This window comes from Peromyscus eremicus, chromosome 22 (genome assembly GCF_949786415.1).
Source record: "Peromyscus eremicus chromosome 22, PerEre_H2_v1, whole genome shotgun sequence".
Lineage (NCBI taxonomy): Eukaryota > Metazoa > Chordata > Mammalia > Rodentia > Cricetidae > Peromyscus > Peromyscus eremicus.
Genome location: NC_081437.1, coordinates 14,707,473 through 14,851,651, shown reverse-complemented (window position 1 = coordinate 14,851,651; position 144,179 = coordinate 14,707,473). Strand labels below are relative to the sequence as shown.

Genomic DNA, 144,179 nt, shown 5'->3' with positions numbered 1-144,179 from the left:
CGCTAATGCTGATTTCTTTGTTTGGATCTGAAGATAAAGTCTAGAGTTAGGGCATTTGTTCTTCCCAAATTCGTATAACTTTATGAGAAGGGCTGAAGACAGGGCTCATTGCTCAAGCACACTTAATCTGAAAACACAAGGACCTGAGTTTGGATTGCCAGAGCCCACATAAAAATCAGCTATAGAGGCTGGAGAGATGCCTCAGTGGTTAAGAGGCTGCTCTTAACCACTGGTTAACCAGTGGTTAACTGGCTGCTCTTCTACAGGAACTGGGTTTGGTTCCCAGTAGCCATGTGGTTGCTAACAGCCGTCTGTAACTCCAGTTCCATAAGTATTCACCGCCCTCTTCTGGCCTCTGTGGGTACTGCACCTACATGGTACACAGACATACACACAGATAAAATATCCATACACCCAAATAAAAATAAAATCTAAGGGGAAAAAAAGTGGGGCATGGTTATGTGTACCTGAAACAGGTGGATCCCCAAAGCATGCTAGCCAGTCAGCCCAGCCTAGCCAAAATAATGAGTTTCAGACAGTGAGAGACCCTGTCTCAAAGCAATAAAGTGGACAAGGACAAAGGAAGACACCTGTAATGCTCTGGCCTCTGCACGCTCATAGGTGTGTGCACTTGTGCACTCATTACATGGACCAAACACACACACACACACACACACACACACATACACACCACCATGCATGTATTCACACACACACAATCTATATGAGAACGTGTGTTCTATATAAACATTAAATAAATGAAATATAAAAATGAACATACCAAAGGAGAGATGTCAAAAGTTCTAAGGGTCGAATGGAGGGAGATCACACCTAACTATAGACAGAAACCTGAGACTCTGATGGATTTCTGGGGTGAAGGGGCTTGTGAGATGCCCCTGGGGGAGGGGATAGTTAGTCGATCCTCCTCTTTGTTCCTCTTTTCCTCAGATCAAATCACAGCGACTGTGCTCTATCAACACTCACTTCCAGGTTGTCGCTCACAGGCTTCCTCCTCTGTTTATTTGGTCCCATCTTTGCCCGTATTTCCCTTTCCACTGTGCCGCAGAGCCGTTCCCCTCGACCTTGGTCCATCGGACACCCAGCAGCTGGATCTGGGTCAACAGCAAGAATGAATTCCTAATAAAAGTACAAGAGCTTTGCTCTCACGGAGATCTGTAGTTCTACGCAGTGTGTTGGACAACGTGTACAAAGGGCGGGTGCTTGCTCAACACTGCACAGAGCATAATGCACAAAAGAGGAAAATTGGAAATTAGGCGTCCTTACAGGACTCACTCGGAATCCGCTCATGACTCCTCCCCCTCTACAGAATGAAGGTATCCCACAACATTAACTATGTTCTCTGCCTTATTACCCCCTTCGTGTATCCCACATTCTGGCACATGCTATTTACATGTATGTGCTGAGTTGTTTTTTCTCTACACTTTGTTCTTTTTTTTTTTTTTTTTTTTTTTTTTTTTTGGTTTTTCGAGACAAGGTTTCTCTGTGTAGCTTTGCGCCTTTTCCTGGAACTCACTTGGTAGCCCAGGCTGGCCTCGAACTCACAGAGATCCGCCTGGCTCTGCCTCCCGAGTGCTGGGATTAAAGGCGTGCGCCACCACCGCCCGGCTACACTTTGTTCTTGCTGGCCCATCTATCTGGAAAATTGTTGATGCACATTGTATGATTGAATCCTACTCATATAAAAAAAAAAAAAAACCTGAGTATAGTGTCCTGCTTGTCTCTTCTTTTGTTGTTGTTGTTGTTTTGTTTTGTTTTTTCGAGACAGGGTTTCTCTGTGTAGTTTTGGTGCCTGTCCTGGATCTCACTCTGTAGACCAGGCTGGCCTCGAACTCACAGAGATCCGCCTGGCTCTGCCTCCCGAGTGCTGGGATTAAAGGGATGTGCTACAACTGCCCGGCCTGCTTGTCTCTTCTTTTTCTCTTCTTCCTCCCCCTTCTTTTCCTCTTCTTTCTCTTCCTCCTTCTTCCTAGAGAGATTAACTCAGTTGGTCCAACTCTTAATCTTTATAATCATTTATACACAGACCTTGCTGTGCCTTGTTGGATTTCCAAGAGGATCGACAGCGAGTTGGCTTGGAAAAGGAGCTGACACAAACTTCTCCTTCAGGAATCAGCTTCATTAGGAGGAAGAGCCCCAAGATCATGACCAGGTTTTAAGGTGGAAGACCACTGGAAAGGAACAGTGACCAGAGACCATGTGTGGTCAAGGAACAGTGACCATGACACCAGAGACCGCATGCATGGAGTCTTAAAGGGAAAGAGACATTTTACATTTCCCTTTAAGACCTAGGGGGACGCCTCCTTAAAAGGAATAACTTGCAGTAAGAATTAGGTAGGTAGCCATTGTGGACAGGATGATGGGGAGGGTCAAGGGAGAGCCTTCAGCGAAATCCCCTACACAAAGAAAAATATCTAACTTGTATGCCCCTTCAAGAGATTATGGGAAGTTTCATACCACATGACTTAGTTCAACACAGTCTGTGTGCCAAAGAACATGGAAGAGCCAGGTAGTGGGTAAGACCATAAATTACAGGCTGTAAGAACCGTAGCACAGAGTCACTTCTTAGCTCTCTGAGAGAGCGATCGCCAGAGGTATGTGGTCTGATTCCTTCAGACTGTGGATCTGGCCTCTTCGACTGGCTAGCATCTTAAAGAAACCGGCTTGCTTATTTCCTTGCCTCATCAGAGAATAAAGTGTGTCACATAAAACAATCTTTCACCTTGGCAACTGACTGAGTTGCTATGGAACACAAATTGTTAAACAGTCTTATTAATAAAAATAAAAAAATTAAAAAAGCAAAATGAAGCCAGATATTGGAGTGAATGCTAAAAGATCAGAGAAGCAGAGCAAGCCACAGCCAACCTCACCTCGCCAACTCCTCAGCTGATCTTGTTTCCTCAGACTGAAAGCCTCTGAGTCCTCACCCTAAAGGATCTCAGCTGAACTGCTTAAAAGCCTCTAGTTCCTGGTTCTCATGCCTTACATACTTTTCTCTGCCCTGCCATCTTACTTCCTGGGATTAAAGGCATGTGTGCTTCCCAAGCAAAGACATGAGATCTCAAGTCCTGGAATTAAAGGTGTGTGCTGCCACTGTCTGGCTCTGTTTCCAGTGTGGCCTTGAACTCACAGAGATCCAGACGGATATCTGCCTCCCAAGTGATAGAATTAAAGGTGTGTGTGCCACCACTGTCTGACTAATCTAATGGCTATTCTGTTCTCTGCACCCCAGATAAGTTTATTAGGGTACACAATATATCAACCACACTACTATCAGTGAACATCCACAAGGAATCCATAAAATATTCAATCTGATTCCAGTGGGGTGCCGTGAGTCTCTGAATGTCCTACCAGTGTACAGAGAGAAAGCCTGAAAAGAGGGCTGTGTGGGTTCCCCTCACGCCACACCCTGGCTTGTGATGTTCAGCTCAGATAACAGAAATTAACGATCGTCAGAGGCAGACAGGGTGTGGACAGTGTTCAGAAGGACCTTGTAAAGGACCTGAGTGTATCAGTCAGATGCAGACGATGGAGAACTGGGTGTGCTAGGTGGAGAAACACTTAACGGTAAGGGTGAGGAGACTGTCCAACGGGCCCTTGACTGGAAAGAGAATAACCCCATTTTTCCTGGTGACCCCCTGCCTGGCCTCTACACTTTTCCCTCCTCACAATCATCGTGCTCTCAGCATGAGCCTCTGCTTTATGCCGGATGTGAGTTTGAATCCGGGATTCAGACACAGTCTGCTCGGCAGTTTTCAATCCTGATGTTTCTGCTCTTTGCTTCGACCTGCCGTTCTGCTCTCTGTTCTCTTGCTACAAGCCTGAACGTGGTGGGAATGTGAGGAGAGCATGTATGCCAGGTCGTATTCTTTCTGGAATATGAGAATACGGGGTACAGATTGAAAGCTCTGAAATCCAGTGTGAGCCTAGATGGATAGCTCACAACTAAGAATGAACATGCTACGCCCTGCCACAATGTGTCTGTGAGGAAGTGAGCCATGGACCCTTTCACCTTTATTAAGTAGCCTGGAGGAAAGCATACAGAATCCACCTGGGGGGTTTCTTTGTCTTTTCCTAGACAATGAAGAGCCCATACCAGCTCCCTCACCCTCTTGTCTTAAGGACTGGTGTATTTGTCTTTCTGTGACGTGAGAAAACAGTTTAAAAAGGGTGGGAGACTGGGTAAGCAAGGGGGATACAGTTTAACATCTGATCGATGAGAACAAACATAGGGACTTTTCTAGCTTCGATCAGTCAAAATGACAGAGTATAACGTTGCTGGACCCTTTAAGATACGGCCGTTCCCGAGTTACCCAGCAAGGTAAAGGGCCTTGACATGTCTGTGACAATGGAGAAAGTACTTCAGTGAGGTCTCAACTCCACCATCACCAGACCCCAAAAAACTAAACCAAACCAAACAAACAAACAAAAACCACCACTCCATCACTCCCTGAACCCAACAGAAAGCCTTTCTCTGGAACCATGAATCATGTCCTTCATGGGTCAGGACTGAGACCAGACAATGCACACTGTTGACAAGGAGGGAAAACACAGATAACCCCTCCCTAACCCCTGGGCCAAGGTACCAACATCTGCCACGGAGCCTAGGAGTAAAGAAGACAGAGACGGGAGGCCAACCACGGAGTCACGTGGATCCAATATATTGGATCCCTCGAGATACATTTGGATTCGTGTCTCGTATTTTCCCTAAACTAAACACTGGTCGAAGAAAACAAAAAGTGGCTATCAGATAACTGGGGAGCAAAGCCAAGGGTTATATCTTTCCTTGCACGTCACTTCTTCCCTAAGTCAGTTAGATTTTTCGGTACCACCCTAGCCAAGGCTCTTCACATCGCAATTGTTTTCCACTTGCGAGACAGAGGGGCACAAAACTCTCGGCATTTGGGGTTAAGAAGGCTAAGGAAGGAGCATTTAAATGTCAGTTGTCAGCAGTGAGAAGAAGGATGGAAAATTAACTTGTCCAGGAACGTAGCCAATTCTTTATTCCACTCCTCTTATGCCCATAATTTGCAAGAAAAAGAGACCATGCCCTTCTGGTACCTTCTCAGCCTTCAGGTCTCAGTTTTAATGGCATTCTCTTGGTTAGGTCTACATTAGCCACTGCCAAGTAGGTGGTGGGTGTCTATATTTTTCTTTAGTACATTTCCTGCCATTTAGTTTACCGTCCTAATCAGGATGTGAACTTATTTGGCGGGGTTGTTCTTATCTATGTCCAGCCCTACTTCACTCCCTGAGGTCAGACCCCTGTCTGGTTTTTTTTCCTCTTATGCATCTAATATAATTAAATTTGTGCTACTTATATTTATTAAATCTTATTCCTTAAGAGTCCGAGACTCTTGAATCTGAAATAAGCTATCTTTTTAGTTTGGGCCTCCCTGCTGCTTGCTTGCTTACTTTGGCAGGGAGAAAGTGAAATGTATCTTAATATTTTCAGAAGTCATCAATATAAGCCACAGACAGGATATTTTAATACATGGAACTTTAAGAATTTTTGCTATCAACATCAGGAATTTTCTACTTGCCCCATGAGACATATTCCCCAAACTGTGTTACTATAGCAACCTGTATTTACTGAGACAAAAGCAAAAGCAACCCATGAATTAACATCAAGCATCCCCTGAGCTGTGGATCCTCCCAGAAATGAACCTCAATGTCCCTGAAGATACGCCAAATGTTAGGCTAGTAACATGTTCGACACCTACACTTGTGGGGGAAACAAGCATGTACAAAAACTGTAATTTAGCAGCATCAATAGAAACTGTTGAACTGAGAAACAAAAAGAAATTACATTTAAACATAGTGGTTGGCATTCACATAAATGGCGTTGGAAATAGTTAGATACTAAGTTCAGAAATTTTCCTTGTTTCCCTGTTGACTTTGGCCAAGGTGACTAGAGAGATTCCATGGGGATGATCTTGAGCAAATTCAGTGGTCAGCTAGTTGTCTAGTTCCTGTTATTAGTCAGGGTTCATATGAACTAGTATGGTTTTCCAGAACTACCTTTAACAGACCAAAAATAAAAATAAAAAACTACCTCTCCTGACAAACTGGAGGTTGCTGCATAGAGTAGCCTTGTAGAAATTATACAAAAGTTCCCAAAAGCTTCTTGGTTGGGGTTCCAAGAGGTTCAAGCTGGCCTTAGGTTGGGTCTTAGAAGTGCTGACAGCAGTCAGTCATCCATGAATGATGGCCTTTCTCCTGTCAACTTCCAGCTACACCCCGGATGAAGAGAGGACAGTGACAGAGACTTGGAGAAAATAAATTAAAAATTATTTTGAAGAGTATACTTCTGCTGCTCAAAATGGTCCAGCATCAATACCATCCATTCTCTCGGTCAGAATTGGAGCCACCCCAGATCTCCTGACTCAGAGCCCATAAGTTAAGATCTGAGAGAGTCACAGGCATGTTCAAGGAGGAGAATCATTCACTGATCTTGTAGATTTTCCAAATAAACCGTGAAGAAAAAGGAAGTCTGGAAAATGTGCACTCATGGAGGACAAAGATGGAGGCTGATTCCTGTCTTAGCCATCACTGTGTGTAGAAAAGTCAGCCTATGACGTATTTGCTAACTAAAGGGGTGGATAAGATGAGAACTCAAGGCACTTTGTGGTAAATGACGGACGTCTTGTGGCATACAAGTCCTTCTTTATTTCTTCATCCATCCCCCTAACACCTCCCACTTACTAAGTCATGTGGGACCAGATGTGAGAAGTCTGATGTAAGTCTTAGCCTTGTTTCTTTTAGTATTGGAGAAGTTGGGGTTGTGGATTTAGCTCAGTGGTAGAGCGCTTGCCTAGCAAGCCCAAGGCCCTGGGTTCGGTCCTCAGCTCTGAAAAAAAAAAAAAAAAAGGAGCAAACAGAGTATTGGAGAAGTTGTCCTGGGTTTCTCGGGGGTAAAAACAAAAGCAAAACCAGGATAAAACATTTTTTATAGAGGTCAGAAGCTAGAAAGGGCCTACAGGAGATAGAGGAAAAGAACCCCTAAGCTAAGGAAGGGGTCATTGAATGGATCTGATATGAAAGCAGATGGGGGATTCTGGGGGTGGAAAGATTTAAGAAGGGATGGGAATATGGGGAAGCGGAGTGCGTAGGGGCGGGTTAATCAGAACTAAAGATGTATGAAAAGCTTTATGGAAACTCACTACTTTGTCAGATAATTAAAAATGTGTAATTTTTAAAGAAATTTGAATAAAGGTACTCTGTATGGGTGGATAATGTCTCTTCCAAAAGACAAGAGTTATTAAGCGATCGGGAGGGGGGAGAACAAAGGAATCCATGGTTGATATATAGAATTAAATTATATTGTAAAATAAAATTTAAAAAAAAAAGAGTTATTAAGCAAAGTTTCCAGTGCCAGGAGCAGAGTACCTCCTCGTGATTTATTGGTCAGAGGAGTCCCAGAGGTGCCTAAAACAACACAGGCTATTGTCATTCTCTTGGATGTCCACCAGAACTAGATGGTGAGACCCCATTACCAAAGATACCACACACAGTGAGGACAGAACACTGAGAAATAAAGCCGGAACCAACTTGAAAACTTCCTCCCTGTTGACTAGTTTTCATGGTGCTTGAAGTTGCTAGGCAGGCTGCTGGGGAGAAAAAATTGTCAGTGGACTTCCCCAGTGATGGACCTTGCATACTTCAATACTAACCTGCCAAGGAAGATGTGTCCACTGGTTCAATAGTGGCAGGCATGTTACGGGGGTAATCAACTGCTTTTTTCTTTTATTGTATTTGAGGTCTTCTCCATAGGAATTAATTAATTAATTCACACCTAGTACTGTAAACCTGATCAAAAACCCACAGCTGAGGAGGTCATAGGCCTATTGATGTTGTGTTGTTAAATGGACGTGTCAAAATGCCTCCTAAATATGTATGTTTATACATGTAGATCGGTGCTGATCTTTAACCGTGGTCAGAGAAGCATTGTTTTGTAGTCCACAGCAGTCAATGAAGAGACTCCTAACTAAGGATAAATAACTGTTGAGTACTCAGCCCTACACTGGATCTCTACATCAGCCTCCTTGAAGACTTGGGGAATAACACAAAATCTGGGGGACCAGAGAGGTTGTAAGAGGATGATGGGAAGTGCTGTGAAATTCACTTTTCTGAACATGTCACTCATGGAAGCTCAGAGCTATGGTTATCATCAGAATATCTGCACAAGATCAAACCAATCAACACTCCAACATGGATAGGCAGGGACCAAGAATCCCCATCCCTAGCTAAGGGGTTATTCGCAGTTGGTGGCTGCTGCGGGGGGGGGGGGGGGGGACGACACTCATTTTTCTTCAAAGGTATAGCCACTGACAAGATCCCAAGATCCAGGAAATAACTCCACACATGCAAGCAACCATAATCAAACTCACTGGGTTATTTCCTTTCTTAAGATACCAAAGTAGGAAAGGGACTTTCTTGGAAGTAAGACATTTCCAGAGGGAATTGAGGGAAAGTGGAATAAAGGAGGAATCAGAAGGATAAATATGATCAAAATGTCCTATAAACATTTACGAAATTGTCAAACTACTATTTAAAGCAATTTTTTTAAAGTGAACAATAGATGTGTGCAAAGTTATAAAGTCCTAGCTCACCTAGGCACATGGTCGTGTGTCTCTGAAGAGCTGTTCTAGCTCCAAAACCGTGAGTCTCCTCATTGACTGCTGTCCACTACTGAGGCCATCAGCTTGACTTCCCTGTCTGGTTTCTCCTGCTCCACCCCTCCCCCAACTTCAACCCCAAACACCCTGGATGCTAAACCTTCCTTCCTTCTGCAGTGGGAATCCCAACTCCAGCACACCTAAGTGGAAAGTCCATCATCCGTCAAGTGTCCCAAAGTCTAAGGTAGTTTAGTGTGGGTTTTTTAAAGCAAGTTCTGGGATGAAAAAAAATTAGAAACTAATATACTCTCAGGTGTTTATTATTTGACAGGACACTACATGTGCAAGCTAAGTATCCTGTAACTTTGTATTATGCTTACTCCAAATTCCTCATATTATCATACTATTTTAGCATGATATCATACTATTAATATGATACTTAATACCTTACCTTTATTGTCAAATTTAATTTTTCACTCTTCTGAGGTTAAGTCAGTCTTTTTTTTTTTTTCGAGTCAGGGTTTCTCTGTGTAGCTTTGTGCCTTTCCTGGGACTCACTTGGTAGCCCAGGCTGGCCTCGAACTCACAGAGATCCGCCTGGCTCTGCCTCCCGAGTGCTGGGATTAAAGGTGTGTACCACCACCACCCGGCTTGCACCACCACCACCCGGCTAAGTCAGTCTTATGCTCTGCGTACCATTAGTGAAATTATGGCATACAACAGAAATGACATCCCTCAATCTGGAGCAAGATGAGCCAGACCTCAAACCTAGATAGCCTGTGTCAGGGAACATGGTAGTCGAGGGTGATAACTGGGGTATATGTGACTTCCTTAGCCTTCTACAGAAAACATTTCAGAAGAATCTTTCTGGTGATTCATTATATACTTTAAAAAAAACTGGATCATTTAATCCTTACAAAAGCCCTTGTTTCTTGAGCATGGGTCAACTCAACAATGGAGAAAGTTCAGCCTCGGTTGTGAGATCAGTCATATGGGGGCTGTGCACAGACGCAAAGCTCCATAAGCATCCATGATGTCTACAGACTCACGTCTCGAGGTGAGCTCCTTAAGGGATGACACTGTGACCTTCATCCTTGTGTTCCACAGTCATCTGTTCAGAGCAGGGCGTGAAGAAGTGGTGTCCTGTAAATGCCTGCCCCTTGACCAAGTGGTCAGGCCATGAACAAGATGTGAATATTTGTACTGGTGCCTATCGACCAGCGACTCAAAAGGAGCAAGCTGGTTCTGTTGTGTTACAGATCTCATCTTTCCATGCACAAACGCAATGGTTTTATGTGACCTGTGGTATTCAGACCTCTGTCATTCATATTCCCTTTCTCAGCCTTCTTCCTGCCCATTGTGACTGTGCTCATTGTTCAGGACTATGCTACAGAGAGTCTTTCCCTACTTAATTCAACATGCAAGATGTGAACCCAGAATCAGTTAAACCCCAGGAATTTAATGAACACAGGGTACTCTACAGCCTGTTGGGTCTCTGTATTTCAGAGCTCCTGCCTGCCCTGTGGCTCTTGCCAAAGATGGGAGCAGTTGGGTGTCGCCTTCCAGGATGTCAGCCAGCTTTTCTTGGCAGGAGCAATGCTTATTGTTGAAGTCCCCAAGTTGGCTGTTCACGGTCAGGAGCCAGTGAAGATGCTCCCGAGTCTCCTATCAAAACCTCACACAAGGTAGTAGGGGCTCCTGGACCCAACACATCACTTGGGTCCCAAGCCTTGCTTCTCATCTCTGTTACCTGAATCTTGATTGTGTAAATGAGTTCTCCTCTGGCCAAGTGTTGTCGGGGAGCGGGCTGTTTGTAAAGGGAAGGAAAAGAAATGTTGGCTCAAAGCCGGTAGGTAGAACTCGGGCCAGAAAAGCTGCCTCCCACCTCTCTGCCAAGGCCTTTCAGCTCTGAGCTGCTCTGTCCAACGCACACCACTCTCCGCTGCACAGCCAGATGTCAGGGTGGGGTGGGAGGCAGCCCATCTGAGGGCAGAGACCCAGAGGGGGAAGCTGTAGGCTTGGATCCAGGGAAGACGGTGACAGGGCCAGGAGAAGTAACAAGGTTTCCTCCTTCAGAGTCCAGATCGTAGAAAACAGGTCTGCTGGGCCAAATGCCTCCAAGTCCCGTGACTTAGTCACGGTGCCATAGCCAGGGAGTGTCTGGGTTTAGCGGGAGACCCGGCAATGACCTGGACATCGGGGTCAGTGAGTAGCCTCTCACACAGCCAGAGCCGCCCTGGACGTGGTGTGTCTGCAAAATTCCAGACACGTTTCCTGAGATAAAGTGACATTTAGTAAGGCATTCTAGAAATGAAGAACAAGTGGAACAGCCTCCCTCGGCCTTGACCCATGATGTATCTGCCAACTAGGAACCTCAAGAGCGTGGAAGAAGAAAGCAGCCTTTGAGACAGCAGCCCTGCTTCTCTGGACCACTCTGCCTTCCTTTGCCTCTTCTCCATCCCTGTTCTCAAAATCTCAGCCATGTCTGGGCCTGTGAGGGAGTCAGAGAACATTTCACCAGAACTCTGACTGTGGAAGCAATGGCCCGACCTTGGAACCCCTGTGAGTCCCAAGGAGCACACACAGAAGGGAGTCAGGGTAGGTGCCTTGGGCCTGTGCCTGGAGCCCACTTCATCAACCTCTTGATCTCTGGCTGCATTTGTTGAGATACCTGCTGGCCAGTCTACCAACCTCCCCTTCCACACTCCTCCAACCTGAACTCATTGCAGCTGGAAGCCAAAGGAACCTTTTTACATGTAAATCCAATCACGTCACTTCACTACCTATTCCTGAATGGTCACCCGAGGTCCTCGAACACACCCCTGGTTGGTCTCTTGTAGGTGTCTATCTCCATGTCTGCTTCCTCACACTCAATGGACCACCAGACTTACCCGGCCTGCTCCTATATTGGAATCCAGTAGACTTCCTCCTGCCTACAAGACGTTGCCTTGAGCTTGCTGTTCTCTGTTGTGGACACTCCCTCGGTAACCCCTTTGTCTTCCACACGGTGTGACGTTTACCTGAACAACTCCTCCTCAGTCTGTATGCCCATCTTCCCCACTCCGTGCCCCTTAAAGCCAGGTGCCCCTCTCAGAGTTCTTGGAACCCTGATATTGGAGTGTTAGTCACAGGGGATGGTAATCTGGCATTCCCAGCAAACACCCCTATACCCAGCTCACTCAACAGTAAGCAGTATGCCAATTTTTCTACCACTGAGCCTGGTCCTTATCAAATGGCCGATAACTATTTTTTTTTTAGTTGAAAGAAGTTAATTAACAAAATTAGATAATAAAAGCTCTTAAATTATTTTGGACATTGTTCCAGACAAGCTCTACCTGTCATCACGCATCCTGGTCTGAGGAGCTATTTTGCATGGAGTTATGTCCACCTAGTAGGTGGTTGTGCAGCAAGCCAATGAAGGAAGAAGATCTAGACAGGAAAGCAGTCTTGCTAGGTCGGGGGTCCAGGATATTTCCCCAGGTTCTTCAGCTAGGTGGTGTTCCTCGCTTCAGCAGAATGATTCACCGTCTCTTAATGATTCAAAGACACGGAGGCTCTCTGCCCTGTACAAATCCCTTCGCATTACTTGGAGGCCAAGACAGGAGGGTCACCCAAGGCACAAAGTGAACCAGAGAGAGGGTTCGCTGAGAGTTCTGAGACGTTTTACGTGGATGTGTATGCTCTAACAAAATACGTCTTTCCTCGCGAGGGCAGATTGCATCATGGACTGCATTCCTGCTTCTCTCCTCTGCCAACGTATTAGGTACCACAGGCCTTAAATCCAAAGACCAGAACCTCTTGGCCTTTGAGCGTCCATGTAAATGTGAAATATGTGGGTGCATAGTTTAAGGTCAAACAGCGAACTACTGATTCATGAATGAAAGTTCCATTTTATTTTTAAAAATATTTTTTATGAATTCTGTGAGACGTTCATGCAATGTGCTTTGACGGTATTGGACCTTCTCACCCAACCCTTCTCAGATCTATTCCCCTTCCACACCCACTCAAATTTGTGTCATTTGAAAATACACACACACACACACACACACACACACACACACACACACACATTCAGTCCAATTTGTGCTGCCTTGAGTGTGTGGCCATCCACTGAACTTACGAGGGGTCACACCTTTAAAGAAAACCACCTGTGCCTCTCCCAGCAGTTATCACTTGCCAAGAGCCCCCCAGCTAAGGGACTTCAGGCCCTCCTCCCGCCTCTATGCTGGGGTTTTGTCTCGCTTGGATTTACGTGTTGTCATAATCAGAGTTCATCTGTGGAACTGCCCTATTGTGCCCAGAAAATACTGTTTCCCTCTAGCCATCCACTGCCTCTGCCTCTTTCAATCTTTTGGTCCCCTCTTCTTCCGTGATCCTTGAACCTTGGGAGGGTGTGTGTTTATCATATAGATGCCCCATTGAGAGCGGACCATTGTACAGTCTCTTATTCTTGTGTGCCTTGACTAGTTGTGGGTCTCATGTTAATCACTATCTGTTGAAAAAAGAAAAGAAAAGAAAAGAAAAGAAAGAAAAGAAAAAAAAACTTCTCTGATGAGGATTGAGAGATGCACTTATCCAATGGTTCTCAACCAGTGGGGTCATGACCCCTTGGGGGGGTCAAACGGCTCTTTCACTGGAGTTGCCTAAAAGCATCAGAAAACAGATATTTGCATTATGATTCATAACAGTAGCAAAATTACAGTTTGCAGTAACAACAAAAATAGTTTTGTGATTGGGGGTCACCACAACATGAGGAAGTGTATTCAAGGGTCGCAGCTAGGAGGACTGAGATTACAACCTTCACTGTGCTCATCTATGGATCTAGCAGTAAGTTGTTGGGAGTCATTTGAATTCTATGGCCACTTAGCAGAATTATAGCAGTAGATAGACTCTCCTCTAGAGTCTATGACTTATCATTTAAAATGAAACTTCCTAGAATATTTCTAAATTCAACCATAATTATCAACCAGTGGACAGCATTGCTGGCTATGCCTGGCTCCCTAATGCTCAGTAAAATCTAAACATAATATGATTTACTCATGAGCATTAGTAATACTAATTTATTAATCAGTGGCCATTATTGCCTAAGCCTGGCTCCCTGACGCTCAGTGAAATCTAAACGCATTGTGATTTACTCATGGGCATTAGTAATAATCCTAGAATAGCATTCTCTGTCACAGACTATATACAGGGGGAAAAAAAAGCTATGGAGCTATAAACATACTTTCTTAGTGATTTTAATAGAGATAAGTATATTCTTTGTCAGAATAAGATTTAGAAAATAGATGCCCATTTCAAAGAAGGGGCCACCAGAATCTTGGGCAGAGAGAGAAAGGAAGTGAGCTATGACCCTTCCTTCCTAGGCTATGGATTGAAAGCAACTCAGCCCCTCTTTGGGACATTCTTTTCTCTCCTACTGCATTCCTTGGTTCCCAGGCTAGCTGGGCTTCCTAATTTGGAAGTGACCACAGAGCAAATCCTGACAGCAAGCCTCCGATGTCCTGCCGTGAACTCCCTGAGAGACAGCCTCTAGCCCTGGCTACACAATGGGCACCTCCAGTTAGCTCTCTGGCTGCTTGCCAGTGCTCACTAGAGTGAGACTGGACGCTCTAGTCCAGAGCACCCCGTCCCCTGAAGTGGGGGCCTATTTGGAAGACCTAGTATATGCTAATAGCATTGGCCAACCTTCCTAAGGGAGCAATCCCTGGGAAGCTGAGACTAGCAGCATTGAGATTTGATGGCTGTTCCCTCTGAGGATTGTACAGTGTGGTACCTACTCTGACTAGTGTCGTGATGGAAAGAAATGGCTCCCGATCATCCATCTCCTTGTCTTTGCATAGACATCGATGGACAGGCTTTTATAACACGGACATCATCTGCTCTTCATGTCCTCCAGCAGCTCCTCCCACCTTTCTCATCCTCCTTAGGCCACGAAGTCACTTCTTTTGTGGATGCCTAACACTCTACTGGGCCCATCGAAGTCAGATAAGCAATAAGTATGCTCAGACTGAGAGAGGACACAAAAGAGAGGTATGGAGGTGTAAGAGAATGGCAGGGGAGAGTTCTGACTCTTAATTTTCTCATGTAAGCTCTTTCTGAGGTCTCTTGCAATTGAGTTTAGACAGGGAAGTATCCATAGCTTCTGTATGGGGGTTCTGAGACAGCATCTTGGTCTAACCTCATCTATAAGACCTCTCCAGCAGACATGGCAGATAAGCATAGGCTCAAAGTTTATGCTTGTATTTGTTGCATAAATAGTGTTGTATCATTAAATGAAATTTAATAAGAAGAGGGATCATCACTGATAGCCAAACACAACTGATGTTACTTTTACCTCCTTTCAATTGAGATCGGATGTTGCATCCAGCATGGCTTGGCCCTGGAAACCTCACTGGGCTGGCGGAGAAATTTAGAAAGGACAGACACATGAGAGCATGAGCTGAAAAGCTGCAGTTCTGTGGGCTGGGCTCACTCCGGTGGAGGGCACCTACTACGCCACAACTAGAACCTCAGAGTTTTTCTTGAGTACAACACAGGAGGGGAGGTTAGCTAGTCTGCATGGGAGGGCTCCGCAGGGGAGAAGGTCCAGGCTGTAAACATCCAGGAGAAGGAAGCTGCTTTATGTGCACTGTCAACATCTGGACCAGAGGAAGGATGCGCACTGAGGCATTGGGGTCCTGGACATGATTGTGCTCATGTCAATAATCCACGTTCACCCAGGACTTCATCCTATCACTCAAAATGGACACCAAATTCCAAAGGTAGAAAATCCCTATGAGACTCTTCACAGATTCTAACGACTGGTTCACATTCTGGATTTTCTGCCTCCTCCAGCCTAACAGCTTGAAGACACAAGAGCTTCCAAGTAGGATCTCAGCACTAAGTACAGTGCTCAGCACTTAGTGGGTTCTCACTAAGTGTTAGTTAAGTGAACAAATTATCCTAACCAAGATCTTAGCAGAGTGTGTTTTAAGCCATAGATATTAGGGATGGAGAGATGGCTCAGTGGTCAATGGGCATTTGCTGCCATTTCAGGGGACATGGATTTGAATCTCAACTTCCACATGGTGGCTTACAACCATCTATAACTCTAGTTCCAGAGGATTCAAGGCCTTCTTTTGGTCTGCACGGGAACCAGACATACATGTGTTGCACTTACAAAACATTCGTGTGTGTATATATAATAAAATAATCAACATAAAATGAGTTTTTAAATAATCAACGGTAGCTTGTTATTATCACTCATTTATTATGGAATAGCTAAAAATTCTCTTGAAAGTAGAAAGTATTTCAAAGCAGAGCATCAGGTGTCACCAAGGAGTCCCAAGTCAATACTGGAATGGCACATTTTGCCTTGCGTTGTAGAAAAGACAGAGGAATGAATATGAAGCTGATGTCATGAACTCTCAGAAGAAGGGCATGGAAAGAGGGAGTGATGCCAGTTGAGAACCAGATCTGCAAATGTAGAGAGCCTGCCATAGGGCACCGTGTAGCTAGAGTTTTCCTGCCTGGCCCACGGTCAGGGCAAATCTCTCTCACCTGCCAGTCCCACAGCCCTCAGACCCAACCAAGTAAACACAGAGACTTAAATTGGTTACAAACTGTATGGCCGTGGCAGGCTTCTTGCTAACTGTTCTTACAGCTTAAATTAATCCATTTCTATAAATCTATATCTTGCCACATGGCTCGTGGCTTACCGGCATCTTCACATGCTGTTTGTCATCGTGGCAGCTGGCAGTGTCTCTGACTCAGCCTTCCACTTCCCAGCTTTATTCTCCTCTTTGTCCCGCCTACACTTCCTGCCTAGCCAATGGCCAATCAGCGTTTTATTTATTGACTAATCAGCAACACATTTGCCATACAGAACATCCCACAGCAGCACAGAACAGGGGCCTGGCATCTGTGATGCAGGATAAGTGTAGTGGCTTAAAGGAAACCTAGCAGGGTGACTGTTACCTGCTCCTCAGAGGCTTTCAACTGCCTCATATGGTCTTTACATAAAAACTCTGCCTTTGTGGATATGATGATCAAATCTAGTGGGGAAATCATAGCCTGGTCAAAAATAACAGCAACAAGTTATTATAGCATCATTATCCTGGGCTGCTTAGAGAAGAAAAATTTTCAAGCACAGGCAATCGAATTTCTGCTCCTCTGGAGATTGGATCAAATTATAGATCTCTCCTATTCCATTTATATTGTCTACTTCCCAATCCACCCCTATATATTTATACATGTTATGGTCTATTTTATTCACACTTGAAAATTCAACCCTTTGATTTGCCTATTGAACCTCAAAGGAACATTCTAGAAAAGACTCTATGTACTAGAATATTTAGAGTAACTGTTTTGTTGTAACGGGATGACTCCTTTTCCAATAGATATAACCATCTTCCATGATGGAGGAACAGTTGAATTGCCTCCTAGTTGAGGCACTGTGACTCTGAACGGTTGTGCACATGGCCTGAGCCGTTCCACAGAGACATTACTGCCTATCTCCTAGTCAGGCAAACTGAGTTAATGTTTAGTAACCCATTCTGAACATCTCTAGTAATTCTTGGTCAAGCCTGTGTTTAGGACTGCTAGAGCCCTGTGAGCTTTGGTTTTTGAAAATTAATTGCACACTCTGATGCTATAAAGACTTTGTTGAAGGGTCAAGTTAATCTATTTGTGATGATACATGAAGAAGGAGAGTGATGGATAAAGTGGCTATGAGCTCCTGGATTATAAATTAGTTAGGTAATGACACAGGAGAACTCATAAATATCTGGAGATAAATAATAAATTACACATTTTGGAAGTATTTCCAACCGAGCAACCTTGCTTAAAGCTCATCCATCTCTCACAGCTCTTCTAACCAATCGGTTTACTCCTACGGAATCCTTCCTAATTTCCTTGGTCCTTGGCACAGCTCTAGTCCATGTCCTCATCACATCATGCCTGGATTACTGCACCGCCTCCTCACTCTTCTCCCTGTCTTCGGCTCCCCCTGCCTCTGATCCATTATTCACACAACTACCAGCTCAGGACTTTTACTGTTGTCAGCAACATGCTCTCGAGTTATGCTCAGAGCTCTGTTTCTCATTGACTTCTGAGTGAAGTCCATGTGTGTGTAGACTACCAGTCTAGATCGCTCCGATCCAGTCTACCTGCCTAACTGTCTCTCTCTCCATTGTCAGGGCCAGATGCCCATTGTCTGTTCCAAGTAAGCCTGTCCTCCCTCATTGTTCTCCATATCTGAACTCTGCCTTCCTCTCTGTCTATTCAAACTCAAACTCTGGGTTGTATTTCCGCTCCCCGCCACCCAAAACTCCTACTCTCTAAATGTAATTGTTAGTATTGCTTTTCCTAGCTCAACAGAAACTTCCTGAAGGTGAAGTCAATTGACTCAAGGGGATGGAAGGAGATCTTAAGTACCGAGATTCATGGAGAAGGCTTACATTGAGGTCAGAGAGCCACACATGCGATGACACACCCACGGCTATTTCTGCTCTGTGTCCACGTGACTTCGGAAGGGTGGCAGGGAGGCTTGTGCTGGCCAATCCAGTTAACCATGAGGCTGTGCCCTCTCTTCCACTTGTTCATGGGAGAGTCTTTCTGCACTTGAACTCTCCCTTACTATCTAACAGGACTGTAAAAGTTAGTTGGCTCCCTCGATTGCTTTAAAGCAAAAGAATGAGATCAGAGCAGACCCTGAGGGACACTAATGTACTAGTGAAACTCCACTAGATGAAGAAAGGAACCACTCAGATATATTGGGACAAAAGGAATATCTGCAGACTATCACATACCCAGCTGCTGGGAGATTCATTGACCAAGTCCATTAATGGATTGCTGCCATCCCCCACCTTGTTCTCCTAGGTCAAGCCTCTAGGTTTACCTCCAGCTTTCCTGAGTCAGCCAGGCCACAGACAGGAGTGTTCTCACCGCTACCCTTATTCTTGCTTCCTCATTGGAGAGGTGGGAGCACCCATCTGTCTTGGTCTGTGCCCTCGCTTCTCCTGTGACTTTGTGTCTGATTTTTCTGTTTCAAAGCTTTCCTTTCTCTTCCTTCATTCTCTCCATCTGTAAATGAGCAGGGGGAAGTCCTTGTTTATAAAAACAAAGCAAAAAAACCCTCTTCAAGTCAACTTTTTTTTTAATTAAAGAAGTTTCTATTCATTTTACATACCAACCACAGATCCCCCTCTCTTCCCTCCTCCTGCCCCTCTAACCTTCTCCCCCACCCAACTCACCTCCCATTCCCTCCTCCAACAAGGTAAGGCCTCCCATGGGGAGTTAGCAGAGCCTGGTCCATTCAGTAGAGGCAGGTCCGAGCCCCTCCCCCTGCATCAAGGCTGTGCAAGGTGTCCCATCATAGGTAGTGGGCTCCAAAAAGCCAGCTCATGTACCAGGGATGGATCCTGATCCTACTGCCAGGGGGCCCCTTAAGTAGATCAAGCTACACAACTGTCTCGCTTATGCAGAGGGCCTAGTCCAGTCCCATGGAGGCTCCACAGCTGATGGACTAAAGTTCATGAGTTCCCACTATTTGGTTTAGTTGTCTCTGTAGATTTCCCCATCATGATCTTGATGCCCCTTGCTCATAGAATCCCTCTTCTCTCTCTTCAGCTGGACTCCTAGAGCTCAGCCTGGTACTTGGTTGTAGATCTCTGCATCTGCTTCCATCTGTTATTGGATGAAGTCTCTATGATGTCAAGTCAACTTTTAAAAAGAGCATTAAAAAGGTAAAATTCTAATGAGATGTTTGACCCTCCCCCCCATCCAAACAAGAAGATCTTGCACCTCCTCTCTGTCCCCATGGGCCATGGAACAAGCCCTTATTGTAGTTGATATAATATAGTATATACATACATGCACCTATTATGGAATACTTCATACACATGACTACAGCTGATACTCTATTGTTGTGGTTCCCAGTCTGCATGTTAAAGCACCCCAGACACCAAAATGAATTCACTGGGGCATAACAGTTTTTTTCCTCCCTGAGAGGAAGTATACAAACTCATACTTTAAAGTTATTTAGATATAGCTACTGAGTAGATAAAAGGAGAAGTATTTGGTTTTTGCCTTGGGATGCTGAATAAGTTGTTAAGAATCTAAGAATACCATGAACCAAGAGAATTTGTGAAATTGATATATAGATTTCAAACCCTACAAAATCCTTTAAGAATAAAGCATTCAAATACTGTTTAAGACCTCAGACATTCTACTCCAAATTAATTGCATCCTTTTGTTGGCCTACCTTTCCCAGAAGTAACTACAGAAAAAAAAACTGCATGTTGAATAGTTTTTATTACAGTTGGTTTCGTTCTTACAACATAATACGTACATACATATGCCTGTGTCGCTTAGATCTGTACAACGGCGCTCACCACAGTTTTCACTGAACGGCAGCTGGCCTCCTGGCCAATGTTTTCACCACTTAGCTTTTTGCTTTTTGTCTTAGTTGGCATTTCATATACTTCTTTAGATCTGATCAGGTCTATGTTCCTCACAGCAGCCCTCAAAGCCCATCCACCACGGAATCAATTCACTTCACAACCCTGATATTCTCAACTTTACCAACCCCCCCCTTTCTCCAAACCCCAGCTTCGTTTCTCACATAATAGGAATGGCAGCACGTGCCTTCCTGGGTCGTTCTGAAGATCAAATGAAGATGGAGTGTGCTTGCCGTGCCACCTGACCCTTGTTAGGAAACGTAATTTACGGAAACACTTTTCATTTTTTAAGTTTTCCTTCCCGAACCCTAAGCATCATGAGTGTTTGGGAAATATGTGTTGAACAAGGAGCAAAAATGTCTTAGTCAACTTCCAACGTAAGTTGATAACGTCCAGGGTGAGAAACCTTACCGACTGGTCTTATAACAACAAAACAAAACTGGGAAAGTGGGTGTGGCCTGCTCTGAAAGGAGGAAGGAGGACACGAACATGTTCTCTTGCTGAAAGAGTAAGGAAGATGTGCTGGGGTCCGTGAAATGTTTTCAGTAGCCGTGTGTGGGTACCAGCTTAGCTCAGCTGCTCCCCCAGTTGGCTTTTGTCAAGTGTTAGTTGGCTGACCTTAGGGCAGAGGTGTCTGCCAGAGAAGACCACAGGATTAGCTGGGGCCCCAAGTGGAGGCCCATTCCTATGATGTGCACAGTTGCTTCAGGCTCTGGAATCCTTCCCTTGCTTAGTTGCCAATGGACTTGGATTCTGTAGAGCTGGCAGGAGTCCCCAGTTTACCCATGTCTCTCTGTGTGAACTTCTTTTCACTGGCCTCTTCCCCTGGGCTATTTCAAAGAGGATGGGAGAAATTAATGGCTATAAATGATTATGGCCCTCTAGTTACAGTTTTATTTGTGTGTAATTCTGACAGGCTGTTTTCTTATAGAGAAAGTGGTGTGTGTGTGTGTGTGTGTGTGTGTGTGTTAATCTTTTAGCAATCTTTCTGCGCTCACTAATTTGAGATGTGATACTCTGCACGATGCTGAAAGAAGCAAGATATAATCAGTCTCAGCAAAACTGCAGCCCCAAGAAACTGTGGTACTTCCAAAATCTCTCTCTTTATTGCCACCTCGTGAGCCTCAGATTTGCAAGAGAAAGTCAATATTTATCTTCTAGGGGTGCCATGAGCACACTACACCATGCACAGACAAAGAAGACCCCCACACACATTAAGAACATGAAAAGGAGCATACGTATGCCATTGTGTCAAATTAACTACATACATGTACTTCTACACATCAAAACAATGAAGAATGATTGTGCTACGAAATGCAAATTAACGACCCAATAGCAATAAAAGTTTATCTGTCCCCTGTCCTGGGTAGCACAGAGTGACTTATCAAATGTCAATGGTTATGCTAACATTTACTTTAGGAAGGAGATAATTACAAGGGTTGAAAAGCCCGTTGAAGTCATCAGATTGTCCACGTATCAGCTGGTTTCCATCCAAACCAGTTTCTAACCGAGAGCAGGAATGGCTTTACTTTAGAGGCAACCAAGGTCAGACCCTCCTGGGTTTTGTTCTTAAAATGGTTCCATGGCCTTGGTGACCCCATTCAAGGGTCATGGTGCCTCTGGAATTCTACATGTGGTTTGGCCGCTAATGTCAACAGAACTGGCCATCCGTTCTAACTGCAACTTCCACCTATGGAAAAATCTAGAGAGGTAGGCCTGGCTCTTATCAGTGAGAAACCATGCACTGTAACCGACACTTGTATAGTCAGTTCATAAGGTCCTGAAGGAGCCAGGGAAAGGGTACATCTAGGTTTATATATTTGCTTTCAGAGACCAGGTAACTCTTGCTAAAAAAAATTAAATAAATAACCTTTTTCTCATCTATCTTAGTTATCAGTTTGGCTCATTAGATAGCCTGAAACTTCTTGCTGGTGTTGGTGAGAATAACCATCAGCTGTCACTCAAGCTGTACACTGAGATGTCACAGTGGCTTGCTGAGATAGTCCCTTCCATTTATTTTGCATTCTTTCTAAGATGCTTTGTCTTCTTTGAGGGTGGAACTTCATTTGGTATTGACTTCTCTCATAGAGGCTTTGTCTTGCCTAGCACTTAAAATGCTTGCTTGAGTAAATAATTTCTCTTAGCAACTGCTCAACCTTCTTGTTTAAAAAAAAATTAAAAAACTATTCATTTTGTGTACTTAAAAATCCTTGGTAAAATTATTACTCTACATTGTGTAATCTTCAACCTTCTTTAGATGCTTTTCCTTGACGTCTCCTTTGAGCAGCTCCATAGATTGGCTCTTCAGTCATGTGCTGTTTCAAGTATGAACTTTGGCCCTTTCATCCTAGCCCGTCCTTCACTCTTTCCCTCTGGCATTTATTGAGAGCTCTTGTATGTTAGATGCCACACTGGACTGGGTTGATCCCCAGATGAAAAAAAGATTCTGGATGGAGGAAATGACTTTGTACACAAATCTTTGAAGCAGAGCCAAGGGCTTGCCATCAGGGAGGGAACGACCTCCTGAGTCCACTCCACAAGTGGATGCCATTTAAACTTACACTTGCAAGAGCTTACCAGGCCAGAGAGGAAGGAGGGGTTTTGTGCTGGATAGTTTTCTGTCAAGTTGACATAAGCTAGAGTCATTTGGGAAGAGGAACTCTCAATTGAGAAAATGCCTCTATAAGAGAGTTCTGTAGGCAAGACTATCAGGCATTTTCTCAACTAATGATTGAAATAGAAGGACCCAGCCCATTGTGGGTGGTACCACCTCTGGGCTGGTGGTGGTCCTGGGGTTATAAGGAAGCAGGCTGAACAAGACAGTAGGAGTAAGCCAGTAAGCAGCACTCCTCCATGACTTCTGCTTCAGTTCCTGCTTCCAGGTTACTGCCTTGAGTGCCTGCCCTGACTTCCTTTGATGATGGACTGTAATACAAAGTGTAAGATAAAAGATGCTCCTTCCTTTCCAAGTAGATTTTGGTCATGGTGTTTTATCACAACAATAGACAGGCTTTAAGGTTAAAGATACAGTGGCATAAAATGCAAGGGTGAGTGGTGTGGGGAGTATTTAGTAGTATTAGGTAAAGAGGGTAGTTAGTGAAACACATGCATGAATACATGCATCCACACATATAATTAAAGACCTACTATGCATCAAGAACAATACTAAGTATGTTCTTCATTACTTCTCTCACTTTCATGATTGCACTATAAAGTAGAATTTTTTTTTTAAATCATCATCTTATAAATGAGGGAAGTGTTGTCACTGGTTGAAACTCTGTATGATTCAAGAACTTATCCCAGGTCTGAGGGTGTACCAAGTATCACTTATGTCAAAGATTTGGTCTTAATGGCTTTCTAAACTATCAGGCATTATCATTAGTGTCCTTCCATGTCATGGAAGTCTTTGGACTTGGTCTTGTTGGTGATGGACACCACTGACATCCTTCTAATAGAGCAACGAAGAGCACTGACTGAGTTTCAAGAAGCTAACAACAGGAAGTAGAAGGAGAGATGGATCGAGAAGAGATCAGAGACAGGAAAGTCAGCCATAAGGATGCGGAGAAAGCCTGCTCACAGAATAGCACGCTGAAGTACAACAGAGCAACTGAGCACAATTGTGGCTTTAGAGATCACTCAAAAATAAACAGCAAAGGATGGGATCCAGTTATGTTTGTGTATGGGTGGGGTTTGCAGAGCGAGATGACCTGGGTTCATTCTGGTAAGCCATGGAACCTATGTATCTAAGACAATCTAGGAATCAAAGAAATTTGTTAAATGATAAGATAATTTACAAAGTCTTTAGAAGAGCCAGGGAATCACATTCAGAAGTGTTCCAGACTAAATTAGATGGGCATTGCATCAGCTGAAGCTGTTACCACTAGGTGTAGGCACTTAGGTGTCTGGGTATTGGCTTCCTATTGCTGCTATAGCCAGTTACTACAAAGTTTTCAGTTTAAACCAATGCAGAGTCATTCTTCTAGAAGTCTACATGAGTATTCCAATACCAAGGCTGGGCCGTAGCTCAGTGGGTAGAACTCTTGACTCATAGGCATGAGGCCCTAGGGCCAATCTTCAATACTGTCAAACATAAATACATAAAATTTAAAAGCTCTTTATCAGGGTTACATGCCTTTTCAGAAAGTTCTGGGTGAGTGTGATTGTCTTTGCCTCTTTTAGCTCCTAGTGGCTGCTGGCATCCTCATTTCTTTCACCTTCAAAGCCAGTGATGTAGCATGTTCAACCCTACCATGTATCTCCTCTCTCTCTTTGTCCTCATCTCATATCTCCTTTCTTCCTTCTTCCTCCATTATAATATAATATAATATAATATAATATAATATAATATAATTAATATAGTATAGTATATTATATAAATATAATATCATCTTCTCTGACCATCAGCCTCCTGACCCTCCCCCCATTACATCAGTCCCACCCAGATAATCCAATAGAACCTCTCAACCCCCAAATCCATCACTTGCTCTCATCTGCCCACCTCTTTGTCCCTGGGAAGCACATATTCAGATGCTGGGAAGTTGGACATGGACATCTTTGGGAGGTCACTGTTCTACTTCCCACAGAACCCCACCTCATCTCTCCAACTCCGAGGTCAGGATACTCCCTACCTGTCCTTGGAATGTTGGATGTCATGGTACCCAGAGTGGCTGCAGCCCAAGCATGTATGTGTCTTCATTTCCATAGTTTCCAAACCCCAGCCTCACCTCAGGGGATCTGGATGACATATGCAAATCTCAGCTGCAAGGGAGGCTGGGAAAGCAGCATCTGACTTCTTCCTCGGGGATACACCGGCCCCATGCCTCAGATTGTATTTTGTTTTTTGATTCCTGGTTTCTTACTTTTTTTGATAGTAAGTAACAATTTTCAACATTGCTTGTTCTCATTCTGACCCAGTGTCTGTTTTTTGGGTTTTCGTTTGTATGTTTGTTTTTGTTTTTGTTTATCTCCAGCCTGATGTCCTGTCAGAGGACTTGCTAAGTCTTTGGCATTCTATAATGTATTCATCTGAACAACAGTTCTGTGGGGAATGATCCCCATGACAACGTCAAGTGTTGCCTGGCTGGACATTAATACAATTGTATAGGAACCTAGCTAATTAATCCCTTTCTTTTCTATATGCAGTTCTGTCTAAATTCTTGCTGTTGCTAGAGAAGCCTTGATCCGTTACCTCAGTTTGTCACCCTTGCACAGAGACAGTGGCAGTGTGTACTGGGGGAAAGAGCAAGGTCAGGCTGACCTAGATTTTTTCCAAATTCCTCAAAGAGGACATGTCAACATGTACCCACAGATCACATCAGGAAGGCTACTTTTAAAAGCATGGGTCTGCTGCAGGAAACACGTACATTTTTGAGCTATAGAATCAAGATGATTTAACTTTGACGTACTATAACGTCATATCAGTGCTTGATATGATGCAAGTTTCTTGAATGACCCCAGCAGCATTAGGGATATATTTTCAGTGGGAAAAACAATCCAGAGAACCATGGGTAAAGTAACAGATGACTTTGCACCTTAAAAAGCTGCACTGTTTGGCACTTTTGAAACTGTCATGGACCAAAACACAGTGTGTGTGTGTGTGTGTGTGTGTGTGTGTGTGTGTGTGTGTGTGTGTGTGTGTTAAAAATGCTGCATAAGGATGGAGAAGATCTTTGCCAGGAGTTGTTGCAATCACATCAAATTGACAGCAAAAGACAGGAATTGGGTGGCAGATAGTCACAACAGGGACCACCCAGCCCTCAGGATCACCAGCCGGCTGTGCTGAGCAGCAGATCCCACAAGTGACTGTAATTATTTGTCTTTTAACACAGCCAAAGCATCCCACTCCACCTCTTCGTAGAAATGCTCTAGAATCTATAAATAGACATGGAATCCAGCCTAATTCCTTCCCCAAAGTGTCTTATTTTTGGTCCTTAACCTCCACTCCCTTTCTGTCCCTTCCTCCTCTGCAGACCACTGGCCCAGATGCTGCCCTTCACGTTCAATTTTTTTTTCTCATTAGAAGACGAAAGCTTGCATCCCCCATCCCCATGCCCGCACAAAGTGAAGGTGCTCTTTCCTAAGACTCAGTAGTAGAATCCCAGCTGCCTCTGCTCCCCAACCCTCAGAGGTCAGCTGGGCTCAGGGACCCTGGTGGCTGAGGACTAAGGATTAAAAGCCGGGATGGGAGGTGGGTGGAAAAGGGATGCTAGAGTTTGTGTTCCATGATGCTCTGCTGTGATGGTGGGAGGATGTGGCTTGACAGGAACATGGAAAATAAGTGGTAGCCCCAGCTGGCCAGCAGGCCTGTGTCCTATCATAGCATTAACCTTGTGACCCCAATGCATGCCCCAGGACAATTAAGGCCAGGACGGAGTTGGTCCCAGACTCTTAGCATTCGCTTTCCTACACATAGCTCATCCAGGGCTGCAGGGTCACATCTCCACCAGCACCCCCACCCCCACAAAGAATCCACTGTTAGAAACAGCCAAGAGGATGAACTACTGAATGTTTGGAGGAGAGCCTGGGAAGGAGTAGCAAGACAGCTTGGCGACTCCCTTGGAAGTGCAGAAATGCCATCTTCTCCCTCCACCCACCCTGGCATGTTTTCATACCTTCTCTGGTCTACCTCAACTCCACCCTCTCTCAGGACCTTCAATTCCTGGAACTTCCATCTCAAAGGCAGTCGCTGGATTTGGAAAAATGAGAGAAGGCCCATAAACCCTAAGGAGACAGAACAGAGACTTTTCTGATTTCTATACCCAGCTCTCTAATTACTAAGCACTTCACCCTGACCCCTGACCCCTGACCCAGCTCTCCTTTGGTATCCCTGAGTCAGAAAGTGTAGAGTGGTTCAAAAAGGCCTCCATTCCCAGGACTCCCCCCTTTCTCCTCAGGGAAACTGGTGATGGATGATGGCACAGTGTGCCACCGGTCTTGGCGATCTCTTTTGCTCACGATATGGACCATTACCTGTGAGAACCATGTCTCCCCTTCCTGAAATCTCCATTCTCGTTTGTTGCTATTGACATACCCTCCCTGGCAACAGATCTCCTGGCCCGGCTTTTCCTACTTGCTGTTGTACTGGCAAGTCACATCATCCAGACCTTAAAAGGTCAGGAGAGGGAGAAAACAGCCCAAAGAGGAGCCAAGCATATCTATTTCCATCAGGGAAAAAAAAGAGCTCACATCTGGGATGCTTAATCTTTGCAATTGCCGGTACTTATAGCAGCGTCTGACGGTCACTCGACAAACGTTTATCATGCCTCTGTGCAGCTGCTGTTCTGGACTCCGGGGAGACAGGGAGAGAAAGCCAAAGCCCCTGACCTCATTGCAGCTTCTATCCTAGGGAAGAGCTAGGCAGTGGACACATAGACGAGAGCATAACAGTGAACTAGTGATGTGCGGTGGGACACCTCTCCTTCCTTTCTTGTCTTTTCTCTCGTCTGTCTCTCTTCTTGCCTCGAATTGGTGCAATCATGCTGCCTCTTTGACCCTGCCCTGCTGAACCTTGCCCCGCTTTCTTTGAGTCTCTCACACCTACAACCAAAGCCCTTCTGCTGAGCTAGCCAGAGTGTCTCTCGCTTTCACCTAGGGATCGAATCCAGACAGCGACAAGTGCAATTTCCCAAGCACAGCCAGAGGAGTTGGACACACACTCAGCCTCCCTACAGATGTAACTTTTCAGACAGCAAGAGAGTACAGCCACATGAACAGAACTGTCCTGGCAGTTGTAAACATTCTAAAGAGACACCTTTGCCCCTTCTTTTGGCTATACTACTACTAAAACTATGGCCCCAAGAAATAGAAATTTCCTCAGGAGTCTCATACTGGAATAAGAAAAGGGCAGGGCCCCAGTATCAGTTGGAGGAGGATCTTGTCTCCTGGAAAGAAATACCATAGAATTCTGACAACTTCCTAGAGCACCTTTCAGGACAGACTGCCGCAGAGAAAAAGCTGGGTCACTGAAGAACAGGGCCACACCCTGATGAGGACTGCTTATCTATTCAAACTTCCTGCTCTCTATTTAAGCCAAGCCTCATGTTGGGACTCTGGAGATGAGCTAGGGGAGGAGGTGATCACTGAACACCCCTTTCCCCTGTTTCTAGTGTGGCTGTATTGAATAAACCCACTTTCTCCATTTCCCACTATTACTTGTCTGTGATTGGCCAGTTGCAGACTGGCTGCCCCGCCTAGCTTCTTAGGGATGCCAGGATCCATGTGCTGGCCTTGCGGCTCTTGAAACGAAGACTTCAGGAAAGACGATTTCAGACAGAGGACACAGTGCACAGTGAGGGGGAACAGGCTGAGTATCTGCGGATGTCATCAGGGAGACCCACCAATGCCGTCAGGAAATCTATTTCTTCTGTTCATTTGCAGACAGCTGTTCAGGGATCCCAGAGACACTGGGTGAGCTCTGAAAGGCCACTCTCCTTTGCAAAAATTTACAGCATCCTGCTCGGGGGAGTCAACAGCAGGAGCAGACAGAGGCCTCTTCTGTCTTTCTGCCTAGGGGAGATCTTTTCATGGAGAAACAGGAGGATCTGTCATAGATGACCACAAATGACAGCTTAGTGACAGACACTAAGCACAATGAGTGACCTCTGCTAGCTAAATACCTTCTCCTTTGCTCAACCTTCTACAGTCTATTGCTGTCAGCCTCCTCTCCAGGGCCCAGGGCCCCTTTCCTTCATTTAACTACAAACCCTCCTCTACATCTCAAGCTATGTATGGGTGGGTCCTTCGTTAAGACACATACTAACTTGGTAATGACTTCTGGCCAATACATCTACTGTCTGATCATTTCATGGGCTATAATCATTAAAACTTCAGAGGGACAACAGTAGATTTGAAACTTCCTCCCAGAAAAAAGGCTAGTGTAGGAAATCAGGACAAGCAGAAACAAGAGCCAGGCCCGCCAGACCATTGTGTGAAGTGTGAATTCCATTCTCTGTGTGGGATGCCCCTAGCTGGCTTAAGAGGGAGTGACATGATTCCGTAGTTAAGAAGATCACTCTGACCTAGGATAGGAAAAACAAATCAACAAAATGATCCCTAATGATATTCTGCTATGTTCACAGATTGGTGCCTAGCCCCATCGCCATCAAAGAGGCTTCCTCCAGTAGCTGATAAGAGCAGATTCAGAGACTGTAGCCAAACATTAGGTGCAGAGAGAGCCCACATTGGAGAACTCCATCGGGTCCCTTTCCTCGGGAGCTTGAGGAAGCCGGTGGAAGAGGGGAAGAAAGAATTGTCGGGCGGTGGTGGCGCACACCTTTAATGCCAGCATTCGGAGGACAGAGCCAGGCAGATCTCTGTGAGTTTGAGGCCAGCCTGGGGCTACAGAGCAAGATCCGGGACAGGCACCAAGACTACATGGAGAAACCCTGTCTCGAAAAAAAAAACAAACAAAAAAGAATTGTCAGGAGCCAGAGGGGTCGAGGACACCAGGAGAGCAGAGCCCACAGAATCAACTAAGTGGGGCTTAATGGGCTCACAGAGACTGAAGCAGCAATCACAACACATGCATGGGTCTGCACCAGGTCTTCTGCAAATATGTTATGGTCGTTATGGTCATTAGCTTGGTGGTTTTCTAGGACTCTGCTGCTACCTTGGGTTGCTTCAACCAGCATTAATATGAGGGGAGGTGCCTAGTCTTATTGCAACTTGATAGTCCATGTTTGGTTGATATCCCGGGGAGGCCTGGCCTTTTTCGAAGGGAAATGGAAGAGGAGTGGATCTGGGGGAAAGAAGAGATAGGGGGTACTGGGAAGAGGGGAGGGAGGGAAAACTGTAGTTGGGATATATTGTATGAGAAGAGAATAAAAAAGAAAGAAGGAAAGAAGGAAGGAAAGAAGGAAGGAAGGAAGGAAGGAAGGAAGGAAGGAAGGAAGGACGAACGAATGAACTCTGGCTGCCATCGTGAGAATCGATACAGCAGGACAAGAGTGGGTATTACAAAGGTGCATGAGCAAAATGGGGTGGCCGGACCTCCATCTAGGCCTAGGATGTTTGAGACGTGGTGACGATATGCCGTAGGCTGGAGAACGCCATTTTGAAGGGGGAGTTGACAGGCCTTGCTGTGAACTCAGCGTGGGATATGAGGAAAAGAGGAGTTAGGAATGGTTGTAAAGCTTGGGATGAATCTCTGACTGCGATGGGAAAGGTCGAGAGAATGGCAGGTTGGTGGGTAGAGAAGGCAAGACCATCAGGGTTTGGCTTTGGATTATTGAGAATGGACTCTGATCAGATATCTAAGAGAAGGCGTGGACTCAGTAGCTTCATAGACTCTGAATGAATCAGAAGTGAGGCCATGGCTGGGACCGAGCGTGAGTTCTCTCAGTGTGTAGAGAATTGGTGCGGGGAAGTCTGTGTTCACCAGCCAGTGAGTGTGGTTATGGAAAAGGACACTTAGGACAGCAGCTGGGGGGGGGGGGGCGGGCAGGAAATGAAGAGATTGTGAAGAAGACCCAGCAAGGGGCCACAAAATAAAATCACAGGCTGTTGGGTACTGGGACCCCAAAAAAAGAAAGTGTGATATCACAACAACCCCAGAACTTCAAGGATATTCTTGTGTGTAGTAAACAATGGGACAGTAGGACTGTGCATACCAGTGTCCAATCTAGGAGAGAAAGACTTAGTTGGCTCCACACCGGGCAGAGAGCAAGGTGGCCGGCCACACACTCTGCTTGCCTTCTTTCTCTCTGAAAGAGCTCTTTGTAACTTCTCTGAGGAGGAAACACCTCCATGGCGGAGAAACATCGGCTTCCTGTTAAATGTACTGTTACTTGGAGCTCAGCTGTTTGCCAGCCGTCACATGGGAGCGGTGAGGGGGAAGGGAGGAACGGGTACCCCAGGTGCTGCCTTGGCAGGAAAAGCCACAGAGCGCAAAGACTGGTGACCTCCAGGCCCCCAACCCCGTTTCTCTCTGCCAAAATCCATCCCCTCTCCTCCTCCTCCTCCTCCTCCTCCTCCTCCTCCTCCTCCTCCTCCTCCTCCTCTTCTCCTCCCTGGCCCTGTATGAAAAGCTTGAGAGATGGCAAAAAGGCTAGTCGGTGGCTTGGCTCAACGTTTTGCTCCCAGAAAGACTAAAAGGAAGTATTCTTCCATTCATTTTGGCACTTACCGTGAGCAAGAGAGGACACAGCTGTAAAAACCAACAACAAAATCAAACAACAAAACCCAGATTTAGTCTCCTTTATTCCCTAGATTTACAGTCCAGCGAGAGAAATTAAACAAGCCACCCAATCACCTCGAATCACAAATGTGTTGAGGTCCTAAAGAAACATCTCTTGGGATAGAGAGGGCTATGCTCTGGCGACCTTGCAGAAAACCAGGCAGAGTCATTTCTAAGGGAGTACTGGTAAAATCTGTGAAGCAAAGGCAGTGATCAGGGCAAGCAAGAGCCTGCCCGCCGCACCTTAGAAAGTCAACAAGACACCATTCGATGACAAGGACACCTTAGGTCCCCCAAATCCTGACCCAGGAAACAGGTGAGAGCTGAGAAGCTGACGCTGTCCCTGGGGTGCTGGTGTGGAGGGTGGAGGCTGCAAGACTTCAATGGGAAATAGAGAAGAACTAAAAAAAAAAAAAAAGACAGCAGAGTCATTATCTCTGCCCTTCCTGAAAGCCCCCAGAGAGCTTCGAGACAGGCTTCTTGGGGTTATGAGTATCTTTGCGGCTTGCCAATGCTTTGTGGCGTCTGTTATGGTCTGAGTCTGAAATATCCTCTGGAGAAGACTCCATCCCCAGCTGGTGGGTGCTGTTCTGGGAAGTTCCGGAACTTTGGGCCTAGCGGACAGAAGGCGTTTACTAGAGGCAGGTCTTGAAGGTCACGTGTGCCTCTGGTTCTGGTCGCACGCACTGCTCTTCCTGCCCAGCTGTGCTGGGAACGGATCCACTGTGCCTTCCCTGCCGTGGTGGACCGAAACCGTGAGCTAAAATAAACCTTTCCTTGATGAAGTTGCTCTCTTCAGATATTTTGTCAGTAAAACTAGAAAAGTAACAGAAACCGCATCTGTTCCCCAAGGACACATGTGCTCTGCCGCCTCTGTGCCCAGATACACACAGTCCTAACAAGAAACCGTGGCCACGGCAGGACAAGAAAGTATGAGCTATTTCAAATTAACCTGAGGGGTTTGCATTCAAGTGCTCTTTTAGTTGACTTTTGGGATAACTGAACAGTAAATGGAACACACTCCGCATCCTTTTTCCTACATGTGTCTAATACTATGAAGGTTATTGAAGTGTAGTGGAGTCAGCCAAACATTAGGCGGAGTTTGGAAATCCTGCGGAGGAAGAGGACAAAGGAGTGTAGGAGCCAGAGGGGTCAAGGACAACACCGGAAGGCTCACACAATCAACTAACCTAAGCTCATAGGGGCTCGCAGAGACCGAACCGACAACCAGGGGGCCTGCATGGGACTGATCTAGGCACTCTGCACATATGTTACAGTTGTGTAGCTTGGTGCTCCTGTGGGACTCCTAACAGTGGGGACAGGGGCTGTCCCCAACTCTTTCACTGGCTTTTGGAACCCAACTTCTCATCCTAGGTCGCCTTGCCCAGCCTTAATACATGGGGAGATGCTTAGTCTTACTGCAACTGGATATGCCATGTTTTATTGATACTTATACGAGACCTGCCCTTTCCTGGGAGACGGAAGGAAGGGACTGGGGTGGGGGTTGGGGGAAGGCTGCCATTCAGATGTAAAATGAATAGATGAATTTAAAAATAAAAAGTATTGTGGAGCAAACGAAGAAAGTGAACACTGGAGTCATCTGGACCTGTTTTCCTTGTGCCATGATTTTACCTGTAGAGAGTGAGTTGGTTTGAGAGTGGATGAATGTGAAGCTTTTTTAAGTATATTGATACAACTAAGTGATCCTTGTGATTGTCATGGGAATTGGTCAAGAAATAAATAGTTCCGTCTACAGATGAGAGACTCCGGCCATGAAACACCCAGTGACTTATCCCAAATTCAGGTAACTAATTTGTGTTTTCATTTTACCCACTGTGTCCTTCTACTGTCTGCAGGACTCCAGAGTCCATAGACGAGCGTGTTTATTTTATTGTATGCTTCGTTCTTGTCAACTAAACCCGTGGTTGTGTGAAGGTGGTAGTGTAGAAATAAACTGCTTGCATGGACAATTAAATTTTAGTTTTAATCTCCATAATCAACGTTTGCACACAAGTGGCTGCGACCCTTTGGTACACACCCCCAGCCATAAAATTATTTTTGTTGCTACTTCATAACTGTAATTTTGCTACTCTTATGAATCATAATGTAGACATCTTGGGAGACAGAGAGTTGCCAGAGGGGTCATGACCCACAGGTTGAGAACCACTGGTTGTACTATGATTTCTCCTAGGATAATCATACTACGATTTCTTCTAGCATCTCAAATAAACTGCACCTAGATGACATAAATGTCCAGAGCTCGATTATGTGCTTAATTTCAACCTTTCATTGGGATGAAAATATTCAATTTTATACCAATTTTTTTGTGTTTTGTTTTGAAGCTTTTTTATGGCTGAAAAAGAAGTTGGTGTATATATAGTGAAGTTTTCGTATCGTTTGCCAATCAGCAGCGCCATCTACTGTCAAGTACTAAAATCATGAAGTAACAACCTGTCAGTACCAGTCCAGGTTTAGGAAGGGAAAAGCAATCTCATAGTCTAGGACTTACTGAGAAATATAGATGCTTGGGGATGTTTTTTTATTTCGTATTAGACCCTTAAGCAACCTCTATAGTCACATGCGATTCATAATTATGCAATGTTTCAGAGCTCAACCTTTGGAAGTTAATTAAAATAACAATAAGCTCAGCTCAACAGCTTAACAGCTGCACGACTTCTCCTAGGGCCAAGTCTTCCCGTTTGTGAGACACGAACAATTATACTTATGACCTGGTTTTGCTGACTAAACAATGCGTAAAGTTTACTTCCAAAGCAAGCAAAACAGAAACAACTGTTATATGATATTTTCTTGGGTATACAGTAGACACTAGACTACGCTGGGAGCCTTCCTCTGTGGAGAGCCTCTAAGACCCAGGATGGCACAGCTAAGCTAAAGCTAGGGCTAGATCCAGTTATTCACCTGATTCCAGAGTTATTCTCGTGTGTTACATCCCAAAACACAGTTCTGAATCCCCTTCCCATAAACCCCTATGCGTGTTCACTTCAGGTCCACCAGGGAAGACTTGCTTTTACATTTTGGCATGGACTCTGACTTTCGCGATCTGACGAGTGTACTACAGTGCAGATCTGGCCCAAGTTTGCCTAATTGTGTTATTCAGAGAATTTGGGAAGACTCTGAAATAGTCCATCAAGATGGGAAAAGAAATGGTGTCAGGAGTAGGAAGCAGCGGGTCATGTTGCATCTTTAGTTGGGAAGCACAGACAGCTGAACGTCGGTGCTCAGATCCCTTTCTCCGTTTTATTTGGTCTGAGCCAAGCCCACAGGATGGGGGTCCCATCTAGGGCAGGTCTTCCTGCTTCCGTTAACTTAGTCTAGAAACACCTTCATAGATACACCCAGACTTGTATTTGCATGGGATTCCAAATCCCATCCAGTTGACAATCACAACTTAGGACCACTGGGTGGACAGGTACGATTCTTTTCTTCATCAAAAAGGGTCATTGATAGCATTCTGGCCTACTCCTTGGGGACACACCCAGCATCCTGATGTCATCTTATGTACAGTCCCCTTTAAGAGAAAACACCTCCTCTCCCCCCTTCCTTCCTCTCTTTCTTTCCATGAGACTACGCACACCTCTACCTTTCTCTCTTTTCCTCTCTTTCTCTTTCTTTCTCTGTCTCTTTCTCTCTCTCTCTCTCTCTCTCTCTCTCTCTCTCTCTCTCTCTCTCTCCCTCTCCCTCTCTCTCCCTCCCTCTCCCCCTCTCTCTCTTCTCTCTCCTCTCCCTTTAATAATAAAACTTTCCACATGGATGCCGTGTCTGCATGGTGTAACTTTCTACTACTCCATGCCACCGCCTACCGCATCTGCATGGCATGGCCATCTCCTCACCTTGGCTCAAACTGCCAAGGCCACCACGCACATGCACACACACACACACACACACACACACACACACACACACACACACTGTTTTACCATAGCCATGGCTGACACTTCCACAACAATAACGAACAGGCTAACAAGAAAGTACCAAATATCTATTTAACAAAATGAAAATGAAACCCAAGGACTCAGAGGAAAATGTGAGGTGTCCCCCCCCCCTTCAGGTTTTGGAATCAATTGTGTATAACTTTGATTGGACAAAAGAATCTAATCAGATGCTAATAGACTGAGGGGGCGCGGACCAGGAAGAAAGGTCTAGCCTGATCTTTCCTGGCCTCTCATCGAACACCTCTTCCTCCCGGGTGCTCAGCAGGACTCTTCTGTAATCAGAGTCTGCAAGGGAGAGAGGAGAAGACAGGAAGTTACCTTTCTAAGTTTCATGACTTGCTTCAGAGGGCAGGAGCGGAGCCAGCAGGAGAGGAGAGAGCCATGGAGACTCCACCTCTGGTCCGAGGCTTACCACTGTCCTTCAGTAGTTCATCATCCAAGACTTACAGTGTCCTTCAGTAGTTCATCATTCTCAGTGTGCCAAAACACCGGAATCTGGGGTGTTGCTTTCTAAGCCCTAACACTCCTATGTGTCGGGTAGACAATGTTCAAAGTATGAACGGTTCAGCGAAGAAAAAGAATGAAACCCCACCCTTGTGACACCCGCATGGATGTTGGGGTAGGTCAGGGTATCCAAGGGCTAGTGAGGGATCTAATTAAGTTAATAAAAACTGCTGTAGAGAAAAGCTAATCAGAGGTAGGGGACCAAGGTAGGGGACCAGAAAGAAGGGAACAGGAACAGCGTCTCAGCTGAGTGGTGGTAGTGCACACCTTTAATGCCTGTACTCAGGAGGCAGAGGCACACAGAGTTCAAGGCCAGCCTGGTCTACAGAGTGAGTTCCAGAACAGCAAATCCCAAGAGACATTCCTTCCATCCTGTATTGTAATATCTGAGATTTTTTTTTGTTTCCTTGAGGGTGACTCCCATGACCCTATAATTTAAGGTATATGTAAATATTGGCCATGCCTTAAACAAGGACAGCATAGACAAAGTCTGGTCCTTGCAGTGTGCCTCAGAGCATGTAAAGAAAAGTAGTCAAGATGAAGTTGTCTGTGGCAAAGCCATTTCTATTTCTATGACAATTTGATTTATATTGTTTTAAAACATAACTGGATTTCCAGGCTGGACCATGAGACCCTACCTAATGTCTACAGTAGATGGACTGTGGGCATTTGTAAGAGAATACACTGACAAACCAGTATATAGCGCGATGTTCTAAATTCAACTTCTGCTCTGACGTTCTATTACTCTAGGATATATTAAAGAGCAAAGGGAAAATGCATTACCTGTATTAGGGTTTGAATGAGCCTTTCAGGGTTGACCTGGAGACCCCACACATACTTACAATAGTCTATAGAAAAATGAGTTCAGCGTTTGAAATACACTTGCATTCACAACATAGACCATTCAGGAACTGGAGACTTCCTGTGGTGAATAAGAGTGTCTCTGGTGGAAACGGGCAGGGAAGGATTAAAGAGCAAAGTCCAGAACTTCTGACGCTGGAGCATTAGTGGGGGAAACACTGACCATGACGGATAACCCAGACAGAGTCCTGGGGGGCGGGGGCATTGCAGCCTGAGCAGCAGCTGCTGTCAGAACCAAGAGCAGGCCAAGCTCAGTTTGCAGAGTGTGCTGTGAAGCCTTCTGTGGAAATCAGCTGCCAGAGCTTTGTAAAGAAAGACCCACCCCCTAAACCCCAGGACACTTTTCTCTTTATGCCTTAGAGCCTTAGTGTATATATATAGTCTCATCTTCCCGGGTGGCCTGAGATGTGTCTGTCTCTCGGATCAATGCTGTTTATAGCGAGAATGCTATGTGTCTAAAGTATGAAAAATTACATTTTGAACAGCAGCATTAGTGACTCCAAATACGATTTTGTAGCAAAGCACTGAGCTTGAAAACCCATCCACAGGATGTCTTCCTCAGAGCAGGAGCATGCGTGACCAGAGGTCCACAGCAACCTACGGCGCTCCTTGTCCTACACCTTCTGATGAGTTCAGGAGTTGAGAGTAACAGGTGAGATGCATTTTTGGGAAGCTGACCGTGTTGCGACTGCCATGTGGAACCGTCTCTCTGACCTTCCTCAGGTGTTGTCTACTCCCTTCCTGGGACACAGGACTCCAGCCGCAGAGCAGGTGGTCAGTGAGGAGCTGGTAGTGTATAAAGCTGGGGTGGAAGGAAAGACAGCACTTGGGTATTCTAATCATTATATTCATGGCCATGTTGGGTTTAAAATAAGCAACTGGTCATTTATTCAAATAGCTTACTTACAGGCCTAGAATAGTGACTTCAATCCTGGCTCAATATTTTTTAATTAGATTTTTTTTTTCTTAAGCTCAGTGTAGTGGCATATGCCTATAATATCTACACTGGGGAGAGCCTGAGACAGGAGGATCATGAATTCAAAGCCAGCCTGGGCCACATAGCTGGACTCTGTCTCAAAATAATAAAATAAAACAAAATAAACACAAGTTAAAAAAAACACTTTTATTAACTACATTTAAAAAGTTAAATTTGTATTGCTTATTTTTTTACCTTAATTGATAAGCAGTGAAATAAGCTTAGCTTGTTTTCTTCTGTTATTTGTTTGTTTGTTTTACAAAAACCAATCTTAGCCGGGTGGTGGTGGCGCATGCCTTTAATCCCAGCACTTGGAAGGCAGAGGCAGGAGGATCTCTGTGAGTTTGAGACCAGCCTGGTCTACAGACTGAGATCCAGGACAGGCACCAAACTACACAGAGAAACTCTGTCTGGGGGGAAAAAAAAGAAATCAATCTTATATTTCTAGTTCAAAAAATACAGAGCTCTGGAAAATATAGAAAGTGTGCATAACCCAGAATCCAATGTACTATCTAGTTGCTATACATTGAAATATATGTTCCATGTCTTTTTTTTTCCTTTTGGTCAAAAAGACACAGTTCACTGAGTATGAGTAGATGTTAATCAGATGATGAAGACGGAAATGATTACAGAGAAGCAACAAGTTTCTCTATATATTTTACAAGTTGTTGAGGGAGGCATGTCTGTTATTGAAGCAAAAGTCCTTTCAAATCAAGCATGCTTGAACTGTGAAATGCACCCAAAGGGTTTCTATAAGAAACCAGTTTAGTCCCAGCTCTTAATGTAGGTGAAAGTTTCTGTCCTGCAGCCACTCTCAAATAATCACCCAGAGGCTTAATGTTAATTACAAATGCTCGGCTGATAGCTCAGGCTTGTTACTCGCTAACTCTTACAATTATATTAACCCATATTTCTTATATATGCTTTGCTACATGGCTTGGTACCTTTTCTCAGTCCAGCATGCCCATCTTGTTCTCGCTACCTCTGCCGGCGACTCTCTGACTCCCTCTTCTTCACCCCAGTATCATCAGTTAGATTGTCCCGCCTAACTTTATTCTGCCTTGCTATAGGCCAATCAGCTTCTTTACTAACCAATAAGAGTGATACATATTCACAGTGTACAGAAGGATTATTCCACAGCACTTACAGATGCTATTTGCTCATCTGCTTGATGCCTTTAGTACTTTTAATGATCATAATAATATTTTCATGAAAGGAAGGTAAGTGCATGGTCTTCAGCAGAATTAACATTAAAGGATAAACATAAAGTTTTGGAGCCTGCTGTCATACGGTCTCTTCAGTTTGAGATGACAACAGTTACTTGTTAGGTATTTGATAATCTTAATACAGCACAACAGAGAAAAGATGTCACACACCTTCTGCATTTTGCATTACAGAATGCTTTCAGTTTCTCCACCCAAGAGATTCATACATAGGAAATTCAGGAGGTACAGAATCAGTGTCTGTCTGTAAATGATAATTTATATAGTCCATCATAATAAGAGAAGAAATTGCTAGACTCCTCTATTTTAAATTGAATTTTATAAATATTTACCACTTGAAGTATTAGTAAGTATACTTGATTCATGTATGAGCAGATGAATATTAAGATATTAAGGAACCTGGGCTCCCTGTACTTTCTGTTGGCTAAAGTACAAAAGCAACAAAGTTTGGAGTCCTCTGACTTAGAAAATAAAAATAGCAGAATATTTTAGCCTGGTGTGCTTAAAGATTTGAATTTTTTTAAAGACTTACTTTGATTCTTTTTATTTGCGTGTGTGTGTGTGTGTGTGTGTGTGTGTGTGTGTGTGTGTGTAAATGCATGATATGTGTGTGCATGCCTTCAGAGGCCAGAAGAGGGCATCAGATCATCCAGAACTGAGTTAGAGGTGGCTGTGATCCATCCCACATGACTCCTGTGCTTTAGAAAGCCAAGCAAGTGCTCTTAGCTGCTAAGCCATCTCTACATCCCCAATTTTTAAAAATTTAATTCTCACCCAATAAAGTCCTGATTATGTCCTTTCATATATGGATGGATGGATGGACAGATGTAAGATGAGTCTTAAATGGTCTTATTAATAAAAAACAACCCGGAGCCAGGTATTGGGGTGAATTCTGAAAGATCAGAGAAGCAGAACAAGCCACAGCCAACCTCACCTCAACAACTCCTCATCCAATCCTGTTTCCACGAATCCTCAGACTGAAAGCTTCTAAGTTCTCACCCGAAATGATCTCAGCTGAACTGTTGCTAAAAGTCTAAAAGCTTAAAAGCCTCTAGTTCCTGGTCCCCATGCCTTATATATCTTTCTGCTTCCTGCCATCACTTCCTGGGATTAAAGGCGTGTGTGCTTCCCAAGCAAAAAATTGAGATCTCAAGTGCTGGGATTAAAGGTGTGTGCCACCACACCTGGCCTTGTACCTAGTGTGGCCTTGAACTCACAGAGATCTGGATGGATCTCTGCCTCTGGAATGCTAGGACTGTCCGGCTACTATGTCTAATCTAGTGGCTGTTCTGTTCTCTGATCCCAGATAAATTTTATTAGGGTACACAATATATTGGAGGACACAATATTTCACCACAGACAATGTTAATAATTCAAATCTTGAATGTTTTCAGACCATCAAACATGATTTCTTATAATAAATTAATAAAGTAGTTCCTGGTTGTGATTTCATTTACCATACAGTTAATATTGGAGGAAAATGTGTAAAATGGTCCAGTCTGTTTGGCTCAATGGCAACTGAAGAGTTGCCCTGAGTTTTACTTTAGACACTAACCAAACAGTCTCGTGAGGGTCTATGAATAGGAAGTCTTGCATTTGGTCACCCTGGAATGAAGTAACTAGTCACAAGCTGGCTATCCAGGGCCTTTCAAGCAGTGGTTCTCAACCTGTGTTCCTAGAGTCCTGTCCTGACAAGATGTTCTGCATCCCACTTCATGGTTCTGCCTTAACTGAAAAGCTTACATTTGCAGCGTTACCATAAAATCCGACTTTAAGAAAAGTTAGAAACTGCCTTCCCTTATTCCCATTTGCATGGCCCCCCAATGCTATGCCCTCTGCTTTCATTAATTATTTGTACATTTATTAAATGTACAAAGGTACATTTTTTTTCCTCATAGGAACATGTTTTATCCAGCTCTTTGTGCCTATCTCCACAGAAGTCTGGGGTGTTCCCTGACCCACCATGCCTCCCCTTTGTTCTTCTGAATTCCTGGATTCCCTCGGGTAATAGCTTTATTCATTTCTGCCCCCCTTAAAGCCAGGAGCTCCTTGGTTCTCTGGACCTGCTACAGATTCCAGCACTGCTTGCTCACAGCAGCTGACTAACAAAGTTTTGTTGATGTGAATTACAAGAGAACATGTTGGGAAAGCAAATAAAAGGCTCCAGTAGGCCTATATGACTTCAGAGATGCACTCCAATACAAACACACCAAAATACTTCCCTCTACTTAGCAAATAGCTGCTGGCCCAAGTTTCCTAAAATTCTGATCTCCTTCTCCCTACTTTTTCTTTCTACTTGGGTTACTGTAGCAGGCTCTCTCTTGGAACACCAACCAGCTCCCAAATCAAGACATTCAGACTTAATATTAGTTATGAATGCTCAGCCTTAGCTTATGCTTGTCCTATGTGGCTATATATATGGCTCATATAACTTATTTTAACCTGTTTCTCTTCATTTACGTTTTGCCTCTGACTTTTTACCTTTCTTTGATTCTGTATGTCCTACTTTCCTGCTTCTTCTGTATCTGGCTGGCTGATGGCTACCTGGCTGACTGGCCCCAGGGGTCTCCCTCTTTTTCTCCCTCATTCTCTCTCTTCTCTCAAGCTTAGATTCCTCCTCCTACTTATTCTTTCTGCCCATCAGCCCTTCCTATCCCTCTACTGCCTACCTATTGGCTGTTTAGCATTTTCTTAGACCAATCAGGTGCCTTAGGCAGGCAAAGCAACACATCTTTACATCATTAAACAAATGTAGCATAAACAAATGTAACACATCTTTACATAGTTAAACAAATACAGCATAAACAAATGTGTAACATCTTTACATAGTTAAACAAATGCAACATAAACCAATGTAACACATCTTTGCCTAGTTAAAGTAATATTCCACAACAGATTACCCCATAATCTAGCAACTAACAAGAGAGTAGGGGACTTTAGATCCAACCCAGCCCTATCCCCCAACTAGGACACTGGCATGCCTATCCTTGCTGAGCTTCTAACTAAATCTGGCAGTCTTCTGTCTTAGGATAGACAACAGGAATATACAGGGAATCTTGGGGGACTGGAGTTGGGTTACAGAGACAAATATTTGCTGAGATCTGAATTACCCAGCATGGCCATTCAGATTATGTGTCTAGGCATCACCAGAGCACTGCCCAGGCAAGGCTGGGGAAGAAGGGAAAAGACACAACCCACAAGGATGAGCTTGGAGCTCACGTTTGGAAAGCCAAACAGATCACTCCTAAATAACTCATGGATGGTGAGACCTTCTTTCAAGAGGACTAAGTTCATGCTTCTTGTTCTAACTTATCCAGCTGACCCGGGGTATGTCCGTTATGGTATCATAAACCAAGAACACTGTTGGAGATAAGCAAAATGAAATATTGAGCTGGAAGGATTTGAAACCGGATGCCACAGAAGTTATCTCAAGATCTGTTCTTCCTTCCACACCCCATTTAGCACTTATATTCTTGGCTTTATGCTGACTTGACATCTTAATATTATTAGATGTTCCGCAGTCTCCATGGAGCTTTCCTGTCTTAGGGTTGCTATTGCTAGGAAGAGACACAATGACCACAGCAACTCTTATAAGGGAAACATTTAATTGAGGAGGCTTGCTTACAGCTTCAGAGGTTTAGTCCATTATCATCATGACAGGGGGCATGGTGGTGTGCAGGCAGACTTGGTGCTGGGGGAGTAGCTGAGAGTCCTGCATCTTGCAGGCAATGGGAAGTTGACAGAGACACTGGGTGGTATCCTGAGCATAGGAAATCTCAAAGCCCACCCCCACAATGACACACTTCCTCCAATAAGGCCATACCCACTCCAACAAAGCCACACCTCCTAATATCCCTATGGGATTATGGGGGCCAATTACATTCCAATTATCACATTTACCATGCCCAATCAGATTTGATTCTCACAGTGGCCCCATATCAAGCAATAATTAGTGTATTCACTTTACAAAGAAACTAGGAAAACTAGGCAAATTCAGTAACATGCCCGCAGTCCTTCTGAGGACAGACCCTCACACTTTAAGTCCACGTGACCAACCATATCATGTGTCCTAAGATGGTGTTCTGTTTTGTTTGATTTAATTGGAAGCGGTCTTGCAAAGATTAATGATTCCTATACATTCATTCTAAAGCAAGAAGATGGCGAGGATGGCTGCCTGCTAGACGGAAGGTGGAGATTGAAAGGAAATACAAGGAAGACGCCAGGAGCTTGCTGATTGGTCCATAAAACACACGTATACTTGCAACTGTTCAAAAAAAAATGATGAGAACCCATTTTATTTTTTATTGTAGGAACCTATTGGTTTCTCGGAGTGAAAAACAGACAAACATAGCTCTTTGCAACTTTGCCTTTTCTGATAACAGATGAAAACAGATTCCAAACCCCAGCAGTAGAAAATTTTCTTTTTGAATATGTACGTATAACAAGAAAGAACAGTGAGAACGGAACTTTCAGTTAATAGAGAAGAGGCAATTCCTAAGACTGGAACAAAAGAGAGCAAGCAGCTTACTCTGCCTGCAGCACACAGAGAGGCATAGGACGCAGGAATGCTCGTTGATCTCCTTAAAGGATGATGTGTTGATGGGAAACCGTTTGGCATGGACTGACTGGGGTTTTGAGTGTGGACTCTGTTCTCTAGTCTTGTTTATAAACTCTTTCTAGTTTGTCAACACTGACAGGTAGATTCCTTCTAGTAAAGGTCTCATTCTTGTTGGGGAAAATACTCAAAGGGTCACCGGTGTCTCTGTGTGGGCAGGGGGGCCTGACACCAAGTGTATAGCGCGCAAGGACCAGGGGTCAGGGTTGGGGTTACATGCTGGTGGAGCAGTGAAGTAGCAGGTTAGGAAGTAAGGACATAGGAGGTGGCAGAATGTTGGGTGTGATACCACGAGGTCTCTCAAGACTCTGTAATGTCATGAACTTCAAGAGATGATTTTTAAAGTCATAGAAGCGCCCACAAGGTGTTTGACTTTATCCAGGTCACAGAGGGACAGACAGCATCAGTAAATGCAAGGAGGAGTGTGACACCATTATCCCTGGCAGGCAAGCAAGCCTCACTCACATCTAGGTCCCACAAGTAATCACGCTAAGGCAGTTCCCGGGAGGAGGTTGTATCAGGCATCTTCTCCTTCCTTCTCAAGCCAAGACACCATAATTCTTTTTCTGCTCCAAATGACAGTTTTTGAAATTTTGGTCTTTGAAGGCTCTCCAGGTGGTCTGTGGTCTGTTGCCCAAATACAACGGGTAAGTTTTGTTTAAAGGGTATTTTCTACTTGAAATTCAGATTTTTCTCTCCACAAAAGAATACAGAAATAGAGGGTTGAAAGTTATGACCACAAAGATGGCCACATGCTAGGCAAACACTTCAAATGGTGGTTGGTTGGGGGGGGGGTGTGTGAGCAGAAGCTTAGAGGTGGGTGGTCCAGGGGATTCCTTTAATGTGGTTGACAGTCTGAATTCTTTATTTGGAATGAAGTTGAGCCAAATACGGGACACCCAAAGGGCAATCTGAGATCAGACTACTTGGGGAATCTCTAAATCAGATATTTGTAACTAATATTCCCACTAAGAAAACGTCTCAACGCTAAACACGCAACTTCATTACTCACCATAATTGAGGAATATCCTGGCCATATCATTCCATATCCAATTTTATTTCTAGGCTTTGAAGTTCTATGCTGAGTCATATTTTAAGGAACGATTTGGGCAAAGACTTTCAAGGAAATCTCTTCTCAGAAAAGGTCTTTTAAAAAAATCTTCAGTGGTCTTTATCAAAGTATGTGTTTTCTAACTTCAATATATTAAAAAAATTCAATTTATTGTCTAAAAAAGACAAGAATATAGAGCATTCCGATTTCAAGTACGTAGGGCTAACAGTTTTATTTTTATCCTTTATTCTTTGGCAATGACATACATGTGTAGTATAGTTTCACTTCATCTTCCCAAGTCATCAAAAAAGAGAGCAAGTTTAACAAGCAGGGTCATGAAGGAAGAAAAAACGCCTTCGACTAAACTATGTCAGAAGGATTTTCCAGACCCTCAGAACTGAGGTAGATGAGACCGAGCAGCAGCAACAGAAGAGCCTGAGAGAGAAAAGAAAGGCCAGAGACATCTGACAAGTCACAGAATCCATAAGGTACGAACAGAGCTCATGCCTGAGAGGAGAGGATCGTGCGCTTTGTGAGGACCCAGGCGAGCGCATTGAAAAACAGCGAGAAAGACTCCAATCTGCTGGGGGTAAGATCACTGCCCTGTGCGGCTGTCCGATTAGACGTGCAGATTATAGTAGAGCGAAAAACAAGGCCCCCAAACGTGCCCACATTCTCCTTTCTAGAACCCGTGACTATGTTGCCTTACCTGGTAAAAGGGATTCAGCAAATGCAATTAAGAATTCTGAGATGAGGACATTATCCTGAATTATCCGTGTGAGCCTTGTGCAATCATAAGAGACCCTGGAGCAGGGGGGTCGGGAAAATCAGACTCAGACACGAGAGGCGCCAGCAGAAGCGGAGGGCCAGTGATGCACTTTTAAGACGGTGGAGGAGCCGGAGCCAAGAATTCAGAAGGCACCTGGAAACTGATCAAGCAAGGAAGGAAGTAGGTGCTGCCGCGGTGCTTGGAGACGTTGGATGCTTCTGCCAACACCTGGATTTCAGCCCAGCACCATCCTGCTTCAATCTTCTGACCCGATGAACTGTAAAAGTAATAAAGTTGCATTTTAAGCCATTAAGTTTGTGTGATTTGTTACAGCAGTCACAGGAAACTAATACAGCAGAAACCACATTCTCCGCATCCCCTTTCCTGTATGTTTCTGGCTAGAAGGGGCCAAAAGAGGAACAGGAACAGGATTTAGGGGGGTGGAGCCAGGGCTGCTGTTCTCCCTAAGATGAGGTCCCTCCAGGGCTGGCCTCACTCTCTGCGCTGCATCTAGCTTTTCTCCCACTTAGTCCTGGTGACCCACAGCAGCCATGTGGACCAGAAAGGCTAAGCTTCGCGCGGGTTACACACACACACACACACACACACACACACACACACACACACACAGGCTGCCCTCCCTAGCCGCACTTCAGCTCTCCACACAGGGCTTCTGAGATGTGAATAGTTACATGGTATGGATCGTATCAAGTTCGCAATGAGTAAGTTTTCTGTTATTCCGTAACCTCAACAACACTTGGTATTGGCTGATTCTTCCATGCAGCCCGTCTGTAAGCTCTTAGCTGGCATCTCCCTGGTGAGTAATGAGGTTGGCATCTGTTAATAATTTTAGTGACTATCTAGCTTTCCTTGTTTGTGGGGTGAATGTGGTCTCTTGTTTTTTCCTACTGCATGTCTATCTTTTTTCTTGTATGTTCTGTATGTTGGTCCCTTATCAATTAAACATGTTACAAATATTCCAGCGTGGGGATTGCCTTCCCAGAATCTTTAAAAAGGAAGTCCTAAGGTCTAGGGATGTCATCAGATGTAGTCGGTGGTAGAGAGCTTGCCTACCATGGACGAGGCCCTGGGTTCAGTCTCCAAGTATAGAGTGGTGGGGGGGGGGGGGCCAAAAGTTTATCATTTTCATAATCATGTCAAATTTATCATTGTCTTTTTAAAAGATCGGTGGATAGCAAACACGTCTTTTTTTTTTTTCTTTTCAGCAAAACCAATTCTTAGGTACAAGATTGTTTATGGCAGCATTGTTCCCACGAGGAAGCAGGACAGGGGTGGAGGCAAAAGTTGGAAACTTCCCAAATGTCTATCAACAGAAGAGATAAAGCATATAGGCTCATTAGAAGAAGGCAATGGACCAGAAACACATGTCTCTGTGTGGTTGAGTCTCACAAAGATACTGTAAACTAAAAAAAAAATTCCTTCATCAAAATCATTGCTCTGAGTTGAGTAATGTATTTTAAAACATAACAGTGGAGGTGTTTACCTTAGAAGGAAAAGAGAGGGCAGTTCTCACAAAACATGGGATTGAAGTTACCCGTGGAGGAGACAGGAAATGGGGTGGAGCTCTCGGTGCTGCTGACATCCTGTCATTTGAACTAAGAGGCATTTGCTCAGCTTTTTTTTTTATTATTATTATTCTTTGAAACCACCAAATGCTTCCAATAACCATTAATACCTGATCTATTTCCCCAATAAAACACGTTAAGAGGTATTAGTCACCTCAGTATAAGAAGAGTTTGCATTCTCTGGGGAAAATTGTTCCCATATCATATGTGTTAAAGGCCCAGACTCCAGACGCCACGCGGCCTGGAGAATCAGAACGTTCAGGGCAGGACTAAAGAATCTACGTCATTTTGCTCAGGCCACTTTCTACCTGGCTCTAAGACACCCCTCTAGAGAACTCAGCCCTCTGCAGGGATCAGCCTGGTAAAATTCATGGCCTGCACTGCCCTCTTGTGGCTAGTCCTGCTACCCACACGGAGGAGGGGAAAGATGGAACACTCACCGAATGGTGGTCTGGCTGGCTTGGGGCTATCTCTGAGGACTTGCTTAGCTTCCTAGAGGCCAAGATGTGTCGCCCAGAACCCACTAAATTGTCATTTTTGCCAAGGTTCCAAGTTCTTTAACCTGGCACGTTTGCTGTCTTCTGATGAGGATAATGTCACAGATCCGCAGACTCCCATCTGCTCCAAGCCGCCTCCTACTGTGTGGCTCTCCCTGCTCAGACAGATCCCACAGCTTAGAGTCTGCCTCGCCTTCTGCTGTCTCTTCACTAACTGCTCTTATTTTCTACCTGAGCAAATATCTACAGCCTTGACGGGCCACCTGGGCCCAGACGCTCTTATCTGATCCTACCCCATCCTTCTGCACTCCCGAAGGAGGATTCGAGAAATAAAGCCCTAAGATAGAGACCGCTCTGAGATGGGACCACGCGGGGCGCGCTTACTCCCTGATATTCACCCTTCCTCCCATGCCCATCCTATTTTATAATCTCATTTTTGCTCTTTCTTCTGCCTCCCCCCCCCCCATCAATTTCCAATCCTGATGAGGAGCCCAGGACAGAGAGGCAGATTCACAGAGAAAACTCAGAATTGGTGTCACTTCAAGGAAAAACTCAAACAGAGCTCATGGGCAGAGTCCTCATGTGTAAGGTCTCCACTCTTTCACTGGCCTCTGTCCAAAGCCCAGCAGTCACTGGAACTCTGAACTTAAACTCTGCTGTTGTGCATGGATATTGAGTGAACTAACCCCTATTGTTCCTCCCCAAGAGGCCACAGCCCTCTTTGTAGTATAATGACTACATTTCAGTTTTGGAATGAGAACTGAATTGGAATCTATGTGTTGCTGATGATGTTTTAGGATCATGACTGAACTGTCTATAAATCTCAGTCTCCTCATCTGTGAAATGGGAACACTATTTTATTCAAAGAGTGTGTTGAGGTTGAGATGAAAAACAAGCTTATTATATTTGATATACATAAGAGCAATTGAGCAAATATTGTTATCACTTGTTATGAAGTCTAGATCCTGTAGGCCTCAAATCACGATGTCTCATGGATAGAGTCCTTTGCAGAAGTAGATTATACTTGTTCCCAAAGCTCCTTTCTAGCCGGGTGGCAGTGGTGCACGCCTTTAATCCCAGCACCCAGGAGGCAGAGCCAGGTGGATCTCTGTGAGTTCGAGGCCAGCCTGGTCTACAGAGCAAGATCCAGGACAGGCACCAAAACTACACAGAGAAACCTTGTCTTGAAAAACAAAACAAAAAACCAAAGCTCCTTTCTGAGTACTCAGCTCACTGAGAACTCTCTAGAAAGTACTCGAGTTTGACACTCTTCTCCAATTTGACAGCACTGAATACACTCTCCTTCAATCTTGGCATGAGTCTGGCTTTGAGGCTAGAAACTGGCCTGGAGTCCAGGAAGCTCAGTGCTCCTCCTGAGTTCTCATTGATCTTCAGCTGTCCATGAACCAGTTAGAGACACCCACCTTTCTCTGCTGGACTGTTTCCTTTCCTCAACCCCACTCCACTCCCTCTCTCCTGCCATCCACATCCATTCCTGGTTGCTCAGTCCCTTATTATCTATCTGTGCTGGGTCTTGAACTCTATTCCAGCCCTGCTTCTCTAATCAGAAGTCACGGGGTCCTCTGCTTCAGACACAGTGATTTAATCCCTCAAAGAAACTCTGCACAGTGAAGGACTGTAGAGTATGCTACCCTCAAACGTATCACTGTGACATCAGGATTGTTTTGAGCTGAAGGCAGTTAAGAATGGATTAGAAAACAAAATTTAAAAAAAGCCTTCACTGTCTCCTACCTTTCTACAAGAAAGAGACACCCCAAGACCCTCAGACCCTCACCTCCAGGCTCCCTAGTAGAGGACTCTAGAGAGCAAATCTTACTACCTCACCCTTAGGTGCTATTACTTCCATATATATATATATATATATATATATATATATATATATATATATATATCCCCCAAACCTGCTGCCCTGAAAGCCCGAAGACTTCATCATTCATCTTGTCCCATCACCAAAAACCTGCCTTTCTATTGTTAAAATGCCGCATGAACTCAAGTTCTAGACAACCCTTTGAGTCACACATCTCTGAGTACCCCATGTATGTGTGATACACATGCCAACAAACTTCTTGTGTTTCTCTTATTATTCCACTTTTGGTTACCCTGTAGAGTCCCAGACAGATGGAGGAAGAGTTCCCTCTTCTTACAACAGCAGCCTGGGTTCAGAGAAACAAACAAACACATATGTGCTGTGATGCTCAGCCGTGACGTCCTCTACGCTATATACCAGGCCAGCCAGCTCACACAGGCCTCCCCTGCTATGCCCTCAGCTCTGCTTCACTGACTCAGCGATTCTCCGCCTCTCTCACTCTTAAATCTCTGTGGTGAGGGGCTCTTGTCTCTCTTTGGTCTGTCTGGAGTCAACAGTTACAGAGCTGCTGAGATGGCCCCTTCCTTGGTATGATGTCGCTGAATCAAATTCATACTCTGAACGACTTTTTGCTAGACTCATTGGTAATGTTTCCTTAAATCTTCTCCCTGCTCTCTAGGATGTGGAGCTGGAGATGGTTCTGAGTATTATTGTGTCTTATACTTAACCACAGATTAAAAACTCTTTATTCGTTCTTAGACAATGATAACCACACAGCCTGGGTTATAGACTCAGTTCCATTTTCCTTTACCCTGTGGCCTTGGCAAAAATTATGTCCCTGAGGTTTCCCATCTGCCAACTGGGAGAGCCATGCTGGTGACCTAAGAGACTCCTCAGGCTCTGATGGGTTAATACCCTGTTCGCCAGCATGAAGAGGGTCAGACTTAGTCTTTTGGTACCTCTGTCCCTTTGAGAAGCTCTCCAGTCATTCAGACATCGTCTTCCTTATCCATCAGTAAAACTTCAGGATCGGTCCTTTACTCAGCCAATACACAGATTCCATAAATGGCTTGCTTGAGGACACAAAATGAATCATTCTCAGAGGCCTAAACAGCAATTTAGGTCTCTGTACCAGGTTTCTTCAAAAGAGACAAGACAACAGAAACAATCCCTGCCAATATTTCCCCTCTCCATTAACGTTGTTTAGTGTTGAAACAATGAGAGAGGCCTTTAGCCTCGGATGGCTCCTGTGCCCTGTGTTCTTACGTGAGCAAAGAAAACCTCACTTCATGCAAACAATATAACAGACCTCAAGCTTAACCAATCAGGAACTGCCGACTAACTCCTGCTAGGGACTTCCTGTCTGATCATACCCAAATAAATCATCAGCCAAAGTGCAGACAGTCAAGTAGTGGCCTTACTTTGTCTCTCTGTTCAGGGACTCTCTGAATCGTTGCCCAGCTCACAACTCCTTTGATGTTCAAATACACTCTATATGACGTCTGTTTTGTCTGAAGCTTTTAACAGTAGGGTTTTCTCCGTCAAAAGCTTCCTGTTAACTGGGACATTACATTTCAAAGGGAAGTATACTTAAACACATGGACCATCATCACTCAACACTCACCTTTATCCTGCATGAAGGAACACTTAGAAATTGAGAAACTATCAGATTTCCCCACAACTTTTTAAAAAAAAAAAAAAACAAGAAGCTTTCTTGTCAAGACATGGCTAACAGATTCTGTGGGGACTGGGGAGGTAAATGTATATATCACAGTTTTAGTTAAGAACCAGAGCTTTCCACGCAAAGTTCAGTGGCTACCCCCAAATTAACCGAGGCTCAGCCCTGAGTATTAAATTCTCAAGGCTAGTGGACTAAGCACCGAGAGCAAAAACATCTTTTCTCAAGGCAACATCTCATCATTGACTGTGTTTCTTTATCTAAGGAGAGATTAAACAGCTTTTGTACTGCTAAATGCAATACAGTCATCATAACTTCCATGTAACTTTGTAAAAAGCAGTTCGAAATTTTACAAGAGCTCTGGCCAGGAAATTTCTTGTTATTTACACCTAATTACCTCACCATGATTTTCATGAACAGGGCCAGTTTGTCGCAGAAAGTTCTGAATACCCCATCCAGGTAGAGGAACAACCAAAGGTTCCCCCAGACCCCTGTGGATGGAGTTAGAAGAGCATGGGTCACAGAGAGGCTGAATGGGTTAGAGACCAGAAAGTGTGTGTGGTTAGGACAAAAAAGGAATAAATGTCTAGACCTTGAAAGTGAAGGCCACAGAGATGACCACAGACATGAGCAGCTAAAGCCTGAACGTATGCCTAAAGATGGGAACAGGAATAAGGTATGGGGGCAGAAAAAAAAACAACTGAGTCATAGAAAACAGATGAGCAGGCAACATGGTGCTTAAGCCTCCTCAAGAGCTCTGAAACTCACTCACAGGGGCAGGACAGAAAGGAAAAGAGAGAGCTAGGTTTGATTGTGGACCTGCTGTGGGATGTATGGCAAATGTGTTGCTAATTAATCAATAAAACACTGATTGGCCGTTGGCTAGGCAGGAAGTATAGGCGGGGCAAGGAGGAGAATAAAGCTGGGAAGTGGAAGGCTGAGTCAGAGAGACACTGCCAGCCACCACGATGACAAACAGCTTGTGAAGATGCCGGTAAGCCACGAGCCATGTGGCAAGGTATAGATTAAAGGAAATGGATTAATTTAAGCTATAAGAACAGTTAGCAAGAAGCCTGCCACGGCCATACAGTTTGAAAGCAACTTAAGTCTCTGTGTTTACTTGGTCGGGTCTGAGAGGCTGTGGGACTGGCAGGTGAAAGAGATTTGCCCTGATTGTGGGCCAGGCAGGAAAACTCCAGCTACATGGACCCAATGGAAAGAGGGCTGCAAACCACTGAGCTATTTGGCCATTAGTGTGCTCCATTGTTTGGCTGTGAAGACTCTGTGTTCCACCACTTAAAAATTAATAAAGAGGGAACATGACATCTGTATATATTAATAATTGTACACTGTGACTATAAATGCTCACCTTGCACTACAGGCAGGATTTTGTCTTGTTGAAGGATGTCTTGGTATGCCTCTAAGTATAACGTAAACATACAGTAATGTAGCTTTGATAAAATCAAGGCACAGTCCTTAGTGTTGTAGAGGCCTGAATAGGTCTCTCCACATACGCCTCCTTTGCATAAGGATTGTTGGAGCTGACGGTAAGTAAGAAGACAGGAGAGCTGTCTGTTCCCTCTGGCTAAGGGCAGGACACTGATTTACAACTAGAAAGATGTTCCACTTCCCTCCCACTGTCCTCCTGCCAGGACAGAAGTTGGCCAAGTTAACCACTGAAGATAGCTTTAGCCCCTCCTTCTAGGCGGGCACCAGAGTTACCCACAGAAGCAAGCGAGCTTTCCTGACTTGCCTTTTATCTGCTTTCCCATAATTGCCTGCTTCTAGAGAGGAAAGTCATTTTGTTATAGGTCAAGGGTGTACCCAGGTGCTTGGCCTCTTAATTGAAGAACTTAAATAAAGGCTAGCACATCTGTAAAGGTACCCAGGAAACTATGCAAAGCGAAGCAACAGTACCGGGTGGGAAGGATTGGCAGGTGGTCATGTGAGCGGAGGGACACCAGGGACTTCGATGACCACTTGGGAACTTCCTGGTCTAATTACCTGCTGTATAAATGACTTGTCTCCTTGTTGTATAAAATACTTGATAAAAAAAAAAAAGCAATATAGGAAAGGTAGGGTTCCTTTGGCTCACAGTTCAAGGCTACAGGCCATCCTAGTGGGAAATCATGGTGGCAGGAGCTTGGGGCAGCTGGTCCCATGACATCTTCAGCCAGGAAGCATCAATGTATGCTATTTTCTCCTTTTTATTCAGTTTCGGATGTCAGCCCACAGAATGGCACCTCCCATATTAAGTGTGGGTCTTCCTAATTCAGATAGCCTCGGCTAGATAATCCCTCACAAATGGGCCCAGGGAGGTATTTCCATGGCCATTCTAAATCCCGTTAACTTGACAAATTAGTCACCACGCCTGTCAAAGATCCTACTTCCCGATGTCATCACACTGTGGATTAGAACTTCAACATGTGGGGGCTGATGTGATGACTAGGGGCAGTGAGGGGTGGGTTAAAGGCACTTAGCACCAAGCTTGGCAATCAGATTCAAGCCCCAGGACTCATGAGTTGGAAGGGAAGAACTGACCCCCACAAATTGTTCTCTCACCTCCACATACACATTATGGCATTCACGTGTGTACACACACACACACACACACACACACACACACACAGTTTTTAAAAATTTAAAGAACTTCAACATATGTATGAGGCATAAACACATAGTCAGCTTTCAATGCTTTGACTTTGTAGATTTTAAAATTAAATTTCCCTATTCAAAAGAAGCGTGCTAGGTCCCAATTTCTTTTCCTGCAGCATTGTCAAGAATACTTTGGAGAGGAGAACATCCTTGATATAGTAACCCTGAGGATTCCATGCTCTCGGAAATGCTCTCTCGCCTGGTTACTCTTTTTCCACTAACCCACCCCTCTAACCCTGCTAAAAGGCTTTTCAAGCCTCGAGTTTTAACCCAGACCACAAAATGTATGAGAATTTCTGTTTCTAAGGGCATAAAAGGAAAACATCATGCATGAATTTGCCAAGATGGTCAGCGCACAAAAATTAAGCATTGGATTGAAACTCAAAATTAGGGTGGTACCGCTGGACTGAAACACTGCTTTAAAATTCTTCAGTGCAAGAGATCTCCTGATGCGGTTGCTATTGACGTGTTAGAATACGGCAGGAAAGTTCAAGGACAGTATTGTACAATAACACACTCTTTATGTACTTTAGACTCACTGTTGTTCATTTTAGAGCTCCACATCTGGATCTTGGCTGCACGTGCCAACTCCCATTTGGTCAGTGTGGCAGACGTTGTTGGCTAAGTAACCCAAACCATCTCCAACCACCTCTCTTCCATTTTGCTACCCTTGAGGTCAGAAAGCCAGATGCCTGGTTCCCCAGCCTCCCCCCCGTGCTGCGAATGGCTAGAGGCTTCACTTCTGACCTAAGTGTTGGAAGCACACATTTTATGGTATTTTTCCGAGGCATCTTCACCTTCCTGACGACTGGGCCCATGTCCCTCCCCGCCTGTTGTTTGAGTTAAACAAATAACAGAACAAAAGGCCAACAAAGAGAATGATAGAGAAGGGGAAAAAAATCTGCCCTTTAACAGTTCATGGACAAATGCCAATAGCCTTATGTCTCTTAATCTGTGTGTGTGTGTGTGTGTGTGTGTGTGTGTGTGTGTGTGTTCATGTATATGTGTGTAGGTGTAGATGTATGTGTGCGTGTGGAAGCCAAAGGTTGACATTGATACTTAGTGTCTCACTGAACCTGGAGCTTGCTCACTTGGCTAGACTGGCTGACCAGCAAGCCCCAGGATACACCTGCCATCTCTGTGCTGGGATTATGGGCACATGTCGCCATGCTCGGCTCTTTAAATTTTAACTTAGTTTTTAACCCAGGTGCTAGGGATCAAACTGAGGCACTCATGTTTGCATAGCAAGAACTTTACCTATGGAGCCACCTCCCCAAACCACCTTTTAAAAAAACTATTCTTTTATTTCAGTTCATTGAAAATGTTCCTTGTTGATATATCACTATTTTTTTTTTCATTTTTCTCCTCCAGGCAAAAGTGTTCAGAGCTCATTCATTTTGAGAACAGGTAGCCAAACAATCCCACATACGCACCAAGTACCTTCTTCACTATAGACCTTCCCCATATACTTCTTAAGAAGCCCATTTCTCCCAACATTGTTAAATAACTAGTTCCATATTAATGGGCTTAGGGGACCTTGAAACTAGATTCCCTCTGTCATAGTCAGCAGCCTGTGGAACAAAGGACTGGAACAACAAGCTTTTAATCACTCAGAAGAATGTTGCCTGAGTCATTATTTCTGCCTCTGGAAGGAGATGTGACATCCCAGACCGCCTGGAAGGCTGTTAATGGATAACTATCTAAACTAGACTCCATGGAGCCCTAACCCTCATAAGATTATTGTAGAACAGAAGGTTTTCTGATGAGGAACAATGAGAAACCTTTTTATGATCTGCATTACTGAGATAGTCCTGTAAGAGCCATTTCCAACAGACCTGTTTAAATCACCCAAAAAGGAAAAAAAAAAAAACCTCTAAGGTGAAGTTGTTGTCTCTAGAGATAACAGAACACAGTACATAGTCTATGGAGGATACAGACTAAGGCAATGGTCTCTCTGGTCATGGTCTCTTTTCACCTCTGGAGAATGTACTCTCCTTTGCTCTGCAACAGACCACACATCTTCTATCTTCTGCTCTGTACATTTTTTGTGTGTCACACAAATTCTTTCACCAGAGGTCACAAGGAGAAGGAAAATGAAGGGAGTCTGGACTGGGGTCCTGGTGACATCTTTGGTGTTTCCATCTGGTTGAATGGGATTTCCTTCATCTTTATCAATGAGAGGACACACACAGACTCTCTTTTTTGTGTCAAGAGTGTTGTATTCTCTGCCCCTCTATGGTTACAAGTTCCCTTGAAATGTACACCCTAACAGCCTATGGGGTCACCCCCACTTTCCTACTTTTTGAGACTATATGTTTGGGGTCACCTGTTCTTGCTCAACTTATCCTCTGCCACCGCTGTCTCTGTGCTAACTGGAATACAGTTTTCAAGAAGAGGTAACTATGCTCCTATAGTCTTTTTCAAATATACATTATTGTGGTGACTTCTTCACCATTTTAATTACCAATATAAGACCTGATTGGAAGGCTACATGCTGTTATTTACATTAACCATTTTGCCCAGGCTTTCTTCCTTCAGCTACATAATTTTTATTTCCTTTTTATCTCTGGTTTATAATTTGATTCATTATCACCATATAGTGAGATGAGTTCATTTTCTACCTAGGATTGAGGAGGTGATGCCAGACCCTAACAGGTGAGTTCCTTTGGTTTTGAGTCAGTTGTTTTGTACCATGTACCCAAAGGATCCTGAAGGAGAACTTGAGGATCCCCTCATGACAGTTAACCTTCAATACATTTGAGTAAGATGTGAATGCAGCTCTTTCTTCTGGGTACTCTCCTAAGAGTCAGTTCAACCTCTCCACATCCTCATAGCAAAGAGTCATGTGTAATATCAAAAAGAGGCCATCATTCCTGTACGTGAATCAGAGGGAAACATTGAATACATGTAGACCTTGACTCCCACCAGCAAAGGCGAAGCATGTCACTCTTGATATCCATCCTGTAGAGTGAAGAGGGGATTCATTCAATGAATTCCGTAAGGCTCAAGTAGAAGAGATGGTTTCTCCACAGGCTCCTTGTATTCCTTCTCTTCTGTATGGATAACTCCCCCTCCACTTCGTACCGATGTCCCTCATGGTGTAGTCTTTATAATGGGGACAAATTGTACTCCCTACCTTTAGAAATAAAGAGGTTGGTTTGATTTTTCTGTAAAATCGTGTGACCTCAGTGCAAGTAGCAGGACAGGAGAGTTGACCTGGAAGAGGAAGGGTCAGTTACAATACTATTTTACAACTCGATTTATTTGTGAATGACTGAGCAAATAGTAACATCCTATGTCCCAACTTTCTTTGCTTTAAGAGAGGGCCCAGAAATTAGATCAAGGATCAATAGTCCTCGTAAGTGTGATAAAACTCTTCATTTAAGAGATGGTGCCTGCTCCAAGCCCCATCCTGAGAAGTCAGAAGAAGTAATACTATGGGCATTGCCACCTATGGATAGATTAGGTCCAGAATCTCCATATTCAGAATCCTTTCACAACATTTGGATGTGCCTCCTCCAAGGACTCACTGGGCACCTTGAAGCCATTGAGTCCAACAGCCATTGTGCAAGAGTGTACGCAAACAAGCAGCTTCTCTGATGGTCCTGAGAAACATGGAGAGAGTTTTTTTCTTACATCTCTCACAGAATTATTAGCTATTTTGGAAGGATGTCACTGTTATTATAGGACAGATACTAATTCTGAGAGAAAGCAGGTGAATCTGGCCTAGACAATATGTAAATGAGCTATACACTGTAAATTCTAAATATTCCCAATGAGACCTGAAATAGTACTAATATACCCCCTGGTAGGGAAGTATAACACCCAACACCAGATGTGACCTATGCTTGAAGAGCTTTCAAAGCGCTCAAGTGACAAATTATGCTATACTGATGACAACTATTGATCAGAGCCTAAGAAAACCCAGACTGCCATTCTACGGTGCCTCAAGAAGCTTATTCCAAAGTATATCTAGCCATTCCCACCCCACCCCCCTTGAGGGAAAAAAATCCTTCTCTGTAACACATTTCTCACTCAATCTGCCCTAACACCACAAAGAAATTACAGAAACTGTCACTGGGACCCAAGACTCCTCCTACTGATGACCTACTAGATGTACAAAACTACTCTGCAATCAGGCTCTAGAGAAGGAACAGAGAGAGAAAATGGAGGCTAAACTCACCAGAAAGAGAGAAATGAGAGGAAGCATCCTTAATAGCCTACAGGATGGCCCGAGATTCCCACTGGAGACTGCTAATTCTGGAGAAAATAAACTGGCAGATAAATGGTAGACAAGTCGCAGAAGAGAGATAGCCCAAGCATCAGACATTTTCCTAAAAGTCTTTTCTCTGAGTGTAGTAAAGTAGGCCAGAGGAGGACTCTTTACTCCAACAGTCAAAGGACTAGATTGCAGTCCAAGATATTGTCTCTGGGATGAAGAAGAACCCATGGCTCTAGTTGGCCTCCCACTCAACCATCACCATCAGTGGGACAGAGCCTCAGATAAATCTGAAATTACAGGTAGGATTAGATATGTTTTTTTCCTCCATAGTGGGGCCTCCAACTATGTTCTCACTATGTATTTGTAGCATCAGTGAGATTCCTATAACCAAATACTTCATTCTGCCTTTATGATGGCTATGACATAGTTCACTTTTCATCCATACTTTCCTAGTCAGACTTGAATGTCTACTCCCTTTATTAGGCAGAGACCTATTAACAAAACTGGGGCCTAGATAACTTACAGTCTGCTAAATAATCCCACCATAATGGTAACAGGCACCTCTCCTGAAGGGCAGACAGTGACCCGGTCCTGATGGGCTTCCCTATTAATCTCCAGGTACATGCTACTGACATGTTAACAGGGTCATGGTCTCCCCAGCTACCGTCAAATTAAAATAGCCCCTTGCTTTTCCTAATTTTAAATAATATCTTCTTTATCCTGAGCCTTGGTCAGGACTTCAACCCCTAATCCGTCAATTTTTCTAGTGTAGACTTTAGCCCTGTAATGCCCCAGTAGTGGCTATCAAAAAATCCAACAGAGACTATCACTTGGTATAAGACTTCCTTGTTGTAAAGAAAGTTGCTGGTCTCACATATCCAGTGACCTTTGACCCTTATATGGTATCAGATGAATTCCATCTAACACTCAATGATTCACAGTTCCGGATCTTGAGATGCCTAGATGACATTTCTGTAACCTGGTAGCCTCTGAATCTCAGTTTCTTTGCCTTTGAATGGGCTGATGCATGAAGGTTGAGCTCCTCTCCCCCAGGGGTTAGGGACAGACTCATATTTTCAGACAGGCCTTAGTCAAGGGATCTAAATAACTTAACTTTAGAAAATACCATAATTTTACAATGTATAGATAATCTCCTATGTTAAAGAAAGCCCCAAATCACCCATAACAGATTTTAAATCCCCGATCTAATTGTGAATAAACAGTCTCTAAGCCCAGGGCCCAGTTGTTAACCCAAAGGCATTTTATCTGGGATTCAAGCTAACTCTGGGTTGTACAGCTCTTTGGTTGATGAAGTTCCAGTTCTGCAGACCCTTCCCACACCTAGCACTGTAAAACAGCCTTTTCAGAACTAACAGGCTAATGTTGATTTTACATTCCCAGATGGCTAAGCCTGTTTGTAATGACCAAATTTCCCTTTTCTGGAAGCAAAAACAACAGAAGGTCTTTGATAAATAAAAGCCTCTTGACTCCAGACTCCAACTTCAGAGCTACCGTACCTGACAGGCCTTCTAAACTGTACGTTACCAAAGGTCAGGGTGCAGCCCTGGAAGTCCTCATAATTATTTGATAATTGATAATTATCCAAACAGCCTGACCTGGTAGACCAAGAATGGCTGGGTTGCATTAAGACAATGGCAGTTCCAGGTTTCCTCTGGAAGAACCTCATGAGTTGACTCTGGGTTCTCCTTGGCTTATTTGTTCTTCACCCAAATAACCCCTGTTAGAACCCAAAGGATCCCGTTGACTTAGAGATATTCGTCTCTTACTTGGCCAAGCCTTGTTACTTGACAACACTGAACTACCTTTATGTAGACAATCTACCCTCAACACTGGTACTTGCTTTCCTAAAGAATAGTCTTTCCTAGCTCAGAAGACACTGGGGAAGTCCATTGACAATTGCCTCGAGTTTATTAATTTATTTCATTATAGTAAAGAAGACTTGCAAGACAAGGTTTCCTTGATAACTCAAATGTATTTTGCTCACTGGTGGCCATTCCTAGGGGGAAAATGGAGAACAATGAGCTAGCTATGGTACTGCTTCCCTTGAAAACACACTGACGTCCTAATCCTTGCCTCCCAGAACCTCAAAACCACTGGTTGTGTTAATAGTCTTAACTCAAGCTTTGAAACTTAGCCAGGGGAAATGGGACAGAATACACATCAACTCTAAGTATGCCATTCTGGTATTGCACACACTGCTACGATCTGGTGAGAGAGTATGGGGTCCACACAGGTTTCCCAGTTAGATCTGAGCTTGCTTTACCCAGCAGGGCTGCATTAGGGGATGGCTGGACTATGTGCGTGGTCACCAGGTGTCTGAAATGGCCTGCACTTGGCTGTGTTGGGGAAGATCTTTTGCTCCACCCCTTGGCATTCCTTTAAAAGCCCTTTAGTGTATCGACAGAAGGGGCTGGTGGGTTTGGATCCAGGCCCTCCCAAGGCTACCCTGCGTTTTCTGTCTGTCTCTCTCCTCTATATTTCTGTCTACATAGTCCTCATTTCTCCCTGCTCAAAAGTACCCTGGGGGAATAAGAGGGAGCCGGTCTCCCTCAAGAGAGACGTTGCCTTAATGTTAACTCTTCCATCGAAGGTAGGCCTCCGGTTCTAGTCTTATTGAAAGCAATACCCTGGCCAGCTAGAAAAGCAATAGTCCATTGTAGGTACCAGCAAACAGGGACGCCCAAGGAACTCAGAGGGCAGACAGGACAGCCAAATGGGCAACTAGATATGGTTCAGTTAAGTTACATTTAAGTTCCCATCTCATATTCCTTCTCCGACTTACAGACCAGAAACTACCAGGGCCTTATCCTAAGGGTGTAAACAAGACCAAGATGGGTGACTGATTAGAAAACCCCTTTCACCTTCCCCAATCTACAGAAAACCAGTAATCACATGAGTTCTGCCGTCTAAGCCAAGACCGATCGAACCAAATTTGTAAACAGATGTTCTAGGGCAAAGAACTTTATAAAACCAATGATCGGATTTTAAAACCTGTGCTCTCTGTGCTGTTACTAATCCCTAGAATCAAAAACTCTCCTCCTCTGCTGGCTCCAGTCCAGCGACATGGGCCATGTCCTGGTGAGGAATGGCAAACAGAGTCTGTATAAGTGCCTCGTGTGCGGAGATTCAAATAGAGGTCTTCACTGATAGTCACACGGGTGTAAGAGGGCTTCTCTACATAAGCTGAAGTCCCCCTTTCCTAACTTTATTTGGGGTCTCAAATCTTAAGCTGGGGGAGGGAAGAGTGCTAGGTAGCTAATTAGATATTACCGGATGTGGAGGCCTTGAAGCTGAGCTCCCTGATTCCTTAATCAGAAGCCTGTAGAGCAAATAACAGGAAGAACAGGGTTACAGGGACTGAGTCGTGTTGCTGGCTCCGGAAGACATGCTATGTTTTGTGCTTCTCAGAAGGCATTACTGAATAACTATCTACACTGGGCTCCATGACAACCCTAAACCTCATAAGATTATTGTATAGCAGGAGGATTTCTGGCAAAAAAAAAAAAAAAAAAAAAACCACATACCATCTTATGGTAGGTATCACCAAGCCACCTTGTTCTAGAGATTATAAAATATAGTCCATAATATCGGAAAAGCATGGCGGCAGATGTCTCCACTGTGTAGCAGTGAGAGAACAGGGCAGCTGCTTATGTACGTCCCAGTGGACCCAGAAGCACAGAGAGGAAAGAGCATAAACATCAAGGCCTGACTCTACTTCTTCCAGCAACGCCCCATCTCCTGAAATTTCTACAACTGCCCAAAACAGCGTGACAAGCAGGGGACCCAGTGTTTAAACACAAGAACCTGTTGGAGGCATGGTGGGACATTTTCACATCTACAAAATAAGGTCTCCTTTGCTTTGCAACAAATCATCATCTGTACAGTGTTCTTTGTGTCTCATCTTCAATGGAGATGACAAGGATCAGAGAGATGAAGAGTAGGTAGGCCAAGATCATGGTGATGATGACGTCACCACCCTTTGTCTAAAGACTCACAGCTACTAATGATGAACATGCCACTGTCACCAGGGAAATTTCCTGTTACATGGGATTTTGCAGTAGAAGAAAAAAGACTCTAACCACTGAATTCAGAAAACTGTAAACCCCATAGGCTGGGAAGACAAAAAAGTACCTGGATTTTAAGACATGTACAAACATGTAAGTCCAGGCAGCAATTGACTCAACAATAATCTACGTGTAACCCAAATTTCATCAAGATCCCTTAAATTGTTAGTGTCCGTTCTCACTGGATGCTCTTCATCACTGGTTGCTAATACATCATAGAGATTACCTAAAAATTAGGATATTTCAAGCATTTTCGACAATCGTCAAGAGATGTATATGTTTTTATAAACACATCACTTTGACCTTTTAACAAACACTCTCTTGCTGGGCCTCCTCAGTATGGAGTCTGACCATTTCCACTGACCAAGGTCTCACAGCAGACATCCTAGCCTCCCTCAGAGTTCTGAGGTACTATGGTAGGTATGTGGTAGGTACTGGGTGGATACCTGAATGCAACCTAGATTAATGGCCACAGGTCATTAGACTTGCCACAAACTTGTTTAAATCCTAGGAATCACTCTTTATCCCTATACTCACTGAAGGTCCCAGAAACCATATTATGGAATATGTTTCTATAAAAATCTTCATAAAGAAATCAGACAAGTATTGTCATGAATGGTATTCAGTAGAATGCATACTTTTTTTTTTTCAAATCTTTCTCATTGGTGTAAGAAAATACTGACAAGACCAGTGTAAGGAAGGAAAGATTGGTCTGGCTCATGATTTCATGGGTTTGTTCAGCCCTCGGCCTTATTGATTCTGGGTATATGGTAATGTAGAACACCAGGATTGCAGGGGTGTGTGCTAGAAGCTTCTTCATTTGACACTGCCATTTGATAGTGCACTAGAAGTAAAACAGGGAGGGGGGATCCCAAGATAACATGCTCCCCCAGAACCACTTCCTCCCATGAGACCCCACCTGCTAATATTTCCAGTACCTCCAAAAAAGGTGCCCCCAGCTGAGCACCAAGCATGCAACCTATGAGCCTTTGTGGGACAGTCAAACCATAGCAATGTGACTCTAAATGTGGGGACGATTTAAGAAATGAAAGGAAATTTCAGCAGTTACACTAACTCTTCCCCTTTGAAACTGCTATGACACACTATCTCAATATTGGTACTATCAACATTTTTGACCAGAGAATCCGTGGCTGTACGGTGGCTTCCCTGGACACTGGAAGTTGTGCAGCAGCATGCCTGACCTCTACTTGCTGATATTAGTAGTTCTCTCCTGTTGTGACAACTAAACAGACCTCCAGAAATTGTGAAATGACTCTGGGGATAAGGAAGAAAACTGTCACTGGGTGAAGAACCGCACCTAAGGTTTATTGAAGTTTCAACCGTAGACAAGAGATATTAAAATGCAAATTCTACCTCAAGGGATTTTGGTGTTTCTTCATTGATTTGTCCAACAATTAATTATTCCATAAGTACCATGCACAATATTCAGCAATAAGTGTGGAGAACACAACATTGAGGAGACAAAGAGCATGTTCTCAAGAGCTTACCTTCTATGGTGAACCAAATGTAAGAGACACGTGCCGTGGAGGAAGTCCAGGAACAGGGAGACAAGAGGGAGGTGAGATAAGACTGGCCAAATCTGTCATAGAGGCCAGCCTTTGGGGAGTCCAAGTTCTAGCATGGGCAATAGATACAGAAAAGAGATTCAGGGGGGTCCCAGCTTCACCTCACTTAACTTCACTTGGCAAGCTGGGGGGAAGTTTGGTAGTATTTTCGTAAGATGGATTTTTAATAATCCCAATGTATCATGTGTGTTCATCTTTCCTTCCTATACAACTGGTACATTTATTTAGTCATCTTCATAAAGTTCAAAACTTAATGTTGTTTAAAAAAGTAAATTAATGTGCTATTTTGTGATGTCAAAGAATGATCCCTTCTTCGGAAGAGCTGCATACAGCTAAAGAAAAATTTCAGTCTAGTTTTTGGAACAAGAATAATTTGTGCAGAGTTGAGTTCTAGCTCTCGGGCAGGAAAGAGCAGACACAGGGATTGGGATCAGGGTTCATCACAGTGCAGTGTGTGATTTGTCCAGAAGGTTCTACAGGCAGGGATTTCCTTGTCATTGCTAGAGGTAGCAAAAAATGAGGTTGAGGACATGACTATATTGTCACACTAGTTGAACATAAAACATTGAGAGATTTTATTTCAGCTTTACTTAAATTTCCCCATCCACTATATTTTCTTTTAAGTTCACTAAACTTAAAATAATATATAATTAATCTTCTGACACCTAGCACAAGATAAATTAATCCTCAGACAGCTGAGATAACTATAATGTGTAAAGTAAATAAAAGAGAATGTCCCAAAAAATCAGGGAAGGGTATTTTACACCTTAAAGTCCAGAAGAGTATCCAATGGATTATATAGACCCTTGCGTCACTTTGCCCCACATTTTTTTTCTTTTCTGGTCTGAATCGTACCCTGTCTTGGGCAGGAAAAATATTAAGACGTGGAGTTTTTGATGGAGAAAGCAAGAATGTTTAACCTGAAAAAAAGTACATAGAAAAGAATGTTTGTTGAGAATTCTATCATGTTTTAATTAACACATTGTCTGTTTAGTGGGGTACTGTGTGACATTTCAACACAGTATATAATGATCTCACAAGGGTAATTTGCATACATATCATTGTGTGAGTTACTACTGAGTCACTGTGCCTGTCTTACTCAGGGTCACTATTGCTATGATGAAACACCATGACCAAAAGCAACTTGGGGAGGAAAGGGTTGATTTCCCTCATAGTTCCGTATAAAGTTCATCAAAAGCAGTGAGGGCAGGAACTCACACAGGGCAGGAACCTGGAGGCAGGAGCTGATGCAGAGGTCACAGATGGGTGCTGTTTGTGCCTTGCTCCTCATGGCTTGCTCAGCCTGCTTTTTTATAGAACCCAGGACTGCCAGCCCAGGGATGGCACCACCCACAAGGGGCTGGGCCCTCCCCCATTGATCACCAAGAAAATACCTTACAGTCAGATCTTACAGAAGCATTTTCTCGATAGGGTCATCTTTCTGATGACTCTAGTTTATGTCAAGTTGACATAAAACTAACCAGTATAGTGACCAAATAGTAAGCTGTGGTTTTTCTTCCTAAATGGATGATACAGCTTTTTATGGTTAATTTTTTTTTCTTCCCCCCCCCCCCCCGGACCTGAGGACCGAACCCAGGGCCTTGCAAGCACTCTACCACTGAGCTAAATCCCCAGCCCCCTATGGTTAATTTTTAATTCATTTGGAATTCTGAGAGACTGTAAGCAAGCATCTGGCGATAGTTTTTCTAATAAAATTAATTAATTGTGCCATCACTACCTCCTTACCAATCCTCTATTTCTCCTTGGTTACTAAATGCTATGTGTACCTAGGTCTCTACTGGGCTGTTGTCTCTTCCATTAATTTTGTGATTCCCCACACTGGTTGTGTGCTGTTATACTATTTTATAGTAAAATGTAATACTCAAGAGAGCTAATTCATTTTATTATTACTATTCAGACTCTTCCTGATTATGGTTGCATACTTATTCTTCTATTTGAATATTAAAATCAGGTCTGAAAGTAGCCTGGTTTGGGTAGAAATTTTGTGCACGGCATCTTTAAAACAGTGAATCTTTGTGTGCACGAACACAGTATGACTTTTCATTTAGTCTGGCCTTCTTTTGTGCCTGTGAATAGGGTTTTTATCCTTTTTCTTTCTTTTTTTTTTTCAGACCTTGAACCTTGCCAACTAATTGTAATGAGACACCATGGTGCAATGTTTATAAGCAAGGACTCTGGAGCCAGATTGCTCAAATAACACCTCCAATACTTTCTGGCCATGTGGCTGCATAATTGCATCTCTCTTATCACCTCAGGTTTTAATCTCAAAAATGGAAATGATGAACTAGGGGATATATCTAAGCCTGTCATGGCAGCTGTGTGATCAAGCTGTTTTGGGCTCCACCCCACAGTCTTAGTTCGGGAGTATAGTCCCTTATGGCAGGGAAGTCATGGTGGGAAGAACTTGGGGAGACAACTAGTCAAATTACCCCTGCAGCCAAGAAGCAGAGAACAGTGAAATCTCACGATCAGCTAGCATCTCCTTTTATACAGTCCAGGACAGGATTCAAGTCCAGGACGTGGTACCTCTTTTCTTTAGGATGAGTCTTCCCACCTAACCAAACATAATCAAGATTATCCCTCATAAGTCTGCCCAGAGGTTCACTCAACAGAGATAATCCCTCACGGGTGTGCCTAGAGATTTGTCTCCTAGATGATTTCAGATCCTTGGAGCTGACAATATTAATCATCACACTACCTCATTATACCCTTGTACAGAATCATATTTAATAGAAAATAATGAAGATAACATAGATATCTATTAGTTCAGAGACTAGATATCTCCCAAAAAATACTTATGAGTTATCAGAAAGAAAAAGGCAGAAACAAAATTATATCTATAATTTATTAATTATTACACGTTTTGAATGGCACATACAAGCATGCCTGTATATTCATGGGAAATATAAGAGTAACGTGTATAATAAATCATATGTTACTTCTGGAGAGTGTGACAGTCTAGAAAGGACAAGACATTTGCAGTACTTCTGTGCTTCCAAATATCTCAATGTTGAATTGTTAATGAAATGACTTTAATTAGAATTCAAATAAGGTTGTCTTCAGTTTTCAGAAATGCTTGACCTCATTAGAAATGCAAGCAACCCTGGAGCTTGCTCCCTAAGGCTATTACACTGTAAAAGATAACGTAATTTAATTTGTCAATTCCTCCAGGGAATATTTGATTCAAACAATACTTATCAGAGAATGTCTACTGAGCAATACTGTCTCTCATCTTTCCTTTAGTTACATATTAGCATCGGAGTGTCTAAGGATCATTAACGCGACTAATTGATACCAGGCTATATTAAGTTTGAATGAGAGCCCATTTGTTCCTCCTACCTGAAGGACTAGCAATAGTCCCACAAAATGAGAACCAAGACATTAGAGTTTTATGAGGCCCAAATCAAGACAAGGAAGAGTCAGCTCATGCAGTGAGTTCTAAACAGCTCAGCAGCACAACTGACCACAGCGGGTTCACGTGAGCAAGTGGTTCTGCAGCTGGACGTGAAGTGCAGACTGGTTTATCGCCTGCACCGCAGAGAGAGATTCCAGGAATTGTTTCCAAAACGATGCCCTCCTTGAGCAGAGGTAGCATGGGGGTTTTATTCAGGATCCTGTTCATACTCAGACAAGGGCTGGCCATTCCCAAGCATGTCTAGTTAAGAAGTACATTCCTAAGCATGCTCTGTTTTAGACTATAAGATAAAAAGATGGCTACATCTTGTGGCTTACTTATCTCAACATCATGAGGCATATGTTTAAAATATTGCAGTGAGGGACAAGAATGTAAGCATGCTCAGCTTGAAAAATTAAAGTTTAGTTAAAGATAAAGAACACTTGAAGATGTATCAACATAGGAGTTTGGTCCTAAGGTGCCTGTCTTGCACAGTGGCTAACAGAAGTAGGCTTTTCTCGTTCCTATTTATCTGCATATACATATGGAATGAACTTATTTCCCTAAATGTCTATGAACTACACTCCACTGAATTCCCTTCTCTACTGCAGAGTGGGTCCCTGGTCCCTTAACATTTTGGGTGCCTGCATTTAGTAGCTCTCCCTCAACCTACAGCAGACAGGACTTGCCCCCTTTCTCCTATCATCACATTCTCATAACCCACCACTCCATCCTGCTCTCTGCCATCATAACACGTAAGAGGGTCAAAACAAGGCTTCCTCGTGAGGCTGTGTGCCCTCTTTCCGATTGGTTGTGATGTTTCCCCCACTGGAACAGCTTGTGGTGACAGTTGTCATGAAGGGTCTCCTTTCTCTTAGTCATTGTAGCTGATCCCATTTGTAGAATCATAGCCTAGGTATGGACGGGTGAAGTGTACAAGTGACCCTGCCTATATGGGAACAGTCCAAAATGGCTTCCTTGGGTAGTTTCAAGCTCAATTATATCCTGCTAAAGACAAAATACCACCATTTTGGGGATGTGCATGCCTTCTCTGCTTCCCTGTAATGGTGCTCAGAATGCCTCCAGCCTCCCATCATATCTACTGTTGAGCTAGGCAGCATCTCTAATATTTCTTGGGAATATTACTCTCTCTACTTGGTTTTGCTCTTATTGGGGAGCCAGGACACTTCCTAGACTTAATGGCATTTGGAGCCTAATAATGGTCAAGTTGACCTCCAACTGGAGATGAAGAGGTCATATCCCAGGCTGTCATGCATTCCAGATGGTTCTTGTGGTGAGGTCCCGCCCCTTCTCAAGGCCCTTGGGTATAAGAAGTGCATAAGGCATCTAGCCTCTTTACCAGCCTTGCACTCTTCCACAAGTTACTTATTCCTGAAGAAAACCCAGAACCAAGGTGGAAAGTGGAGCATCGCCTCTTCACACGCTAAATGAAGACGTGTTTCCTCAATTTAGAGTAGGAGTTGCTCAGTGTTTCTTGTGTTCAGCTGAGGTGTGTATCACCAAGCCCAGGAGAAACAAGAATAATCTCATTTGGCATCTTTATTCTTTCTGGGGGTTCATGAGTCTCATCCTTTCTCTTTGTCTGCTCAGTGCCATCCTCTCTGTGTACTGTGGGATGTCTTTCTGTACGCTGTGAATATGTGTTGCTCTGATTGGTTGATAAATAAAGCCATTTGGCCTATGGCAAGGCAGGAGGAAGCCAGGATGGAAAATCCAAGGGAGATAGTGAAAGGAGAAAGGAGAGGCAGAGAAAGACTCCATCCCACCATCCAGGGAGCAGCATGTAATGGCACACAGGTAAAGTCACAGAACACATGGCAATATCTAAATTAAAGAAATGGTCTGAGTTTAGTTATAAGAACTGCTAGTAAGAAGCTTGAGCCATAGACCATGGTCATGTACTTCGTAATTAATATAAGCCTTTGTGTGTTTATTTGAGTCTGAGCGGCTGCAGGACCGAGCGGGACACAGGAAAACTTCTGACTACAGTGTACTGCCACTAAGTCTGATCCTGTCTATTCATCATGCTTTTGCTTAGTACCACGACATATCAAATAAAAGACTTCTTTAGTATCCTACATTCTTAGAGATTGTAAATGTACAATTGGACTGGGTAAGTAGCATCTGGAGTACTTCTGCAATTCCTCTCTACATGTTGATTCTTTCTACTGTAATCCTCAATAATTACTCCCAATGTGCTTTATTCAATCCTCTACCTGATGACCTCAGAAGAACACTCATTTTCTGGTATTCTGGATAAAAAAAAGCAAAGGGCAGAATATATTCCCAGCAATGAATGTGGACCTTTCTTATTTTAACTCATTATGAAATAGATTCAAACATTGCCAAATTTTATCATTCTTCTAGTCTCAAGATATGCTCCAAGAAGCTCTTACTCTCAGGAAGGCTAATTGTTAGAAAATGAGACACGACCTTAAGTAAATTCCTACTTGCACAAGTGTTTTGAACCTGCAAACTTACAAGTTCCCTGCCAGTTCCTACAAACTTTCACTTGAAACTGCAAATGCTCTCTCTTGCTAGAAACAAGTGGGACATGTTTTCCCCCAAGTTTCATTAAAAGAGTTCACCAGCCCATGTGCCCTCTACAAAGCCTTTCACTGTGTTTGCAGGACCTTATAAAAACTTCAAATATCATTTTAAAATGTTTAAAATAATTGACCTTTCCAGATCCTTTCAAAGTGCATGAACTTATAAACACACTAAGGAACCCTACAGCAAAGATGTAAGCAACCTTGCCTCCCAGAAAAGAAATGGACTGAACCTAATTTGGAAGCAACTTAAGTCAACACTGGAAGATAATCAACGTACTTTAGCAGTAGTTAAGGTCAACAGTAAAGGACATTTCCAAACCAGTGTGGCTCCTCTAAGGCAATCATTTATTAATGAAGGTAACATTCCTATTCTTTAATATTTTTAAGTTTCCATCTTCTAAGTTAGATAAATAATGCACAAGAGAGAAACTGAAAATGAACCACTTATTTTGTTCATTAAAAATTAATTAGTATTATTTTCTCTCTCTGTTCTCTTGCTGACTGAGCTTGCTACCCTGAAAATCAGAAATTAAATCAACACCATGGATGGATTAATCCATAGCCCATCTTAAATTTCTCACCTGGTCCTCATGTTAACACTTTAACATGAGGATTAAATTTCACTATGGGTACTGGGGAGAACCTTCAAACTGTGGAGTATTCTCATAGGCAAAATTCTAAAATAATATTTATTTCCTTGTCAATATTCCAATTTTAATATTGCCTTTTAACTCAACTTGTCATAAAAGACTAGAAATGAATGAACAGGCTCACAGTGATTCCTATAGATGATGATGTCTGGTCTGTTTAACTTTGGAAATGCATTAGTGACCTTAGAAACATGCAAAGCTTCCTAGAGGGTGGTCCACACAACATCAACTTTAAACTGAAAATTCCTGAGCTTTGCATCAGAACAAAGAACCCAAAGGCACAGTGTTATGGGTCTAGGTAATCAACAACCAATCTAGCTGCTTTATATGCTCTTAAATACGCCATTTTTCAGTTTGCCATCTTAATTACAAATACTATCTACAAGATTTAGTAGGCCCGCAAAGCAGACGTAGTACACTAAAACACTTTTACAACACAGTAGACAAAAATTTACAGAGATTTTCAAACACTAGATAGCAAATTCTGATGAGGAAACTTAGTTTGATGAACAGGACTAGCTTTAGACACAATTTTGGCTTCCAATATAAAGTCCAAAGCCTCTTTTTAGTTTTAGAATTTGATTTCTACTTTTTCAGCTTTTCTACAAGTCCATGTTTCACAATCAGCAGGTCTTTTTCCACTGAAAGCTACCTTACTTCCCATTAGACAATTACGTGTGTGTGTGTGTGTGTGTGTGTGTGTGTTGGTCAGATACAAGAATCTTGCCAAGTCTTTTAGTGGAAAAGTGAAGAATTTAGATATGTAGATATTTCCACTTATCCATCTATTGGTTCATTAATCCAAGGTATATTACCAGTAAGTGCCAAGAATTGAGATGGAAAAATGAGTTTGATATATGGTACAACATATTCATAAGAAAAATTATCCAAAACTTAAAATATTAAGAACTAGCATATTATCTCAAAGACAGGGCATCATTTAACCCTATCTGAGCATCATTGAATTCTCTAGGAGAATGTGTCCATGTTGGTGCTATCTGTGTTAATTAACAGATCGGATTCTATGAAGTTACACGTTAACCAATAGATCTATTGGTACACAGAGGTCAGGAGTGCTGAGAAACATTCTAAAACATAGAACTCTCCTATGGTAATTCTCTGGCCTAGAAAGTCAATAGTACTGGTATTGAGAAACTCTGTTCCAAAAGATCAAAGCTGCTTGCTCAGGAAGTGAGGAGGCCTTTGTCCTGCATGGTTGAGAGCAGCTTTAGTGGTTTCTGCCTGGGGGTGGGAGGGTATCAGTGAGTAAAGGCTGAGAGAGAAAAGTTTTCAAGTTTAATAGTTAAGAATGGTAAACACAGTTATTGCTCAAGAGGGAAGGCAAGGAAGTGGAAATTTTGATAACTTGTGGTAGCAAAGTATTTCAATGTACTTGAAACAAATGAAAACTCCAGTTTCCATTTAGAAGTATGATGCCTTAGATACGACAACCTAAGCCACTGTAGCATGGTATGATTTTTATCATTTCAGCATCTTAAAGGGGAAGAAAAAGAGTTCTATTTTATAATTGTAAACATTTAGCAAAGGAAAATAATGAAGTTTCTTAATGTCTAAAGCAAGTTCTCAAAATTAAATGTGTAACAGAAATCTTTTAAGTGACTGTACTATCAGTTGTTTACTAAAGCCTTGTTGTATTTCTAAATGTAAATATCCGAATTGTCCACGCTAGTTTATTGACCACAGTCCACTATTGAATAAGACACTTGTTGAGTCACACTTTCTGCTCTAGGAGTGACTGGATGGCTATCCACTGTGTACAGCAGAAAGGTTGGCCCTGGCTACCTCATCTGGGGAAATGAGAGGCTCACAGCCAGTGAGGGCGTAAACGTGAAGTCATTACTTTTGGGACCGTCTTCCTTTGTATTTTTAAGGAGGGTTGAGGGCCGTTTTGTTGCATGAGAGAAAGTCAAAGCACCCTGTGCTCAATGAGTTCCTTTGCTGAAACCCAGCAGAGCCTGTGGCAGGCACAAGGAAGACTTCCGTCTGCACTAGCTGGGAAGTAGATGCCACAGATTCAGAGTGGAGTTCTCTTTTCCTTGGCCACAGGACAGTTTCCAGCTGCTACTGGCACTGCCTTACTTTTGTAAACGGGATCAGCCAGGGCCACTGCACACGGGAAAGTGATTTCCTGACATCAGTTCTCCGTTAGAATGTGGCAAAACCCATGCTGGATGTTATCACACAGATTATAAAGGATTTTATGAGCTTGTGTAGGAAACTGACCATCATTTGTGGCATAAGTTTCATAATTTATGTCTCCTGTTCTAAACAAACTACAGTTGTATTAGGTTGAAATACATATGGATTGCTGATTGATTTTATGAAACAGACTTCCTTCTGAAATTGTTCCACTAGTAGGTTTCAGTTTTCATCATTTTCTAGGTACACATCTCTGGATGTGAATCCAAATATGTATATTAATTATAATGACAGAAATCTCATTTTACAAGTTAAAAAAGTCTTTTAAAGTTTATTATTTAGAAAGAGACACTTGCAAATAAAAAACACTTCACAACTGAAATGAACCAGACCCCAAGTCTATACATCTCAGTGAACTTCTATACAGTTAGACAGTCATACTGAAGCTGTGAAGCTCCACATGGGCTTTTGCCATCTCACCATCAAACACGTTTTTGGGCACTTATCACCACCAACAACAAAAACTCCATGACAAAGTTAGAATTGGAAAAACAATTACCTTTATATCCTTTCTCATAACTAATGTCTGTCACCTGCATCCAGTCCTCTGCATCCCCTAGTATTAAGCCTTTCTTGATCTCTTTTCTGCGTGTTATATTGTACATTGTTAAAACAAGATGCTTTAACAATGGTTGGCTAGTTAATGAGTCTCTATTGTAACCTTACTGATCTGTTCTACCAACAGATTTATATAGCAAAGTGTTCTGTTTTTTTCCCCTAACTCCTAAACAATTTCTTGAAGGATGTCTGCTCCTAAAGGGGAAATCATTTTTCTTTTCATAAATTGAGGAAAGGGGAGCTATAATGAGGTTTTGGAACAGAACATTGAATGACCTCTTCACTAGTCAAGGATTAATAAAAAGGAATCTTTTGTTCTACCTATTGCAAGTAAACATTTTCATTCACATGTAGTCTTATCATTATTTTTTTTCTGACGAATTTTCAACTTTGATTCTAGCTAAATGATGAAACTGACCTTGGCCTACCAAGGACGTCCTTCAACATTCTCTCTCAGGCTGGAAGAGTGCAGGGGGTTGAGTTACTCTTCTTAGAGCTGTTTAATTCCCCTTTAGAGTGCTCTGAATCCATGTAAGGAGATGACTCAAACACTCTTCGATCTGTGAAGAAACTCCGTGGAGTAACCTAGAAAAACTCATGTCAGCTACTGGGTAAGGTGAGCATCGATCCAGCCAGGTACTTACTGTTCATGGCCTCTGAGAACACTTTGTTTTTCAATTGAGTGAAAGCATTTTTCCATGTGAAAATAGACAGTATCTAATAAGAATTCAGTATCTTAAGGCCATTACATTTTCAATAAATTGACTAAGTAATGTATGCATGTATGTATGTATGTATGTTGGAAACTTGTCATTGATATTTATTTAAAATGCTATGTTGTATTCTTTCAGTACAGGAATACTGGGCAACCATTTTTCTGTATTTAAGTAAATAAAAATTAGCCTTCAGGAAATATTTAAGAACTATAACCGTACACATATTTAAAGAGCTCTTACCTTGGAGTTCCAATGTAACCACAGTTATAGTTTCAGGAATTTTTCTATTGTAATTTTCTGGTGTCTTAGAGAAACTATAAAAAATTGTAAAACAACTATTTAATTGGGCACATTACTATTTTTCCTTTTTTTTCCCCCAAGCTTCATTCCTAATCTAATCTAAACACGGCGAGCAGGACATGTTTACATCCTGTGGTCTACAGTGCTAAGCCTGGAGGGTTACCCTTCATGAATTAATACATGTTCTGAGCTAAGAGTTCAGTTCCTCTTCCAATAAAGGCAGTGAAGACTGAACCCTAAATAGCTGAACTCCAGTCCCAAGGGATCCAACCCCCTCTTCTAGCCTCTATAGGCAATGCACACACACTATACACAGACATACATCCAGGCAAAACATCCATAAAGATAAAATAAAAATCAAGAAATCTTTAAAAGAATGAATCCAGAAAACAGCGTAAGATTCAACAGATGTCTTCCCCTGCAGTGAAATGTTCGCTTCATCCCAGCCTAGAGATGAAGGCGGGTTGCTGTTTTAAAATAGGAGTTGGGGACTTCATAATTGTGCTTCTTACAGTTACAGTTCAGTACTGTTTACAGTGAAGTTCAGACTGTGAAATGTTTACATGGGAAAGGGGAAAATCATGGATGTGAGTTATAATAGCTGCTATCAATCCTTGAGTTTTACAGTAAAATTCCTATCAAATTTCTAACAAAATGAAAAGTATATCAAGTCAAGGAACTAGAGACTGCGTACTTAATTATCTTCTAACCAAATAGTTCATTTCCCTCAATGGTCTATTCACTGGATAATGTCACAGGTGATTACAGAATTAGGACTAATAGAGCAAGGAACCATAGAACAGTTATCCATATGATATACTGATGTCAGTTTTACAGGATTAAAACTTTGTCGTTTCAGTATTTTTAGAAAATAAAACTACTAAGATAAAACCTAAGAAACAAAAAATACAGACCACTGTTACATTTTGTTAAGCTTCCCCCCCAAGTGTATATACTACTTTCAAAGAAGTGTTTCCAACATGTTTTCAAAAAGAAAAAAATAAAGTGCATGCTGTGCCTGGCCCCGAGAAACAAAGGTAAAAGCTACCTTCCTTGTCTGGAGGATGCGCACAGCATTGGAACACAATGGCCACGGGCAAGCAGTAATTATGTACCAAGCACGGGAAGTTTACTGAAAGACAGCAGAAGGCGTTTTATATTCCCTTAAACTCTTTATCCTTTCACAAAAGTTTTAATGCATGAATGAATCCTTAGGGACAAGGAGAATGTGTTGGAGAGCTTCTCAAGGGAAAGAGATTACCATGGATTTGCTTTACCCAAGTGGCAAGGAACAGGGCGTTCCGGTATGAAAAGAACACAGCTTATGGAGAGATGATGGGGTGGTCGATCTCCAGAGGATAATAACTGGTGGAAGCAGTGTGGGAAAACTCGCAGAGTAGGTGGAGGCACATTAGGAAGAGAAGGTCCCAAATGATCGCAGTTGCTGTCCTGACTGCGAATGGCAGCAACTGTGAGATTCAGAGTGTTTGCTGGGTTTATTTTCTTGTCAGATGCTTTTTTAAAAAATCCAACAGCCCCAGGAGATGTGGAGAAAGTTACCTTTTTAATATTATCCCTAACACTGTCTAGCAAACACATTCTCTCTCAATTTGATACTTAAATTAATAGCTATTACCGATGAGTTTCTACATCTTAGATAACTTTTTATTGCTTTAAGGAATAAATCAAAGGCATTGCAGGCTAGTGGGAACAGGCGTTAGGAACATCGGACTATTCTAGCTGCGTTATCCCACTTCTGAACGCAAGGATCAAGTCAGTACCCCACCCCACCCACACCCCTGCCATCTTCCTCTTCCAGCTGACTTGGTAGGCCTCTCTCAACCACAACCCTCGATTTTATACAGTCTCTTTTGAGCTGTGTGCCAGGATGCAGCCATGAACTAATGGGCTCCTGGGAAAGATTTTTTGCATTACTGACAGTAAAGTTTCTCCTGTACCCACATCTTAAAGAAGAAACAACACCCTGTAAGACAGGTTTACAGCATATCATGGTTAAATAAAGCAATTGGCACTAGACTGTAATATATTTACAAGTCACAATGGGGTAAAAGTAGTTCTTAACTATTTTGGATACGAAGGGTAAAGTATTAATCTGTCCTCTACTTTTTAAAGTATGTGTGTGTGTATATACAACAAACCTTAATTTTTTACAGCAGGGGTGCATCTACTTTAATTCTCTTCAGTACATGGTAGGGACTTTGGCAATTAAAACTGTCTTCAACAAGCCAGAGTTTAAGCCAATCATGTTCCAAGCGAGAGGGACTTGTGAGCCGTTTTAAAAAGCCTGACAGGGTTATCATTATACAAACCGCAGAACGTGAAGCTGGGCAAAACCTACAACGCCAGTCATCTAAGAAGACCGGTTTCCCAACTAAAGGCAACTCAAAACAGTGGCGATCATTAAAAGGCCGTGTGAGTTGAAGTAAGGAAAACCTAGGAATTAGTGCAAGAGGTGAGGTCTGCACAGACGGTTCAAAGCTGTGCCCAAAAGGGGGGGGTTAGCTAAGGGCGACGGGAGGACTCGGAAGCGATCGGTGGCAGTGACGGGCCAGGGGACACGCAGGGTGGAGGGGGACCGCGGCCTCCGGGCCGGCCTGCGGCAGGCAGGACGCTCCGCCGGGCTCAGCTTTCCCGGCGGTGAAAAGCAGGCGGGGAGCCCGGGGCTGAGAGGCGCCGGCGGGAGGAGGCGGGAGCCCGGGGCCGCTAGCGGCTCCTCCCCCGGCGCCTCCGCTATCTGGGTCAGACGCGCAGGCCGCGGCGCCGGACCTTGGGAGCCGCGGACTCCGGGGCTCCAGTCGGCTCTCCCTTCCCCGCTCGTCCGCCCGCGGGCCCCGCTCCCGCCGGCTCCGGTCACGGAGAAGCCCTCACCGCGAAGCCAGGTACGTACCCAGCCGGGGAGGGGGCGGCCAGCCTGCCCGGCTGGCTCCGTCGGCCCCGGGGGCGTGCGGAAGAAGGCGGTGGCACTTCCGGCGGCGGCTTCACTTCCGGGTCGTGGCCCGGCGCCCGCTGACCCGGCGGCGGCCGCGGGCCGGCTTGGTGCAGTCTTGGCGGAGCCGATGTCGCGGATCGGTGGTGGCGTGACCCACCCACCTCCCCCTGGACCAGGCGACCCCCGGAGCGGACACCGCGCCTGTGCATCTGCCTCAGCCTCGCGCCAACCTTGTGTTCTCTCGGCGTGCTTCCCGCACTAAAAAAAAAAAAATAATAATAATTGAATTCTCTGCCTGTTTTCTGCAGACGTGGAAACCAGCCTAACCGCACTACTAACATTTGCAAATAAGCTGAATTCTAAGGGGTCCCAAATTTAAATTATAAATAAGGAGAGGTTTGGAAAGCTAATGAATTATGAGTGTTAGAATTCAATTGGAAAGTACTGGGTTTTCTGCATCGCTGTACATGAATTTTTTTACCCCCCAAGGAAGGGGTCAGAACGTTTCCTTTGGAAACTTGAAGCGGATTTGTAACTTATCATGTTTCTTGACCTTCTTAGTAGTTTTTCCTTTCTCTGGTTTGTTGGTGACAGCATTTTATGTCTTCCTCCAATTCTAAGGATCAGCCGATGAGTTGGTTATGAACGCAACTTAGGACCTCACTCTATAAACATTCTAATTATATGGAGACATAATTCTAATATCCAGAGATGGAAACCAGAACATAAACATGAAGTTTTTCTTTTAAAATCATTTCATATCCTAGTTTACTTGGAGGTCAACATTTTATCGTTTTTCTAGCGTTGTGTCACTAGGAGATTCTCGGCTAATAACCATTGATCACGCATTGTATTAATTTTAGGTAATTTATACAAACATAATGTCCATCATTTCCCATCATGAGTGATTTACAAATGGGAGTTTGTGAAATGATTTTTTTGCATCCGAAATGCAAATTTCGCATCTTAAAATGAGTTGTAAGGTCTGCTCAATAAATTTTAATTGTTTTCTCCATAATCGGTACAAGAATATACTTCTATAAACAAAAGTACAAAAACAATATAATTTTATGCTACTTTTTAAATTACACTGTAGGCAAGCACAGATTCTTATTTACGACTTTGATACTTCCCTCTCACAACAGTGTCATTTTTCAGATTATTGGCACAAAAACACACACACCGGGATTTATTTCTTGCTTGTACCTAACTATTTTTGTCCAGTGTTACTTTTCCAATTACTGACGTAGAAGCACTTTGTAGCATAAATTCAAGCACTCTGACGGATATGTTTCTAACGGTGAGATTATTAACCAAATGCCGCCTCTTCTAGTTCTCTGTTGACTTTCATAGTTCTGATGTCATATTTCACCTCTGAACATCTCTGCTTCTGTCAGCATTCTCCTTTGCGTCCTTGCTTGATGCTTTCTGATTCCGCATGCAGCTAGATGTCTCTAAGATTTAGGAAACAGGAACCCAGGGGTAACCTTGCTCACTTCTTTAGTCAGATAACCCTCTGGGTAAATGATAGCAGTTCGTTTGTCTGAAAAATAATAGTGGCTTTACTGTTTTGAACTCCTTCAAAGAGATCATTTGAAACCTGTGAGGTACCTTAAAAAAAAAAAAGGTAAAAGTTTGGCTGTTTCTCATGTGTTGAAACCTGAGTCTGTCTGGGGGATAAAGTCTTTCTCTTCATCAGACTTTCACGTCCGTTTATTAACTTGTTAAATGAAAAAAAAAGCTTTCAAATGTGTGTGTTTCATAATGTAAAGTTCAAGGCTGGCCTGGCAGGACTGCGCCAAAGAACTAAGTCAAGAACTAAGTCATGATAGGAAAATTCCTTGTGCTAGGCTTTAAGATGGACATGTGGACGTTCTTTGTTAGTGTGTGGATGTGGGGCGGGGTGGGGTGGGGGGTGGGGGGGGTGAGTGTTGTTGCAGATCTGATGTTAGACCTCATGAATGCTAAACAACAGCTGTACTATTGAACTGTTTCCTACCCCAGTATATTTATTCATCAGTGAAAAACAGAAACAAATTTTAACCTCAAGGTGATTAAGTTTGATGCATGATTTACCTGTAATATAAATGTATATCATAGGTATGTAGTAGCTTTTTTATTTCTATTGCTTTTTTATGGTAATCTTTTGAGGTAATTTAGTTTTATGATATAATGTTTGATGGAGCTAAACAATAGTAATTATCAACAACCTGGCCTGTTATGAGTCCCTTAGATTCTGCTGTTGATGTGTCTCCTGAATGAGTAGGAGTGAGCATTTAGTTCCATTTACAATTCCTTCTATCAATTAGTTCAGAAGATATTTGGGTTGAAAAGAGAGAAAGAAAAGAAAGGAAAAAATGGTAAATGCTCTGCCATCAGACAGGCCAGATTAAGCACCAAGATCGTCTCTGGAATTGGTTAAGAGAGGCATTTTAAACTAGTCGCTCAGAGGTCATAATCTGAGATAATTTCTGAAAGACCTTCTTTGTGTGTGTTTGATGAGATAGAGCATCCAAACTGGATAGTAACTGTTGTCCATGCACATGCTATAATATAATAGGACTCTAATTTTGTTTTTGTTTTTTAACTTTTATTTAGTGTGTGTGTGTGTGTGTGTGTGTGTGTGTGTGTGTGTGTGTGTGTGTGTGCAGACACTGCAGGAGTTGTTTCTTTCTCTTCGCCATCTCAACTATAATAGGAATCTGAAAAGAAACTTTCTTTTAAGCAGCTTCTTGGAAAGAGATTCCTGCTATCCCCCACCCCCTTCCATAGGTCATTTAAAGCATTATGTCTAGTCGGCCATGTAGTGTACAGGAAACAATAGTACCTTGCTTTTTTTTTTTTTTTTTTTTTGGTTTTTTGAGACAAGGTTTCTCTGTGTAGCTTTGCGCCTTTCCTGGAACTCGCTCTGTAGACCAGGGTGGCCTCGAACTCACAGATATCTGCCTGCCTCTGCCTCCCGAGTGCTGGGAATTAAAGGCGTGCACCACCACCGCCCGGCTAGTACCTTGCTAGATTATGTAGAATAATAGGGCTCTAGCCATAGGATGCAAGATTTCGGGTATACAGCCTAATTCAGGATTGATGTCTGTCTAGTATTCTGCCCTGGCATTCACTCCCAGCTGTTTTGGACAAGATTAGCAATCAAAGAGAACGTTCATAGACTCCTACATCTACCCACTTAACCTGAATTTCTGCTCATGTAATCTGCCTTCTCTTTCGTTACTCTGAAGGAGTGGTCTGTGTTCCCGTTAAAGGTCAACCTGGTGCGCATGCACTGGAGACCGTCTCCTTTGTTCGTGGTTGTACAGTTCTCTACTGTTTCTTCTACTTCACCAACTTCGCTTTTCAGTGGGATCTTTCATATTGGAAAATAAAGTTTGCCTTGATCTTTTGGTGCCGTTTCTCTATGTAACTGCCATCCTTTCTCCTTGTTTGTTATTTGTATTTACCCATCCCTTAGTCCAGGGTTCATTCCTTCCTTTCGACTCAGTGAATGTCTTTAGTATTCCATTTTTACCCCCCTACGACACACACACACACACACACACACACACACACACACACACACACACACTGGTTTATCTATACCTTTATGGACTTCGGACTTGCCCATACTTTGGACTGTTGCCCCGCCTCTTGCTTTCTAGGTCTGTTATGAGCCTATGGTGTGTTGCTGTCACTTTGGCTTTAATAGCAATTATTTTATAGGTAGATATTAAAATGAGAACACTGACTTTCATGCTCGCCCCTGTTGTCACCGCTGGTATGCGGCATCCTCTGTGCACACTAACTGTACGTGTTTTGCTTCTGCTTGAACACCTTCCGTGGCATTTCTTTTAGCGCCTGTCACTGGGTAATAATAGTCTCAGCTTTTGTTGAACCACAGCAACAAGAGTCCCACCCCTTTTCACCCTTGTGTTGGAAGATATCTCACTGGATGTAGACATTTCAGTGGGCAGGGGTCCCGCCACCCAAGCATGGTGAAGATGTCATTTTTATCGTTGTCATATTTAAATGGCTCCTGAGGACACAGGCAGTGGTAACCCTTCTCCTTCTCCCCTCTCTCCGCTCCTCCCTCCTCCTGGCTCTCTTCCTTGCTGACTTTTATGGTTGTTTCTTACTCTGCTTGACTCAGTTGACTTTGTTTAATGTGGGGATTGTTTGTTTGTTCACCTTTTCCCCTCCTACCGTCCTGTCAGTCTTAGACTGTTGATGACGCCCACTGGCCTGCGTCTCTGTTTTTTCTCACTGCGCTTCATTTCGGGATGATTTTTATGGCTAAGTCTTCCAGTGCACTGCTTTCTGTTGTTGTATGGAGTTGTTTTCACTGTCGATTTCATTCCATGAAAATTTTCTTCAGAGATTTTTTTTTTCATTCCTAGAAATTCCAGTCTGGCTTAAAGCTTTCCTTTTTCTCTCCTCGTCATGTGTATCTCTACCATGAATATATTTGTACATTTATTACGACCGCGTCTCTGCCGCCGCTCTGCCAGCCTCTATGTGCCACTCTTGCAGAGGGCAGTAATTTGGTTTCCAGCACCTACAGCTGGGACTCACAGTCACCTGTGATTCTAGCTCAGAGATCCAGAAACACAGAGAAATCCTGTCTCAAAAAACTCCTCCTGCACATCCTGCTTGCTCTGTGTCTCCTCGCATCTCTATTTGTACATTTATAATATGGCAATATCTTAATTTATTTATAATTAATTGCAAATGTTTTAAATAATGGTTTTAAGGCTTCGGGTTTGCTAGTTACATCATCTCTGGCATCCTCCGGCTTCTGTGCATGTCTGAAAATTTGTTGCTAGGTGTTGGACAATCTGGTTGTCTGTTGTTGAATCCTGCATTTTTTTTTCATTTACAGCATTAGACATTTTGATCTTCCTGCCAGTTAAATCATTTGTGAATCAATTTAATACTTTGGAGTCTTATTTTTTTAATCCATTTTGGAGGAAGCCCAAACAGCCTTAACTCTAGGGTTCCTTTAGCCTTCCTACCAACACATTGCCCCTTGGAGGTCTCGGCGGAGAGCCTCACGTAGTCTGCAAGCCTTCTTGGCAACTTGATCGCTAACCAGCTCTATGTAATCTTTGGGACCAGTTTAACCTATAGCTTCCTGGTAGTTATGATTTCCCTTGAAGTTCTTCTTTGCCAGCCCCATGGAGTTTAACTGTCTATTTTCTAGACATACTTCCCTTATCCTCTAGGCTCTGGCACATACATTCTAGATACTTTAGTTTCTGTGGACCCTAAAGTTATCCATTCAGTTCAGTGAGACTGCCTAGTTGTTTGATCATCTCCTTTTTTTTTTTTTTTCTTAATTTCCCCATAGTCCAGAAGTTACTTCCAGCTGGGATCCAAGAGTCCCTAGAGGATTTCTTTCTTTCTGTTTTGGTCAGGGTTATGGTTAGTAGTGATTTAATTATTTGTTCCTAACGTGGATAGCTTACAACTATTTCTCTCAAGTTGTTAGCAAACTTGAACACAAATATATGTCTGATAGAGAAAATCGAAGTAAAATCAAGTTTGGGAGCTTCTAAGTATATTTTTTTTAAAGCTTCAGTATATGTAGTTACAAAAGCTTTCAGTATTAACCTTCTTATTTCACCATCTCAGAAAGAAAGGGGAATATACCAGGGTTTTCATTTAATCCTTTTCTGACTTTAGATCAGCAATGGTATTAGTAAAGATGGGATTTGCTAGAGAGAAATTTTGGTACTTCTCATCAGAGTAGCTGAGTTGATATACAATGAGGTAGGCTATATTTTGTGCCTTCCATGAAAAAAAAAAATGAAAGATGGAGAAAAAACGGAGTCAAAGAAATGGCTTAAAAAGTTAGTTTTAAAAAGTTATAATTTAAAATAAAAAGGTCTCAGACATAAGTGGAAATGTCAGAAGCAAAGGAATTCTGGGTCAGAAGAAAGATGAAACCTACATGGGTCTTACTGACTTTCTATGTTGAATGAAACAGAGGGGAGGTGAGTTACGAACTTATCAAAGTGCTGTTTATGTTTCTATCTCTGAGCCCTGAGATTTAAAAACCATCATTAATCACTGGCAACTTAATATTAAGTCCCAGTGTGATCAAGATGCTCAGAAAGAGCCTCATCTCAGCCTTTAATGATGAAATGCAATAAGAAATCCAGCACATGAATTGCACACAGAATAGCAAATAAGGACACCTTGAACTCTTCAATACTTCTCTCAAGCGGATGATACTTTTGCTTCTATTTATCTAGCCCTTTAAGGTATAATTAAAGGGTGAACTTCAGATTGATTGTAGAGAGTATAAATTCAGAATTAAAGTCAGTATTTCACACCAGACTTCAGTAATAGCCTTGAGCAAATATTTCTCTTGAGGTGTGAGTTAAAGAGGCACTTGCTCATAGTGTGGGTTAGCTTATGATTTGTCAGACTTTTGGATGACAAAGACTACTTATCTTTTATTAATTGAAAAAGCATCAATATTTTTATCCTGGACAGACGAACATTGTTTATTTACAGTTTTGCTTTTTTTTTTAATTTTAGAAATAAAAGCCAAGAAATGCGTCATTCTACAAACAAAGAACTGATCCTTGGCATCATGGTGGGAACTGCTGGAATCAGCTTGCTGGCCTTATGGTACCACAAGGTCCGTAAGCCAAGGACAACAATGCACTTGCCTAGATTTCTTTCTCTGGGTAAGAAATTCGATTCACTAACTTGGCAAGATGAAACGCCCAGTGAACAAGGAGCATCCGTGGTCTTTCAGAGAAGGCAACTTCAGATACTGGAAAAGTTAAACGAATTACTGACCAACATGGAAGAACTTAAGGAGGAAGTCAGATTCCTTAAAGAAACAATTCCAAAGCTGGAGGAATATCTACAAGATGAACTTGGAGGGAAGGTAGCAGGTCACAAGATCAGTCCTCAGCACAGAGCTAGGAAAAAAAGGCTGACAACGGTTCAACGTACAGCAACAAGTAATAGTTCAGAGGAAGCAGAAAGTGAAGGAGGGTAAGTGTCCTCGATGCTTCCCGTATCGAACTGATTATTCCTCACGCTATTGCTGTTGCGTAGATAGCTGCTCATGCATATGCTCTGCTCTGAGAGGAAATGAAAGCAATGATAGTTTTGCCTTAGATTATAATTAAAGTATTAAATATTATTGATATTTTAGATAGCTTAGATCACATTGACAAAAGGGATAGATAGATAGATAGATAGATAGATAGATAGATAGATAATGATATCCTGTTAGAGTTGAGGAAGACAGTCATTATTTTCCAGAATAGCTAACTTATTTTCTAATGTGATTATTAAAAATAACCAGTAGTAAGTGGCATCATGTAAGAGTTGGGGAAGACAATCATCCTTTGCCAACATGGGTAACCTATTTTATAATGTGATCAATGTGCGGTTTTTATATCAAACTCCCTAGACCGGTGTGGTTCAGTAGAATTTGCTGTGATGTTAGAAGGTGACTGTATCTGTGCTGCCCAGAATAGGAGCCACTAGCCCTGTGTGACTCTTAAGCACTTCAAATGTGGGCAGTACAGCTGAGGAAAGGAACTTGTAATTTTAACTCATTGTAGTTCTAATCTTATTTCATGTCATTAAATGTACCACGTGGAACTAATAGCTGCTGAACTTTATTGCAGGTCTAGAAAGCTTAGAGGATATAGAAGTGATCCTGTTGCATCCCTACATGGGTTAATATCCTGAATCCTAGCACAAAGAACAAGTATTCCCCTAGTTGGGAAACCAATAATCTGTGGATTTAAAACATTGGCCCTGGGTGGTGTTTTTGAAGAACGAAACAGCCGGGTTCTTGTCTGTTGTTGTTTAAGGATCTGTACTAAATGTGATAGAGCCTGGCATCCTTGAGGGTGGGGACCTTGTTGTCGTCATGACACCTTACCTCTGTGCTTTCGGAGAGTGGGTGCCAGGAAGAATGTCTTAGCTGAGTGAGTGAGCTGCACACTGTCTGTGGAATTGGAAGGTGGCGTCTGAAGACATCTTAGACATCGGTGCTAGGTCCAGAGTTGTCAAGCATCTCTTGTATGTCGGGAGAATGACTATGAAGTTCTTTTGGTAGAGAAAAGCCACAGATGCCAGGGTGAATGACCAGGTCTAAGAACTTGGTGTTCCTGAACAGTAACAAGATGTCCCAGACTAGTTTTAAAATGGGCAGGTGGAATGTTTAGAAAGCATCCTAGGTACATTGGGAAGTGTGAGTCAGAAGAGAGACCTGGGAATTTCCATGAGAATGGGTAAGAACAACTAAGTACTCTAATAGTGACCAGAAGTCTACCACAGTACGGGGCATCGGTGAGCGGTACAGAAGACCAACCCATGGTTATCCTGCCTGCATGGACATCTGTCATCGGGAATCCTGGGTGAGGTTTGAGCAGTCCCTTCCCAGACAGGACACGTTAGAGCTAGAGAGTGGGAGGAGCTAGAGAGTGGGAGGAGCTAGAGAGTGGGAGGAGCTAGAGAGTGGGAGGAGCCCCTGAAGCCTGATGGAGGCGTACAGGCTAAAGTGGTGAGTGGCCTGTATTCTTAAAATCCTCTGTCGATAAATTTAAGTCTGGTTGCTCAGGAAAGTCTAAAGTTCTAGAAAGAGAAGTAGCCCTTGTTCAGTTTAGGACAGATAAAAAGATAATTCCAAGATTTAATGAAACTCCAAATATTGGCACAATGAATATGGGTTCAAGGAAGATTTGTGAAAACTATGAGTGACGTACCTGGTATGGATGTAGCCAAACTTTAAGACAGAGACAGTGCCACAGTACCTCTTCTTGTTTGGTCATGGGTGTTTTTGTTAGCAATAACATGTAAGGGTAGATGCAATACCGTCGTCCTACTGACAGACCAGACTGTAGGAAGTGCCACTAAACCAAACAAACAGGAGGAAACCTTTCCTATTTAACACTACTTTAGGGAAGTTTTTTTTTAAGCAGAACAAAAAAAAACCCCATTTAATTAACTTATTTTTTAAAGAGATACAAACAGATGTATCATGTCTTTGTGGATAAATACCTGTACACTAGCCCACCTCCCTAGGCCTTCTCCCTCCCTCCCTTTGGAGCTTGGCTGATCTCAACCAGTTTGCTTGCCGCCAAGCCCTCTTTAGCCACCACAAGTATTTCAGAGACCCCAGGAGAAAACCAGTCTAGTAAAGGCATATGCCAGCTAGATTGTGCCAACTTGGGAATAACAAAATGGTGGTGAGCATGGGACCGCTGACTGGTCCAGCTTGCGGAGTCTATTGGGGAACCCTTTAACTTGGTGAGCTGAAATGCAGACCTTGCTGTTTGGGGCTGTGGGGGTTGTTTGTTGTTTTTTGTTGTTGTTTTTGGTACTTGTATTCTTCCAGTTATTTCCTCCTGTTGACATTCACGTCTAGGCTTCCAGGCAAAGGCTCAGATGCAGTCTATAATGGTTGTCTTGTAACCCTCAAAGTTTTTATAGTTAGAAAATGATTTTTTTTCAGATCTATTAAAAATGTAGTATTGTAATTGAAATCTTTTCTTTAGGAGACAGCCATTACCTTAGTCTGCATGCAATCTTTGACGGTTTCAATGTTTCTTCTACATGTATGTGTTCCTATATACAAGGAATAAATGGTGTTTTGTTCCTAAAATGTATAGAAATGACATTATGTGATGTATTGTTTTGGTAGCTGTTTTTGCTTTAATACTTTTTTTTTTCTGTTTTGAGGCTTTTCCATGTTGATGCTTGTAAACATGCTTTTTAAATGTGGTACTGCATTCCATTGATGGGATATTTAAGCAATTATCCATATTATTCTATTTAATACATAAAACTCGAGAATCAGATACCAGGATAGAAATCTGATTGAGCAGAGAAGCTGTGGAGAAGCTACCAGTGACCTCCTCTCTCTCTCTTTCCTTGATCCAAAAGGGCCTAAGCCCCTCCCTACTACTTCCTGTGTCTCTCTATATGTCCTGGGTCCTCCAAAACCTCTATGACTAATTCTGATTGACTAGTAGTTAGCTCCGCCTTCTGATTCAAGGTCAACTTTATTGGCAGTCTCAGGAGTGTCAGAGTACAATCAAAATATCCCACAGCAGGATATAGGTATTCCTTATTAGTGGATGTGTAGCTCACCATTTGTTTGCTCCTATAAACAACACTTCAGTGAATGCCCTCCCCATTCCAAAGGGAAATGTGGAAGAAGTTCTATAAAGCATGCATTTGAAGTGCTGACTTAGAGACTGCATGTATTGCTTATATGCATATTAATAAGTCTTTAAAGTACTTCCCTTCACAAACCTGCCTGTATGAAAATGTTTATTGTCCCATGTTAATTACTTGTAGTGTCGGACTCTTAAATTTTCGGCAAATTGATGAAGATGAAATGTTCACTAATAATTTCCAAATTTGTATTTCCCTGACCATTAGTAGCGTTGAGCATAAGACGTTTGCAAATAGATCTTCATTTCCATGAAGGGGGCAGGGAGAAAAAGAGAGGGAGAAGGGAGGGGGCTAGAGAGAAAAAAAAAATGGGAATACAGCTGAAGTCCCTCTTAGTCCCTGACTGTGTGTCTGCTCCGTACCAGGCACTGTTGGCACTCTGGGGGCACAGCTGAGAATGAAACAGTCTTGTAGACCCAACCGCCTTTCCTTACGATGAAGCAGGATGTTGAAGAGGAATGTTCTCCGTCATTATAACCCCAGCCCCAGAGGTGAAGAACCACACAAGACCTTTCAAGTGCTCAGCGTCCTGTGACGTCAGGGGCTAGGCCCTCCTGGCAGGGACAAGGACATGCTGGGAGACCGTAGCCATTGCCCATGTGAGCTTTTAACTCATTGCAGCTGCGAAAGAGACTGCCACAGAGCTGAGAAGTTAGTCTACTGTTGACCATCCCACTAGTATGCTTGCGAAGCCCAGCTTCTGTAGGAATGGGTGTTGTTGCTCAAGCAGATGTGTGGTGTGGGAAGAGGGTGGTATGCATAGCCTTCCGGAACCAGTAGGACTGGAGTGGGCGGAGGCAAGTAAGCCTGCAAAGGACGCTGAAAACTGGTCAAACAAGTGTGTGTTGAGTGGGAGAATAAAACCAAACAACCCCACCTCAGAACAAACCGGCAGAGGTCAGAGAAGCCGAGGGAGAATGAGATTTCCAGAGCAGCAATGAGACCCCATGCTTTCATCGTTCCATCCCAAGTATGCATCCAGGCTCAGCTTCCACTGCGTAGATGATGTCAGTTCCCCAAACCCGAATTCTTTTCTTAAAGTGTACTTGAGGCCAGTGACGTGGCTCAGAGGGTAAGAGCCTTTGCCACACAAGCCCGACAACCCGTGTTCAATTCCTGGAACCCGAGGTGAAAGGAGAGAACTGACTCCCAAACATGGCTTGCACACCCCCACCCCCAGACAAAATACAATAATAACAAGTGAAATAACTTTCATTAAAATGTGGTTAATAATGTATGTGTCTTGTTGTCTCTAGCCTCAGTTGAGATGATACAGGCAGGTGCTTTCCACCCTGTCTAATCCGTCGTGAATTCTGTAAAGTGTTATTTTATCAGTTAGAAGGGAAACGGGCCTGAGGATGCAGCTTAGTGTTTGGGAACACCTGCCCGGCAATTGCAAGGGCCTGGGTTGGGTCCCTAGCGCAATGAAGGAGAGGATTAAATGTATCAAATGCACTAAAATGGGGGCGGGGCACTTTTTTCTGCAGAGATTTTAGGAATTGAAGACATACAGGATCTGTCTCATCTACCAAGCTCTACCACCGGAGCGTGAAAGTAACTGCAGACAGCGTGGGAGTGGTTGCGATTCAAAACACTTTACAAAAATAGATGGCGAGTAGATTAAAGATGGCGGGGTTCCTTAAGCTCTGTTTCCTTCCTGTAACACAATCTGCAGCAAATACAGGTGTCCTGGGGCCCCCTGCATTGCCCCAGGACAGTGGGCCAAGAAGGACCAGCCCAAAGATTCTGGTGATCACACTGCTTGCTGTGTGATGAGTATTATGTCTCTTGTTGCCGACCTGGGAATCCCACGTCTTCTGTAAGAGGTTAACCGATTCGATTGCATGGAGAATAGAGTCACATCACAGATCTGACAGTGATGTGTTGGAAACCGAGACCTGTAGGCCTCTTGTAAGGAATCTGTTCAAGGGTTTCCTGGAGCGGTCTTCAGAAGGAGACATTGATTAAAGGGAGTGTTGGAGTAGAGCAGGATATTGAGCACCAAATGAAAGCATTGGCGGGGGAGTTTCGGGACCTAAGTGGATATATACATTCTTTAGAGACAGTACTCTACCCTGAGATGGGGAAAAGGCTCTTTTCTTATAATCCTGCTAAACCTACAGTTGATGGGTATGAGTTGTCCAAAGGATAATAAAGCATAAAGGATCATAAACATAGCAGATCTCCTTAACCTGTGCCTGTGGGCCAGATGTCAGAATCGTGTGTTTCCCTGCTGTTGTGGACAGACTGAGGGGCATGACATTTGCTATTCCTTAGACATTTCTTCCCCATTTCATCAGTACAAATGCTTAAGCGTCACCTCACCCCTCACCACTTCACTGGATGTAAAGACACTGGGCAAAAGATAGTCAAGTGAAAGAAGGAAGGATTAAGAGACCAAGGATGTATGATTGCTGGGGAGAGGCCGTCCCAAGGAAAGAACTGTGCAGAGATCATGTATGTTATTGCCTTCATTCAACTGCGTTTTTAATCCCTCAATTTCTCTGCTGCCTCCTTGAACATACTGAACTCAGAATGCACATTCCATAGCCACGGAAACCTCGGCTCTTCAGAAAGGTGAGCCACAGAACAGTTTTATTCTAAACCAGTGTCATTAGGTTCTAGACTCTCCCATGATCATATTCTATGCGGTTGCCATGGTAGTCCCACATGCAGCTCAAGTATCCAGTTTTCTGACCTGTTCCACCTACACAGGGCATTTTACGTCTTAAGAATGATGGCCTAGAAGGGAAGGACTTACTTTGGATTAAATTCAGTATGGGAAAATGTTTAAGGTATGCCTTAAAGACAAAACAAAATAAAACAAAAAAACACTTCAAGTATTTCTTGTGTTGTGCGCTAAAGACTGTTGAAAGGATTCAGAAACCCAGGGTGCTGCCTTTAGGCCCCCCACAGTAACTTGAGAACTCTGTGTTGAGTTGAAGCATCCTTGTACCCCAGGGAGATTTTTGCTTCATCCATGGCTGATATGTTAAAATGTAATTAGTCAAGGGGATATAGTTTGGTTTTAGTTAATTCCCTTAAATATGATAGTTGAATAGTCTCAAAAGAATAGTGTGTGTGTGTGTGTGTGTGTGTGTGTGTGTGTGTGTGTGTATGTGTGTGTGTGTAAGTTCTAACTCTGAGGACTTATTTTGTGTTTCCTTTTATTTTTCTTTCTGCCTACGCCCCCGAGTCTTTCACTCTCCCGAAGCCTAAGCTTTACCAGAGTGGGCAGACTCCTGTAGGAAGATAGTCTACCTATTTACACATTTTTTGGGGTACATCTGCGTGGCCATTAACCTTAGCCACCCCATTTTTCTAATTAGCTGTTGTTTGCCACTGGTATGGTAGAAATTACTCTTCAGGAAGCTTGAGAGGTCTCCATTCAGCTCCCTGTTTGCTTTTTCTCCCTCATATGGCCCTTTTTTTCACTCTAGCTGCTGGAAAGAGGACCAGAGCTTACCACGAAATTATCCTGAACATCTAGTTCCTCCACAACACCAGCCTCATGGATCCTCTTGTATTTTACAACCGAAAAGAGCTCTGAGCTTCATAACATGTCATCCTTCCTCAACATGTAAGATAAGTCGAAAATTCTCTTCTTCGTCAGGTTCGTCTAGTCGCTTATTCTTCGCGTGCGGAAGACATAATTTACTGGCAAGACTGCAGGGGAAATGGAGGCAGCAGAGCCGAGTTAACTTTGATTCTCAGGAAGACATACCTTCCAGCGCCACAAGATCTTCAGAGCGAGTTGGTTCCATTCGATCTCGGAGACATTTTTCATCCTGCAAGCTAAGTGTAGTTTCCTTTTACAGGAGTAGCACTCTCTATGAGACTCCGCAATGTAGTCTGAACCTGCCCCGTGCAAAGGAAATGCAAGGCTTTTCCGATACTCAAAAACGTATAAGCTTCTCTGAACCGGAACATGGCAGTAAGTGCTTTCCCAATTTGGAAACAAAAGCCGTTTCTGCACGCTATTGGACTGTTGACAGACCATCTTACCCACCAAGCCTAACATCATCTCCCTTTTCTCTTCCAACGGTTATGTCTTCTTCCAGTCAAGTAAATGTATCCGTTGCTGATGGCCAGCTAACGAAGGATTCAGAAGATGCCCTTCACCTCAGGCCTCATAGTCACAGTACAAATTTCTCTCCAAGTGACGCGAAGCAGCATCTGCTGCAGAGTATAACTTCCACCAACCTCCCCAAGGACGGCTTTTCTCCAGTGTATAAAAATGTCAATAGCTTAACTCTTGAAGTCACCTCACGCCCCTTTGAAGAAGAAGGCTTTGCTGCTTTGCCTCCAAAAGAAGATCGACCTCCACCCATTGAAATGACTGGAATAAGGTCACCTAGATTTTCCTTTCTCTAACCAGGGCAGCTCAAATCAGCAATTTCCCGCGCCGTCAGTCTCCAAAGTCACTAGAAACCAATGCTCACTGCTCTTGGAAGTCTGTTCTCACAGTTCTACCGAAGTGGGGGGAAAGAGATTTCCGTACTGTAGTCTAAATGGACTAGTTTTTGAAAGTTTATAGACATTATTAGAATGTGGAAGCCAAAGATGATTTCATGTTTCAGATGACAGTTTAGAGACTGGCTAGTCCTGACTTTCTCAGTGACTTATTGTAATATACTGTGGTCTGAAAGTGACACTGAGTTTTCGTGTGTAAGTTACCTGACTGTAATGCATCCTTACAGTACAGGCCTTCCTTTCATACTAATCACTAGAGATGGTATTCGTATATAATCTGTAGTTATGGTGATTATTGATTCATACAGTTTCATTCATATCAGCTTTTACTCGTCAAATTTCCCACGCAGACATCACACCGACAAAGTTTTCATTAACACAAGAGTTAAATGAAGTGAACGGTGCTATAATGGAAAATGTAGCTTATTTAGAACCCAGATTTTTAATTACATTTCTTTATTGGGGGGGTGCACATGCATGCTATGGTGTATGTGTGGAGGCCAGGCAAAGCCTTTAGGAGGTGATTCTCTCTCCTCTCTAGGTCCCAGATGCCAAGCTCAGGTCGTCAAGTGTGGTGGCAAGTGCCTTCACCTGTTGAGCCATCTCACCAGCCCAGAAATTTTGATTAATAATTTAATTATATGTTTGTACATGCACGAATCTGGGAACTCAAAGAGCCATGGAGTCTGAGATAAAAAGTATATATATTGGCCTCTCAAAACTGTATTTTTAAACTTTTTTTTAATTCTTTTTCAGTAAGCAAAAGTTACATAAGTACTCTCAAAAAAAGTAATGAGTAGAGAGATAATGTAAGCAACTAAAACATTTATATATTTTATATTTATTTTATATATTTTAATTTTTTATATTTTTATATTATTTATTTTTGTATATTTTATTTATTTTATAATATAAATATAAAATATATTTTTATAAAATATATTTATTATATAATATATAATAATAATATATAATATATAAAATATATGATTATATATTATAAAATATAATTAGACTTTGTTCATAAAAGGGTACTTGTGTTATTTTCAGTTATTTATCATAGTAAAATGAAACCCCAACTGCCATCATTAGACTGAAATGTTATTTTTACATGCAAGGGTTTCTATTTGTCTTAATATATTAAAAATTTATTTTAATTTTAAATTTATTACTTGCAATGAACATGAAGTGTATCATTGAAACAGTTTTGAGGGGTGTAGTTCAGAGGTATTAAATACATCCACAGTGTTATAGGACTAATGCCACCATTTATTCCCACAGCCCTCTTCATCTTGTAAAACTGAAGTTCTATACCCATTAAATAATAACTCCCCAGTCCTTTTCCTGTCTCCTAGCCTTCTACTTTCTGTGACTTTGCCTAATTCAGTGGTTCATATAAGCAGAATTTTTAGTAGCTGTCTTTTCCAACCGGCTTATTTCACTTAGCATTATGTCGTCAAAGGTTCATGTAGGCATATATCAAAATATCCTTTCTTATTTTGTAAGGCCGAATTATACCTCATTTTGTGTATGAATCACATTTCACCTATGCATTCATGTGTCAATGGATAATTTGAGTCTCTTCTGCGTTTGAGCTGTTGTAATTCCACTATGCACAGGGGTGCAAATGCTCTTTGAGCTGCTACTTCTTAATGTCTTATTAGCATATATCAGTGATACACAATAATGGGTTTCATTCATATATACAATGTATTTCAATCCTGTTTACTCTTACCCTCTAGTTTCCTGTTTACTCCCTCCGATCCCTTTCTCTCAACTAGCTCCCTCTTCTATTTCATGTCTTTTTTTTTTTAATGACTCAATCAGTTTCATTATGGTTACTATAGGAAAATAAGGAGGGTTTGTTTACATGGACACCTTGCCAGTGACTGTACAATTGAAGGAAATATTTCCCCATCAAACATCACCAATGTATAAATTCTCAGAGAGGGAGAGGGCCTCAGGAACTTCTCTGCACTCCATGACAGGATGTTGACAGGCCTACTCTGATGCAGGTCTTGCACAGCACCTGTAAATTCAAGAGTCCAACAGCCATGCAATGCCTGGTAGTCAGCATTCCACACTGTAAACCCGTTCTTCCAGCTCTTACATTCCTCCCAGCCCTTTTGTGATAGTTCCAGAGCTCTTGGGGGGGGGGTATAATACAGATGCCCCATTTATTGCTCAGCATTCAGCGGGCACTTATTCTCAACACCTGGACAGTTGTGGGTCTCTGAAGTTACTACTGGCCACTGCAAAAAGTAACTTTGCCGACCAAAGCTGGCAATCCCGTTAATCTATTGTCATAAACGTAGTTATTTAGAGGGCAGTTTGACAGCCATCTCATGTCCAGTTATCAAAACGACAGTAGTAACCTCCTCACTTGGGACTATGACCTTCTCAGCCAAAGGCTTCTGGCTGGGTGTATAGTACCGGATGTGAATTAGCTCTTGTGGAGCAGGCTTCAACTCCAACCAGAAAGCAGGTTGGTTACTCTCCTAACAGACTTGCCAGTATTGCACTAGTGGGTATATTTTGCCTGGCCAGTAGTTATTATTGCACTGAAGGCTTCACAGCTGAGTTAAACTGTTAATGGCAATTCTCACCCAGCATCTCCATAGCACTTTCCAGCAATCTGAAGGCTATCCAGGGCAGAGGAAGCTTCCAGCTCACTTCCAGAATGATTTCTCTGTCATGTGACCAGGGCATGTGGTAAGAGCTTACTTCAAATGGTTTTTTGAGTCTATACCAAAATTTCTAGCTCGTATTGTAATCTGATCTTTAATTCTTTAAGGAACCAGCTTAATGTTTTCTGCTCTATCTGCACTAATTTTACATTCGTAAAGGAAGGCACAAGATTTATTTCCTTAATTTGTCAACATCTATCTGTCTTGTTTTAGTGGGTGTGAAGTGATATTTCATTTGAGCTTTGATCATTGTTTGGTATGATTTTCTTTGGAGAAAATCTATTCAAATCTATAAACGTATGATGAATTTCTTTTCTGTCTTCTTTATACTCTTTGAACAATGCATAAGGATACAAATCACTAGGCACAGTGGTTCATGCCTATAGTTCCAGCTACTTGGGAGGCTGAGGCAGGAGGATCACTTGAGTCTGGGAGTTTTGGATCACAGTGCTTCACGGCAGTCAGGTGTCCACGCTAAGTTCACCACCAATGTGGTGGCTTCCTGGGAGTTGGGGGACCACCAGGTTGCCTAAGGAGGAGTGAAGTAACACGGGTCAGAAGCAGAGCAGGTCAGCGCTCTCAGGATACAAGTCATTAAACTCCTTAAATTAATCTTTACTTCATTCTTTGATCCACTGTTAGGTATGGAACCTGTTTTTACTGTTAACCTTTTATACGGCTCATCACCAATGCGTAGGACAGCTGAGTTTTGCTTCTTGTATCTTACCTAGAGATTATAATGTGTGTGTGCCTGTGTTTTTGTGTGCATGTGTGTGTGCCCATGTGTGCACAAGTGTGCATGTGTATGTGCATGCGTTTGTGCATGTGTGCATACATGTGCATGTGTTTGCGTATATGTGTGGATGAGTATATGTACTCATATGTATGTGTGTGTACATGTGTTACGTGTGTGTGTGTGTGTGTGTGTGTGTGTGTGTGTGTGTGTGTAACATTTGGATTTTGTTCTTTCTCTACATATAAATCATATTAACTGTGAGAAGATAACTTTTCTTCTTCCTTTTCCATATGGATACCTTTTATTTCTTTATTTTGCCTGATTGTTCTGGGTTGAGCCTTGACTGATATGTTGAACCGAACCAGCAGAAGCAGGCAGTTTTGTCCCATTCCAGGTCTAAAGGAAAAGCTCTCCATCTTTCGTCACTGGGCATGTTACCTTTGTGTTTTTCATATGTAATCTTTAGTACACTGAAGCAATGAAGCAATTTTCTTCCATTATTTTCATAAAACAGTGCTCAATTTTGCCAAGGGCTTTTTTTTTCACATTAGTAGAGACGATCATGAATTCTTCTTTGCATTTCATTGCTATAGTATATTATGCTGGCTTATATTCATATATTTTATTAGGTTACCCCTGCATCCAAGGATAAGTCCTACTCTGTTGTAGGATATAATCTTTCCTACTGTGTGGTTAAAACCTGTGAATCCTGTTTGCTTGCACTTCAGAATTTTTACCTAAATATTCATCGGAGACATTAGCCTGTCATTTTCTCTTCTGGTAGTGTCTTTGTCTGGTGTTCCTATGTGGACAATGTTGACCTCATAGAATATATTTGAATTGTTTTCTCCTCTTCAATTGTTGGGGCAGTGGGGGGACTCAGGAATGTCGCTCTCAATTCTGCTTTAAACATGTGCTAGAGCTGGGCCTGGTGACACACGCTTTTAATCCCACAACTCAAAAGGTAGAGTCAGGTGAATCTCTGTGAGTTTCAGGCCAACCAGAGATGCACAGTAGACCCTGTCTGAAACAAAACAAGGAAGCCATCCGGTCCTAGACTTTATTTACACTTGTTGGGAGCTTTTGATTACTAAGTCACAGTCTCTTTGCTCATTCAGTTTCTTTGTGTGGCTTTGGCGCCTTTCTTGGAACTCACTCTGTAGCCCAGGCTGACCTCGAACTCACAAAGATCCGCCTGCCTCTGCCTCCCGAGTGCTGGGATTAAAGGCGTGCACCACCACTGCCCGGCTTTCTTTGCTCATTTTAAATGTTAAGATTTTCTATGTCTTCCTTATTCAGTCTGGTACTTGTGTGTTTTGAGAAATTTGCCCATTTCTTCTAGTTTACTGAATGTGTTCACATCAATTCTTCTTATAATCCTGTTTCTGTAAAACCAGAAGTAATATCTCATCTTTCATTTTGGTTGAGTCTCCCTTTTGTTTTCAGTCACCCTAGTTAAATACTTATCAATTTTGCTGCTCTTTCTAAAGAGCATACTCTTTATTTTGTTGATGGTTTTCTTCTGTCATTTTTCTAGTTCAATTGTTTATTTCCATTTTAATTGCTATTTTTTTGTTTTGTCTTGTTCTGTGAGTTGATTTCCCAATGTGTAAATTAAGACTATTGTTTTGAGACCTTCTTTATCAATGTAAGAATTTGTAGCTATAAATTTTCCTTTTATCACTGCTGTGTTCATATAATTTGGTATGTTTTCATTTGCATTCGACTCAAGATATTTTGTACTTGTCCTTATGGTTTCATTTGTGGCCTATTGGTTGTTTAAGAATTTTAGTTAGGGACTGAGAAGACAGCTCAGTAAGTTAAGTGCTTGCCACACAAACACGAGGACCTGTAGCACGAATTGTTAGAGGGTCTTATTAGTGAAACAAACCCGAGGCCAGGTATTGGGGTGAATGCTAGAAGATCAGAGAAGCAGAACAAGCCACAGCCACCTCACCTTGCCAATTCCTCAGCTGATCCTGTTTCCTCAGACTGGAAGCCTCTGAGTCCTCATCCAAATGGGTCTCAGCTGAACTGCTTCTCAAAAGCCTGAAAGCTTAACTAGCCTAGTTCCTGGTCTTCACGCCTTATATACCCTTCTGCTTTCTGCCATCACTTCCTGGGATTAAAGGCTCACTTTGTGGGATTAAAGGCATGAGTCACCATGCCTGGATATTTCCAGTGTGGCCTTGAACTCACAGAGATCCATGCCTCCAGAAGGCTAGGATTAAAGGTGTGTGTGCCACCATTTTCTAGCCTCTGTATCTAGTGGCTGTTCTGTTCTCTGACCCCAGATAAGTTTATTAGGGTGCATAATATTTTGGGGAACACAATACCACCACAAGGACCCATGTGCAAAAGGCTGGTTGTAGCAGCCCACACTTGTCCAGACCCCTGGGAGCTTGTGAGCCATTAGCCTTGCCTAATCAGTGAACCCCTAGTTCCCAGTGAGAGACTCTCTTAGAAAACAAGGTGGCGCCAGCCAGATGACTCAGTGAGTACAAGCGCTTGCCATACAGGCTTAAAAGCCCTGAGATTGCTCTCTAGAAGTGATATAAGTGTGAGAGGAAAAAACTGAGTTTTCCTCCAACTTCCACATAATGCTGTGGGGTAGGTGCAGTATACATCATATACATAGATAACAATTACAATCAATTAAACTAAAAAAGTCCCAAGGTGGACGGTTCTGAGGAATGACACCCAAGTTTGTCTTTTGGGCTCACATGCAGATGCATGCACATATGTGCCTGCACACACATGAACATACTGCCCCACCCCACACATATGCATACACAAAGAGCATGTTGTTTAATTTCTGCATATGTTTGGATTTTCCAGTCTTCTTTCTGTTGGATTCTAATTTCATTCTATTGTGATCGGAGAAGAGAGTCTCTTCCAGGTGCAATGATGCACTTGTATGAATCCCAAGAGGCAGAAAAGACAGCTTATGCATTTTAAATATTTTTTTTTAATTCATTAAGACTTATTTTGTGGTTTAACGTATGATCTGTCCTGAAGAATGTTCTTTATCTTAGAAAAATGTGTATTCTGCTATTGTCTAGAGGCATTATTGGGCCCATCATCTACAGTAATATTTACATCATTTTCCGATCAGTTTTCTGCCTAGTATTCTTGTTCCATTCATTGCTGGAAGTAGGACGTGAAGGCTGGGGTGTAGCTTGATGGTAGAGCATTTGCGTAGCATGTATGAGGCCCTGGGTTCATTCCTAGTGCTACAAGAAGAAAATGTAGAACGCTGGACTCTTTTTACTGCTCTTCTGCTACTTTTCCCTCCAATTCTGTCAAATTTTGCTTCATGTATTTCATATATTCAGAAGCTCTAATGTCTGATGCATAAATATTATTATTTATTCTTAGTCTTAATTGGCCATTTTGTTATGTATTGTGCTTTATCTTTTTAAATTATTGTTTTTGAGATTATGATGTGATTACATCACTTCCCCTTTCCCTTTCTTCCCTCCGTACCATCCTATATATTCCTCCCGACTCTCCTTCAAATTTATGGCCTCTTTTTTCATTAATTATTGTCATATACATGTATGTGTCTATATTCCTAAGTATAACCTGCGCAGTCTATATAATGTTACTTGCATGTATGTTTTTAGGACTGACATTTGGTATTAGATAATCCCTGGGTAAGACCGTTTGTCACTCAGCATTCCTTATTTGCCTGGAATTCTTTGTGTAGAGTTGAGGCCTTATGCTCTTTCCCCATCTACTTTGGCATGTCCATTGTTGTTGTCCTTGGTGAGCTCGAGTTTAGACAGTCATGTTGGTGAGACTCTATGGGTATAGCAAACTCCCTGGTCCTCCAGCTCTTACAATCTTTTCACCCCCTCTTCGGCAATGTTCCCTGAGCCTTAAGAGCAAGGGTTGTTTTGTAGATGTGTTCATTGGGCAGTAGTAGCCCTCATACCTTGATGGTAGCCAATAGATCTCTAGTTAGACTTAAGTGCTATTCAACGAAAGGGAAACCACGCCTTATACTAGAAAACAATTCCAGCTACCCAGGGATAGTGAAGTCATGCATCTTGGAGATGAACCTACAACCATCACTTTGTACCAGATATGGGTAGGCCTTACCCCTCATCAAGGAAATGTCTTGTAATAGATGGAGACCATCACATAAAACCACAACCAATCAAAATGCAGAGTGGAGGAACCCAGTCCCAGTATTCTTCACCTTATGTCACAGATTTTGACTTTAAGTCTATATTGTGTGTTATCGCTATAGTACTTTTAACCTATTCTCGTGACCATACACATGGAGCATCTTTTTCCATCTTTGACCCTCAACCTGTGTTTTTCTTTAGAGTAAAGGTGTTTTGTAAACATCCCATAATTTGATCCTGATTTTTTAATCTATTTTGCCAATATATATTTTTCATTGAGAAATTAGTCAATTTACATTTGATACAATAACTACTAATAGAATAGAACTTATTGGTGCTATTTTATTATTTTCTCTGTGTTATAGTGTTTTTTCCCCTCATTTCTTCAATTAAGTCTTTCCTTCATGTTAAAATTGTATGTTTTATTATATGTTCCTATTTCCTTTTAAATAAGTTCTTTTGTGATTTCCAATTTTTAAAAAAAGTTGTAACAATTGACTTTAAGCGGGTCTAAATTTCAATTACATACCAAAATTCTATTCCTTTTTAGCTTCCCTCTTTTATGATGTTGTCACAACTTATGTCTGTCTTATATAAGCATTAATATATATTCATAATTTTATACTTTTCTTTTGAAATCATGAAGAAAAAGTAGAGTTTCAAAACAGAATTATGATAATACTTAGCTTAGTATTTATCCATGTTTTTGTCTTTACTGGAGAACTTAACTTTTTTTAATGTATTTGTTGCTGTTTTGAGACAGGGTCTTTCCAGGTATGACCTTGAACTATGTCAGCGAGGGTCCTCCTATTTCCACCTCCTCAGCATTACAGGAGTGTGTTGCCACACTCAGTTTACGTGGGACAGAGGATTGACCCCAGGGCTCCCTGAGAGGTAGGCAAGCACTTTACCAGCTAAGTCTCATCCCCAGCATTTTTATTTGGCTTCAGATTATTGTAGAAGGCCAATCGGGAGGACTCCTTTTAGCATTTCTTGTAGGGCAGATAATAAACTTGGCTTTTTTAAATTTTTCTATAAGTATTTGATTTCTCCTGTACTTTTCAAGGGCGATTTTGGCTGGTTGTAGAATTATTTTGTTATTCCTTTCTTTCTTATGGCATTACAGTATATCTTCCCAGCGCCATCTGGTCCACAAGGCTTCTTGTGGCCGAGAAGTTCACTAAAGGTGACAGTCCTTGACGTATGCTGAATTTCTTTGGCGCTTTCAAGACACTCTGGTTTTGTCTTTCAGCAGCTCAAGTGTAAGGCCCTTGGGTGGACCTTCTTGGGTTTATTCTACTTGGCATAGACTCAGCTTCTTCTGTACTTGTCTTTCCTTGGATTTGAAGTTTTGGCAATTATTTTTCTCATGTAAATTCACTGTCCCTTCTTCTCCATGAATCCTTATAATGTGTATTGGGTCAACATAACGGTATCTCCCAAGCCCTTTAGATTGTATCTATTTTTATTAATTCTTTATTCTTTTTATTGCTCACAACATTTTCAAATGATGCATCTTCAACTTGGCCTGTTCTTTGCTTTCCATGTTAAAATTTTTTCTTGCTCTCTTCCAGCGAATTTCAGTTCATTTAGCATAATCTTAGCCCCATGATTTGTTTGGTTCTTTTTCATAATTCATGCCTCTTTGCTGACACTCCCACTTTGTTATTTTTTTCTTTTTTTATCTTTTTGGTTCTTTCCTTCTTTTCCTTAGCTTTCTAAGCAAAGTTTAAGACTATTATTTTTAAATCGTTGACTAGAAACTCTAAAACGTGCCTCTCTTTTCGCATCCATGTCTGGAGATGCATTCTCTTTCTTTGAGTGAACTACCTTTCCTCATTTCCTTGGATGCTTGTGGGTTTTGTTGAAAATTGAGAAGTCGAAAGAACATCCAGATCCATGGACTGGCTCCGTGTGTAGAAGACCCTCCTTGATCAAGTGAAGTGTCCAAGTTCAGGGTCTTTTCAAGTCTTTTTGATCTATGTGCATACGTACTTAGAGTTTTTCCACTTCCTGCCATATACACAACTATTTTAACATACCTTCATTTTTCTCAGAGTTTTCTTGGAGACTTAAATGTTCTGTTGTATTCTTCCGCCCATTACCTCTCATTCTTAGGTACCCATGAGTCCAGAGTCTCCTTGTTAGATCTCTGTGCCATGATGCTCATTACTGCTTTCATCGTCTTTCAATCCAAAGTCCTTCCATCGTCTCCCCCAAAAACACACGTTCAGGTCTGTCACAGAAATAGTTCCCTCTTTGGTACCAATTTCTGTTTTAGTTAAGGATTTTATTGCTGTGTTAAACACCATGCCATAAGCAACTTGGGGTAGAAAGAGTTTATTTTGCTTACACTCCCTTATCACAGTCCACCATAAAAGGAAGTCAGGACAGGAACTCAGGCAGGGCAGGAACCTGGATATAGGAACTGATGCAGAGGCCATGGAGTGGTACTGCTTACTGGCTTGCTCCCCATGGTTTTCTCTGCTTGCTTTCTTATACAGTCTAGGACCACCCGCTCAAGGGTGGCACCACCGCCCACAGTGAGCTGGGCCTTCCCGTGTCAATCATCAATCAAGACAATACCCCCCAGGCTATTCTGGTGGGACTGTTTCTCTACTGATGTTCCCTCCTCTCAAATGACTCTGGCTCATCAAGTTAACACAAAACTAACCAGCGTAGAAAATAGTATTCATTTTTGAAAACTAAACAAGTTAGAGCAGTGGGAGCTAAAACAAAAAAATGGCTCAGTCAGGAAAGTGCTTGTTGCCACACAAGCATGAGAACCTGAGTTCAGATCCCCACCCCCATGTATGCTGGGCACAGCCACGCCCATCCAAACCCCAGCACTGAGGGAATGGAGACAGGCAGGTCTCTGGCCAGCCAGTGTGGCTACCAGATGAGATCCAGGTGAAATGATCAACACTGTCTCAAAAAACAAGATGGAGAGCGACTAAGAGAGACAGCAAATGTCAACTTCTGGCCTCCACACAGCATGCATGTGCACCCCACTGTGCATGCATGTGCACATGCACACACACAAAATTAGCACATCATGTTCAACTGTAGATGAATACATAAAAGTGCAAATATGCACACACACACACACACACACACACACACACACACACGTTTTTGAGTGCCTGCTAAGTTCCTTCAGCTTGGTATAATCTACTCAACAACATCCAGGGAATGTACACTGCATGACATTATTTTGGGTACTTAGCTCTTTAGTTAGTGAACATTACTGTTAAGAAGCAGGCATTCTAATGGAGCTGATACTGACAAAAAAGAACATATGCTGTAGGATTATTATTTATAGCATATAAAAGAGAACATGTGCTATGGAGGGGGAAAATCGAACATCAGGAAGAGGAAGAAAGAGTCGGGGCTGCAGCATTAAATAGAATAATCTGCGTGGACCACACTAAGACAGTACATCAGTGCAGAGATTTGAGTTAGGAGTAAAGATTATGTTGCTGTCTAGGGGAAAGAACATTCCATCAGAGAGAACAGTGGGTAAAGGTAGGAGGTAAGAGCACCCATGACAGGCTGAAGGGGCCAGTGGAGTGTTGACTGGTTAGACATTAAGCCAGAGAACTATTAGGGCTGGTTCACAAGTTGCTCGAGTCCTTGTAAATAGTCAGCTCTTGGACCTTTCCTCTGCGTAACAGTGGGTGCCGCAACACTGTCTAGCACTAAGTGGAATAATTCGACTCACATTTTCAAAGGATTTCTCGGGTCACTGTGCTTGAGTTTAAAGGGAGTTGGTGGTTGTTTCTGCCATCTTAGGTATATGACAGCTAACACTGACACAGAAGAACAGAGTTTCCCAGGCCCTAAGGCTTTTAACACGCACATAGAGGAACTGAAGTTGGATGTCCTCCTTCAGAAGGTAGACCTTTTACGGATAAATGAGTCTGACAAAGTGCAGAGTTTTGAGCTGCTTTGTGACCACAAAGAAAAGGTAAGAGCTGCATGTGCATAACATGTGCGTGCCATTTTCCATTTTTATTTAAGTACTACCCTGCTCATATTGGAACTATAATACTGTGTCACAGCATAGAAACAGAATGATTGATGTATTTCTTATAAAACGAGTAATTTTTTTTAATTGAATTTGAGATAATTAGGTTTACCTAAGGTCACAAAAGTAGGAACCAGCCTTATATAGAGTTACTTTGATTTTATTAACTTTGATATGTAATGCATGCTTTATAACATGAAGAAGTAAGTCATTATGCCCAGGAATACAGTATGTTTTCCCTGGAGAGAATAAAAATTATAGTTGGAGTTTTCTATATTGCTATCAATATCATATCGATCAGTATGCTCAAGCTGTTTCTATCGATAGTCATTCTGCAGTGTTTCATGTGGGACTTGAAGAACTAATCTTGTCTCACCATCACTAATGACAAAAGGGACCTAAGCGCTCTAAGATCTAAGGGGAAATCAAATCTTTTTTTGCCCATGAGTAATATGAGGCTAACCTTGGTCTGAGGGCTTAGCAACTCTTAACACACTGTAAAACCTGCAGATCCTAACTGATTAACACATAGCATACAAATATACCAAAAGATCAGACGATGCTCTATGAAGATGTGCAAGAATTAACTGTCAATAAAAGTTTTAAAAAATTAAAAAATATTTACAATTATAATTGGGTCATTTAGGTAAAAATTGTAATGTCCTTTCTGAGTGTATGCACTTTAATTTACAAATACTCCCTACAATGCTCAATAAGCTATTTATTATACTGGCAGTAGACCATTTACGAAGGATGAGAGAGAGGGTGCCCTAGTCCAGGGAGACTGTTTAGGTTCTGGCCCATGTCAGTTCTGTCTACTACACAATTGGATCTAGTTTCCATTTAATATTAATTGATTCACAATACAAACGTAACACTGTATTTGGCCATATTTCTTAGCCATAAATATTTGAGTTTAAAATGTTAAAAATCCATATGTATAAATTCAGTCATCTATAAATACCATTTTACCTGCCTTTAAGGTACAGTGAAAGCAATGATGTCAGTCTGGACAAACTAATGCATTAATCTAGTGTGTGATTCTATCTTTCCAGTTTAGTGAAGAGATAGAGTTTCTGTGGCGGCTTGCCCGTGCCTATGGAGACATGTATGACCAATCTACAAATACACAGGAAAAGAAACATTATGCTAATATTGGTAAGTAATTTGTCAAACTGGTTGTTCTCGGGTGGCATTATCTTCCACAATAAGCCATTAGTCGATTTTAATTCATGCAAAATCATCTTAGTTAGAGACTCAATCTATCTCCAATATATCCTGGTAACCAAAAACTATACACAATCTCAGAAAAGGCCTTCCAAGACTAAAGTGGATGTTCCTTTAAAATAATTGAGCTAATAATATTAGAGCAGGGAACTGGAAAAAAAACCCAGACTTCACATTTTAAAATCTTTTTTTTTTTTTCCAAGACAAGGTTTCTCTGTAGTTTTGGTGCCTCTCCTGGATCTCGCTCTGTAGACCAGGCTGGCCTCGAACTCACAGAGATCCACCTGTCTCTGCCTCCGAGTACTGGGATTAAAGGCGTGTGCCACCATCACCCCGCTCTTTTTAAAGTCTTCAAGACTTCCCTTTTAGCATCGCAGGAAGCCAAAACACCTGTGCTCGTATTTGAAGCACACTAATAAGCCAAGGAGGATCATGGTCTCCAGCTGTAACCGCTCACAGTTAAACTCACAGCACACTTCCTGTGGCACTCAGGCCTAGGAACACAGAAATAACCTCTCAGATGTCAGGAATTCAGAATGTATCTGGAAGAATAAAGTCAACTCTGATTTGATGGTTATTTAAGATGAGTGCATCATGGCAATCCATTATACTGCCATGTCTACATTCTGCGTGTATTTTAAATTTTCCTCAATAACAGTAATGGCATGATTAAAACCAAGGAGAAGGTCAAATTGTTGTTGTGGCCCTGTTTATGTTTCACTGGGTGTCAGAAGGCTTTTCTGCTCAGAAGCCCCTGAGCTGCCATCTCTCTGGGCTTCAGAATAATTGGTGTTGTAGTTGGTTTTTCCTCTTTTTGTTCCAAAGCGTTCTCTTTCCCTGGCTTTTCTATGACAGTATGAGAAAGAAAGAGCAAGGGAGAACTCCTCCAACTCTAGTTCTGGCATTTTCATTTCCACGAAGGACGTACCACCAGAAATCTGTGGTGGTCTTTCTTCCCGTTGAAGATTTCCTTGCTGAGTGACCTCTGCACTTTAATTCCCCCCTCACTGGAGGAAGATGAGAGACTTCCCCTCTTGTCCTGTTCATATTTATCCTTCACCTTCCCGGGGTTAGTCTTCTGTAGCAATCCAGTTGGCAGGTGATATACATACACGGTGGAGTTTTTAAAGAAGAATTTTGAGCTGGAGTCTAAAAGGATTTATATTCATATCTGCGAGGGGGGAGCGAATAAAGCATATTGACGTAAAAACTGTTGGACATTCACCAGCAGTCATGTTTTTTTTTTTTCTCTAACACTTCCTTCTCTTGGATGCTCTGTTAGCAGACGGGGCTAGGAGCGCAGAATAGATGGGGTCTCAGAATGACTGAGGGGAGCCTCTGACTTTGTTGGGAAGGCGGTACTGTTCAAATAGTCACATATAAAGAGACCAACAGAGATGGGCTGTTATTTTAAAAGAGGATGGGGGTGCTCAGAGTTTATAGCAAAAAGGAGGAGTCAGTAGCAGGAGCTAGAAGTTCATGGAGGGAAATTTTCTTATGGAGGTAACCAGTTCCCATAGGTACAATGTTTTAGTCTGTTTTGAAACTGACTGGGAGCCCAAGTGAGATGTCCTAGTTAGCTTTAACTGCCAACTTGACACAGCTTAGAGCTACCCGAAGGGAGCCTCAGTTGAGGGACTTCCTAGATCAGATTGGTTTGTGGGCAGGTCTGTGGGGGGTTGTCTTGGTTGATAATTGCTGTAGGAGGGCCCAGACCACTGTGGGCAGTACCATTCCCTAGACATGGAGTCCTGGACCGAAGCATGGGCCTGCAAGCTAGACATCAGACAGTGTGTCTCCTTAGTTTCGGCTGTGCTTTCCTGGCTGTGCGTGAGTTCCTTGGTTAAAAGCAATGCTGTGTGGACTAGCAAGCAGGCCTGGATCTAAGTCCCTGCCTGAGCTCCTGCCCTGACGTCCCTCAGTGGTGGTCTATGATCTGTAGGCTGAAATAGAGCGTTTCCACCCCTAAGTTGCTTCTGGTCAAAGTATTTGTCACAGTAACAGAATGGAGCTAGAACAGGAGTTCATGTATGAGATAATGGGAAAGTGGAAAAACAATATGAAGGGGATGCAGGGGTAAATCCTGAGTGCATAGGGTCAACATGAGGTTTATCCTTAAGGTGAAAATCTACAGTATCACAGCAAAAAGAGAGCTCTGTTTTCATTCATACATAGAGTGAAGTAAAGCAAAAATCACTTTTTTGTACATTTAAGAAATTCATGGAAGATGTTTTTGTCTGGAAGCAGTGTTAAAACAAAGTGTAGCGAGAAGAGGGGAAGAGGGAGGCAAGGGACACATGTGAGTGTGACAGTGCCACACGTGAGAACGGGCTGTGTGGAAAGGACCGATGAACGGCCGTCGCAATTCAGTGTATAAGGAATAGACGCTTAGTAAGGTCACGATCAGGAACACCGGGGCTGAGAGCCAGGATTCAGTCCGGCTCTTGAGGAATGTTGGGTTCAGTATGAGGAGGGGTGTTGAAGCGGATTTCCTCCTCAGCTCCTGTGTGAGGTCATTCGGAATTCTTTTATAAAACTCAATTAGTGCGCCATTATGCAACACATTTTCCAAGTGTGACTGACTGTTTACTTGTATTCCAAGTAAACTGTTATTCTCATTCCTAAGAGGACATTGCAGTAATACTTAAATGCTTGGTATGAATGCTTGTTCTGTAGGGGAAGGAGCTGTTCCTGGGGGTGAAGAGGGGACTATACAGCCAGCCTGTATGCCGCCCAACTTCCTCTGTTATCCCCAGAGTGGTGGTTTCGACCCTACTTAAGCCTGTGGGTGGTGCACTAAAAGTTTCCATTTGACAAGGCAGCTGAAGCTTAGATTCAGATCTAAGCTTCTGTTTTCAGACAGTCTTGCTATACAGGGCAAGCTGGCCTTGAACTCACAATCCTCCTGCCTCAGACTTCCAAGTGCCAGAAGTGCAGGTATGCACCAGCCACCAGACTCAGCTTAGTTTGTTTTTCACAAAAGAACACATTTTTAGCTGGATGCGGTAGCTCATACCTGTAATCCCAGTACTGGAGAGGCTGAGGCAGGAGGATTGCCATGAGTTCAAAGTCAGCCTGGGATTCATAGCGAGTTCCATACCAGTCTAACCAACAGTGTGATACTGTCTCAAAATTTAAAAAAAAAATGGTATGTTTCTGTTTGGAAAGGGAGTATGTTTCTAGTGTTTCATTAAAAATAACTGATCCTTTGATGCTTGTCCAAAGGTAATACCAGTTATTACTAGAATGCTTTACTTTAATTTTTTCCATTTCAGGTTGATTTCTACACAAGATATGTCCCTTAATGGATAAACTATAGCATGCACCTTGAGCAAGTCATAAATTAGTCACAAATTAGAGACTGATTTTAGAAGATCCCTATTTAAGATTCTCTCAGCCACTTTCGTAGTCACTGGGTAGTGTCTTCAAGGCACAAAAAGGGAGTGGGGGCAGGGAGGAAAGAGGCACAGGAAAAAAGTATTCTCTTTTTTAGAGTCTCAGAATACACTCAAGCCATTAGAGAGCCTCCGTGAGAAATAGTCCTCACATGATTAAAAGCTATTCTAAAGTGAGTGTAATAATTTAAGAGCACCATGTGTTCCTTGGACCCATTCTTATTGTGAATGAGCAGGCCAAGCTCCTTGGGCCTTCCCCACCCCTTCACACACTCTCTACTGTCCTTTGATGGTGCACTTACTTTTTAGTCAAGTTCCTTGTGTGTGTACTTGCTGTACACTGAAGGCTACAAGCCCTGGAAATCAAGGACCATCTCTAATTTGATGTTTTGGTCCTAGAGGTTCACACAATATGACAGCTAGTGAGCACTCAGCAAATGCCGTATAAATGGATTACAAGAAAACAATGTGTTTTTCTTTCACGTAATGAGTAAGAAACTTCCCTTGCCCTTGCCTAAGTCAGTTAACCCAGTGGATCTCAAATGTGAGCGCACAACAAAATCCTTGAAAGCCAGTAAAATACGGATTATCAGGCCTGACCCCCAGAGTAAACAGTTGGCCCCGGTGGCGAATGTCCTCTTCTAACAAATTACAGTCGGGACAAATGCTTTCCACCTTAGGACCCTACTGAGGAGCCGCTGACTCAGTTGAAGACCCCGTCTCCTACCAACTCCTGTAACGACAGTAACTTCAATCTCTTTGTCTTTCAGGAAAAACGTTAGGAGAGAGAGCTATCACTCGAGCACCCATGAATGGACACTGCCATCTGTGGTAAGCACACGGGAGCCCTGTAGGCTTAGCCTCACGGTATGCCTCTCTCTACGCCTCTCTCTACACTGCCCTGAGTTCTGAAGACTATGATTGCTGCATTGACCTGGTCAGCCACACTCGCCACTCAGGAAAAGATAGTGGAAAGTACAGCAACTGTTACCATGTTTATTCTCACATATTTCTCTTTAGATGCATTTTAAACGTGAGAATCTCACGAGACTCTAACAAGTCTCGTGCCTCTGAGGGTAAACTATAATTAAGTCTAATAAAATATACCAGTTTTTTAGCGGGGCGGTGGTGGTGCACACCTTTAATCCCAGCACTCGGGAGGCAGAGCCAGGCGGATCTCTGTGAGTTCAAGGCCAGCCTGGTCTACAGAGCGAGATCCAGGACAGGCACCAAAACTACATGGAGAAACCCTGTCTCAAAAACAAACAGACAGCTGTCAGCAGGGGGCGCTCCATTCCCAAGCACTCACTTAAATCTCCTGAACAAAAACCCAGCAGTTTTTGTGTACCCCAAATTCTAAGAAACACACCCCAAAATGGGAAATGAATTTTAGGAGCTAGAACATGTGACTTGAAACACACACGCTAATTTAGAAGTATACATTTATACAGATTAGATGACCTAGACAAACTAACCAGAGATATAAAACCCAGGATTCTTATACATTACAGTGATCTTTTAATCTTCCTTCCTTGAGGAGTACTGTGATGAGTTTGTACCAAACAAGCTATTTTCTCTCCTCATCTCTTTTGAAACTGGGGGTCTGGGACCTGGTTAGCCAGATCTGGGCCAGAAAAAAAGGACTCCTGTTTTACCCTTAACTCTGAGTTTCTCTCCTTCTCCCTACTGCTCCTTCCATACCCTGTTTCACTTCCTCCTCCTCCCCCTCCTCCTCCTCCTCCTCTTCTCCTTCTTCGTCTTCCTCTGCTCTTCCCTCTATCCAACATTGTAGTCAGATTTTTCACCCTACTTGCTCTGCATCTCCTCACATCTCCACCTTCTTCCCACCATCCTCTCTGCCAAAAACATCCTGCCTAGCTATTGCCCGTTTAGCTTTTTATTAAACCAAACCAATCAGAGTGACACATCCTCACGATGTACAAAAAGTTTCTTCCACAACACAACATTCCTCTGAACCCATGAAGAATCACATTATAAATGTGCATCATCTTCAGTGAGGACCTTTATCAGTGTAAGTTTTCAGTTTTCATACAGAAGCAATATTGAGTCTTCTCCAAGCCCCTCCCCCCATAAGTACCTGTGCTCTGGCTGGCTAAGGCGGACTGGGCTGAAATCACGCTCAGTAGGTTGCTCTGTCCCCTTTAATCCCCTTCTCTCTCTCACTTTTTCTGTTGTCAATGAAATACCTTGTTTGTGGCAATGGGACTTAAATACTAGATTAAGTCCTTATCACCACAAAATAATGATCCAATTATGTTTCACATGATGTTTTTAAATTTGGTATCAATTTTTAACTTTAAAAATGTTAAAATCAATCCAGTTGATGAAAATGTAGTAAGTTTGAATGCCAGTTTAACCTTAACTCTTAGAATGTGTTCTATCTGCTCGGTAGAAAAGCCTTCATTCAGTGAAATAGTAAAATTTAAGGTGGTGATGAAAGAGAATCTTAAACTTTGACTCGTGAAATAGTGGGTGGAATTTAGATAAACTGATTCCATAGCTCGTCCTCACAGTGTTGAGGAAAATGACTTGATTCATTTAGTCAACAAGAATGGCAAACTGTGGTCTGAAGCCTAAATCCAGCAAAACAAATATTTATTGGACAGCTGGGGGTCTAGGTCAGCTTGGAAAGAGTTTCTCTGCTGTAACTTTAAGGCTGTATAAATGTTCTAGAAGATTCCATTGTCTTTATTATATCAACCTAAAATACTCTGGAATGGAGATAATGAAATATATTTGTATTATGTTGGCCAAAAAGGTTTGGCTGTAGGTATAGATATATCTTCCATGTGAGTTATGCTCTACTGTTTGTGAGTTATAGCTACACACCCTATAGTGTATGTGTCACAGGAAAGTCTGTTTCCATTTTCTAAATACAGAAGCAAAGCCCCATACGTGTGTATGTGTGCGCAAGGCCACACTATATGGAGAAAAGCAAAACTAGAACTCAAGATATTATATTCTGATGTTTTCAGCCATCCCTGTATTCCAGGAGGCTGTCCCTGATCCCTCCCATGTACGTAGTGTTAGTGTTGAATCACAAATACTGCAAGAAATGAGTGCGGTTACTTTAGGAATTGTTGAAATATAATATGGCTGTCACCCATTGAGGGTATATATTCAGTACCAATGCAAATAGGTACACACACACACACACACACACACACACACCACCACCACCACCACCACCACCACCACCACCACCACCACCACACACACAAAATCAGAAGTCTTGTGAAAGCAACACTACTTCAAATAACCTCTAGATGGCAGTAATCCACCATAGTGTAAAGTAACTTTCTTCAGAATTCCCATCAGACTAAGAGTTTAAGCAATAAAATATTAAGTTACATTTTAAAATGAACACTATAAAAATAACATACACATAGATAAAGTTCACTAGAAGAAAGGAAGTGATGGCCTTTTGGGAGAAAGTGAGCGAGTGGAGTTTATGACACAGAAAAATAATATTTTCAGAATCAAAAGACAGATTTCAGGACGGATTATAAATGTCCTAAGTCTCTAGAGACATATTATTTGAAATGGAAAGAGCACTTCCTCTAATGTTTATAACTCATGGAATTTGTTTGTCTTTTCTCTTCACTCACAGTAACTTGGAAAGAATGTGTAATAAGAGCAGGTTAAAAACCCAGAGATTACATAAGTAGTTCTGATTATTCAGAAAACATAGAAATGTATTTTTATAAAATTATAGAAAACAAAATTAGGAGGTGCTGGACTTACGAAAGATGACAATAATCATTCAAGAGATTTTACCATGTTAAAAAAAAAGATCCCTAATAATACGTGAATTAAAGTATCCAAAATGCTGAAAAACATTAGGGAAAAACAGACATTTGAATGAAGTATAAAGCTTAATTAATAATTGTATATTAATATGGGTTCATTGTAACAGTTGTTTATCAGTATCGATACAGTTAAAACAAATGTACTGTAGTAATAGAATATGCTAAAAATGGGGAAAACTAAGTTATGGGGTATGCTAACTGCCTGCGCTATATGTATTTTTGTGTGTGTGTAAATTTAAAGGAAAGTATACTTAAATAGAAAATGGCCTGAGGTTTTTAGTCCAAATAAGTTGAAAAATTATAATACTCATAACCAAAATAGAGGTAGTTACATGGAATTCCAGAAGGATTGAAATTACTCCTAGAATTCTTTGGAAGAAATGATACAGCAGAATTTAGAGAGCATTTCAAAAGAACATATGAATAGACAATCAACCTAGGCCTTTACTTATTAAAGGCCTAGAATAAATATTTGACAGGAGCCAGGTGTGGTGGTGCATGCCTTTAATCCCAGCACTCAAAAGGCAGAGGCAGGTGGATATCTGTGAGTTCGAGGCCAGCCTGATCTAAATAAGTGAGTTCCAGGACAGCCAGGACTGTTACACAGAGAAATCCTGTCTCAAAAAACATAATAATAATAATAATAATAATAATAATAATAATAATCAGGAAATACTAGGATCCACCAGTAAATTCTATCACATATTTAAGGAAAAAAACACACCAACTTTCTACAAGCTCTTCCAGAATTCTCTCTCTTTATCCTAGCACTATAATACTTCTAAAACAAGATGAAATATTACAAGAAAACTGCGGGTCATAATTTCATGAGTATAGGTATAGAAATCGTTTAAAATGTATTAGCAAACTGAATCCGCACGATGTATAGAAAGAATATACAGTGGCCATGTGGATTCTCTCCTGGGCTTTTGGGAAGTTGTTTCAATGTGTAAAAATTGGTTAGTACATTAACAAACTGAAGAAGAAGAAAGACCATGTGCCAGCATCAGTGGATGCAGAAAACCACACTGGACAGACAACTTTTATTCGTGGAAAGTCAAACAAACCAAACCTCTCCAAAAACTAGAGCGGGCACCTCCTCAGCTTGGCAGAGAACAAAGGCCAGACTGGCTGCGGTTAACATCATTCCTAAGGTCAGAAAGTTACTTCCCTGCGTGTAAGCAGGAAGATGAGAGGAAGGGATGTCTGTCCCTCTCAACGCTGCTGTTTGGTACTCCTCTAAGAGTGCCAGCTCCTGCGCAGAAGGATGTGAAAGCTACAGACTGAGAAGAAAAAAATTGACTTGGTTTGCTGAAGACGTGACTGTCCTAACTCTCTTAGAATTTAGTCATCGAAAGCAAGGTTATAGGATGCAAAATTGATGTACAAAACCCAGCCGCAATTGAAATGTAAAATTAAAATGCATTGCCATTAGCATTAGCATGCCCCGAAAATTTAAATACTTAGGTTTTTAAAAATGTACAAAATGTATACAGGATCTATATGAGAAAAAGTGCAAAGCTGTGGTAAGGATATGGAGAGCTAGTTCATGCTGTGGGTACACAGCCCCAGTATTGTCAAGATGTCAGTTTTCCCATTGTGGCTCTGAGATTCCACACACCACCAGCCAAACATCCCATCGACTTATTTTGGGATATCACGAACATATTTTATATGAAGAAACAAAAGACTCAAGTCAGTGCTGGAGGAGGAAACAAAGCTGAGGAGCAGTGGTCCTTGGCTTGAAGGCTTGGAACAGTAACCCAGGAGGAGCAGGGACCTGGGGACCTGCAGCCAAAGGGTCCAGATTTCACAAAGGAGGTTAAGAATGCTCTGGAACAGCATTCTTTTAATATCCAGCCTCTAGGAGCAGAAGAACAACATTAAGTCTCATTTGAAGAGTAGTCATTTATCATACTCTAGGTTCTCAGTCATTTCTACTAGGCTGGATCGACTGTTCCTCCTGCCTCTACTGTGGTGGAGTCCAGTGGCCGTAAAGAGAACAATGTCACAGCCAGAAGGGGCCATTTTCTTGGTTGTGTGTGACTGGTTGGCTTCCTGTCATCCTTTGTTTCCCGGAATGGTCTTACTGTTCCAAATTAAGAAATTGCTCACTTCATTTCTGTACTTAGAATTTTTGCTTATTCAGAGAAATGATTGAGCTAGCATCCCAAACCACATTCCTGATCTCAGTTATTACAACAATGCAATCAGTAACAATCACACAATCTCAACATAAGTTAATGTGTGTATTTTGCCTCGGGCAGCAGCATTCTGAAATCCTCTGAAGCCTTTCACAGACAGAAACAGGTGTGAAACAAACGCCCCTTCAATTTTTAAAGTAAATAAGCAGGTAGCTGAACATGCACTACACCCAGCCTGTAGTCAAATAACCATTTCTATACATTTTGTATTCCCAGTGGGGAAAAGAAATCCCTAGGAACACTCTTGTACTAATACACTATTTCCAGCAGGACTTGAGAGAAATGGAAAATCTTTTCAAAGCATGCTGTAAGATTATCTTTAGTTTTATTTGGTTTTAATCATGAGAGTTGTTTTGTTTTCAATGACATTTAAGGAGGTCGGGAAAGTTTTAAAGAGGCATATTGGTTTTAATATGTTTTAAAATTTCTAAATCTATTAACACATTTTACCCAGTTTAGTGCATGATTAAACTTTCTCTGAGAGACCATCTGATGATGACATTGATGATGGCATCTGGCACTGGCTAAAACCTCCTGTTTGCCAGGCATTGTTGAAATCACATTACACTGGGTGGCTCATTTACCCTCACCACAGTGTGTATGGCACAGACAACAATAATGTGCGCATTTATGCCTGAAGAAGCTGGCTTCACATTAATGTCAAATATCTAGTTATAAGACCCTTGCATCTATATCACCTCTTCTGTAAAATGTTGATGAGTGCTCTAGAGATGTAAGTGTTATATGATAGTGGCGTTTGTTTACAGTTGTACATGGCAGACACTGTTTTTTTTTTTCCTTTCCAGGTATGCAGTTTTATGTGGTTATGTATCTGAGTTTGAGGGCTTGCAAAACAAAATTAACTGTGGACATCTATTCAAGGTATTTCTTGGTGTTCAGAATGTTCCATTTCACTAGCTGGCATGAGATTATTCAGCATGTTAAACTCTGGGGATTTATTTTGATGTTTAAACAACAGAAAATGAAACAGTTAATACTGTAACAAAAAGAATCAAACCATTTGGTTTGCTAAATATTATCCAAGAAGGTACAGGAACCCACATAGTAGGTGAGTGTTCGATTTTATTGGTCATGAACTCACTGACATCATGACATCTGACTGGGACTAGGCAGCCAACAGTCTCTACTGACGTCGGGGACAGAGGTGGGGGACGTAGGATATAATCTAAAGCTTAAAGTTAGTTACCATGATGCGTGAACAAAATAAGCAACTTGCCTACATACCATGTACTAGTTGCTGTTGATTTTTGTGACTCAATAACTAATCTCTGACTCGGTAATTGTGGAGGAAGGAAATGGCTCTTCCTTGTATCCCAGCTCCAGGTATTCACTCTGACAGTGCCTAGGGAATCAATCCATGCCGCTCCAGCACTGCTGTTTTTCTTAAATCCTGCTTCACGCCGTCTTGTACAGATAAACTCGCTTCTGGGTCGATGTGTCTTCACTGGGAAAGTCTAGGACTCAAAGACATTTGACTTGGTCATATTCTAGTTTTACTGTGGCGCTGGGCTCTAGATTAAGCATGGTCTGCCTAGGGCACAGGCGCAGCTTTAGCTCCAGGTACGGGAATTTCGATTTTGAATTATAGCCGAGATTTAGTTGTGGTAGTAGTAGGAATGGGGAAGTTGCTGAGACACTGTCAGACCACCTTGAGTTCCCTGGGCTTTGGCACGGTTCCGTTCAGCAGTATCTGAAAGTAGGAGATGACTTTTCTGTGATTTTTTTTTCCAGGAGCATCTAGATATAGCCATCCAGCTCTTACCTGAAGAACCCTTTTTGTATTACCTCAAGGGAAGATATTGTTATACTGTAAGTTAATGCCTTTGCTTAGAACTCTTGAATACGATGTGGGTATTTAATACATTTCCAATGGCTTACTCATAACTATTGCACATTAGAGAGCATTGTAAAATTAATTTTTAATGTATGACATGTATGTTTTAAAATTGAATATTAATTTTTAATTATAGTGTATATATTTTATCATTTATAAACTTACATTTTGTATATACCTAGGGGTGCGTGTGTGCGAGGGTGTGTCTCTGTGTGTGTGTGTGTGTGTGTCTGTGTGTATACATTTTTTTTCTTATTTTTCCATAGAATTGCAAAAGTCATATGTTGGGCCTCTTAGGTTAAGATCAGCTACCACACACATGTTGTATACAAGTGTACTACCATAGTTCTGTGGAAAGAAGATAAACACTATTTTTTTGTAGTGCTAGGGATCAAACCTAGGACCACCTTACACATTCATCACTAATCTAGAGTCCCAAAAGTTATCTTCAAACATGACACAGGCCAAGGTTCCTTCAAGGAACTTAACGTGATGGGGTGTGAGATATTGAAATTGCTCAAATAAGGGCAACTGGTCAACCTAAGACCTGGTGTTCTAAATAACACTATTAGCTTACAAAAGAGTTACAAAATGTAAAAGTGTATCCAAAAAGGTGCATGAAAAAGGTACAGGGCTGGAATATACAATTTGTAAATAAGGAACCTTTTCATTAAGGCCAAAAGAGGATTGGGGAGGAGGAACAGGCTCTCTTTTATTGAAGACCTGCTGTGTGCCACATGTGAATCTTATGCTTTATATTTCATATTGCACTTAATCTATTTTAAGGTACAGTTATTTCTAGAGCTACAGATTAGAACTCTGTAAAAATAAAAAGCTGCATTAACTGTGAAAGAATTTGTAAATTATTATGCCCCTAATATTGGCCTCAAAATTACAAAATAAAAATTGACCAAATTATGCAAATATACATATGTTTGCAAACTGACAAAATGCTGGTAGACTTTACATGCTACTTGATGGGATGTTGGGGGATAGAGTAGTATGTGGTTCGTGTGTGTATATGTGTATGTGTGTGCGTGCACAAACTCGTGTGCGCATATGGAGCCAATGGTTGGCATCAGATGTTTTCGCAGTAACTCGCCCACCACCTTATGGTTCGAGACAAGGTCTCTCTCAGAATTGAGCTTACCAGTTCTACTAGACTGGCTGGCCAACAAGGGTCAGGGGCCTGCCTATGTCTATCCTACCCCCCAACCCCAATGCTGGGCTTACAATCATGTCCTGCCCCACGCCTTTTACTTGGGTGCTGGCCACTGGGCACAGGTTCTTATGTGTGCAAGCAAGCCATCTTCCTGACCCCCAACCTGCCTTTTTTGATAACTAATCAATCAAGAATACAAAAAGTGTTTATATGTAAAGCACATAATAAGCATATTAAATTCCATATTTAATATGTATTGAAATGACTGGACTTCAGTTATACTCATCAATCTGGTAAAAGCAATGTTAGGTGAAAAAAATCACAAAAGGAAATACATAGTGCGATATACTTTTTACAAAGTTCAGAATAACAAAACTAAGCAAATCAATAAATAAAACTGTGTGAAATGCACATAGTTTTGTCAACACCAGGGATTGAACCCACAGCCTTGTGCATGCTCAGTAAGTGCTGTACCACAGAACTACATTCCTAGCTCCACAGGTATGTATTTCTTTTTACCAGAAGATGACTACCTAGAAATTGAAAGATGGGTTGAGAAGATCTTTGATGTCGCTGGGAGGACAAGGGCATCATCAATGTCTTTAAGTAGCATTTCTGAAATACATGCCCAATATTCGTATTTGGGAACAGTGAACAAGTAAATGACAATATGAAATTGAATGATTACTGTTTTGTTTTATTGTCTGAGCATTCCATACATGCATATAGTTTGTTTTGTTCAAATCCACCCCATCCCTTTCTCTCCAACTCCTCTCCTACCCTCCCTTCCACTCTTCCCTCCCACCTTCAAGTGCTGTCTTTCTTCTTGAACCCACTAAGTATGTGCATGGGTGTAGGGCTGTCCACTGGAACATCTCCTGGAGCATCTACTGGTCGCCTCTCAGGGTCCTGAGTAGTAAATAAGTAAATAATGCTCAGCCCTCTAAACTCCCTAGACTAGGAATTCTGATTTCATATCCATCTTTACGAAGTGACTCGGGAGGCTAGTTGGTAGCATCAAGGAGGCAAGAGTAGGGGCAGGTCCTGTCGCTGCTACATACTGTGATATATTAGTTATGAGTATGTTTATTACCATGCATTATGTATATGCACATAGGTCCATATATGCTTACACATGTGGCTGGAGAGAGATCATCCATTCAGAAGATGAATACCTTCCTAAGAGTGCTGTTCCTTTGTATGTATAGGTCTCAAAACTCAGCTGGATTGAGAAAAAAATGGCTGCCACTCTGTTCGGGCAAATACCATCGTCAACGGTTCAGGAAGCTTTGCATAACTTTCTTAAGGTGCGTTTGTCTGTCACTGCAGTGTCGTTCTGCTTCATCCGCAGCAGCCTCAGCTGGCCTGCTGCCGAGGAAATGGTTCTTCTCTCCATGGGCAGAGCTCTAACTGGAGCCCCGTTACGAATTGTAGCCTTGACGGTGTTGCTCTTAAGTCTCTCAAGATTCAAGTTATGCTTCAAATATAAGCTTTCTGGATCTGAAATTATGCTCTTGGTCCCAGGAATGGCATATTAATTTTTTGTTTTGTTGTTGGTTGGCTGGTGATTGGGTTTGTTTGTTTGTTTGTTTGTTTGTTTTATGTTTGTTTGTTTTTTGAGACGTGGTTTCTCTGTGTAGCCCTGGCTATCCTAGTACTTGCTCTGTAGACTAGGCTGTCCTCAAACTCAAAGATCCTCTGCCTCCAGAGTGCTGAGAGTAAAAGCATATGCCACCACATCCTGCTGGCACACTGCTTTTTAAAAGAAATTCAGGAGCCTAAATTAAGGTATAGGCAGAGCAACCCTTACTACCAAATCTGAGAGCAAATTATTGAACTTGCTCCCAGCATTCCTCACGAGCCTGACACAGAACCAGCATAATCTTAAAAGGTTCTGTTGTAGCCGGGCGGTGGTGGCGCACGCCTTTAATCCCAGCACTCGGGAGGCAGAGCCAGGCGGATCTCTGTGAGTTCAAGGCCAGCCTGGACTACCAAGTGAGTTCCAGGAAAGGCGCAAAGCTACACAGAGAAACCCTGTCTCGAAAAACCAAAAAAAAAAAAAAAAAAAAAAAAAAAAGGTTCTGTTGTATGACTCTTCTGGGGAGATGGGGACAAATGTTCATTGGGACCCAACAGGACGCTGACCACAAATTGAGTCTACCCAAGCAGAGCTGGGTGAGCCAAAGTTTATAGGGTTCCTTACAGGAGCATATGGGACCCCAGGCAGCTGCACCCCAGAACACCCCAGTGTGGGTGATGACTGGAGAAGCAGCCTCCCTAGAGTTCATCCAGCTTTCAGGCTGCTCCACTCAACAGTCTTTTTTCCCGGCAACTGTTTCCTGCCTTGAGGCGGGGCCATATGAGTCTCCTAACTCTCTGGGTTCCCTGAAATCTGGTTAAGGTCCCCGAATTTCATGTGCCTCCTAAGTTCCCTTAGCTTCTTGAGTCTTGCAAGCCTCCCTCCTCCCTCCAGGAAAGGATGTTTCAGTTGGAGCAAATAGCTAGCCAAGAGATGTGAAGAATTAGCTTGCCAATCACTTTCTAAGTTGCAGACACTTCTATAGAGGGTCTTCAGGTATTAGATCAAACCAGTATTTTTATTCTTACTTTAGAGTGTATAATTGCTTTGCTGATACAACTTTGAACAAGTAAAGGTAGTTTTGTACACATCTAAGCATGTGCTATATCCACCCATTAAACTAACTTACTCTGGAACCAGTTATACAATCCTGTAGTTACAAACTGAATGATCCACATCCAGAAACCTGCAACTGGAAATGCCTCCAATCTTGGAGCACCTTCCTGTCAGCTCTTAAAAGTCTCAAACTTGGAGTATATAGGATTTCCAGTTTCCAGATTAGAGATGCCCACCTCATGAGGTCTATGCACATATTCCAGTTATTTTGTTATTTCCGGGAGGGGGTGCAGGAGAGAGCACATGAGTAGATGTTATCTAGATAGAGTTTTCACAGAGCTAAGACAAGTCCTGAACGTAGAAGGAGGTGCAATTGGACTGTCAGCCTGAGTCCTTCTTGGAATGGCTCAAGAAATACTCTTACCAGATGAGGAATATTGAGATGGAAGTGACTAGAAAAGAGAAACGTGGGGCTGGAGAGATGGCTCAGCGGTTAAGAGCACTGACTGCTCTCTCAGAGACTGCTCTTTCAGAGCACGCGGGTTCAATTCCCAGCATCCACATGGCAGCTCACAACTGTCTGTAACTCCAGGATCTGGCATCCTTTTTTGTTTGTTTGTTTTGTTTTTTTGTTTTTGTTTTGTTTTGTTTTGTTTTTCAAGACAGGGTCTCTCTGTGTAGCTTTGTGCCTTTCCTGGAACTCACTCTGTAGCCCAGGCTGGCCTTGAACTTACAGAGATCCGCCTGCCTCTGCCTCCTGCGTGCTGGGATTAAAGGTGTGCACCATCACTGCCCGGTTGGATCTGGCACCCTTATACAGACATACAGGCAGGCAAAACAGTGAAGCAAATAGAAGAAGAAAAGAGAAGTGCCTGGCCAGCCAGAGTCCGTCAGTAGTGTGGATGCTCAAGAGCATGTGCAGAACTCGAGCCAGGATGGAAAGGATGACTTCTCATCTATTGACATCTGTGCTATCTCCCTTCTGTTTCATGGCCGTACACTGTTTACCTGTCCATCTCAGTCTCACCTACAGACATATACACATATACAGGAGCAGGGGTGTCCCTTGATAGTGAAAACTGAGAACGAATTTAAATGTCTAATGGGAAGTACTGAATTTAATGATCGTATACCTGTAGTTTGAAATACAGCTTTTAGGAACAATGAAGCAGGTCTGTGTATGCTAACATGAAAATGTGTCTGTGGCTCCAGGAAGGGAAACACGTGTAGAAAATAGCCCCATTATAGGTGTTATTTTTCATAAACTACTTACTTCTATTTCTATATCCAACGAATAGTCTTGTCGGATGACTGTTGAACAGTTGATAGTGTATTCCTGGAGCATGAAGTTGAAAATAAAATTAGAAAGGAGACGCTTGGCTTTTTAAAATTTGTAAATAACTGGATCTCTAAAGTTCTGTAGGTAGAGCTCTCCCTTAGGTTCTGTGTCCCTCCATGCTGGGGACTGGAGCCATGTTGGGAGCTCACATGCCATGCCACCTTGGCAAAAGTTGGTTCCAAGGCAAAGACCTTGGCAAAAGGTGGTTCCAAGGCAAAGACTGACGGGCTTTAGAAGAGATCTCTAGTACCCTATCTCTAAAGGAATTGTTATGCCCTGGAGATTAGGAACTGTGGGTGAAAGAGTAGAGTTGGGGACATTAATAGTACCTGCAATATGGATCCTATATTTCTGTTAAAAGCCCCGCACATGTTATTAAATCATGTGACATGTGTTCCTAAGCAATCGAGCCTAGGTCTATTAAAAGATGCTTGCCATGGGTTAACAGTCATGCTCTACTCCTACTTCCTAAACAGACTGTGGAATGTATAGGACCTGTCCCGGGGAGAGTGTGTTGCCAAATGTTTTTGTTCTCAAAAGAAAAGACGAGAAAGAATAGCACAGTAAAACCAAAGGCGATGATTGTATGGGAACTAATCTCGTTGCTGTGAAAGCTTAATGACCATAATTGAAGCACCAATCCATTTTCATAGCTATCTTTAAAAGCTGTGCTTCTGCCGGTCGGTGGTGTCGCACGCCTTTAATCCCAGCACTCGGGAGGCAGAGCCAGGCGGATCTCTGTGAGTTCGAGGCCAGCCTGGGCTACCAAGTGAGTTCCAGGAAAGGCACCAAAAAAAAAAAAAAAAAAAAAAAAAAAGCTGTGCTTCTATACAAAGGTACTTAAACCAATAAAAATATTCACACATGGAACCGAACTTCTTGTGACAGTTTGGCCACTGGTGTCTGATTTCTGGAACTACGTCCTTTCTCACTATGACTAGCATTCTTGCTATAACATTGCCCATTATCCTTTCTTTTTATCCAGGCTGAAGAATTGCAACCTGGTTATTCTGTGTCCAACTACATGTTCGTGGCCAAGGTAAGGAAGAGGACTGCTTGAAAATCGCTTTGAGTGCATTACATTAAATGTGGGTAGCCTTTCATATGGATTTCTTTTTCTTTTCTAGTGTTACGTTGATCTTGAGGAATCTCAGGATGCTTGGAAATTCTGCAACTTGGCATTGTTACTGCCTATTGTTACCAAAGAGGTGAGCCTAGACAGTGAGAGTGAGTGAGGGCCTCACCGGCACTGAGCTTCAATTATCATCTTTTCTAACCTTCCTTTGTGCTATTAATTTTTTTTCTAAGTTGTAGACGTACCGTCAGGGATTCAGTTCCCTTTATGTTGACAGCATAGGATAAAGTGATTTATATGTATAACCATCTGTCTCTAAAAGTTTTCTTTCAGTCTGAAACAGACCCAGTGAGTGATTTTGCTAACTAGTTTATTCATTGCACCACGAGTTACAGTGAGGGCGCCTCACCGTTAGCTTGCTCCCCGCCTGGGAACTTTCTGAGCATCCTTCATCTTTCTTGTGGCACCTGTAACTTCTCCTCTGAATTACAGTTATCCATGAATGTGTCTTTGTTTCTCACCCAGGACATTCTAAACCTGTCACACATCTGGTTGCTACTCAGACTGTTAGCCATTTGGTCTCTAGAGCCCAGATTAATGTGTATAAACAGCTTTACAGTCCAAGAATCCCAAACAACAGCATTTCTATTACTTATGTGAGCATCTCTTCACTTTAAGGGGCTAATCACAGATCCTAAAAAATATTCTCTAAAACAGAAAATAAAAGGAATTCCTATGTCTAAGGCAGTATATAAATGATTGCTGAGTGAAATATTGTCTCATCAATAGCCTCACACTGTTTACCTAGCAACAGCATTCAAGTTCAGCAGCCTGGAGTGTGCTGAGAAGGTCAGATGGGAAAGAAAATACAATGCTTTGATTCACAGTGACAGAGGTATTAATATGAAGGATAAACTGTACTTTAAATTGCTATAATATTTTCAGATGACATTAATCACTCACGGGAGAGTTATCGCTAGTATAAGCTACCTGATAAAGTCAATAATGCAATGTCTAACATTTATGAACCATCATATGGTGACATGTTTGTATATGTCATCTATGCGTACATGGCTCTTCTGGGGTAATCTCAGGTAACCTCAAATCCTGCTGCTAGGGTTACGATTTCACATCACTTAGAAAAGGCAGACAGCACTACATTAACATACTGGAAGAACCAGGGTGTCAGCCTACGTGAAGACTCTCCCTTCTGCATCCCACTCCAGATTTTATGGAGAAACGCCTCCTTATGTTAACTACATTCTCCTAGACCTGCATTCTGCTCAGTCCTAAGGAATCAGTAGTCTATTTGAATCCCTGTGTCAAGACAGTATGTGATGATTGCTGAATGAACTATTGGCTTCATCAATAGCCTCACACTGTTGGCCTAGCAACAACATTCAAGTTCAGCAGCCTGGAGTGTACTGAGAAGGCCCAAATAGGCTATTTATAACAGCCTTTCAAGAAATGCACCTACATCACAAATCATGGATATCAAAGTACTTAGAGTATCGAGATCAGTGTGTGACATCTCATTGTATGTTTGTATTTTCTTTATAGGACAAGGATGCACACAAAGAGGTGAAAAAAATAATCTGTTCTTTGAAGAGGTAAATAAAAGAATTTATTCTTCGGTAATCCCAATACGGTCTTCTAGAGTTTACCAGAATTGTATTTTTATAATCCTGTTCTCCTTAATGTAAAGATTATGTGTTCTCATTTGATTTGAAGGTATAATCAATCATGCCTTCTGCAGCAGTTGCACTACAACACAAACCATGTTATTTGGAAACAGTATTTAATGTTGGTGTGTCATGATCCCTAAACATGTATGCATTTTTTTATGTCAATAAACTACAGCCTTTAGAATATTTGTGTAACAAATACGTAAATCAGTCTAATAAAATGCACCTTAGTGAATGTTATCATCACTTCAATAGACTTTATAAAATAAAATAATCTTATTCTTAAGGATGAAAAATGTAAGCACTGGGCACAGTTGGTAGAAAAGGGAGAAAAAAGAAGTATAGCTAATAATCAGAGAAATGTAAATAGAATTACAATAAAATACTGTTTTACTATCAAACTTTGAAGTTTTTTTTCTTTTTTCAGGAAATGGTCAAAATGATCAGTATTGCCATGAGATGAAATGTGTTTATACACTGTTAGTTGTGGTGGGGGGGGCGGTATTTTTGCTACAACCCTTGGGTTGACTATATCTAAGGCCTAAAAAATATATTAAGTCGAATTCTGTAATATCACATCATAGAAATATCCCTAAAGAGAAAGCACAGATGAGTTATGTATATTCCCAACAACATAACAAGAGAACAGGTAATCATACTATAGCTTCACTACAGTAGAAATATTCTGAGATTAAAAATAATTATATACTAGACATGGCAGCACACTCATTAATCCCATCACTCAGGAAAAGGAGGTATGGTCATGGGTCCTAGACTGGCCTGCTTAAAAAGCAAGACCCTGTCTCAAAAACAAAAATACACACCCAAATATAAGATGTGACATGTTATAGGGAAAAGCAGGAGTCCTACATGGACATAAAAGCAAGACTCTGTTTCTCGTGTGTGTGTGTGTGTGTGTGTGTGTGTGTGTGTGTGTGTGTGTGTGTGTTATAGGGAAATGCATAGAATATCTTGTGAATAAGACAAAATGTTATATAGATGTGATGTCAGCTGTGTGAAAATATGCCAGGAAAGTATTAGTAGAAAATAAACTAAAATAATGCCAGTTTTATTTCTGTGAGTCTGTGTTTTATTTGCTTTATTTCCCAGTTTTTAGTAATAAACTAATACAATTTTTAAAAATTAAACTTAGTCATCAGTGATTGATAAAGATCCTCTGGTATCCTTTAACCACCCAAGAAATTAAAGGAAAACTTAAATTTCCTGTTCGCTCTCCCCAACACATACATACATACATACATACACACACACACACACACACACACACACACACACACACACACACACACGTTCCCAACCCCTCACTTAGAGATGCCAGCTAATCAAATGAGCTGTTTCTTCTAAGATAGTGGCCAGTTGAGGTACCAAATCATTCACTTTCCTCTACAGATGACCTACCTGGTGGCTGGGGTAGGAAACATGCAGGTCACTTCATGACTTTGCAAAGGCTACAGTGTTATTAATAGTGACTGTCAGGCTCTAAAAAGCTAAAAATAATAAATAATACTAATAATAATGTGCAAGTTGAGGCAGGCTGTTCCAGCTAGCAATAAATTGTAACATGGCTTGCTCAATGGTCTTTTAATAAAAAACCTGGAGCCAGATATGGGGGTAAATGCTGAAAGATCAGAAAGACAAAGGAACAAGCCACTGCCACGTTTCACCTCGCCAACTCCATGAATTCTCTGACTTAATTAATGCCTCTGAGTCCTCAGCTGAAAGGCCTCCAGCCGAAAAGGGCTTTAGTTCCGGTCTCCTCACCCCTTACATACCTTTCTCTGCCCAGCCATATTACTTTCTTTCTGTTTCTGGGATTAAAGGCGTGTGATTCCCACTGGGTGGTGGTGGCGCCAAAGTGCCTTTAATCCCAGTACTCGGGAGGCAGAGTCAGGCAGATCTCTGTGAGTTCAAGGTCAGCCTGGTCTACAGAGCGAGATCCAGGACAGGCACTAAAACTGCACAGAGAAACCCTGTCTTGAAAAACAGCAACAACAACAACAAAAAAGGGTGTGTGATTCCCAAGAACTAGGATTAAAGTGTGTCCCACCACTGCCTGCCTCTGTTTCTCTCCTAGACTGAATCAATCTCACGTAATCCAGGGTGGCTTTGAACTCACAGAGATCAAGACAGATCTCTGCCTCCTGAGTGCTAGGATTAAAGGTGTGTGCCACCTCTGCCTGGCATCTTTGTTTAATCTAGTGGCTTGTTCTGTCCTCTGATCTTTGGGCAAATTTTATTAGGGTACACGATATATCACCACAATAAATGGCATAAGGTTAGTCACATCATAAGCTTTGTGGAAACAGGTCTACAACTCCTTCTAATAGAAAACAGTTTAGGGGCTTTTCTCAAAGGAATATGAGGAAGAGAAACAATGTCCTGGCAGGTAAAAGGAGGAATATGAAAAAGAGAAACTGTGTCCTGGCAGATAAAAGAGACTTAAGACTCTGGTCATAAGACCTAATGTTCATTTATTTTAACAAAATTCCTATGTGGTCCCTGCTGTCAATAAGTCTTCAGTGGGCAAGTTGGTAGCCACTGGTCAGATAATTAGTGTAGCAGTTTGTGAATAAGTCCTCGACCCAACAGCAGTTTGACACTCCTACGTGAGTCGTCAGAGTATTGGCGATTTCCCACCCATGTGGCAGTTTCTCCCAGAGTGTTAGCAGAAGGCCCCTCCCCACCATAGTCACACCTCCAAATATTAGCGCTAAACCCAGGCTGTCTGCCCCCTCGTGCGCGCGCACGCGCACACACACACACACACACACACACACACACACACACACACACTCCGGAGCACTCACATCTAGTCTGACTGCTGTCCTCTCCTCACCAAACCATGTGATGTAAGACCATGTGATGGGACCAACTCAAGTTTCTGCATTAAATTTCTTTGCCTCGTAAAAGCTATTTTGCTTGCACGGCCAACCGCATTCATTACATAGAGAATATTCCATCCCCTTCCAGTTCGTCTGTGTGGACTAATTTTCTGTGGTTACTTCACTCACCACTCAGAATGCCCGACTTTGGCAGAGCCAGAACACGTTCAGCATGCATGAGATAGATGAGAGTCACTTCTGGTGAATCATGGAGGCCAGAGTAACAGGACCCCTCCCCGTTAAAGAGGAGGTAAATGCCCTCTGACCTCTCAGGAGACTTCACATCCAGTGCCAGGAAGAGAGAGTTCAAACTCAGAACTTCGATGATCTCCCAAAGACACGAATCAAAACTGTACGTTACAATTTCTCACTAAACGCTAAGGAAGTAAACATAATGGTCCCCTGACATGTTAATGATGTCCCTTTGGCTGTGTTATTTCTTTTTCCTGCAAGACAAATGGCCTTTGCTGTAATAGGAAAACTGAAGTCACTTTAGTTGTGCCCAAACGTTATATATAGCAAAGCTTTTCATTTTGTAATGTTCTTATAAATTTGAATTAGAAAATGCATTAGTTAAAGCTGAAAGGGATCATAAATTCATCTTCTACACCAAACTCCCCCATTTTAACAATAAATAGCATATGCTCTGATGTAGGAGGAACACAGTTGGGGCCAGAGAATTGTACTGGCCAAGTCAGGACTGGGATCCAGATCTCGGGATCTCATGTATTCTCAAGTCCGCCTTGAGCCTAGGGCTGTTTACATGTCATGGTTGGAGTCCAGTGTCTGGCATAGAATGAGCCCTATGAGAACAGTAACTTGCATGGTGATTAATAACTACTCCCAAGTTGTTTGTCCTGTATCAATTCATTTTACACGCCAGTGGTTCTCAACCTTCCTAATGCTGTGACCCTTTAATACAGTTCCTCATGATGTGGTGACCCACCAACCATAAAACTATTTTGCTGCTACTTCAGAACTGTAATGTTGTCACTGTTATGAATCGTAATGTAAATATCTGATATGTAAACCCCCAAACGACCCATAGGTTGAGAACAGCTATTGTACACCAACTCTATGAAGAGAGGGCATTTGATTTTTACCCCTGTCTATATCATGGATACCAGAACACAAGACACAAACTGCCATGCCCTGAACAGTGGTGGAGACTGGAAGCAGGGAATGAACCAGGGTCCATGCTGTGGTCCCAGCCACTGCGTACTCCTGTTGGTAAATGGGAGGGGAGGAGGTAGACAGGGACAGGGACAGGGATGGAAGTGGAGGAAGCAAAAGACAGAAAGTAGCAAGAAGCCACTAAAAAGGGAAGGAAGGGAAAAGAGAGGTGTGGAAGAGCAAAGAGAAAGTGTAAAGAAAAGCATTTTTTATATTAGCGCGTGTTCTCTAGTTTTATATCATAGGTTTCTGACAACCAATCATATACTCTTCTAATACATTAAATCTTTCTCATGTGCTGACCTTAGCCCCCTCCCCTAGATAAGAGGAGAGGATAGTGAAGCTTAATTGAATGGCGTGCCCTATTTTATCTGTGGTACAGGAAGAACCTCAGTGTAGACGTAATAGCTTATTAATTGTGATGAACAAGACTATTTCTTTCACGATGACAAAGTAGGTTTTAGAAACAAAGTAAAGTTGTTAATCTTGATGTTCTGTGATCTTGGGTCTCCTCAGCATGTATTTTGCTTTAGGTCCTGAAGCCAAATCATTAAGGATGAGGTTTTAAAACAGCCTTATTGAGGTATTATTGACCTACAACTAATTGCATGTATTTGCCATGTATCATCTGACGCATTTTGACACATGTGTATACGTGTATATACCCATGAAGTCTCCGGCACAATCAAGAGCATTTCTATAACCTTACACTCTTGTGCATGTCCTTCCTCTGCAGTCTTTCCCTCCTGCCTGTCTCTGCTCCCTGCTGCAGCCACACACAACCACCGATCTGCTGGCTGTCGCTGTAGAATGAGTCCTGGGAGAACATACAAATCAGAAGTAGAAAAAGAATGAGCAGCTACATGTCACATAGCTGGTGAATCTCACATTAATTATGCCTAAAGAAGTCAGACAGAAAGAGATCCATAATGTATGTTTACATAAGAGTCTACAGAACTCAATCTACAGCGACACCTTCTAATACGATGGAAGCTAGCCAGCGGGAAGGAAGTTTCCCCAGTCAGTTCAGTATTGATTTCTCCATCCTGCAACTGGACCCTATAGGGACTTCAGCAGTAGGCTCATCTATGGGGAGCAATCAATGACAATAGCCCGGTCTTTCTGGAGACCTCTGGGGCCTGAGCAGTCACTACAGGAGATGTCCTATGCCTGACTCTTGTTTAAAAACTCTGGAACAGCAATGTCCACTCACCCTCCTTTTAAACTCCTTTTTAAAAAATCATAACATAGACTTTTAGGGCTTTTACTTTCTCTCCGAGTGTCTCTTATACCACACAAGTTTTGATACGCTGTATTTTCACCTTTATTCAATGGAAGATAATTTTTTAATTTCTGTTTTGATTTCTTCTTTGACATGTGAGTTATTTAGAAATCTGTTCAGTTGTTTTTTGTTTTGTTTTGTTTTTTTAATTTGGGGATTTTGCAACGGTCTCTCTGCTGTGGGTTTCAATTCCATTGTGATCAGAAAACATATTTTGTCTGTCGTTGAGACTCTATGGTACAAACAGTCTCTATTCTGGTTAACGGTCAGTGTACGCTTAAAAAGAATATGTACTCCTCTTTTGGGAGAGAAAATTTCTGTGCTCTTCAGACTAGTCTCAAACTCTAGCTAAGTGATCCGCCTGCCTCAGCCTCCTGAGTAGCTGGGCCTGTAAATATACCACCATTGTTGGCAGATAATATCTTCTTTATAGCTCAATTATGTCAAGTTGGATAATAGTGTCATCAAATCTTTGAATTCCTTTGGTCTCCACTGCTTTGTCAAGCCGGCAGAATTGGGTCCCACCCCACCCCCCCGGAAGGCCTGGAAACTCAAGGTAGTGAGCCCGGGCAACTGTAGGGCTCATCTTGCTGCCCAACTCTCAGGAATCTCTTCTCTCCTTCTCTTCTGTCCAGTATCCTAAAACCAATCCTGCCTGTGCTCTGTCCATGTGGAGAGCCACACGGGGTGGGGAGCTTTGGGAAGATGCCCCATGGCATACAAACTCTCATGGGCCTTTCTAGTCCCACAAACAATTGCTTGGTCTACATAGCGAACTCAAGAGTGTCACATTGCTTTGTTCTACAAGCTTCTGTAATGTTTCAATTGTGTCCACTTTATGAAATAAAACAGCCAAGTCACCTGTGAAGTTGGACTTTGGTTAGAGCTGAGATAACTCTTGTGTTTAAACAGTGTCCTTGCTCTTGTCGATAACATTAATTGCCTATGAGGAGTTAAGTCTTTCCCCCACCACCCTTGAGCCTTTCATGTTGGTTCCTCTGAACCAATTTAAAGTTCGACTATCTAGTTTAAGACAAGGAAAATCATCTGCTGGAAACTACTGCATTAGAAGCTACTAATGCCACATAACTGGGACTCCAGCAGAGCCCTAATTGGACAGTCCCTTCCAGCCAAGGAGAATGGCCCTGCCCTGTTGGATACAGAATGTGTCTGGCTTGCATATTTTTTTTTGAAGGTCTTGGTCATAAAGATAGCAACTTTACAGCCGAGTCATGAATTGTTTTCATTCTTTGTTTGAAATGTATTTTATTCCCCTTGTTTCCTTTTGTTCTGGGAGCTCAGGATTTCTTGCAATTATAATTAAAGATTTGTTGAATTAATATTAAAAGACCATCCAAATACTGATCCAAATTTTAGGGGGACCTGAGGCTTATACGATTTTTAGAATTTTTAATAGAAAAATACTAGAAAGGTAAATACAAAATTAGCTTTGAAAGCCACTATGTATTTACAATGCAAAAGATAGTCCAAGAAATTATAAAATTTCAAAAGCTGAAATACAATAAAGATCAATGTCCTTGGTCTTTCCCCTAGCATTATGAAGTAACATTTATATTTTTTTACAGATAATATAGAAAAGCTCCTCTCATTCCCACTTCACGTTTGCAGTGACATGTAAAACTTCCCAGTGTCCCTTCTTCCTAAAGTGATCCCTCTGGGAGCTCCAGCCCCTTGAATACCTTAGGCTGCCTGAACAATGGGACCAGCTCTGGGGGAGGGGGGCGAGCTCTGTCCTTCCAGAACCCACCCCCATCTTACCTGCAGCCATGCGGGGTCCCAGGAATCCTTGAAGCCTGAGTCATGGTGGAGCCTCAGCAGGGAAGCAAGATCTTGTCTTTAGAAGTCAAAATCAGGATCTGAAGCTCAATGTAAACCTCCAGAAATAGTCTGTTACTGCTGATGCGGAAGTTTCATACTGACCATCTTAAGTAGCAAATCCTACAGGATGTGTAGGAAACCCCATACACACACCGTCCTCCTTGCCTCTCCCAGCCTTCCTCCTGAAGCTTTCTCCTTGCGGGGGGATAATGAATGACAGACCGATACCAATATCTTGTGGTCTTTTCCCTGTTATCTACCGCTTAAAGGCCAAGCCAACTGTACCCCATGCTCCTGCCCCACCTGTCCTTCCAACAGACCTCCAGCTTTGCGTCATTGTGCGCACGCTGTCTGCATGTCAGACAGACTGGATTGGTCTTTACTCAAGAGTTTTCTGGTACTCCTGCCGGGACTGCTTGGTTTTATTCCCTATGGGAGTAAATGTCCCCCTCCCCCTAGACTGCCCATGGTAATCAAAGCCTAGCTCGGTGATGAAAGGTCCTCCAGAAAACCCATGACCCATGTCATCAGCTGTGATCTCACTCACCCCAATGCCAGAACACTTTCCTGTGTCTTAAGCCCAACCAACTTCGGCAGGGTGACAACCAAGGTCGTGTGTCACTTGGGTCCATCGCTCCTGACACTATGTGCTCAGTTAACATTAGTGAAACCAAATAAACCAAAGCCAGGGTGCTAAAAGGGAGCGTGGAGAGCCACTGCTGTCCCTGGCTGCAGTGTGACGGGAGAAGGGGCGAGAACAGGCACAGAGGAAGAGACAATCCAGGGCAGGGCAGGAACACGTGGGACTAGAGGCCAAGCGAGAGACAGCAAAACTGAGGTGGGTTCAAGGCGAGCTTTCAACACGTGACATCTAGCAATACAGCCAAACTGTTATAGGATAGGCTAAGAAAATGATCATGGGAAGGTGGCAGGAAACTGGCTGGAACAAAACTTAGATTTCATGATGTTGTATACCTGGTTCATGTAAGTAGGAAACCAGAGCCAGGGGCCTGATTTCCAACACTGGTTTGGCCAGCACTGACATAAATCAATTCCGAGCTGTATATTCCATTTCAACCCACCTCGGATTAGTATCTTTGGAGATTACATCTATTTCCCTTTACTTTGTTTCTACTTTTCTCAAAATTAAAGCTGCTAAAAACAATAGACAAGAAAAAAGGATTCTCGAAATGTATATAATTGTGAACTTAGGCAAGAGTATAACAAGTATCTCCCATGGGAGTGGGAGGAAATGGGGAGGTGGTTCATTGGAAAGGAAAACAGGCATTTAAGGGGACCTTTAAAAAGAGAACTTGGTGGCCGTAGGAGATAACGTCGGGGGAATGGCCCAGAAGGTGTCTACCACTTAGGGAACAACTCGATTGTCCCTGATAGCGGCAATTTCTCCATGAGATGTTTCTCAGCTACACTCTCTGTCCCTTTTCATTTCGCATAAACATGTAAATTTTCACTGCTACAGAACTGTAATTTACACTTCATAGCATGCTTGAGATTATGTTCTGTCTAATACTTATAAAATCCCCACCCAAACATGCCCTGAATTGGCCAGAGAAACTTAGGAGCAAGGGAGAAGTTTACCTGGGTTCTCCCAAACCCATTCAGCTAAGGGTGGTTGCTGCACCCCATTTCTTTACAAAGAACAACTTGCTGGGTATGGTATCTCTACATCATCCCCTGACCTTCCTCTGGGCTACCAGACTGGACATACTTTAAGAGTGGAACCTCTTCAGGATGCACAGAGCCAATGAGGAATGTGTGACTCCAGATAGCTAGATCTCAGTATAAGGTCTTGTCCCAGGGAGAGCTGATAAGTTGGGTCAGTTCCTAAAAGAATCATTCTACAAAGTAGTTTGTGCACCACAATGGCTCTGCCTATGACTCACTCCATATTTTTATTAGTAATTTTGGGGACCAGTGGCACACTGTGGGTCAGTACCTCAAGGAGTTCTCTCAAGTGAGTGCTGTCTCCGTTTTCTCAAAATTCAAATTTTTTTATATTAAATGTATTGAGCTATAAATTATAGACAGAAAAATGCTGAGTGTATTGTTTTAATTGTATTGTCTGATGAAGTCTGACAAATTCGCTTGCAATGTAATCCTCGCCACAATTAAGGTGTAAAATACGCAGTTCCTTTTCCTCTCTCCCACCTCCATCCCAGACCCACCTAACCACTGATCTGTCCCTCTAGGCTCCTTGTTTTCTATAAGAATGGAATCATGTGTGCACTCCTAAACACAGCTCTTTTGCTGGGCACGTTTTTTTGAGATTTACATATGACAGAGAGATGTGTAATTTTTACTCCGTTTTGGGGGACATTTCTAGCCAGAAACTACCAAATTCGTTTCACCTGTGTGGGGCGACTTGAGGTTTAGAGTTATGAAAAGCTGACTTGAAATTTTCATGCACTGGCCTTTCGGCAAATTTAAGTTTTTGTTGTTGTTGTTGTTTGGTTGGTTGGTTGGTTGGGTTGGGTTGAGTTTTCGGCAGACATATTTTTTGGTTTTTAAGTGAATAAGCAGAAGAGAGTGAAAAGTTTGGAATGGTGCTGTTGTTCCTCATAATGAGTATGCACTACTAACTTCACGAAAAGCCACCAAACTACTTTTCAAATACTTGCACGGTTTTGCACTCTCATCAGAAAGGCGTGCATTCTGGTTACTCCACACGCTCCCCGCCTCTTGGCGTTGTCCATCTCTGTCTTTAATCTTACACATTGTAGTGGCTGTGCCTGCGCCTCCCTGTCCTTTCCTGCACACGCTCCTGGTTGCTGATGCTGAACACCTTTCCCTGGGCTCTAGGCATCTTCCTCCTTGACTCAGTTATGCAGGCGAGTTCAAGGTCACCAACTCTGACGAATTCTGCAGCCGCTAGAGCTGTCCAGAGCTAGAGCATCCTTGTTGGTTACGAGAAAACTATTGTGTTTTCCCTGACGTTGCACTCTCGTCGGTCCGTTAACTAGCAGCTCCTCTTTCCCTCCCAGCATAGGTTGAGATTACCAAACAAGATCTTTAAAGGTCTTGGTTGTAAGGAAATGGAGCCTGTGACACCAAATGTTCCCGTTCAGCCAAATGCACAGGAACCCCCTTGATGCAATCCCATCAGCCAGTTCGTTCTGTGACTTCTCCCAACACTCTCTAGATTTCTTGTTTTGTGATTCTGTCACGTGTCTTGCTGAATTGTTACCTCATCCATAGAAACATGTATTCGTTCCCTAGATGTTAAAAAGACAACTCGGTTTACCTCAATTTTATGCTCTGCGCTGACTGAAAAGTACTTTTAAGGTTGATCTTGACCTTTTCCTTTTGAGAGAGTCAGTCTAGGGTAAAATATGTTCTACACTTCCGAGCAGTTATTTCATGGGAACCCAAAAATTTCATCCCTAGGACACTATGAGATTCCTCCTCCAACCTCCTGCCCTTGTTGACGATATAAAACAAACTTCGTCTGGTCTGTGTCTTATCTCCATGGACTAGTCAGAGTATTGTTTTGAGTTTTCCACTGCATCTATTAATTTTAAAAGAACACATGTCTCAGTTCAGTAAAAATCTATAGAAACCCAGATAAAAGGAATTCTGAATTGAGATGTTTATGCCTCCAGCTCTCTTTTTCCTTTTTAATGATGGTGAAGAATCCCGTCATTTCTTTACTTTTTAGAACCTCCTTGGGGCTGCTCTGGCAGGGGAGCTGACAGGAAGTGTCCACTGTGCTGAAGCTAGGCAGTGGGTCTTCATGAGGTCTGGATGCCTCTCACCTTTGGCCTGATCTGCCTGGAGATGCATCAGTTTCTACCCCGTCACTGCCAAAAAGAACTTATTTCAGCCAGGACACTATTTATGCTAGACATGATTTGCAAAGGCTGGGCCCAGGCTGGACTGTCCAACCTTACATCCTAACAACGCCACAGTTTGGTGGCTAAATAGCAAGGCTAGTGAGTTCTGGGAAACTCCGTTCTAGCTGCTTCCTTGGAACTGTCGTAGAGAGAGGAAGGAAGCTGGGGCATAAAACTCAGACTTTTTCAGAAGAGAACTTAGGCTTTCCAGTGACTGATTCTCAATAGACCTTATATCAATCAACAGAAGAACCAATAGCCATCAATTATCCAGAAGCAATCAAGATCCCAAAAGATATTCTGCATTGTCAAAGAAAGATTAAATTGTAGATGATAATTAAAATATTTTTGTATGGTGCTATGTAATAATTCTATTAAAATGTTCTAAACCCACACCCTCCAAAATTTATTTGTTTTTGTTTGGTTTTTTGTTTTGTTTTTTCTGAGACAAGGTCACACAATGTAGTCCAAGCTGGCCTTAAACTCATACTTTTCTTGTCTAGGTTCCTGAGTACTGGTTTCATAGATGTGTGCTATTGTACTCAACTTCTAAATATTTTTAATTTGCATTTTACTTATTATTAATTATTATTATTATGTTTAAGTGCAGATGTATGTATGTCATAGTGCGTGTGTGTGTGTGTGTGTGTGTGTGTGTGTGTGTGTGGTAAGTCAGAAGGCAACTTTATGGAGTTGGTTCTCCCTTTCCACTTTCACACGCAGATTCCAGGGTCAAACTGAAGTCTTGGGACTTATACAGTATCAGAACATGATTCAGGAATGGAGTCATGTAAGGAGAATTGTGAGTGCTTGTGAGAACACCCCAAGGAAACAAGACAAGAGTCTTGTGGCCTCAGTTTCTTCAAAACACCAAATTGGTCTTGCATTGTGTTTTCATGCCCCTCCCAGGGGTAGCAGACAAGAGTGAGTTTACTTCAGATTACTCCTTATTGCTTGCTGCTGCCCCTCAATTAAAGGTTTAAACTATCGTTTCTACGCCTTTATGGGAAAACATGTTTTTGCCATGTGGCACCTGTCCTTGTGGTTGTCTACAGCTTGAACGCATGAGAACTTTACCCAAGTGACCTTTCTTAACCCTCAGAGTATAAATTGTCTGAGACTCTGAGTTAAGCTGGCTGCTGCATGGACCTCACGTATCGGCTCCCTTCCCCCAGGTCCCACCGCCTTTTGAGTGGTGACAGCAAGTGCTGTGGTTGGCTAAGCCATCTTGCTGGCCTTCCAGATTCCAAATCTATTGATGTTTAATTTAAAACATTAACATTCCCCGATACATTTAGATTTGTGTAGTTATATTAATACCATACTAAAATGTTCATGAGAAAATACGCACAAACATGAAACGGATGAGGGGGTAGGGAGATGGCTCAGTTGGTAAAGTCCTTGCTATACAAGTGTGGGGATCTGAGTTCAGATCGCCAGCCCCCCATGTAAAAGGCCAGATGTGGCAGTGCATGCCTGTAATCCTTGCACTGGAGAGACAGAGAAAAACTGGATCCCTGGAGCTCTCTGGCCAGCTAGCCTAGAAGAATCAGTAAGCCTTAGGTTCGGTAGAGACCTTGCTTAAAAATATGTGGAGAGTATGAGGAAGATCCCCACCATTAACCTCTGGCATCCACAGGCACGCGCGCGCGCAAGTGTGTGTGTGTGTGTGTGTGTGTGTGTGTGTGTGTGTGTGTGTAGACAGAGAGAGAGAGAGAGAGAGAGAGAGAGAGAGAGAGAGAGAAGCAAAAAAAAAAGACAAAAGATCTCATAGAATAAAAGAACCTGATCTTTTAAAATGCTTCATGAGAAAATAAACAGATATCTCCTTAATTCGCCATGCTTAAGAACAAAACCTTGAGAAGCACTGAAGTCAGGTACTGAATGTGGCGACCCTGTCACTACTGTCACTTAATAATGTCCTAGAGGTATTTGCAAAACAACTCACGACGTAGTGGTAACAACTCACGATGTAGAGGATACCACTATACAGAGTGCGATAAACACCATTCTGGTACTGGTGAACTTGTATATGTGGGAAACCTGAGGGACTGACTGCCAAAACTGTTTTCAACTATAAAAGGATTCATTAGTAACGTGTAGAAATAGTAGCCATCGCAAACAGACGGCGCGGCCAGTTAGAAGACAGCCCGGCATATAATGCCTTGTTTAGCACAACCTAAACAAAATCAAATGTCTAGGAATAAACAACAGGTTGGTAAAAACGGAAGGACTCCAAAGGTTTTAACGAACAGAAAGACGCGCTATATTTTGACAAGAAAGACGGCATTCTGTAGACTATGCGTGCCCTGCGATTTCAAAGCAAGAACTAACCGAGACCGTTTTTGTTTAAATTTCAGGCAGAAAACACACAGGAAGAGTCGTGAGCACACCGACAATGTCAAGTCAAAGAATGTGGCCACCACGAAAGACTAGATAGTGAAAATAAAGCGTGCAAAACTGTAGTCCTCAAAGACACACTGTGGACGGACGGATGTGTTGATAAGATAGGACAGAAAGCCTTTGATTGTATGTGTATGCTCAAATGCACACGCTAATTTAACATACGGTAAAAGTGGTATGTGAAAGAACTGTCCAAAGAGTAAGGTCTTGGGGCATTGGGGTGAGGTGGAAGAGAGAGCTAGAGCAAGCTACAAGATTGTTAAGCAACTGGTTTAGATCTCGTTTATTCAGAAAGAGCCAGGAGTAGCTCACACGTCCCCTACCACCATGATGTTCACAGGTCCACTGGGGAGGAGTGTCTTAGCTATGTCTTACTCCTTACATCTCAAGCACTCCTATCTATCTGTATCACAACACAGCAACAATAACGTGTTGCAAGCATATACAGTGCAGTGGCTGATCAACAGAGGTGATGGGTACATGTAATGGCTCTGAACACAGCAGCAGAAAAATGCCAACTAGGAAGGATATCCAGACTTAAGAGAAACGAGGATGCAGGGGAGGAGATGAAGAGGATAGCCTAGCTTGACACACTCACAGGACCCTTCTAGGTATGGCTCAACTTGAAGATACAGGAATGCCTATACTAAAGAACGACGGAGACTCATCACAGAAATGCCTGATATTCATCAGAGAGGAGCAGGACATCCCCGCAGTAGCACCACCCAGGGGCGCATAGGCATGGTTCTGCATGATCTCAAGCAAGCCTTAGGCCTCTTGCCGCCAGCTCTCAGGGTGCACGTAACATTAAGTGACAAACCCCAGCAGGTGTCCAAACAATAATTGTTTGCTTAGAGTTGACCTTTGTTTGTGACTGGCGCTCACTTCACTCTCGACACATTTTCCTTCCATGGGAGCCCTGAGTGGCGTGGACTAGACAGACCCAGTTAAGAGTTCCCATATTTTTGGTCAAAGAAAGTTAAGGCTGAGAGCCGTAGACTGATTGATTGGCATCTTCTTGATGCCCTGTCGGAATGCACAAACCTCTTGCTCCATTTGCATTCATATTGGCAGGTGGTGATGATAGGCATTGAACTAAGCCAGTCCAGGCAGCAGTGCCCATGACATTCCTGGATGTAGGCCTCACATCAAAGCTCAGCAGGTCTGGAACATCACAGGAGATGAACTCTTAGGCTCCTGCTATGCAGAAACAGGGCCAGGGGTGGGCAGTACTGAGCTGGCAAACACAGGGTTCTCTGCTGAAGTCTGATGAGACAGCAGCCTGGCCAAGATGTTCCTGTACTGACTGGTACAAGGATAATCAAGGCTGCCTAGCGAATGCTGCTTGTCTATTTGGGTGTTGTTGGGGGGGTGGGATATGTAGAATTAAGAGCACAGAACACAGGAACATGTCTTCTTTGTCACTAGGGTCCATCCATCTCCTAGAAATATGGGCTTCTAGGGAATGGCAGCCTGGTTGGTATAAAGAAGAAAGGGCCACAGTAGACTGGAACCTTGCATATTGTAACTGAAAGTTTTCCTGTGTCCCACCCAGTTTGCAGCCCAAGTAAAATCTGCTCAGACCCAAGTAAACACACAGAGGCTTACATTAATTACAAACGCTCAGCCATTAGCTCAGGCTAACTACTGACTAGCTCTTACACTTAAACTCAGCCCATTTCTGTTAATCTATATGTCACCACATTTTCCATGGCTTTATCTGTGTGCCATTACATGCTGCTCCCTGGACGGCAGGCTGACGTCTCCTGATGAAGCCTTCCTGTTCCCAGAACCCTCCTTGTCTGTTTATCCTGCCTATAGCATATGATACCTGGAAGAACTTGAGTAAGTGACTCTTCAGCTCTCTGAAAAGTGGGGATACAAATCTCCACCATGAAGGACTTTGTTAAAAGAGTAAATAAGTGTGCATAAAATAATTGGCACCTTCAAACGGGTGGCATCTTCCCAGCCTTCCTGCCTGATGGACAGACGTTCTTCTGGCTCCCTATATCCTTCACATACTCCCCCCACTTGCTTTCTGCCTCCATACCCCTGATTCCCTGCTAAAGTGACTCCGCACATACAAGAACTTGGCAAAACACATTGACTGTCCCCCTAGGTCCTGCTTGTTTAATAGATGTCTTTGGAAACACTCAGCAATGGGCTCAGTGCCCAGTATCTCAGAAAGACTTGGTAACACCACACGGCCCCGTGCAGGCCTCAGGGGAGAAGCCCTCACTCACACACCACTGCCCTAGTTGATCAGTTGATGCCAATTTTTATAACCGAGTCTCAGAACGGGTCAGAATTTTTAGAGCGAATTATCAGCTTCCCATCGGCTATGGGGGAACTTGGAAGAAGCTCAAGGAAAGAACTCTCCCCCAAAGTGCTTTGCACAGGGGCCGTGATCCCATTGTCCAGATGATTGAAAACAAATTGAGGTTAGATAAGTCACACACACACACACACACACACACACACACACACACACACACACACACACACGAACCGCCGGAACTAGAGGCTGCCAGAGCTAGAGACCGCCAGAGCTAGAGACCGCCAGATCCGAGCCACAAGCAGATAGCTTGGAGTAAGATTGTGAGAGAAAAACGTTGAGATGGAAGTGCAATGCTCTGCAGGATCTGTGTGCCCGGCAGAACCTGTGGAATTTGGCGTTCATTCTCTGTACTCACAGATCGGGCCCTGAGAACGCTCACCAGCTCCGGCCTTCTCTCTTTTCAACAACACTTAGATGATCTCGTTTCTCCCTTCTCTTGCTTCCATTCTTTGCCCATCTAGACGTTGAAGCCTCCATTTCAGTCCACAGAAATCTGAAGCCTGGACAGGGACTTTCCACAGACTGGCCTCTGCCTTGGACCTAGGAGTCCTTGGAGGGGGCCAACCCAGTGTCTCCAAGATGCAAGGGGATCCAGTCCAGGGAGGATTCTGCTAATTGTGACTCTCTGTGCACAGTACTCTGACTTCGCTTCCCTTGGGGTGTTTTTGGATTTTCCCAACAACGGAATAAGCTGAGTGTTGCTAGTCCAGTTATCTTGGTGCTCAGGGGAGAGGGCCAAGGGGAAACTTGATAACCGTGGTGGAGTGAGCTCTTTTCTGGGAAATTCTGAAATGTCTCCTCTATGATTCAAGGCTGGTTACCTCTGTCTGCATCCCAACCCTGGAAGTTGGCCGTGCCTTTAGCAAGTACCTCAGCACTGGGGACCAGGCTGTGTTCTTTTATCTTCCGAGGTAGTCTAGAGCCAAATGGAAACCACACGATTTCAATCTTGCATCCAAAGCATCTAGAAAATAAAAAAAAATACAAAAACCTGCCACAGAGCAGGCACCAGGTAAAAAATATCAGAGTGGGAAGTGAGTTGATCATAATGAGCATCACTCACGAACATGGGCTTGGGACTGACAGCCGTGTTGTGGACAGGCATGGGCAGCGATGTCAGACCCGAGTCTAGAGTCTGGACCAGGGGACCACAGTGTCATTTCTTAGCATCTCCAAGGATAACCCTGCCCTGAGGGGTTTTCCTCCATTGGTCCCCAGGGATTCCAGGCCAGCAGGTTCCGCTTGGACACAACCAGAGAGAGTGTGCAGTTCCCTTGTGCTCAAATTTGAGTTTGACAAATGACAAATAATTGTGAGCAACACTTAACAGCCAAATGCTATGGAGCTCTCTGTAGATGCCATTTTTCATCATTATTATTGCCCTGCAATGATAATCTCTTGTTTTAGGATTGTCCTTTAAGACTTCCGTCAGTTGAGATTGTCTTTATTTACAAAGCGGAAACTCCGTCAATTTCTACTGTAATTTCTGCTACTTCCTTTTTCTTCCGTATTTAGGTTTACCGTACTTCCTGTCTGTAAGGCTATAGGTAGAATCTAGTTACTGATTTGGGATCTGTATTATTTTCTAATGAATGCATCAAAGTTTGTAAATTTCTATTTTTTTTTTTTAAGATTTATCTATTTTATGTGTAAGTGTTTGCCTTCGTCTATCCACATGCTTGTCCGGTGCCCACAGAGACTCCCCTAGAACAGGAATTACAGATAGCTGAGAGTAACCCAAGTATGGATGCTGGAAACCGAACCCAGGTCTTCTGCAAGAGCATCAAGTGATCTTGACAACTGAACCATCTCTCCAGCCTTCTCTATAATTATTGTTACTGCATCCCACGGGGTTTTTTTAAAAAGTGCGTTTTATTTCATTTGGTGCAAAATATTTTAAAAACTTCACTTGATGTCTCTCTTTTAGAGGTTTAAATTGTTTTGTTTTTTTAATCTGTCTTCCTCTTGATTTTCCCATAGGCTGAGACTATATTGTAGGGTTTTCTTTTTTAATTTTTAAAATATTTTTTATAACTTTGAGTGTGGTCTCTCTTGGTGAATGTTTCATGTGACCTTAAAAAGGAAAATGTACCATGCTGTGTTGGCTGGAGGAGTCCACAGACATCAGTTAGATCCGGATCATTGCTAGTGTCCTATTGGTACTGAGTCTCTAACAGCTCCATCTACCCACTTTTAACCAATACAACTATTAAAGTATCTTCATAAACTGTACTTAGATGTACTATGAAAAAAGTACTATGAAAACTCTGTTTTTCTTTTTCTGTTTTGATTGTTTGTTTTGTTTTTTTGAAACAGGGTTTCTCTGTGTAGCTCTGGCTGTCCTGGAACTCACTCTGTAGACCAGGCTGGCCTTGAATTCACAGAGATCCACCTGCCTCTGTCTCCCGAGTGCTGGGATTAATGGTGTGTGCCACCACAACTGCCCGGAGCACTATTTTTTCTTAAGTATACTTTTGGGTGTGTGTGTGTGTGTGTGTGTGTGTGTGTGTGTGTGTGTGTGTGTAATCTGAGTGTGTGTGCAGGTGTGCACTTAATGAGGTCAGAGGCCAATGTGGTGTTATACAGGGGTTATAGTCAAGTACTACCATGTCCAGTTTTATATGGGTGCTAGGGATTTGAACTCAGATCCTCATAACTTACATAGTAACACTCTTACCCACTAAGCCATCTGCCCAGCCTTAAAAGTACTATTTAAAGGGCTATAAAAGTCTTTTCCTTGATGTATTTGACACTGTTGTTAGAGTCACACACACATTCTTAGATAATCGACCCTTTCACAATTACGTCCATCTTTAATTATTATCCTTGTCAGTGCTTCTTAAATTAATGTAGCTATTACAGAGTTCTTTGTTTGTTTGTTTGAGACAGGGTTTATCTGTGTAGTTTTGGTGCCTGTTCTGGATCTCGCTCTGTAGACCAGGCTGGCCTCGAACCCACAGAGATCCGCCTGGCTCTGCCTCCCAAGTACTGGGATTAAAGCTGTGAGCCACCACCGCCCGGCTTGGCTTGCAGAGTTCTTTTAACCTGCATTAGCATGATACACCTGCCTCTATCCCTTTACTTTTAAACTATCTTTATTTTTAAACTATATTTAACATTGACATAGGGCCGGGCGTGGTGGTTGCTGGCTTAGGCATTTGTATAGAAAAAGATTGTGGAATAATATGGTCCCATTATATAGCTCCAACTCATTCTACTAATTTTTAAGATTGTAAATGTTTGATTTCATTCTTTCAAATGGTAAAGCACAATTGTCAGTGGCGTTCATTTTGACAAATGTTAGGTTTGCATAACTCTGCATGTTAATGGATTTGAGGAGGAATGACCTAAGGCACATCTAAATTTACTTAAAAAAAAAAAAAGAAAAGGTATATAATTAACACTATGTTGGCTTAGGAGATGCCGGTACATTTATGTAATTGCAAGTACAATTAAACTTACAAATGATATGAACCAATGGCTGAGGGGTCACCAACTGGATCAGGCCCTCTGAGTGGGTGAGACAGTTGATTGGCCTGATCTGTTTGGGAGGCATCCAGGCAGTGGGACCGGGTCCTGTGCTCATTGCATGAGTCGGCTGTTTGAAACCTGGGGCCTATGCAGGGTCGCTTGGCTCGGCCTGGGAGCAGGGGAATGGACCTACCTGGACTGAGTCTACCAGGTTGATCTCAGTCTGCGGGGAAGGCTTTGCCCTGGAGGAGATGGGAATGGGGGGCGGGCTGGGGGGAAGGTGAGGAGGGCGGGAGTGGGGAGAACAAGGGTCCCCTAAATACCTTCTGAGAGTCTGAGAGTGCAGTTTGGAGGCTAGGGAAGAGATGGCTTAATTCTTGATACTGTGGCTCACATATTTCTCTTCCACACTGCATTTTCAAATATCCGTAGGCCAACTGTGGTTAGTTAGAAATCTTATGATCTTTTTTCCCCAGCATCTAGGCCTGACGTTCCCAATAATAATTATGACTCTAGCTGTGGTACCTGGTGTTTTGTTCCACGCTTCTCCGCTGCAATTTTGTGCTAAGGTTTTAGCACGCACTGTTTACTTGAATACTTACTCTAGGGGTGGTTGTCTGTGCTTCACCCGTGAAACACCACCCCTAGTAGGCAGCAGGTAACTGCTAGGTAGCTGTCCCCACCCAGGGCATAGCTAAGATGGAGACCCCCCTAAGACCTGAGATATATACGTCCATGATCTCTCTTGGCTACTCATGATCCTGGATGCTGGATGCTGGACCGCAGACCAAGTCAGAGTTCACCAGAGAACTGCATTAGGACTGTGCCTTACCTCTCCTGGATCCCGTAACTGACCCCTTTGCTTGCTGTAAATTGATCCAAAATAAACCTCTTTTGACTATCAGAAAAACTACATGGAATTGCCTCATTAATTTCCATTATAACTTTTGAAACTCTAGGAACCTGAGCCTTTATCAAGGTCTTTGTCCCCAGAAGTAAATACCCACTTTAAACAGTTACAGGTAACAGCAAGTTCACACACATTTTCTTTGTCACAAGATTTCTTTTTGTTGTTGTTGTTAAATTTATTTATTATGTATACAGTATTCTGCCTGCATGTATTCCTGTAGACCAGAAGAGGGCACCAGACTTCATTATGGAGATTGTGAGCAGCCACCATGTGGTTGCTGGGAATTGAACTCAGGACCTTTAGAAGAGCAGCCAGTGCTCTTAACCGCTGAGCCATGTCTCCAGCCCCACACACATTTTCATAACCTGAAAAAGATGGTACCTGAACGTGAGATCCAAAGAAAGTTCTTAAACCCACATTACACGAGCCCCAGGAAATTTGGTACCATGTCCCCAGAGCATCTTGGCTTCCTCCTTCCCAGAGACTTTCCCCATACAAACATTCCCGTCACCCTTTCCTCTCTCCCTTTAGGATCAGTATGTGCACATGCCTAAATACATCTTGACCGTGAATCCCTTTTGTAGACCCCCCCACACAGCCTCAACTTTTAAATGTTTCTTTTCCT

The 144,179-nt window shown here is 42.6% G+C and overlaps 1 protein-coding gene and 1 long non-coding RNA gene across 5 annotated transcripts; one reads left to right on the top strand and one right to left on the bottom strand.

Annotated features, from left to right (window-relative positions):
* Positions 1–37,176: 37,176 nt before the first annotated feature.
* Positions 37,177–75,538, bottom strand: LOC131897462 (uncharacterized). 2 transcript variants are annotated; one of them, XR_009375698.1, is made up of 4 exons: positions 73,709–75,538; positions 73,171–73,337; positions 45,140–45,476; positions 37,177–37,367 (listed from the first exon to the last, which is right to left on the bottom strand). It is a non-coding gene; the product is annotated as an uncharacterized LOC131897462 (long non-coding RNA). The 2 variants fall into 2 exon arrangements; XR_009375699.1 differs by having other exon boundaries at positions 73,171–73,312.
* Positions 75,539–83,249: 7,711 nt separating this feature from the next.
* On the top strand, positions 83,250–136,908 carry Rmdn2 (regulator of microtubule dynamics 2). 3 transcript variants are annotated; one of them, XM_059248251.1, is made up of 12 exons: positions 89,554–89,716; positions 90,362–91,270; positions 102,743–102,917; positions 104,033–104,135; positions 108,370–108,430; positions 114,440–114,515; positions 115,386–115,463; positions 117,859–117,957; positions 121,610–121,663; positions 121,752–121,832; positions 123,260–123,309; positions 136,793–136,908. In XM_059248251.1, the coding sequence occupies exons 1-12, from the start codon at positions 89,700–89,702 to the stop codon at positions 136,866–136,868; spliced, it is 1,779 nt and encodes a 592-aa protein (XP_059104234.1). In that variant the 5' UTR covers positions 89,554–89,699; the 3' UTR covers positions 136,869–136,908. The 3 variants fall into 3 exon arrangements, with proteins under 3 accessions (XP_059104235.1, XP_059104236.1, XP_059104234.1); XM_059248252.1 differs by lacking the exons at positions 89,554–89,716; positions 90,362–91,270 and adding an exon at positions 83,250–83,717; XM_059248253.1 differs by lacking the exons at positions 89,554–89,716; positions 136,793–136,908 and adding an exon at positions 83,250–83,717 and having other exon boundaries at positions 123,260–123,313.
* The last annotated feature ends 7,271 nt before the right edge of the window (positions 136,909–144,179 follow it).

Bases quoted from the DNA above. Each gene is read 5' to 3' on its own strand.
- Rmdn2 (XM_059248253.1), top strand. From the start codon at position 83,266: ATGCGTCATTCTACAAACAAAGAACTGATCCTTGGCATCATGGTGGGA. The intron at 104,136-108,369 runs GTAAGTAATTTG...TTTGTCTTTCAG, and splicing joins GAAACATTATGCTAATATTG to GAAAAACGTTAGGAGAGAGA. The intron at 117,958-121,609 runs GTGCGTTTGTCT...CTTTTTATCCAG, and splicing joins CTTTGCATAACTTTCTTAAG to GCTGAAGAATTGCAACCTGG.